Source organism: Pelmatolapia mariae, linkage group LG18 (assembly GCF_036321145.2).
Source record: "Pelmatolapia mariae isolate MD_Pm_ZW linkage group LG18, Pm_UMD_F_2, whole genome shotgun sequence".
Classification (NCBI taxonomy): Eukaryota; Metazoa; Chordata; class Actinopteri; order Cichliformes; family Cichlidae; genus Pelmatolapia; species Pelmatolapia mariae.
The window spans coordinates 14994374-15137778 of NC_086243.1; the positions used below are offsets into that span (position 1 = coordinate 14994374).

Genomic DNA, 143405 nt, shown 5'->3' on the forward strand with positions numbered 1-143405 from the left:
GTAAGAGTGAGACTCCTTCCCTTTTTAGGGCTACCAGGACACTGCCGTCTGCAAGTGGCACTACTGCATACCTAACTAAACTAAGGAGCTGGAAAGAGAGAGAGAGAGAGAGAGAGAAAGAAGCGAAGGGGTGACAGTCAAAATTTGTTATACAGATGTGCCATTTTAATGACTGTCTAGATCTGAAAGTCATAAAGCATCACAGACAGAACTGCGTAAATATTTTAACAAACCACCTACTTGAATTACTCCAACTCAAAGTTTATTTAACAAGCCAGTTTAGACACTTTTACAACCATCTTATCTTTACACTGCTTTCATTAGATACATGGACAACTTGACTTTGTAACTGACTTTGACATGATGGTCCGCTGAGGGTATCACAACAGCTTGCAATAGGATCACACCAGTAATTAGGTGAGAAGAGAGAACTAATCAGCGTCTATACTTACACTATCCACTCAGCCGGGTCCAGACACTGTGTCATGCAATCTTTAATAACTCCAGCCTACACAGAAAGTAGATAACTAGATGCTGCAGGCCTGGAAGTGTTGTTTTTTTCCCCCCATTGTGATCTGGCTGATATTCATGTGACAGAGAGAAAAGGGGAAGATTCTTGGCTTCAACTCTGGTGAGACCCAGAAAAACATTTTCTTTTTCAGTTTATAAGTATTTTCCAATTTGTGTGGACTAAATAAACCCATGACTAAAAGAAATGCAAATTTGCACTGGCATTCAAAGCTTTTGCTTTGGAACCGGGGTGTGAGATACGTCGAAGGCAGTGTTGCAACTATGTGCACACACGAAAATGATAGACACATCACTACTTAATAACCATGACAGCCCATGTATTTAAAATAAATGGATTAGACGAGGATTACTCACTGAGCCCCAACTGCTTTCGCATCTCTGTGTTTATATAACTACACATGTATTCTTGAAGACAGTGATCACATAAGCCATGGTATGGAGCACACAATAGGATTATGTATGGTGGTGTGTTCAAGTATCGTCTTCAGTTCCCACCACCTATAGTGAGCAGACAAACACTTGGCTTCCGTTTCACTGCATGCATGTGTAATAACCTCAACAGAGACCAATTCAAGCTGACATAATCCCATCAGCCTATTCAAGGTTCCCGTCTGACCACCCCTACATAATGAGGAGATAAAGGCCCCATCACTGACTGTTTTTATGAAGAGAATTATGCACGTCTCTTGTGTTATGGACAACTGTTAATTGAATTAATCTTCCCTCACTGGAGTTGAATACTATAATTTTGAAAGTAATATCCAATCATTTCTGCTTGTGCCTGACTCAGAGTCGGTCTCCTCACCGGCTATTAAAGCAGTCGTTGAGACTTGTTTATCTTTATTTTCATATCTAGATTTAATATCCTCACTTCTGCATGTAAGCAATTCACTGGAAATCATTGCAGCTATTTAAAACTTCCTTTCCTACTAACACTATCCATGTGAAGGATGAAATGTCACTGCCAAACCAAACCAAATTCAGATAACAGAAAAAACCCCTCATATAAGCTCTCACACTCATTCAACTTGTCAGTTACATCTTCCTAGCATGTGGCTGGACCTGCTTTTACCTTTAGAACTGCCTTAATTCATTGTGGCATAGATTCAACAAAGTGCTGGAAACATTCCTCAGAGATTTTTCTCCATGTTGACATTTTGGCATCACACGGTTGCTGCAGATTTGTTAGCTTCACATCCACGATAAGAATCTCCTCTTCCACTGAATCCAAAAGGTGCTCTGTTGGATTGAGATCTGGTGAGTGCAGAGGCCATTTGAGTACAAATAATTCATTGTCATGTTCAAGAAACCAGTTTGAGATGATCTGAGCTTTGTGACATGGTGCGTTATCCTGCTGGACGCCAGCCAATGAGGAGATGGGCACACCATCAAAAATTAAGACTCATTACAAACGCCAACATTTCTCCAATCTTTTTTTGTTCAGTTTTGGTGAGCAAGTTATAGCCTCAGTTTCCTGTTCTTAGCTGACAGGAGCAGTAATCGATGTGGTCTTCTGCTGCTGTAGTCCATTTTGTGCATTCAGAGATGGTCTTCTGCATACCTTCATTGCTGCAAGTGAATATTTGTGTTACTTCCTATCAGCTCAAAAGTACTTTCACCCTGACAACGACTGCACACCAAATATTTTCTCTTCATTTCAAGCCTGTCTTAAAATACCAGTCAGGCATCTTTAGAACTGAAACTGGCTTTGGTTGCTGTTTCCATTCCTCTTGTTCAAAAAAGTTCAAAGGTAACTGATGAAGGGACAACATTTGCTCGCCTTGTTTTGTACAAAATTCTGAATTAATCCCTAACAGGACACAGATAACATCCACACACTATCTGGGTACATCTACAATTAGCCACAATGAGTTACTCAGTAAGAATTGCATCAATGGGCCGAGGGTAAGAACAGAAAAAGTTCACTGACCATCAAGCAAAGGCTATATGAAAAAGAAATTTTTCTATACAGTACAAAACCTTTCACTTAGTAACCTAGCAACCAGTGAACTCAACACGGCACCTATTGTAATTCTAAAAAGCGCCAGACATAATTACATCTCTCTTCAGCCAATCACATGAGGCCCTGAGCCATAAATAACAGACTGCTCCCCTACAGAGCACCAGTCTGTGCCGAAAAGTCAACAAACACTTTCTCCAGTAGCAGCTCTGGCGTCCTTACTGGATTCATCTCGCTAAGAAGAAGATAAACAGAATGGTAAAAGTAAGGCAGAGGCCTAAAAGTTTTCAGAAAGAAAGAGGTAGAGAGAATGAGAAGAGAGAAAAAGAAAAACAAATGTAACCTATGATTAGTGAGTCATAATGAAGGCTGCTAAATGGGACTGTGGCTATGAGCTATGTCATTAAAGACCGTGCCAAATGGCTGGAAAACCTACAGGTCTCTATTTGAAACACTGGCATGCTGGAAAAGGAGGACGCTGCTTAAAAGCTTCTTTTAAACAGCTTGGTCGAAGTTGCTGCAACATTTCACACGCATCATAATAATCTCAAAAGCAGAACATCTCGGCAAGCAGTAAACACGCCACCTTCAAGCCTTGTTACCCCTGCGTGTGTGTTTTTGCCAGACAGTTAGAGCAGCTCTATGTTAAACAACTTAGTCTCTGAAGCTTTATATTTAGACTTTACGACCAATATTAAATTCTGACCAGAGTGATATAAGATGTCAGCTCGATAGGGCTGCAGTTACCATCAGATCGCATCACGTCACATCACACGGCTGCAAGAGGTCATTAGTACATTTGTTGCTTCTGGGTGATGAGCGATAGGATTGGGAATGCGCTCTCCCTGGGGACCTTACTAATGTGTAATAAAGTAACAGAACACTTGGGGATCTGAGAATTTATCTAACCTATCAGTGTCATATCATCGTGGTAACTGTGGCGACAGCTCAAAGAGACAAAACAGCTGCACAGAAACGCAATGACCAAGCAGTTTCTCTGCCTCTTTTTTTTTTTTTTTTAAATTTACTGCGAGGCCTTCTGAAACAACCCTTTAAAGGTGTTTGATCCAATCAAATGAAATACTGCCTCAACACTTTGTGAGGTATGTAAACATGACAGACAGAGGCATCGGAGGACTTGGCATGCATCACATAATAAAAGCCGATGCACCCTACATTTCTCATGCCCTCCTTGATTTAGAGCCTCTTGCACAGGGAAATGACACTTCAGTGTAATGTATCTCCCGAGTAATGACGCTATTAAGTTCATGCAGGTGGACATCTTGACTTGGATTATGGTGGTACTGCCTGCTGACTGTATGCTTTCTGGCAGTCGTGTTATCTGTTGCTATGATGGTGTTTACTCCCTGGCTACAGTATTTTTTTTTTCACTTTAAGGAGGAACGTTTTTGGTGAAGGACAAGCACTGCATACTTGTCATTTTTCAGATTTTATGCCACAAAAATAGCTAGACACAGAGCACAGAATACTTCAGTTCAAAGACTGAAGTGTTGTGTTGCTATACTTTTAAAGATCTGCTGTTAAACCTCAAATTAAATCATGGGTAATTTGATCACCTCTGCCCTTAGAGACAGCGCCCCAGTACCTTTAAAACAGAATTAGACATTCATTAATCTCTGCATGCATACCTGAAGGACAAATATATTCCTTTAGACATGAGGGAACGGGTGTGATGCTTCAAGCAGAACAGTCCGACCCTCTCTCTTTCTCTCTGAGCTCCCAGGACATTTTCTTGAAGCCTCCCTATTGGGATTCTGGTAGCCTACATTCCCTGCTTCAAGGTCGGCGGTGGTGACAAATTAAATTACTTGTCCTGTTTTGTAGTGCTGGCGCCAGGTCAACAGCAACTTGGCTAAAATGATGAGTGCGGTATTCTGAAGGGAGCTGCATTTGTCCTGACCCTCTGGTGTCAAATTTGCAAAGCAACGAGCAGTGATGAAAGGGCTGCAAAAGCCACGTATTAAATTCTGCTTCTGTAATCACTTGCAAAGAAAAAAAAAATCAATTACCTCTACTTTATACTGTCGCCCTTTGGGCTTACCCAGAGCCCTCGTTTAGTAAGAGTCGCATCATCTCCGTTCACTCCAATGGACCATTTTATTTTATTTTATTTTATTTTGCAGAAATAGTTCCTGGAACTAGGTTTTTAGCTGCACAGAAGTTTGTGAAGTTGTTGGGTGTTTTTTAACGCAAAAAAAAAAAATAAAAAAAAATACTGTATGCTATCAGCACATCTAAATCAAACTCACCTGTGCATTGAAACATGTTAACTGATTATTCACCAATAAATTTGTAGATATGCCAGTTTAAGCTAGCAAACACACAATATCAACCAAGAACAAGTAGCCTAATAAATTCTAAATTATGTTTTATATAATATACCCCCCCCCCACACACACACAACTAAATAACTAAATAATATATTAAATATTAATTAATATTACTATATTGTGATATAACATAATGTGGCGCGCAACAATTAGTACGCCAGGTAAGGCCTGGACTCAAACTCAGCAAGAAGTTGGTGAGTTTGATTCCACCACCTGGCCGGGGTTTTTCTGTGTGGAGTTTGCGTGGCTTCTCTCCGGCACTTCATCTTCCTCCCACAGTCCAAAGACATGCAGTTAGTGGGGTTAGGTCAATTGGTAATTTAAAATTACCAATAGGTGTGAATGTCAGTGCGAAAATAACATTATGGCTTATTGTTGTCTTGTCTGTTTTAACAAATGTATCGATTCAGAGTAATAAAATAATAACTGTACAATAATCAGGGAAACAGCTAGCTATTTTCTGATACATGGCTAAAAATAAAGAGTCGAGGCATATTGTAGCAGTCTCATAAATACTGTTTTTAGGCTTATGGTTCTGTTGACTGTTCACTGTGTACAATGTTGCATCTCAGCAGATGGTAAAATCAGAGGGAAAGAAAAGGAAACAAATCAGACTGAAAAAAACAAGGTAAATTTAAAATATGGAAACCAGCTCTGAAAAAAATAATCAAATAAGGCTAAATAGAGAATCTAATAAATATATGCATTTTTATAGAACTGAATTCTGTGTGTGTTGTCATACCGATCCTGTATTTTAGTATTAGTGTAAACTGTCAATACAAATTCATGAATTCATAACTAACGACACTAGTCACACTAGTCAACAGCTAATTCATTTCTAAACTTTTACTTATAACAACTACATCACATGCCATAATGCATTTACCTGTCTGAAAAGTATGTAGGCTTTGTAGCTACAAAGCCTACATTTTCTGCTTTTTTCTCTCTGTTAACACTCTCTCAGCACACAAACCACAGGTCTGAAGACTCCCTGCAGTGAAACAGCACCCTAACCTGGAGATTCATTTCCCTGAATTTTTCCAAGATTTACACTTATTAATTTTTAATGACTCAAACATTACCCTTTACAGTGGTCTGGACTTTGTAAGAAAAAAAATGTGCAAATGTGTTCTTGAATATGATTGAATTTGTGTATATGTTGATGTTTTAATCCATAGTTACAGTCATTGTCATTGTTCTTTTAAAGTGAGCCAACTATTTTTCTCCTCTTGGCGTCAGTGGGATGAATGTACACGTATGCTTTTATCTCTGAGTGAGTGCAGCGTCCCCATGTAGCACAGCACACAACAGCAGAGAAACATGTTTTAAATATATGAATATGTATTAATCCCACTAAAGTGTCCTATAATAGCAAGAGTCTTATAATGCCTGTGAAAAAAACATGCTCTATGAGACATGATACACAATAATGAGTGTTTTAATGCAATCTGCCCTGTGTAGATGTGAAGTGTTGAGTAGCAGTTTCGTCCACATGCAAGACATATAAATTCCTGTCTCTGTCACACAGAAAGTTGGAATAGATATTTGTTCTGAATTTGAATATTTTAAGCTCTGGACACCAAAATATTTCCAAAGCAAACACAGTTATTCTCATGCTGTCATTGAAAGTCACCCGTCAGTCTCATTCTGCCATTAAGATTATTTGCAGTATGAATTTATCATGGCATTACTGAAGAATGAAGAAAACCTGACAGGTAGAAAACAATTGATTTTGAAATGTTTATCCAAGTTCACTAAAATCTAACAATAAATGTTAAACTGTGGCTGCTGTTGGTCAGCATATAATGTTAAAAACACATTAACAAGCTCAAAAATTGTCAGAAAGGTAGAGGAGTACACAAAGACTTAACCACATGCACTTTACTGTGGTATAAAAACTACTGCAGATCAATGCATTTACTGCATTCTGAACCCTCTCTGCCTCTGCAACTCTTACTATTAGAGGGCTCTGGGCTTACCCTGCTGCTGATGGAGGATATCATGTGCTTGCACATGGAGCTTCACAACATTAGCCCCAGTTTTGTGTCACAAAAATTAGAGTGCATGCCACCTGCTGGACATTTGGGAATCTATAGTAAATATTCTTTTTTTTAAATGATTTTTTCCTTCTTCTGTATACAACCACGAGTTAAAACACAACCCATGTTGTGACACAGCTGTCTTGCACTCAGTCTTCACTTACACAATCACCTGAAGGGTGTCAGTGTGTCAGCAGCACATAGAGCTTATCTGTCGGGTTGTTATCAGCACACAAACAGCTCACACACCACACTGTGCAATGGGAGGAACTTAGAATATGTAGTGCGGTGTGAAAACACAAACAAACAGACAGCTTAATATTGAGGCAGAGGTCTGTGTGCAATTTCATATCTGCCATTGTTGTTGAGTCTCACCTCCAATATCACACATCACGAGGACATCATGAAGTAACATCCTCGTGATGTGTAATTTTCAGTTAGATGCACAGCAGCTGGCATATTTCGTAACACCTGCTTACACTTGAAGTGCGCTGGGTTCAGCTTACAAAACACTTATGAGAAAATCTAAAGCAGCATTATTTGCTGTGGTCAGATATATGAGATACTAGTTTCTACCAAAGAGGTCAGTGTTATGCAGGTTATTTTGTAAGCATGATGCTATTGGACTACTGGACACTAGAGAGCAGCAAAGCAGCATAAAACCCAGGCTAGCCCTCTCAAACGTATTTTTTCCTTTTAATTTTGCACATTTGTTGCATTTGTACAATAAATATTGTATAAATCTTTACATTTGTAAGCGCATGGATACAAGCAGAAGTCATCTGCTAATGCACTTCATATATTTTCACTCTTTTATGAATGAAGGCAATTTTCAGATCTCTGTGATTTCACTTGCACTACCTCTGCAAGCCATAATGATTTAGAAAGCATCAGCAAAGGGGCATAGATGGCCATTTTGATGTTATAATAAATTATTACTACTATTGCCACGTAATCCAGTCCAGGCTTTTGGGGCAGAAAAAAATTATTAAAGTTAAGACACAAAAAAAGTGTAAACCATAAGTTGAATAATTTATTCCTCAGTCTATATGAATTTGCACCATGTTGAGAGGTAGACTAAGTTCATGGGGAACAGGTTCACTGTATCTTCTTGACAGACAGTTAGACCACAGGCAAGCCTCTCCCAAGCACCAATTGTTCCTTTACATTGACAGAGCAGATGAATATTTAACAGGAGGAGGGAAAGTGGTAGGCATCAGGTCACTAAGAAGAAAATAGCACTCACCCCAGGTGACCCCACCACCAACAGTCCGATGACAGACTAGATTGCTGCTGCTGATTGGCTGCTTATATCTTTGTTGACCCAAAGGAGAGCTGTGTAATGAGCCTTAAATGAAAGCATATTTGTGGGAATAGAACGTGTGTCTATAGGTGGGCTGAGTACCTTCAAGAGAGAAGCAGACAGGGTGGAAAAGACTGCGGTCAGCACCATGGACAGCAAAAGGAGAATTATCCAGGTGATCAGCGCCATGCAAGCAGATATCAGAAAGCTGGAGCTGGAAAACATGGGCCTGAAGAGGAAAGCTGGAAGTAATCTCAGAAAGAATGCATCGGTTCCCATCATGGCAGCAGAATGCAGAGGTACACTCATATCATTATTACTTTGTGATATTAGGTAGTCCAAAAATATAGTGATTTTACTATAAAATGTGTGCTTGTGAGATGTTTCTGTCTCTTTACTGCTCTCTAAGATAAGCTCATAGTATAACTTTAGGGGCTAATAGATGTAGTTTTCACTACAGACTTGATTTGGACTTCCAGTGCTGTGTAAAAACATCTGGCCCCTTCCTGATTTCTCAGTTTATTGCATTGTTGTCATGATTAAATGTTTCAGACCAAAGAAATTTTAATATTAGACAAAGGTAACCCAAGTAAACCCAAGCAAATACAAATTGCATTTTTTGATGAGGATTTTATTAATTAAGGGCCCTATGAGAAAAAAATTACTCCCAAGTCTAATAACTGGTCGTGCGACCCTTGGCAGCAGGAACTGGAATCAAGAGTTTGAGGTAACTTTCAATGAGTCTTTTGTGGCCATGGAAGAGCTTTTGACCATTCTTTGCAGAATTTAATAGAGCCACACTCAAGGGTTTTCAAGCATGGATGGCCTATTTGAGGTCAGGTCAAAGCATTTCAGCCTGATTTAAGTCTAAGCCACTCCAAAACCTTCATATTGTTTGTTTGAGCCATTCAGAGGTGGACTTGCTGCTGTGTTTCAGATCATTGCCCTTCTGCATAACCAAAGTGTTTTTGAACTTCAGGGCATGTACTGATGGTCGGACATTCTCCTTCTGGATTTTCTGGTAGAGAGCAGAATTCATCAATTCGTCCAAGTCCTGAGGAAGCAAGGCAGCCCAAGACCATCACACTACCACCATCATTTGGACTGTTGTTATGATGTTCTTTTTATGAAATGCTGTGTTAGTTTTACACCAGATGTAATCAAACTCAAACCTTCCAAAAGTTCAACTTTTGTATCATCAGTCCACAGACAAGTTTTGGGGATCATGAAGATGTTTTTTTGGCAAATGTGAGACGAGTGTTTGTGCTCTTTTTACTCAGCAGCAATTTTTCCTTGGAACTCTCCCACGGCTGCCATTTTTGAACAGTCTCTTTCTTATTGCTGAACTCTGACCTTAACTGAGGCAAGCAAGGCCTGCAGGTCCTTTAGATGCTGTTGGGATTGTTTGTGAACTCCTGGAGGAGTCGTTGATGCGCTCTTGTAGTAATTTTGGTAGGATGGACACTCCTGGGAAGGATCCCCTGTGTACCAAGTTTTTCTCCATTGGTGGATTATGGCTCTCACTGTGAGTCCCCAGGCCTTAGAGATGGCTTTTTAACCATTTTCAAACTGACAGATGTCAGTGACTTGGTTTCTCAGTTGTTCTTAAATTTCTTTAGATCGTGGCGGGCGTGTTGCTTTTTGAAATCTTTTAGCCTACTTCACTCCAGGTAGTTTTGGATAATGTTTTATTCTTAATAAATAAAATCATGAAAACTGAAAATTTGCATTCTTTGAAATTTACACGGGTTACCTTTGTCTAACTTTATTTGATGACAGTAAATCAGGAAGGGGAATAATACTTCTTCACAGCACTATAGAGGTGAATAGATTTATTTCCTCAGACATTGAAACAGTGCTCTACGGCAGAGGATTAGGGCCACTGGGGAAAAAAGCGGTAATGTCTTTTTTTTTCTTTTCCAGAATTCTGGGGAAAAAGTAAGAATTCTGACTTTTTTTTCAGAATTCTGGAAAAAAAAAAAGATGTTACCGCTTTTTTCCCCAGTGGCCCTAATCCTCTGCCGTAGTGCTCTTATCTCTGTGTTGTTGAATTTCATTTTCTCTTTCAGAAAGCGTCGTCATGACAGTGAGACGATATTCAGTCTTCCAGCTGCGGGTCAATCATCGATATTTGACCATGGGCATTTCAAAAAGTGAGGGAGGGACCGGAAAGAAGCAACGCTGACACTGAGTATAGTCAAACCAGAGGCGGAGCCAGACATTTTATACACCCAGAGCTTAGCCCTAAAGGGTAGTATGCATGTGGGATTGGAAGGGGGGCGGGAGGCTGGGGGGTGGAGTTGCTGTGCAGTTGCTAAACCCCAATTCAACCAGATCCAGAACTGACCCGGAATTAAAACAGGACTACAACAGTTCAAAATCAGGACTACTTCAGGACTTAACCAAGACAGAACCAGAATCAAAACTAGATGATAGTAGCACTGAAAATCACCATAGACCTGCACTACACTGACAACACCTCTTTATTGTGGTAACATGAGACTGTATCTTCGAGGCTTGAGTTTTACGAACCTATCAATGACATTTTCAGGGTCAATATTATTCAAGTATTCCAAAAAGATACACTAGGTACTAGATACATGTTCTAATGAGTTTTGGCAAACAACCATTTGACTAACATGTCTGTCTCACCTGGCTCTTGTTCCATTTCTCTTCTGTCCTCATTCTCCTCTCCATCTCCCTCTCTGTTCCTCTCGCTCCCTCTTTGTGCTGACAATCAAGCCAAACACCACCATCATCAAATATACAGTTGAAACCAGATATTTACATACTCTTCAGATATAAACACAATCACTTTTTAAATTGTAAAACATCAAATCAGACTAAATGTTTATTTTTCATGGACTCTACTAACCTATCAGAAGCTTCTTAAGCTCAGAATGGAATTGTCTGGAGTTTTCTTATTATTTAAAGACACAATAAACTTAATGTATATATACTCCTAAATTTGATGAAAGTGGTAAAAAAAATAGACAGCTCTCTCTCTCTCTTTATTCTGAGGTTTAACTAATTTAAAAGATATTTCAATATTTATTTATCTAAAACAAAAAAGTTTACTTGATGTTCAACAGTAAAAAAATGTTTTATGTTGTTTTCCCCCAAGGTGTATGTAAATATCTGGTTTCAACTGTAAATATACTGCAATTTCTATTGAAATTCCTCTTGTTTACAAAGAAATATATTGAACAACATACAAAGCATAATATATAAAATAACATTTACCTGAGATTTTACTTTGAAAGAAGCTCCTTATGTCCATTGTTGTGTAAATCAGTACATTTACTGAAACCGATTTAGAGTGCTTTATTTAGCCGTGGAGGGTAACAACTGAAAATATGAAATAAACACACGTAAGCTAAGACTCTCTAAAAAAACAGCATTGTTGTTCGGCTTTTCATTTCGCCATTTGTTGATTCACTCGAAGAGCAAGTAACGTAATATGGGTCAAGTGATCAGTTTGATATCAATCACCGTCATATTTACATTATTTGTACAGTGCGAATGATTTGCTTTGATACCTGGTCAAACTTAAGCTCTCCTCTGTCTGCCTGTCTGCACTTCTCCTACAGCAAAGTCGCACGCAGCAGCTTCTTCCCCTCGCTCACGTAAGTGCTGTGCTCAGTCTGCTAGTGTCCGAGCTCGGATCATACCGAAATTAGGGGGAATTTACGACTGTGCGCTATGTGCTTCGAATATTGTTTGTAGTTTTTGTTTTATACAGTTGTCAGTCAGGCATCTAACTATGAAACAAATTATACTCCAAAAGACCCCGGGCTTCTGAAACAACAACCCGGGCTTAAGCCCAGTAAGCCCCACCCCCATGAGTCAAACTACAATATATTTCACAAAATTCCAGTATCTATCTCCTAGCAACCTATGTCCTCGTTTACAAATGGCAGTGAGAGATGAGTAAAGTGATAAAGTTGAGGGTACTATGAAGGATTCAAAAGGTAATCGAATATTTTTTTCTATACATTGTGCTTTCTTGTGTTTTACTTTAAGATGAAACGGTTGATAAAATACTTTACTCAATACTTCACTTATTTATTGTCTAATTATTATTGCCGATGTAACTATCAAGGTATGTAAGAACTATGAACCGCTAACGGAGCCAAGATGGCGACCGAGGTAGACGCTGGTCTCCGCGGCTTAGCAGGATTTTGCAGTTTTACTTCCCTTTCAGCCGTCGTTTTTTCTCTGAATTACAAGTGAGTTATCCTACTGACTGTTCCTTCAGTACACGTATGCTGTACTTCTAAGTAACGGCTTCCTGAACCATACTTCAAAGAACTCTTTCGTGACCCTAGCTTCTTTGCAAAGCGATAGCTCAGATGTTTCCAACAACTCAGGGTAGTAAAAGGAAGGAAAAAGAAACACCTATGAAATATAAAAGTCTAACGAAAGGAACAACCAAGGAAATGGAGAGAAATACAGGTGTAGCTGGCTCAAATACCACTCCCAAGAATGCCGTGGCTGCCGAACATGACTACAACTGCAGCAAAAGTCCTGAACTGATGCCACTGCCGGATTCGGACCCCGATATTCCGGCCAGACCCGATGGTAAAAAACACAAAGGTGATATAACTCTTGCTGATGTGCAAAACAACATTGCTACTTTAATTAATGAGTGCTCTGGATAATCTGGAGGCTATGGTCAGCAAGAATACTGTTAACATTGAGGCCATGAAGAAGTCTATTGGCTTCATGTTCTTGGAAGTGGAATCTTTGAAGAACGTCACCAAAACAGTTAAAGCTACTTGTAAGAAAAACAGCAGCAGATTGTCTCAAGTAGAACTGAAAGTCAACGAAGTTGAAAGATACCATCAGAGATGGAACTTCAGGCTCTCAGGTGTCCCTGAGCAAAAGCAAGAAGACATCTCCAGAAAAGTACTCGACATCGAACTCAGCGATGTTAACATTGCTCCTGATCCTTCACTAGATAGATGCCTACCTAGCTCAAATAACTCTCTGTCCTGTTGTTTAAATACATTTATGCAAAAAATTTCATTTAATAGACATTTGGAGAATTAAAAACCCTAAAGCCAGACTATTTACATGGAGTAACAAATCCAACTCTTCTAAATCCCGTATTGACGTCTGGTTAGTCTCTGATTGCTTAGATAAAAATAATGTTATAGTCAATATAATGCCAACTCCACTCACGGACCACAAAGCAGTATCACTTCAAGTCTTTCTCAATCCTAATGCTGCCCAAACTTGTAGGAGCTGCTACTGGAAACTTAATAATTCCCTTCTAAAACATGAAAAAGTGATTGAAGATATTTTGTCATTAATGAAACATTTCTGGGATAAAGCCCTAACCAGTCATCTCTACTGTCAAAATTTGGAACTCTTCGAATTTGAAGCCGCTAAATATTTAAGAGAGTATGGCTCATCTGCAGCAAAACAAACTCTCTTTTTAAAACATGCCTCACAGGTGCAGATAGCTATTAACACAATTAATGCCTTTACTTTAGCTTCAGGACTCCACTTAAACATTGGCAAATGTGAACTGCTTGCCCTTAGAAATTGTACCAGTCTATCTATTGCTGGCATCCCAGTGAAAGAGTCTGACACTTACCTTGGTATCATCATTAATAAAAATCAATCCACCAGGTTCTCCCTTAATTTCACTCCAATTTTGGATAAAACATAAACTAAATGCTTAGCTGCAGCGGGATTTATCCAGTAAAGGGAGAGTTTTACTCACGAAAGCGGAGGGATTATCTTGTCTAACTTATGCTTGTGTTTTTGTTGTTTCTTTTATCTTTTCTGAGTTCTCTCTTTGTTATAAGAAAATACTGTTTGGTTTCTTTAAGTACCCCACGGACAGGGCAAACAAATTTTATTTGATTAATATACTGATATTACTGGCTAAATTTCATATACATAAATTAAAATTTTCTAACGCAAAACCATCCTTTCAGTGCTTTTTAAATGAAACCAAACAATATGTTAAAACCATACAACATTCCCAAAATGTAAACGCTGTCAAAACCATGAACTTATGTTCCCTGTTCAATGTTATGTGATTCTTTACTAGACTGTTCTGTTTTGTTTTTTCCAAACTCCCTGACACTGTGTTTTTGTAATTTGTATCTATATTTTGTGCTTTGTCAATAAAGCTTATTCACAAAAAAAAAAAAAAAAGAACCGCTAACGTCCAACCTGTGGAATGCACCTGTTAGTGACTTTTCTCCTCTCGCGAGATTTCGTATTGCGCAGTGGAGAACAGCCGTCCGCCATCACCGCATACAAAAGCTAACACTAGCCAAAACCACTGAGGAGAACGACTGACAACAACACAACAGACACACAGGGCGACCTAATTCCCACAGGGGAGGTCACCGAGTTTCTCTGTCGCTTTCCGGGCGCAGAAAGCAAATTAGCAGCTGCCTTTCATGTAGTCTTTAAGTCAACTTAGAAAGGATAGTCGTTGCAACTAATCATGTCCAACCTAAAAAGCGGCACCAAGAAGGACACCAAGATGAGGATACGAGCCTTTCCTGTGAGTACTGAGATCTGTATGAGCTTTGTAAACCGAGCCGAAACTATGAGACGAGTCAGGGGATGACAGGTCTTTATGCTAGTAATTGCCTGCTAACTAGTTGCTCAATCGAAAAAAAAATGTCACTCAAGCGAAAACTGCTTCAATCTGGGCAGTTACCTTGGGCGTATTATCGTGCAGTTTATTTAATGCTAGCTGGCTTATTGGTTTGTAAATGTCACCGTCATTTGTCATGAGCTAATGTTAGCATTAATTGAAACTTCAGTGAGAAGATGGCTAGCTACGTAGCGGGCCTGGCCGTATTAGCTGTCTTGACATTTGCTAAGTCAGTCTGCAGGTATCAGTGCGCTATGGTAACGATAAGCAGGGTTGTTTGTTGCTATTTATTCACGCTACGCGTTTGCTTCCGCCCGCGGAGGATGTCAGCACACATTGTCATGCAGAGTTAGCTGGAGAGCTAGCGCAACTTCATCCCAACAAGGTGCTAAAGTAAACATGGTCAAAGTAACTTGAACAGGTTATGGTGATGATGTTGGCCAACCAATCACAGCCACCCCTACCACAAATTCACACTTAGACGTTTGCATATAAGCATGTGATCAAGCCTGATACATTTGGGACAGTTTAGAAAAAGAAAAAATAAGAATGATTTTGTCAGTAGTTAGCGAGGTATATTTGGCCAAAAAAGAGAAAAAAAAATGGTGCATTGTTTAATGAACACACAACCAAGATATAGATGATCCTAAACACCTTTTCAAAATGCATAATAGACTCCCTTGAGAGATGCAAGCTTTACCATGCCATTTACAGTCCCAGTAACATGCAACCGTCAGAAAAAAGGTATTTATAGAAGGAAAAAAAATTGAGAAAAACATTTCTAGTAGATTGAACAGCTTGGCTCTTGTTCTCCACTGAAATCAGGTTAAGATTTCCACATTTCTGCTGAGAGACTCCACATCTACTTCCTACTTACCTACCTCTTTTATAGGTACAGTTGTTTTCAAATGTTATGACTCAGTGGCCTTATTTCTTGATTTAGAGAGTTTAATTGTTTGTCATGAATTAAGAAAAAAAAACAGTTAATATTTTTTATGAAGCAGAAGGCAGGGTGTTTGGTAACCTGTTAAACAAGCCACCTTTGCTTGTTTTTGGCATAATATTCAGGTTGCTGAAGTAGATGGTACAGTCTCTCTCTTTCACTCTCTCTTTGGTAAAATATTGGCAGATGCCACATGCAAAAATATGTGACAGACAACAGAATAGTCCAGGCATTACTGCATTGTTTCCTCGTTTCAGAGATGTGGCTTTCAACATTCCTACACTAATTTCCAACAGAAGGGGGAAAAAAGTTATGTCTTTATAGTTTTACAAAACAGTTACTGACCATATGCAAGAGTATACAAAAGACATGAGATACATCAGATAGACCTGCTTTGGAAAGACTAATCCTTTTTCATTGTAAACAAAAGTCATTCATCAAAGTATCTGAATTTAATATTTGTCTCTCACAGATGACAATGGATGAGAAATATGTGAACAACATCTGGGACCTTCTAAAGAATGCTATCCAGGAGATTCAGAGGAAAAACAACAGTGGACTGAGCTTTGAGGAGCTGTACAGGAACGCCTACACAATGGTGCTCCACAAACATGGGGAGAAGCTGTACACAGGCCTGAGGGAGGTGGTCACTGAGCACCTCATCAACAAGGTAAAGAAACTTTCATCAGTTTCAAAGTATTTTAGACAATGATGAGAATTGATGTGAAAGAAGACAATTATTCGTAATACCACACCAGATGTTGAGATGACTTTATTTGACTATTTATATCTTCAGGTACGGGAAGATGTCCTAAACTCCTTAAATAATAATTTTCTGCAAACACTGAATCAGGCCTGGAATGACCACCAGACTGCCATGGTCATGATCAGAGACATCCTCATGTACATGGTAGGTATACATTTGTGTTTTAGTCATACTCCTCATGTAAAAAGTTCTGAAGCTGGACATCAGTAATTGTAAAAGATCTTTAAGATTTCATAGAGCATTTGTAACTGTTGTTTGGTGTTTTTGCACATGGAAATAATTTTGTGATATTTAAGGGATGGCCATTTGTGTTAACCTCTGGCCAACATTTGCATGCACGCTAATCTGGACTTTACATATAAAACTAAATCTGAATGTCAGACTAACAATGAGGCTTTGTTGCTGTATTTATTTGTTTTGTCAGAATACTGGCAGTGCTAGTTGTTTACCTTTGACAGGACTAAGGTTCAAAGTATGTGTTGAGCTGTGTGCGAGTGATTGAGAGGTCACTGTAAGCAAACAGTAGGCTAAACAATGGCACCGTCAGTACAGAGACTACACTGCTGTCCTGGAGTTCTTTAGTTCTGTACTGTCCTCTTTCTTTAGCCCAGACAGTGTTTTTTGTTTGTTTTAATCTACTGAAGGCTGACAACCTACCTTATTGGAAGCTACTTCTTACTTTGTAAATTTACACATGCTACTATGTATTTGTATAATCACAGTACGGCAAATCCATCCCTTTTTTGATACCATAGTTTATCATAGTACATATTTTCATAGAAAACTGCATCTTCTGTTCTCATGTCTTCTAGGACAGGGTCTATGTTCAGCAAAACAATGTGGAAAATGTCTACAACCTCGGCCTCATCATATTCAGAGACCAGGTGGTGCGCTACGGTTGCATTCGGGATCACCTACGACAGACCTTACTGGACATGATTGCACGGGAAAGAAAGGGAGAGGTTGTAGACAGGTGTGAAAGAATAGTGCTTCACTTCTTGGTCTTTAGAACACATTTACTGCAGAACTGAAAGTTTGTTCAAGTACAAAATTGAGTGATGAGCTAGTTTCCTGTCCTTATTTCGAATGCTCTACAATTCATTGCAGGGGAGCTATCAGAAATGCCTGCCAGATGCTGATGATTCTAGGCCTGGATGGCAGGTCTGTATACGAGGAGGACTTTGAGGGTCCTTTCTTAGATATGTCAGCAGAATTCTTCCAGGTGAGTCTGTGCTATGCACTTTTTACTCCATCTTTTTGTTGCTATTCTAAATAATTTCTATAACAACACATAATATGTGCTTGTTTCAGATGGAAAGCCAAAAGTTCTTAGCAGAAAACTGTGCCAGTGTCTACATAAAGAAGGTAGAGGCCAGAATCAATGAAGAGATTGAGCGAGTTATGCATTGCCTGGACAAGTCCACAGAGGAACCCATTGTCAAAGTGGTGGAAAGGGAGCTAATTTCAAAACACATGAAGACCATTGTGGAGATGGAGAACTCTGGCTTGGTCCATATGCTTAAGAATGGCAAGACGGAAGGTAAAAGCATTAAATCATTCATGACTTTTCTGTGCAAGTAATTCAGAAATAAAAAAAATAAAAAAAACACCAAAGAATTTCCTTTCTCATTGTTTTTTACTTCACATCTCACTCTCAGACCTGGCATGCATGTACAAGCTGTTTAGTCGTGTGCCAAATGGCCTGAAAACAATGTGCGAGTGTATGAGCTCTTACTTGAGAGAGCAAGGCAAAGCTCTGGTGTCAGAAGAGGGAGAGGGCAAGAACCCCGTTGACTACATTCAGGTATGCCTCTGGTATCTGAAAAAAGTGTAGCATTAGAAGACTTAAATATCAGGTTAATCATGCTTAAAGTACCAAGAGAGACTTGTATCGTGCTGGATTACATAACTTCTTTGTTACCACCTTTTGAACAGGGTTTGCTAGACCTGAAAACACGATTTGATCGGTTCCTCCTCGAGGCCTTCAACAACGACAGACTCTTCAAACAAACTATAGCTGGAGACTTTGAGTATTTCCTGAACCTCAACTCCCGCTCTCCAGAGTACCTTTCACTCTTTATTGATGACAAGCTCAAGAAGGGAGTCAAAGGGGTGAGTAGCTTCTTCAAAAACATGAAGTAGATCTGGAAGTCATTTAGAGTTTTCTGTTAGCAGCTAACTTCTACTTTTTGTCTTGTTTCTCCCCTTTTCTTGTTTGAATAGTTGACGGAACAGGAAGTGGAGTCGATTCTTGACAAGGCCATGGTGTTGTTCCGGTTCATGCAGGAGAAGGATGTTTTTGAAAGGTACTACAAGCAGCATTTGGGTCGTCGGCTGCTCAGTAACAAGAGTGTCTCAGACGACTCAGAAAAGAACATGATCTCTAAGCTCAAGGTAAAAACCATTTAAAAAGTAGTAGTTTTGTATATAGATTTATGCACGGGACTTGTACATTCTCATATCATTTATCTCATGACTCCTCTCTTCATCCTGTCTAAATCTTTGTCAGAGGGTTCACGTCATTTTCTTTGTCTCTTTCTGTTACAGACAGAGTGCGGCTGTCAGTTCACCTCGAAACTGGAAGGGATGTTCAGAGACATGAGCATCTCCAACACTACCATGGATGAGTTCAGGCAACACATACAAACTACATCAGTAAGTCAGTCAGAAAAACAAGGCACACAGAAAAACCCAGCACAGCTGACAAACTCTTTGATAGCGCAGCAGGATTTAAGATATAGAGCCTCATACACCCACGCATTGCACATTCATACAGCTACACAGCACATCCTTGCATGTTCAACTCACGCACACACTTTATTTTGATGAAATATGCAAATATGTATCTGTCAGTGCCTTATCTCCACACTTTGATGTTTGGTGTCATGTCTCACAATAAAATTAAAAAGCAGAAGAAGTCATTGTTTAGGTTGTTATTTAGAAGTCCTCTTTTAAAGCATGAATAGAGAGCGTTAACTCGTGGTCACAAAGCACATTTAGATTTGAAGTCAAAGTTCTACTCGTGTCCAGAGTGCTGATGTAATCGTCTCTGCCTCACCCCAAAGGAACATTTGAACATATCAAATGCGAATTTACTTTATGAATACAGTAATCTCAGAAAGATAAGTACACTGACCCACATCTTTACTTTTACAATAGTAGACATGCCTTAAACTACACAGTGGAGGCTTTACTGTGTATATGCGTTAGTCAAACAACATGATTGGCTCATAGGGTCATTAATTTGGCTGTTGATTGTCTCTTTTGGGGCTGAATTCTCCCATGGTTTTTTTTTTTCTTTATTCAGGATTTGTTGAGTACCATCTGTCTCTGTCTCTCTCTCTCTCTCTCTCACTCTGTCTGATACCAGATATTCTGCATTGAAGCTGTAATGGGTGTGTAGTCATGTTATCTTCTTTTCATGTACGTGTTCCAGGCATCTTTAAGTGGTGTGGACCTCACAGTAAGAGTCCTAACTACTGGCTACTGGCCCACACAGTCTGCAACACCTAAATGCACCATCCCCCCTGCTCCCAGACACGCCTTTGAAGTCTTCAGACGGTAATCCTCTTTCTTCATATGTTTTGCAATACAAAGAAGATCTCAGTGTACTTTTCATTTATTGGTTTTCACCGCCTTTGTTTTTATTTACTAGATTTTACCTAGCTAAGCACAGTGGTAGACAGCTCACATTACAGCATCACATGGGAGGAGCTGACCTAAACGCAACTTTCTATGGAGCTGTTAAAAAGGTAGATTCTGCATTTCAAAACTGCTTTAGTATTGAAATTAAAATGGATCTTATTGTGATTAAATCAGTATCATTGAGGATTTTCATAATCTTTCTGTTAAGCAGCAAAACATGTTTTTTTTTTAAACCTTCTCCATGTGCAGGAGGATGGTTCAGAGTTGGGTATGGGAGGTGCCCAGGTGACAGGGTCTAACACCCGCAAGCACATACTACAGGTCTCCACCTTCCAGATGACCATCCTCATGCTCTTCAACAACAGAGAAAAGTGCACTTTTGAGGTGGGAACACACTTTTTATATGGCTGCACTCTACCATTATATGACTTTGTCTTTATACATTTGTGTTTTTGTACATATTGGTGTCACAGTTTTTCACTTAAAGCCAATTTCTTTTTTTTTTTCTACAGGAGATTCAGCAGGAGACAGATATTCCAGAGCGAGAGTTGGTGCGAGCATTACAGTCTTTAGCATGCGGGAAACCCACACAGCGAATTCTCACTAAGGAGCCCAAGTCCAAGGAGATAGAAAATGGACACGTGTTTACAGTCAACGATCAGTTTACCTCGAGACTGCACAGAGTCAAAATTCAGACAGGTGAGCAAAGGCTGTGTGTAATGCACTAGAGCTCGCTTTTGTCTTGTGTTATTTCCGGGACCCTTTCTGTCCGTCACGGCTGACACTCCAGGATATATGGGTCATCACCGCTGTGCTTTTTAAAAATATAATAGTATTGCATATTAGTACTTATATTATCTAATACTGACTGATTCAGTACCACAAGTAGAATATCATACAGCTTTTTAACTCAAAATAAAAACACAATAATTTACTTTTCAGTTTTTTTATTTTTTATATTTTTTTTATTTAGGGCTATGCATAAGTAAAGGCTTCTGTTCTGAAATACTTACTGTTACATGGTGGCTGTGTAACCATAGCAATCCTTGAAGTGGAGTTAGGACACTTCCTTTCTGTAATACAGTTCCTGTATCCAATTTTTCCAGTTGCTGCTAAACAAGGTGAATCAGACCCTGAAAGGAAAGAGACTCGGCAGAAAGTGGATGATGACAGGAAGCACGAGATTGAGGCAGCCATTGTCCGAATCATGAAGTCGAGGAAGAAGATGCAACACAATGTCCTGGTTGCAGAGGTAAGGAACTCGTCCATTTTACAGAATCCATTTTCTTTTTTCAAATAATGAACAACAATTTTAATGCTGTTACTTTCTGTTCTTCTTTTTTTGTGTGTTTGTTCAGGTCACTCAGCAGCTCCGGGCACGTTTTCTTCCGAGCCCTGTGGTAATCAAAAAGCGGATAGAGGGACTTATAGAAAGAGAATACTTGGCGAGGACACCAGAGGACCGTAAAGTGTACACCTACGTTGCGTAGAAGACGAACTGTGAAGGAGACGAGGAAGAGACTGGATTGGAGGGAGGGGGAGGGGTAGTTGTTTTTCTTTGGACTGTTGTTACGCATGGACTGGAAGTTTCTTTTAGAGACAGACACTGGGAACCCGACTCATCGCCCCTTCCAAAAAAATACAATAAACACATAAATGGGGAATAAAAATCTTACTACAGGAAAAAAAGAATCCATCGAAATCTTCTAGATGATTTTTAAATCTGGCCAAACTTCCTGTTCCCTGAGAGTTTTAACATGGATGGATCCAGCTTCAAGCTTTTCACTGTTTTACCCTTGTAGAGCTCAAACTTGAAAAGAATCCCTTGGGAAAAATGTGAATGCACCACTTATTTTTTTTGGTTCAATACTGTATAAAAATAAAATTATTTAAAAAAAAAAAAAAAAAAAAAAGGAAAATGTGGATTCTTACAAAATAACGATTGTGAAATGCTGGAGTTTTTCAAGCAAGCAATTGCAAAAAGTCCACTAATTTACTGGTGTTTGTCAACCAGCTGTAACGGATCAGTATGAAAGGAAGCGGGCTGAGAGGGAGCGTTTACTGCTCTCTGCTGACCCTTTTTGGAAATGGCATTTAAATCCACACCCAGACAGTCGAGGATGAAAACATCTAGTTATCCCGCTGCTCTGCAAGAACACAAGTATTTTCTCCCAACGGACACAACGCTGTCATCTGGTGTTTATATAGAAGAAAGTGTTTCCTTCCCAGCACGCTTGGTCATGGTTCAGTTATCTGAATTGGAGATAATGAGGGGTATTTTTTTTTTTCCCCACATTCCATCTGTTAGGTTGGGTTTTACTGCCGTAATATTGTGCAAATATGTAACAATGTGGCGCCATAAAGGAGACTGAGCAATCAGGTGCAGAAAAGCCATTTTTTCCTATTTCATCAGACATCAACTGCACAACTGAGATTTAAGCACTGTGGGCATTTGTGCACATTTCCAAATATAAAGCATGAGTCAGAAATCTGTTTTTGTAATGTAAATATACAAGACATGAGTGCACATGCAATCAAGTCAGTTATTTTGTCTTTAATCAATATTTTGTGACACTACACAACGCAGTTTCATAAACATGCAACTGTTGTTGTAGACAGGAGGCTTGTTAAGAATCGACAACACCTTTTCCAGTAGCTGGTCATATGGTTATGACGTGGAGAAGCAGACAAACTAGACAAACTGCGGTCTACAAGGTCCAGCGGGATCTGCGTCAGCTTGCAACTGAACAGCTTTGGATAGATTCTCCAATTGAGTCATGAAACTCTGAATCTCCTCAGCCGAACTGTGAGTCCAAGCCAGAGGGAGGTGGGTGGGAACAGGCTTCCGATCTGCAACACATGTAAGCTGTCAGAACTGGTGGCACCAGACGATGACGATGCTTGAGTTGACCTGAGAAGGTTAACAGAAAATATGGTGGAGCCCGTCACATTTCGTGTTGTTTACCTTGAAAGAACTGCCCGCTGCGTGTTCTGGAAGCCACCCTGGACAAAGCCAACCACACGACTGTGTCGGCTCCTTGTTCTACAGTACGCAGCCTGTCCTCCATCATCCGGTGGAACTGAGGCATTGATGTAGAAACGGCTGGAAACAAGGAGAAAATAGATCTAGCTGTTAATTGTATTTGTGGTTTTTGAGAAAGGAGGAAGACTAATTAAGATACAATTCAAGAAAAACTGCAACTGTTGCTCTAATGAGCGTACCTGGTGTATCTACCCAGCCTGGATGCATGACAGAAAAGTGAATGACAGGATTGGCTTTGGCCCACTGTTCTGTCAGCACCACCTGCTGTCTCTGAAAAGGAACAACACAATGTGGCCTCTTTATATCTTACGTCAGTCTTCTCCATTACTTTAAATGACCTATATAACCAGTCAGACATGTTATTGTGCAATGTAAAGCAGATTCAAACCTAATTTTTAAAAACTCTGGACCACACTTCCTGTCTTACCTTGTTCTGTGCGTAGACCATAACGGCATCAAAGTAGCCCTTCGCCGACTGCAAGTCATCAACCTCGAGTTTCTGTACCAGCATGCCTCCTGAGGACACAGTGATCTAATAGGCGGGAGGGGGAATAAATACATCAGTGTGCTTACAACACCATGACCCACTACAACGTGGACAAGAGTGGCATTATGCTGTCTGCACTATACAGATGAACACTTTGTTTGTGTGCACTTATGCGTGTAATCATACCACTCTTGGATCCCGGCTCTTCTGTAAAAGTGGTATAAGAGTCTGTGTGAGAATATACACCCCTGAAAAAGGAAATTAAAAAATTGAAAAATTGTTATGCAAGACAACAGTCTGACCCTCAGAATAAAATCTCACCCATGGTGTTGGTGGCAAAGTTCTTCTCCAGCCCTTCAGCGTTCAGCTCTCTCTTGTGCACCATACACCCTGCATTGTTTATCTGCCAAAGCAGAGAAAAAGTCCAATCACACAACTAAGTCTAAACCATTAACACAGTTAGCTTAGGAAAGAGGATTTGAAATCTATTTATTGTATTAAAGAATAAAGGTGATACATGCCAAACCATTCAGTGATGGATACTGCTTCTTGAAGGCCTCTGCAAACTCCCAGACTTTGCGTGACTGGGACATGTCCACAATATGGATGTATACTTCCTAGAATATGAAGATTAGGCATCACTTTGTTTCTCATAAATCAGGGGATTTTTTTTTTTTTTACTTTCTGTATTCAAAGTCAATATTCTCACCGTGTTCCCAGATTTAGTAACAATGTCTTCTTTGGCCTCTTCTGCTTTATCTTTGTTCCTACAAACCATGTGGACCGTGCCACCTGGAGACAAAGCATCAGGTTTTATTTGCTATAATTATGTGGTGGTGTTTGACAGATAACACAACCCTCCGGCGTGTACCTTTCTTGGCTATAGCCACGGCTGTTGCTTTTCCAATTCCACTGTTGGCTCCAGTAATCATAAAAGACCTCCCCACCACCGACACATCCAGGTCCCGGGGATCAAACTCTTTAGATGCCACCTCGTATCCCTTCCTACAGGCGTGCAGAAAACATGTAATAAAGGTAATGCTACAAGGCGAGGACTGATCATTTCTCAAAAGGTGGCTTGTGATTGACAGCCTGCATTGAGATGATGACACAATGAGACTGTCATCCTCAAGACACACGGGCTGTCAATAGAACTATTGTAATTGTACATAAAGAGCAGTTTGTGTGATGATTGTGCCACACAGTGATCAGACCTTTGATATGGCTCTGCGGAGCAGCTTTTGGGGTTGAATAAACAACATGAAATGCATGTCACAGGGCAGAAATCTTAATTTTAGTTTTAAAAAAAGAGAGAACAAAACAATACTAAGTAAAAAGATTGATATTTACCAAGCATCTTTTGACAGCATCCCTACACACAGCAGATCAACACCAAAATGATATCCTACTGACCTTGTATATTGCTGGATTCCATTCAAAAACCAGATGGCATTTCGGTACAGAGACATGATTTCAAATGAGGAACAATCCCAAACAAAGTGCATCAAGTTTTCCAGTCCTTGTTCAAGCAGCTGTGTGACAGATCATAATCACATGAGGCGGGAGGAGAGGGATGCGCTTGCTGCTCTCTGCCGACTCTGACCGGGAATAACATTTAAACACACACCCTGACAGCAGTCAAGCGACGCCAGTTATCAGTTCATTCATTAACGTGGGTCCCACAGTCACGTGGCAGATTTTTTCGATTTTTAAAGGGCGCTCCTGGTTGGGCGGATCCCTGGAAATACAAGCCCAGGATAACCAATCCACGATGGTTGTGAGTACCGATGACACGTCACTGCCCAGCGGCAGGGTGGGCGGAGTTAGCCAAGTTTCACCCCGTACTCACTTCACGGAGGATAGATATGTGTCCATCCGGACAGTTTGACCCTTTGTGAGGGTTAAAGTGCTTAGTTTTTAAATATTTTCACGGTGTTTTGTTGCTCCTCGGCCTGGTGTTGAAAATGGTAAGTTTCTGGCGAATGTGTTTGTTTTGTGCGCTTGACTGTAGGCATAAAATACCCCGACTGTTCACCTGTTGCACCTGCTGTCGCTGACAGGTAGCTAAAGCTAGAAACTGCGCCTCTAACAGCACTTCCTGCTATACTGGGGCAGGTTTGTTTTCCGATTTAGGCCTGATGAGAGTCTACTTGGTTTCCACTTTGAGTTTTTATTGTGTGTATCCTACTTTTAATAACACTCGGAAGTAAGGTGTGTGCTCTACCAGTCGGTCTATTCTGTAAGAAAACAGGTTTTGTGACTTCTCGTCGAGCGTTGCCCTGCTGGCTGTTTAATGCTTTACATATTAATTTGCCTGTGAGCTCTTAAGGGGTGTACACACCTGTAAATGACCTACAGGTGTGTAGACTTAAACAATCAAGTCTTACTGTATCTCTGGTGATTAATGCTTGACTATCACTCAGTCTAATAATGTTATCTCCATCTATATTGTTCATTTCCGTTCAGTTTCCAGTAGTGGAAGAACTGGTATGTCTTCATTTTGTTGGCCTGAATGGCTATAATAGAAGAATATGTTTCTTCTTTATACATTGTATAACAGTGTATTGTTTTTCCTCTGTCTTTAGCTAATGGGTTTCTCAGATATTTGAACCCAGCTGCTCATTTGAATGACACATAAACAGGCTGGATCATAAATGTTGTGCAGCACACGCCAATTGTGCCATACTACACACACTTTATGACTGCAGTGGTGTTCACTGGCTTTTAAGTGTGCTCTTTGTTGCACATCAGGGTTTAGGCATTACAGCCTCACTGGTGACCTGAATGGTAGAAAATAATTGACAGACCTCAATACTGAGACAACCCCCTGTTTTTTCTCTCTCTTTTTTCTTGCAAGCAAAAACCTGGTGCTCTTAAAGTCGAGTCTGATTTTTGTTTTTGTTTTTTCTTTAAATGAAACCTAAAATCAGGATGATATTTCAGAGGGCCTTGCATGTTCTCGCTTCTGATTGGGAGAAAAATGCTCCATAAAGCCTGAAGACAAAGTAATATTTATTCTTGAAGCCTAACTTTAACAATGAGAGGAAACGGCATGGCAGTGTGGTCCCGACAGAGCGGGGGTGGGGATGAAGGAGACTAATGTCTGTTTTGATATGTACGCAAACCTGACCGGTGCTCGGAAACACGTTATCCAAACATCCAAAAGCTGGACTCGCTGGCTCACTTGAAAACTGCCACTTCCTCAGTTGTCAGTGACCTTCACTATTACTCCCTGTCAAGCCCTTTATTTCCCCCTCGTGACGGTGTTTGGTCAGTGAAGTTACTCGCTAATGAACCGTGCCAGCAGCACAGCCACTTGTGCAGTCCTGATTGTGACTGTGTGTGTTGGTGTGGGCGTGTGGGCGCAGCGCCGGCTGCTTAATAAAGTTTCTCGGGATTAACTTGATGTGGATTTGTGTTTGTTTGCGTGAGTCATTGTTGCTGCCTCGACACGCGCCACGATTTCCCCACTGACAATGCCCTCTTGTGTCGTTAGATGCGCTTCATGCTGCTCTTCAGTCGCCAGGGGAAGCTGCGTCTGCAGAAGTGGTTCACGTCCATGTCGGATCGTGAGAAGAAGAAGATCATCAGGGACATGACCACCATGGTGCTGGCACGGCAACCCCGCTCCTGCAACTTCATGCAGTGGAAAGACCTAAAGATTGTTTATAAGCGGTAAGATTGCTTCACGTGTTTGTTGACACTTCTCCAATAGGTGTTGATCCCCACAATGCCACTGTTAATCATCTGTGTCTGATTCTCCTCAGGTATGCAAGCCTGTATTTCTGTTTGGGAGTAGAGAGCCAGGAAAATGAGCTGCTAGCCCTGGAGATCATTCATCGCTACGTGGAGCTGCTAGACAAATACTTTGGCAATGTATTTCACCTTCTCATATTTGTTATGCAGCTGTAGTCTGAAGTAAAGTGTTGCTAAAAATCAATAACATTACTGCTGAACTAGGCTGCAAAGATTGGATCTAAGAATATGTTCTGCTCGTCATCCTCTCAGGTGTGTGAGCTGGACATTATCTTTAACTTTGAGAAGGCCTATTTTATCCTGGATGAGTTTCTAATGGGAGGCGAGATCCAGGAAACCTCTAAACAGATTGTGAATCGCTCCATTGAAGCCTCAGACATGTTACAGGAGGTGAGATTCACTGAAATGCACGCACAAATGCACTTAGTAAAACACTGTGACTTGCACCTGTGGTGTGAGCACGTAACATCTGTTGCATGGCTCAGTGTATAAAGCGAGACACTGCAGGCATAGGTGTGTTTTCTTCATGCACTGGTCGATTTTTGAGATTCTGGCCTATTTGGATTTTTATTATTATTATTATTATTATTATTATTATTATTTTGTTCAGACTAATGTAAATAAAATGTCTTAAATATGCATTTTGTCCACTGTGCAAATTAGTGCATGTTTAAGGAGGCAGTGCCTATTTTTTTTTTTAATTTACTCGCAGCTCTCGGGAAGTTTCACGGTTTATATCTGTTGGTTAATTCTTATTAGTAAAACAGACACTGAAATGCTGTTTTCTTGTGAGTTTTCCTCAGAAATCCCCATTTCAGTAGCACTTACATACAGCAAACCTTACAGAATGACAGGCTGGAATAAATCTGTATCAGCTCTCTTCAGTGTTCAGTTAAAAAGTTGCAATACCAAAAAAATATACTTAATGTAAGTGCTCAACAGGAGAAGGTTAATGGTGATGCATTGTATTTAACAGACTTCACTTGTAGTGTCTCCTTTTAAAGCAATGTTGCCATGTTTTCAAATGTATTCCAAAGTTTGTTTATTTATTTAAATCATGGTTGTGGGGTATTTTGAAAGGCCCAGATACCTGAAATTAGTGCTTACTGTTACTTTAAGCAACACGAGTAATGTGTGAGGCTCTGACATGGGAACGTGATGTGTGTGCGTGCGAAGTAGTCGGTGCCATGTAGAATCCAATCAAATGTGGTGATCCCTGTTGTGCCTTTGTCTTCCTCATAACTAAAAGGCATGTGGATAGTAGTGGCTGCTCCCTCTTTGTTTTATAGGTCTGTGTTTTGCTGTTTTTCTTACCCCTTATGTCTCTCTCTCGCTCTCTCTCTCTCTGGGTGTTAGCGTGAGACAGATTTTCTTTAAATGTTAGCGTTTGGCTGATGCTTCCTGCTCTCCCTGTAGGCTCGTGGCTCTGTGCGTAGCTGGGTGTGTTGTTCGGTGCTCCTGAGTCAGGCTGATTAACACTTTTTATCTAGAGTGATGCAGTGTAGTCTCCCATTCATTTTGACCATTATCGCTTCAGGATGACATCAGTGAGTGGTATGAGGTGGAGCTGTTTGGATGACCTTGAATATGGACAGAAAGGTTAGATGTTCCGCTTATGTTAGTGCATTGGTGTGCTCAGCACTTTGTAACAGGTGATGTGTAGATGTGTGACTGTGGATATGATTTTGTATTATACTGCACTTTTTGGAGTCTGGGAACCTGATTGTTTTTTTCATCCCTTGTGCTTTCTTTTCTAATTTTTTTCCTTAGACATTGGAGGAGTACATGAGCAAACCTGCATTTTAGCTTGTGGGGGTGGGGGACAAAAGGACATGAACTAACAGCAAAGAAGAAGGCGGGAGCAAGATGTGCTATATAGCAGTCACATACGTTTCTGAACCTGAAAATGGAGCGAACTTCGATTCTACTGAACATTTTCAGAAGAGAAAAATCTGGCTTTACTTGAATGTCTGCCTAAATCATAGCTGTGTGTATCATGTCTTTTGTGGCGACTCTAATATACATTAACAGTAATGCATTCAAGTGAAAGGAGAGTTTGTATGGGTGTGTTTCTATGTGGAGGATATGGGTTGGGGTTGGGAGGGGTTTTTTGACATCAATTGCAGTTATTAAATTTGAAGTAATAACAAGATGATGGGTATTTAAAGGGAAAAAAAAATCATGATCAGGAAGTGATGTTCCGATTTCCAAATTTCCTGTATTTATCATGTATTAATATGTGAGAAATTAATGTTTGGAGTCTGTCTGAGAAGTGTCTGATATTTTTTATTTTTTTGTGCCAATCACTCAGCAACTTACAGCACATAACTCGTTTTGATATAACACTGATACCAATGATTACCTGCTGTTTTTAATGTGTATGACATACGACATGTGTTTGACTGTTAGTCTTTTAAAAAGGGCACTTGCTATGCTAGTGTGGGTGTGATTTCTTTTTCTTTTCTTTTTTTAAATGTATACATTTGATGTGCGTTTTCTGATGTTACAAATAAAATGTTTTTTGATAAGCAATTTGCTTTGAGTAGTCACTTGTTATCTTGGCGCTGAATGTTTAATTTGAATGAATACTCATGTGTATGTCGCTGTATCCCCGCCATCCCCGCCCCCCCAAAATAATGCACGTGCTGCTTTGGCTTCCTTTTATATGCAACATTTATATTTGTTTAATAAGGCAACACAACTCAGAAAGAAGAAAAATAATACCGCTGATGCTTTATTCATCTGTGATTGATCACACATTGTTGAACATGTACAAAAATGGTTTAAAAATGAGCATACATAGCACAATCACTGGTAGGCCAACAATACAGAGCTTCGCAGTATGAAAGGGGCTGGAAGGCAGGCGACGTTCTGATATTGAGACTTGGAAATAATTATCTGTAATAACAACATTAAATCCACTAACCCTGAATATATCACGAGTCACAACAACACTCGCTCTGAGGCCAGCACACTGCCCTAATGAAAAATTCCTATAATATTCCAATAGTACTCCAAATACGGCGTGTACTTGTGTTTTTAAATTCCCGGTCAGCATCATACTGAATAATTTACATGAATATTCACATATGTAATTGAATAGTTTTGACATGGATGAAAAATAAGCATCTTCACCGTTACTCATTTGATTACAGTTGAAAATATAGTGCTGTTTACAAACACATTTAATGTAAACAAACCTTCAACAACATCACAAATCTTTAATAACTTGGGTTTGGTTGTTAATTTATTCTTTTTTTTCTTTTTCTTTATTAACTGGCAATTTGAGATTGGTAAGAGGTTCACATCCTAAGGGAGGAACCTAAAATCTCTTGTATAACTATATATTAATAATAATATAAGGTTCTTGCAGCAAGTAGGGACTATTTTTTTTAATCATTATTTGATTTGTAAGAGTGCTGTAGTTCATTTTCGTTAGGGAGATATTAGTCATACCGGCTATAGTTCATATAATAGAAATTTGTAAACTAGATCACGTCCACCAAACTTTATTTTTCAGACAGTATATATACTAAATTCATAATTTCGTGCGTCTGGCAGGACGTCTGGCTACATCCCGGCCACTGTTTTTTCACGGTGCTCCTCCTCTTCGTTTACGGTTTGAGGGGCCGAGGTTTTGGCCGTTATCTTCTCTTTCCCCTGCATCTCTGTGGGCTTTACGTTCTCCTCTGTGGCCTCCTCGGTTTCCCTCTTGACCAGTGGCCTTTTCTCATTGTCCGCTTGCCCCAAGTAGTCCATTGCGCGCTCGTACAGCTCGTACGGGAACTGCGCCTTCAGCTGCGCCTGGGTGTCCCGCTTGGTGATGGTGTTGGGGTACTCTGTGAGAATTTTTGCCGCCAGGTATGTTGTCACCTCGTCTTCCACATCACCGCCGTCGTCGTCGTCACCGTCAGCCTCACGCTTCAATGGCATTTTGTTGAGCTCGGAGAGAAACAGGTTCTCCCTGCGTCCGGAGGGAGGGGGGATTTTAATTGGACCTGAATTTGCAGCAGGGTTGGACGCAGCAGGCATTCTGTCTGAGGGCTGAGAGGTCTTCATGGGTCTCTGCACCACGGGGTACTCGTTACTGATTGTCTCTACCCCGATGATGTCTAAAAAGTCCTCTCTGTCCATATCATCGGGGACAGTCTTGCTTTTCAGCGGCAGTCTGCGGCTGAAGTACCTTATCTTGGGGGTTTGGCCAGCATTCGTGTAACGAGCCGCGGCTTGTGGATCGCGGTGGAGCTTTCGGAGCTCCTCGGTGAGCAGCATATCGATAAGGTCTTGTGGAGGGACGTGCAGCTTCAGGGAAAGCTCCAGCAACTCCTTCACGGTCCGAGGATCCACGATAGAGGGACGGATCAGTCTCTTTTTCTGCTCACCGGTCTTATCCCTCTTCTGCGTCTGGTCACTCATCTCCAGGACTTTCAGCAGGTAGTAATCTACGAGCTTAGTGTCATCATCAGCCTCCTCTTGGTTCTGGTTGGCCCGGCGTTGCATCTCCTCCCTCTCTGATTCCTCCTGGTCACTGAGCGCCCTGTCCATTTCTTCATGGCTCCCGTTGACCATCTCCTCCGCCTCTTCCCTCTCCTCCACGGGGACCCACTCCTCGCCTCCGGCCACATCATCATAGGCCTGGTTTCTCAGGCTGAGTCGGTCCTCTTCTTCCTCCCCGTCGTCCCCGTCTCTCTTCTGCCCACCGATTGTGGGCATCCTCCCGAGCTCATCAAAGATGGACCGCAAATTGGCGAGGCTCTGGGGTGTGTACTGCTCATCCAGGTCCTCCGTGGCCCGCTTGGAAGCGTCAGTATTTTCCTCGTCCTCAAACATCAGCGGGTACTTCTTGTGGGGTCTGGGGAAGTTACCGTAATCTACCGGTGCGCCCTCAGGCATTTCAGTATCTTTGGTGCGGTGCCTGTGAGCTCGGCGGTCATTTCTCGGCGGCGTTGCGGGGCTAAGCTTTGCGTCCTTCCCGGTCTGATCCTGGAGGGACCTGAGCAGAGCTTTCATCAGCTGCTCAGCGGTAATGTCCTGCCTCTGCATGCCCGGGGAAGGCTGGTGATCCCCGGGACCTTCGTCCTGCTGCGAGGCGAGCTGAAGCAGGACCCTGAACTTCTCCACTTCGTCGTAATCCACGGGTTCAGGCTGGCCCCCGTTTCGTTGCTGCTTCAGGTTTTCAATGTACTCCAGGGCTTTCATCATGTCGGCGCTGGGTGGATACGCAGCCGGCTGCCCCTCACTCTCCCCGCCTCGGAGCCTGTAGTGACGGGGGAGAGACGCAGCCTGCACGGCGCATCCATGAAGGAGGAAGGCGAGCAGGACCACGGCTCCCCCCGCGGGCAACTTGTGGTGAAAATGCAGCATTATAGGCAAATTATTACCTGGAAAACAAAAGAGAGGACAATGATGGTGAAGCAGCTGGGAGGGGAAAAAGATCATCAATTATTTCCCTCTCTTCGGTTATCTTAACTAAAAGCTTATCAGGAAGCAACGAGCACGATCGTAAATAATTCTCTTTTGATCTGGGGTTTGTGCGCCTGTCGGGGAGTTACGCTTCGCAAACTGAACGATGTGTTGGTGTGCGTGTGGAGAAACATTCACATCGCTGGATGAGTCACTCCCCGCCTGGTTATTGACAACGTCTTAAAAAATTTCCTCCCGTCAGCATCCACATTAACTAAAAAAATCCTCAGTTATTACAACTCACTGTAATCCCCGACTGTAGAAGGATATAGTTTTCCTTCTATTTCATTCGTTCTAAAGGAACGTGTCGAAATCTGCGAGAAGCTGTGATTTAAAAAACAGAAAAAAGACTGTCTTTCAATTTTACGCGTCTAGATGTGAATCAGAATTAAAAACTGAATCAAATAAATAAAAAAGAAATCGTGGTTTACCTTTGGCAGTAAAGCTCAGACAGCAGTAAGGGTGTATGACATCTCCTCAGTAGCGGTGCTGTTCTCTTCTGTTTTCAGCACTCGGACAGCTCCCCTGGTTATATGAGGCAACACCTGACCACCGCGTCATCACACAGCACACGCAATAACCGGCCCTAAAAATCCATATAAATGATTCAGGTTTATGATATGGCATACTAATAGCTGCGTTTAAAAATAGCCTTGGACGCTGTCTGTTGCACAGCAGCGCTGTGTAGAAGATGCTGACAGGAAGGATGTTTGGAGCTGCTGCTTGGGAAAAACAAAAAGAAATAAAGCCGTTTGTTAGATTCAGCTGTGGAAACTTTGCATGTACAGGAGAGCTGATTTGATTGAAGTGAAACCAACTCTTAGGCGCCAGTTTTATGAGATGTAAAGCTAAATGTGCCAACGCCAAATCCCTCTTTGTAACGAGAGGTTCTTAAAAATGCACTTTGGTCATGAAAAACAACATCGCTGCACGTTGTCAACGTGGCATCGGAAGAGTTAAACCCTCTAGCGATGACTCACAGGCTAAAACCACCGCGGAGTTGCTGTCGCAGTTGAGCAGCCCCCACCAAACCCCTCCTCCTTCTCCTTCTCTCTCTTTCTCTCTCCCTTCGATGACAGAGATGTGATAAACATCGGGCCTCTGTTGGAGGCCAGAAGCTCCGGCATTCCGCAGGACCACAAGATGTAAAGGTCTACAGCAGACGAGATAAAAGGTGGCGACAGGTGAAGTTTATGGTGAGATCAAAAGTCTTATTAAACACTTGGGCTGTCACTGTTATCGCACAGTGACGCCTTCATGCTAAACCAATCAAGAGCACTACACAGGTGTCCAAGATTCTACAGTACATGAACAGATGCCACACAGACTTGCTATACTTTATCCACGTTTGAATACCTTAATATATTTAAGTTGATATGAACATTAACATTCCTGTAGTATTCCCGTTTCATGTTTTCCCCAAAGTCCTTGTAAGTGCCTCCTTACAACCCTCCTCTGATGCTCCAACAACATCTCAAGTCTCTAAAGAGCTTCAGGTCAGCGTCCTCTGACATCCCACACACAGAAGTACTCTTCCATTTCAGCCCAGCTCTGCCTTTCCCGCCCTATTTCCATCTCACATCTAATTGCATCCGCTGTCCTGCTCTATCGTTTCATATTTTCCATCCTTTCACATCTCTTAAAGAAAGAAAAACTGGTCACTTAATGCTTTTACTTTATCCTCAGTACCAAAAGTCACAGAGGGATGGGGGAGGGATGAAGGTGCTTTTGAAACTCGACTGTGCCGTCAGCTGCCTGTCATGTACGGCTGAAGAGCTGCAGAGACCCTCCTGACGTTGAAAGACCCACTGTGCTGCTGTGCCTGCTGCCTTGTTTAAGTCCATCTCGGTGTGGGTGTGAGAGGGGGGAGCAAATGGAAAAAAACTGAATCACAGATCAAAACACAGTTAAAGGGAAAGGAGGAGAGGCGTGGTGGTGTTTGGAGAATGTGTTAGCTCTCAGCATCACACACTGGACGTGGTGACTCTCCATTCAGAAACAGCTGTCGCCATGGGGGACAGCAGCGGTGTCAGAGGTCACAGCAGTCACATCGCTGCTGTATAAATTGAGTTGAACTGTGTCTCTCTTCAAAAGGGCACATTTTCCTGCATGCATATTAAGAAACTGATGATGGAACATGCTTACTGTTTCCTATCTGTTTTGCTGAAAGTGAACAAGCACACAGAACTACTTGAAGATGAATTTTTGGCTCATTTGTTGGCCGTGATGCTGGCCGATGTCTTGTGTGCGTGAGTGAAAGTGACAGGGTGAATGAGAGCTGTCTCACATCATGTTTGAAGGAAATGGTCCCCTGCTCAATCTCCTTTTAAATTTTTGCCTTGTGTCCTTTTACAGTGTAAAAACAAGCATGCCGATGTGTCAGAAATGCTCAAATGTTATTTAACTTCTAAATAGAACTTCTGCAATGCATGTTTAAGCAACAAGCAACATTTTAGTAGATATTTCTCTGCCAGTGTCTGAGCTGTGGGTCAGTAAGAAAAACAGCCTGGTGGTCTGGATGTTGTGACGTGAGCTGTTAAATATCTGGTTGAGTTTAAAGGATGTGTGCGCTTCTATTTGCGTGTTTATTTCTTGTTGTGGAAGTTATACCAACCCCCCTGGGCACTGTGATGATTCTGAGTGATGGATCAGAGGTTTCTAAACTCATATCCCAGCAGGCTGCTGCTGGTAAAAGATTCACTGACTGAATCTGTTATTCGTCTCCGGGGCTTGTGATGTGCTGTCTCTGTGCATCATTCTGTACTGATTAATTACTTCAGATGCTAAAAAGAAAATAAACATTCCCAGTGATCGGCACTATAGCATTCTCTCTGTCTTTTTCTCTCTTTATCAATGAGAGTAACATCAGGGCACGGAGAAAATGATAGTAATTAGATTACGAGTCTTTAGTGCCACTCTCATCCTCTCACGGGCTTTGTTTCCTGCTTCTTCAGTGCCCTTCTTCTTCTTTCTCTCCATTGAACTCTATAAGTCTATCGATAGCAAAGCCCATTATTAGACAAAACAGAAATCATTTTGACAAAGCGTTGATGATACCATTCCCTCCTTTGGTTGCTAAGTTACACAGAAGTATGCTTTGGAGGCGCCCCTCCATTAATTCAGTTCTGAAGTTTATCTTTCCACTGAAATATTTCTCTGAGCCTCCTTCTACATCTGCTCCCCCTTCAGATAAAATAACTCAGAGATGTTCTGCACTATCTAAATAATTTTTTTAAAAAAAAACATGGCAGTCAGGGTGTCCTGGCAAATCAGAAGACCTGAGGTCGGGGCACTGTGTTCCAACCCAGCTCTTTCACAGCTCCTCAGATTGTGATCTGGAGATCTCACCAAGTAGAGTTATCATCTTCAGCTCCCCCAACCCCACCCCCCATTAAAAATAAGCCTCATAAAAAAATTAAAGAGCTAAAAGAGCCTCCTTTAAAAGACCTGTAAGTACATACTTTTGCAGGAAAAGTTTTTCGTCTCTGTTTTGATTGTGAACCTTTTTTGTATTCAGCTCTTACTCAAGGTGCTTTTCAGGGAGAAGAGAAAACATGACATGAATTCCTTTTATGACTCGTGGATTTTTCAGATTCTGGACTCGTGCCATTTTTCTAACAAAGCAAAGACTCAGAATCACAGATGTGCAGTGCAGACTTTATTAACTGAGCTGGTATTTTTCAGGGTGGGGGTCCTTTAGGCCTGAGAGAGAAACGCATGAAAACAACACATTTACAGGTTTCAAGGCAAACAGATGTAGAGTCACAATGTTCCACCTGTTTTAATGTAGTCAGAGAATACTGAGAATGAGCCTCTTTTTCTAGGAGGAAATGATTTGCTTAATGGACAGTCTTGATTGTATGTTAAAAATGTTATTCTTTCAGCAAGTGACTTCATTTTGCTTCCTTTCTTCCTCAACCTGAAAAACCATGCAAGTTCTCCTCTATAATCATGAAATGATATATTTCTTTCACTCCTGTTTAAACCCAGCAGCCCTGCTGTTCTGGGTGATACTGCTGCTGTTTGCTTGCACATGAGCCAGAGATGTGGGGGGAGAAAATTAGACTAGCTCAACAATGGCTTGCTTCCGTCATTATAATAAAGGAGTACACACCCATATACGAACTCAAACACATACACTGTGTGACAAATGGTCTTTTTGTTTGTTTGGTTTTACTTTTTCCTTATGCTCTGTGTTCAGATTCTTGCATCAGTCAGCTCAAGGACCTGTGACTCAGCCGAGATCTTCAGCAATCAACACCGATTTCCTGGAATGGTCTAGCATTCAGTGTGTGCGCTTAAATAATGTTGTGTGCGAAAAAAAAGAAAGAAAAAAGAAGAAGATATAGATAGAGCTGCATGTAGTCAGCCCCTCCTCCTCCTTTGTTTTGTTTCACTCCTCCTCACCTCTTCACCCACACCCCCCCGTCACCACATCATGAGGCGGGAGGGCACGCGCAATGGCGCGCCCGTTGTCATGGCTCACCTTCCTTTTAACCAACGTCTCCATGGTGACGCTGTCTCACTTGCCTTTCATCTGCCTCCACCTTCATCTCTTCCCACAGGTTGGTATCCTCGTCTCCTTCATTAGACTCTCCAGTTTAGCTGGCCGTTTTCTCAGTGACGTGCATTCATTACATTTTCTCTTTCTGCTGTACCCATCTGGCTCATCCTTCTCCTTGAGCCAATTACTGCAAGTAAAGCATGGTCCTTGTCTTCAGGAGGCAGGTTGTTTCAGGAACAGAGATGATGGTGATTAGAGCCACAATATGTTGTCTGAGCCATTAGGATGGAAGGACAGAAACAAGGAGAGGAAGCATGCTAGCTGAGCAGCATAGGGAGGGCAGAGGAGAAATGAATGAAACAAGGTGGAGATTCAATACAAGCTTAGCCTTTCTAAAAGGGCAAATGTCCACGTAATGCTACAGGAATGCAGCAGCGGACCTGTGGGATTGGATCAAATATCTCTGCTTTAATGAGACTGGCTTCAACAGCCAAGCCTCCATTCCTCCTCTGCTAATGATCATCTTTGGATTCCTTCCATTAAAAAAACAAAAATAAATAGTTTGACATGTTTGGAAATGTGCTTATTAATTTTCTCGAGATAGGCTATATGAGAATGTTGTTGCCACTCTAATTTTTCCAGTTAGCTCATGAAAAGGACTGGAAATATGAGGGGTCTTGCCAAAACAAATCGTTCTTCCACTAATCAATTATATACCTTGTTCCTTTAATCAGTACAAAACCAGAATGTTTGGGGCGATTTCACAGGTTTTGTGCGCCAACACTGTTTCTTGGCTAAGTGTCAGGAATACCCTGGAGTCTTGGCCGGGTTCATGGGAACTTGCTCCCAACTGATAAACAACATGCACTTAAGTTTAAGCATGACGTTGCCAATTTCCAGCTACACGTTTAACAAACGATTCCCTTCACTCTTATTTAAGTGCATACTTCTATTTAAAACATATATTTCTGATGATTTTGTGTCTCTCTCTTTTTTTTCTTTTTTTTTTTTAGCTCACTTAAGCATAGTGTCCACCAGTGAACACCAGGCTTTGTGCCATTCTTTTCCTCTCCTCATCTCATGTTTTTCTTTTCTTACCGTCTGACAAAGGTGCTATTTTAGTCATGCCTACCTGGCTGTCTCCACCGTCACAGCCTGATTCTTTAGCAACCACATTTTTTCCCTTCTCCTTTTAACTTCTCTTCAGCCCTTTTCAGCAGTGCCTCCAACTAGCCCCTCAACCTCAGCATCACTCTTTTCACTCCTTGTTGTTGCCTTTCATCCCCCCATGCTTCTTTACACTGTACATATTAATGAATGCGAGCGCTCGCCATGTTGTTCTGAATCATACTGAGAGGATGTGTGTATGTGTGTGTGGCTGCGCATGCATGTGTATATGAGCACACGTGCTCAGATTCGTGTGTATGGTGAGGGATTCAGCATGACGCACTGGCTGACGTCACCAGAGGCCCAGTGAGGATGTGTTTATTGATGAAGAAATCCTATCAATGAAGAGAGAAGAATAAGAGCGAGCACACACCACAGTAACCTGTATTTAAAACTGTAGAATATGAATCGGAAAACATTCAATTTAATCAGATTTATTGTGGCCATACAAGAAGCTGTTTGGAATTAATAATGCACATATTCACAGAAAAAAGAAAAGGAATGATCCATCAACATTTTTGCCTTTCCAGCTGCTCTTTTTGCCTCCCTAATTAGTTGTTCTTAACAGTCTAATATGTCCTAATTTGCTTAACTGTAACCCACACTGTCTTGGTAACAGAGATGATTGTCATGTTCATTAAAGCGTGACACCTTTTCCAGTCTACCTCTGCAAACACAGTTTTTTTTAATGCAAAGCTGCTGGGAAAAGTGTTTTTTTTTTTTTGTTGCAAATGTGAGTCATTAAATATGTTTTGGGTGTTGCTCTAATACCAGCTCCAGCACAGAAATAGCCTACTGTAGCTTTGTTGTTCTATTAGAAAGCCAGCGCCTGTGTTTCTTGTGCACCACATGGAGCTCGCTGGATGTTTAACAGTGTCCCTGCAGCGTGGCACTATCAACAAGACAAGCCTTTTTTGTTCTGAGAATTTTAAATGTGCATGCTATTTCTGCCTCCTCTACTTCTCCCCATAGTTCGTCCTCTGATCTTTCCGTTAGTTAGCCTAGTTCCATCTCATTCTTTGACCCTGCCACCACTCCCTTCTTCCACTCTTCCACCTCTCCTCCATCTCTTCCTTTCCTCTCCTGCCCTTTTCCTTCACCGATGCTTCCTCATCTCTGCAGTCTCTGTCTCTTCCTTCACCACTCCCCGTTGGTGCGATGATGCTGTCCTGGCTGCCTCCCAAACCCCACAAACTTCGCTCCTCCACCCCCACACCTCCCTCCCGATGCTATAAATACCCAGCATCGGTGAGTCATCGCCCAGACGTATCAGTTGCCTCTCTCTCTCCTTTCTGCTTCACCATCCTCACCCCCCACCCCTCCCACCCCCACCACCCGCTATCGCTTTGCTCAAGCTCATTACCAGACCTCACACATTTTCCCACCTCCACTTTGGCCCCGGCTCCACGATGACCCAGCTGAGCTAAGCCGAGGTCGCGGTGCCCATGCCCGGCACGGAGCAGCCTGCCGTCAGAGAGTGTGAAGCCAAAGGTCAACCTAACACATTACCAGCCAAAAAAACCAAAAACAAAACCAGCATGAAACAGAGGATTAACACGATTAACCAAAACTTTACTGCATCACATTCACCGACTTCCCAATTAGGCAATGGAAAATGTCACCATTTACCAAAGAAACATGTTCATATTTAACAGTATCAACTAATCTGTTTGTTTCAGGACTTAAATGCAATTATACCACACTAATAATGAAGTGGTATGGCCTACTAATATCTAGCATTATTGTTACATTTCACTGCATTTCAACATAAGATATTTTTGCTTTTTTTTTTTTGTAAAACCTTGGATCTTAAATGTAATTGAAATTATTTATTTATTTATTTAAACCCATACACTGGGAGTTCAAATAATGTAAATGCATCATCAAACGCTTACATTTAAAAAACAAACTTTTTCTTTCACTTCACCTTTTCTTCAGCTGCCTCTAATCCACAGTTCATTGTATATCTTTGTGTGCCAATAGTGGGCAGGGATACCTTAATCCCAGTCCTCAGCCTCAGATGTAATCATTTTTTTTTCCAGACACCACCCACTTCTCCAGAGTTATAAAGGCAGCTAGCGTTCGGCTTCGGCTCCTTGTGTAAACTTCAGTATGGCTTATTGGCTTGCAGTAGTGTGTGCGCACAGAACACAGAAAGTTTTTTGCGCACCTCTGAGTCATAAGTAGGCAGGGAAAGAGAGAGAGAGAGAGACGAGCAAAGCAAGGAGAGGGAGAAAGAAAGGAGCAAAAAAAAAAGTTGGAATAAAGTGTCAGAGAGCAAACCGAGGACAAGCACGGCAACACACACATATACACACACGCACACCCGCGCACTCACAAACTAACCACATTCATATAATGTGAAAGATGTCCTTCACTGTTTCCTTGCTGTTGTTGTCTTTGTGGTAGAGCCACTCTTCTGTGTGTGTGTGTGTGTGTGTGTGTGCGTCAGAATCAGTGGGCTAATAAGGGAGCATTATGCTTCTGACTCACTCACTCGTCCCATAGGGTTGGATGGAGCGAATAAAGAGGAGGAAGAGGAGGGGTTGGAAGAATTGCTTAACTCTCTGTGGTCTCGTAGATTCATTTTAAATAAAGGAGCAGCAGAGATGGTACCAGCAGAATGAAAAGTGTTCTCCCTGACATTAAAGACTGGCATGCGGTTCATCTGATTTCATCTCTTGGTGTGAATTAATATGCACTGTGATGTGAATTGTAATGCAGACTCTGGTACCGTAAAGTTTACTTGCACCCATTATTAACTTGTGCTTAGCTAATCAGGCCTTTTACAGAGTGAGCACTCCAGACGGTAACACTGAACTAGTACTGGCTTGTGTATAGAATAATTGGGTGCAGTTGTGCTTTTCTCTTATTTTTTTTAATATATTTCTCTTGTTTGCTATTTATTCCTGCTGTCTACTATTTATATTTTATTCCAGCACAGTTGGTGTGGAGCACCTACAATGTTGTTGTACATGTACAACGACAATAAAGGCCTATTCTATTCTGTTTCTGAAATGGCCACTTGAGGCTGGCTCCACAGTCAAATCAGTCCCCATATACTCTCAAACTAAAATCCCCAGGTTTACAGCAGAACAGGCCCACTTAGAGCCTGGAACAAAATAGCCTTTCTTTGAATGAGGCTTCACCTCAGCTGTTTTCAGTCACTGGACCTCTCAACGATGTTGTGCTGCTGCTGCTGTTGCTGCTGTTTGGGGTATGTTTTACTGCACTTCTTTGATAGATGGTACAGTACTGTGCAAAAGTTTCAAGCCACTTCTCATATTTTCCTAGGAAAATTGCAAATAGTTGAGGTGATTTATTGAAATGTGCAAGCAAAATAAATGCATAGGAATGCAGTATATATGGCAAAAAAGGTATGAGCACCTTTATTCTTCAACACAGTCTGAAGTAGAGTTCAGGAGTAGTTCTCTGGGCTTCTTGAAGGACATTTAAAGCTCTTCTTTGAACTTTAGGTTCCTTTTGTACTTTTCTCTGTCATATGACCCAACACTGCTATTGGGTTCAGGTTCTAGGGAGGCCAATCCATGACTAATAGAATTCTAATGTGTGTTTTTCTATCTAGGTATGGTTTCACTGCAAAGTGTGTTTGCAATCATTGTCAAACTTAAAATTGAAGCTGTTGCCAATTAGACGATTTCCAGATGGTATTACATGGTGGATCAGGTCTTTGCTGGATTTTTTCTTCCCATTTCTTAAGGATGTCACTTACAGATACTGTTCATCAGCTGTAAATATCTTTTTTTAAGGTCTGCCACTTCTTCTTTTGTGTTCCAGTTTCTTCAGATTATTTAAAGGACACACTGCAAACCATGCAGAAGTATGCCAGATTTTTGGCTAATAGCTCTCTGAAAATCACCAGTTGAGTGAAACTCATCTCAGTTTTTCTACTTAATAAAAGAAAAGTTTCTGGTAGCTCATCGCGAGGCTGTCCCATATTTATAAAACGTTAACCTTTTGTAGATTGATTTAAAAAAGTGTTTGGCTTCTAACTAAAATATCTATAACAGATAGTGAAAAACAGGTGAAAGATTTTCTGTCATTTAATTGTGTATCTGTTATTTAACTACTTTGATGTAGTATGAATGGCTGTGGAGGAAAAAAACAAAAGGCCCCCAAAAATGTATGCCCTCCTTATTTTCAAAGCTGGCTAACAGGCTGATTTGAAAATAAGTCTCTGGGGGGTTGATTCTGGCCCCTGGGCCTTATGTTTGACACTCCTGGTCTATTAAATATAATAATTGAAAAAAACTCCAGAAAGCCTGGAGAGGTATTGCTTAACACTTCTGGCTTCAAAAACAAAAATAAAACTTAAATAATAAACATAAACAAAACAAAAAACAATGGGGTGACAGCCATAAAGCTCAGTTGCAGGCTTTAATAACAGCATGTATAAACTGATGTGTGATTTGTTGTTTTATATGTGCAGTCTGTGATTCTGGAGAATCCAACTACGTCAGCTGAGGCTCAGAGAAACTGAATGGGACAACTTGCCAATGTCATGGGGTTTTTTGTTGTTTTTTTTTAGACTAAGGCTCAACAGTGGATCAAAAAAGGTAAAGGATTATCTGCAGCCCTGGTGTTAAATAATGGATCCTGACTACATCATCTATGTTAATCAGCAGATGCGTTCAGAAGGAATTCAATAAAATTTATTTATTTTACAGCTCTGTGATTCAATTTCTCAAGAAAGGGTGAAGAAAAAAACCCCCAAAAAAACCCCCCCACCTTCCTTTGTTTACTAGCTTTAAATGGAGGTCGACTTCCAGGACTGCATGTTCCGCTTGCGTCGAAGCGGCACACAGCCTTTCACAAACCACATTCGCACACGCATGCACACTGGCCTTCGTTGCCATAGAAACTCTGCTTTGAGGATGATTCCAATCAAGCTGCTGATTATTAGTCACACGTTAAGCCTCACAGACTGCGTTCAGGTGTTTGACAGACACACACACAGAACTCCAAAACACACAAACACCAGCAGTATTTACAACACAAACTTGTTTATTTCATGACATAATTTCCAAGGCCAAATCACAAATAAATAAAAGGAAGAAGACACTTGCAGTAGCTCAGCTTTCAGGCCCACTTAACCACCCCGAAAAAAAAAAAAAAAAAAAGTTCAGTTACAAAGATTACTAAACATATTAACAGGAGGCTTTACACCTGTACAGTTATTGGTACTTTTAATGAACTTTGATCTGTGAGACCTGCCCCACCCACCGCCACCTCCCTGATATTTACAAAGAAAGCGAAAAGAACAGGAATGGTGAAATTGATCTCTGCACCACACCTCAGTCTTTGCCTTGTTAGTTCAGATAATTCTTGTTGGTATGAGATGACGTGCGCCATCAAGAAAAACAAAAAAACAATGCGTGGAGTGCTTCACATTCTAAAGACCCCTGAAGATAGCTCGTGTGTGTCAGAAGGCAACCAGCCGCCTCGAGCCAGGCAGAGAAAAAGCAGCAAACAGCACACACAAAGGGAGGCACGGGTCCCCCCCAACTTTATCGCGATAGTTTGGTCAAAGCTAAATATGATCCTTATGTATGAAATCTGATGACAGATGCCATTAGGAGGACCCTACTGTACCCTTTATTAATATCATCTTCGTTACAAGCAAAGCAGGGTTTGCATTCAGAAAAAGGCGGCTGCAAGAAAGATGTAAACCTTACAACAAAATAAAAGAAATCTAAGAACAGGGAAGAAGGAAATAACAAAGCTTGTAAAAGTCACTTTACACTATTGCCATTCAGAGTATATCAACCACCAGCACCAAATCCATAAACCTACATTAATTAATGCATGTTTTTTTTTTATTTATTTTTTTTTTTTACAACATTTCAAATAAATGTCGGGTGTCTGTAGCACTGGAGACCCTTTTATATACACTGCACAAATATTATACAGATAAACCAATTTCAAGATACAGAAATGTGAATTGAGCTTCAGCTATGCGTACACTCCCAACTTTTCTTTTTTTTTAAAAAAGGAGTGGGTCCATAAATTATTTCTTCAGTTGTTTGAATGGAGTGCGATTCTCTCATACTGATGTGCTTTGGTACATGTGCACTTTTCATCATGCAATTTTCTACAATGCCAGATATAACTTTTTTTTTTTTACCTTTACAGTCTTATTAAAAACATTACATTTCCAGCACAGTACGTTCAAAAGGAGCTACATCTAGACTTCCCTATCAGTGTCTCTCTACCATCGTCCACATTTCTACAGTCCTACAGGCCTTCCATTATGCACTGAAGTTGAGGCCTAAATGTTAACATGCCGCGAAAGGGCCGCTGCCTGTGCGCTTTTTTTTTCGTCTTCCTTCTTAGATACTTTTAATATTTGAGTATAAATATTGCACATTCACTTTGCATTTCATTTTTATACGTAAAAAGGTTAAAGCAACAGTAAACGGACCTATGGTAAAAACATGTACAGTTGCACCACAAAGTAACTGGGACAGCAGTCTATGAAAGGCTAACTAGTGTAACTATTCTTCCTATGGTAAGCAACTAAGTTCCCTTGAAACCATCCATTTGGTGCATTGGTCGTGACTGGAGGAACATGTGGCATGGCTACTGTATAAACCACAAAAAAAAAAACTGCAAGGAAAAACAAAAACACTCCCAATTGGTCCTAATGTTTGACAATCTTGTGTAGGCAGGGAACAGCAGAAGGGATACGACTCCATCATTTATAACTAGGTCAAGTCAGTAAGTCAAAATTCAAATGTACAGACCTTATGACACGGGCTAATAAAGGGAAAAAGATACAAAAAAAGAAATGAAAACGCTTGTAAACAAAGACCATTAAAGTACAGGTAGCATGAACAAAACAAATAATAAAAAAGGAAAAGAACCCCCACCCCACCCCCTACCAAATAATACCACCATAAAGTAACAGTATGAAAATGTATTTGAAGACATCCTAATGCTCAAATCTCTCATGGCTTTGGAACACCCATTCCTTACACAAAAAACTGATCAGATGGGTTTAAAAGCTAACAAACCAAACATGAAGGAAATGTTGAAATGCGGATTTAAAAAATAAAATAAAATAAAGACCACAGAGATCCCTGCAGACCTGAATGTTACTTTGAGCCCAGGAGGTGTCCCCTCTGTTGGGCTCATGCTACCCCCCCACCATGTCTCTGCCAGGGGTGCGCACTTCATGCCCCCCATCCCCACGCCCCCCAGGTGGCACACTCCAGCAAGCAGGGCAGCGGGAGGAGAAGCAAACAGAGTGTGGTCGCTGACATGGGTTCAGCTGCATCAAGCTTAACATTTGTTTCACTTCGAGTCATGCAAAGGTCTGACTTCATTCGCTGTCTTGGTCGTCACAGCAACTCAAAGACCTGAATTCCTTGAAAGGGAGTGTTTGGTGCATTGCACACGTCTGGCTGGCTCAGCTGTCTGTTCAGCCTCTTAGGTTTTGACAGAAACCATTAAGCTGGATTCAAGAGTCCCCCCCGCCTCCCTCCTGCTTTGATCGAAGCTGGTTGCAGGGAAGCCGGGAAGGAGGTGCATGGGTCCCTGTGGGTGTGTGTGTGTATTTATGTCTTACTGGTATCTTAAATGTAACTCCTCAGAAAGTAGTCTTGGAAGTAGTCTTGAGCACTGTGTGAGTGTTTTCAGGTATATATGTGGATGTGTTTACTGGTTGCTGGGAGTGTGTCTCGTGTTATTTTCCTCCGTACATCCTCTCGATATCTTCCTGGTAGTGTGTCTTTAGCTCCTTGCGTTTTAGTTTGAATGCGTCGGTGACCAAGCCCGTCTCTGGGGTCCAGGGCTCAGCGCTCAGCCGGATCTTCTTGGGAATCTCAAATCGCTCCAATTTTGCTGGATGTGAGAGAGCACAATCACAAGTCAGCCTGACAGATAAAGTGTCATCTTAGTGCAAAGTCTGACACAGGGGACGGGATGCTATCTCACCAAATCTGAACAAACTATTCAGATGTCTCACTCGAGTTTTGTTAATGATACTGTACTTGGGAGATAAGACTTTTTCCCTCTACCTGTGATAGCAGCCTCAGTGATGATGCGGAGGACCTCCTTCTCCATGTGGGAGTTGTTGCAGATTTCTTCCCACGAGCCCTTTATTTGCATCTGCTCAGCCAGGGCCATTAGCTGCTTGTGGTTAGGCACCACAAAGCTGATCACATATGACTGGTCACTAAACAACAAAAAAGATTAGATTACAGATTAAAGACTACAGATTAGGCAGCAACAATGAAATAAACAGATCCAGAAAGTCTGCAGGGCTTTACCTGTTGGCATAGGCACAAATATTGTCTATGAGTGGGCAGTTCTTCAGAACAGCCTCCACTTTTCCTAGAGAGACATACTCGCCTGCCTGTAGTTTCACCAGATCTTTCTTACGGTCTGTGAGAAAAGAAGAATTATTAGAATCCTGACTGATGTTCCCTCTTGTATCACATGCAGTCTAACTCATTTTTGCATTTCTTACCGATGATCTTGAGGCATCCGTCGGGGTGGAATTCTCCAATGTCTCCAGTGCAGAACCATCTCTGGCCGTTCTTGTCCACAAAGAAATCGTCTTGGATCTTGCCTTTGCTTTTGTAGTAACCCATTGTTACATTGGGCCCACCAATCAGAATTTCCCCTCTTGGGTTGGGCTTGTCTGTGCTGTAGTAACCACCTAAAAAAGTACCGGATTTTTTGATTATTAAGAAACTTAAAAAAAAAAAAAAACACCCCAATTTTTTTTTTTTTTTTTTTTTAAATGAACTAGCTCTGTACTCACCCTCTTCCCAGTCCTTCAGTGTGATCTCTGAACAAACCAGTGGAGCACCAACCCGCCCTGTGCTGTAGTCCCAAACTGAAAATACCAATAAAGACTTATATTAGCTTTGCTTGTCATTTCTAAGTTACTTTTAGAATTGTTTCTCCTAATTTCCCAAAGGGCAGCAAAAACACATCTACTCTTTCACATTTGCTTACATTCACTGATGGTGCCAGCTCCACAAGTCTCCGTCAGACCATAGCCTTGCCCCACAGGGCAGCACATACAGATGTTCATGAATCTCTGTGTAGCAGCCGAGAGGGGAGCTCCGCCAGACAGCAGCACCCGTGTTTTCCCTCCCAAGAGCGCACGCACACGTTTGAACACCAGACTGAGGAAAAAGACAAGAAAACAGAGCAGGGTTATGATGACAGCTGCAAGTGGAGGACACTCAGACAGCAACTCCAGAAACTAAGAGCTTTGAAAAGTTAGCCACAAAGCCCCATAGCAACCAGATATTGATTCGTACTAAAAAATGTTCTGTGCAAGCACAATACAAGAGTCAATACTACCCAAATACTCACACAGGATCCAGAGAAATAGCTCTCTTTTGTTATGATTAGCCAAGAAGGAGCAGATGTAAATGTTTGCTTGTGTATAACTCAGAAAGCAAGCGTCAACTGTCATTAATACAGAATGTCTGAACAGCAGGTGGGCGGGGCTTCGTTGCTCACAACCTAAACTGTGTGCTTGATATCAGCACCACTGCACATACCCTCTCATCGTACAGATTCAAACAGAAAAGCATAAAGGGTCCTGTTTCAGGGTTACGTCATGTGCATGGGTATTACCGGTCACAGAGAGGTGTGCTGTAGCCCTTGGAAATCTGCTCCATCTTGTAGTTGTAAGCCAGCACAAACAGCGTCCTCTGGAATTTGCTCATCTCCTCCACTTTGGTCATTACATTTTTGTAAATCCGATCCATGATCTCCTGCACACCAAGCAGATGAACTCTCAGTAAACATTTCTGGCATTTTAAAAGCCTGCAGTACTTTTATCTGGTGTGACTGTGTTAGGTGTACTGTGATAAATGAAGACTTACTGGTACAGCAGCCATGAGAGTGGGTTTAAGCACACTAGTATCACCTTTACTGCCCTTCTTGATCTTGGTGGACTGTGAAATAAAAAAAAACAAAAGGCAACCTCTTTAATCCTTTAATGGATTGTGAATTTGCAGTGTACTGTTAGAGAGACAAGAAACGCTGACCAAAAGATGCTGCTGCCCGTTTTCCCACTGACCTGGTCTGCTAGAGTCTGAGGAGAGGAGTAGCCGATGCGACACCCGTGAGAGATGGACACCAGTTCCGCGCTGAGCTCCAAAACGTGGGCTAACGGCAGGTAGCCGATATAGGTGTCTGTCTCACTGCGAGCACACAGATCATCTCATTAATTACCTCTAGATACTGACATAAAATTGAGATATAAACAACAAAACTGTCTCTGTGTGAGTGACAATCACCACACACGTTGGCAGAGAAGGAAGTGACAGTGGAAACGCTGTGCACCAGAACGTGGCAAAACTCAGCGAGAAAATGTCAGAGAACAGCGAGGAATCTGATATCGACATACTTGAGGTTAGGGATTCGCTCCGCCATGCCTGTGATGCCAGCAATGAGGTTGCCATGGGAGATCATGACACCCTTGGGGATGCCTGTGGAGCCGCTGGTGTACATGATAACTGCGATGTCTGAGGTCTCTGGCTTTCTGCGGTCTACTGCAACTATGGTGGACAGAGAGAAGAGTGGTAATGGCTACTGGGGAAATGGACCGTAAATATAATATTTACAGAAATGAAACCGTAGCAACAACAACTGCATGGTGTGAACAGGTTTGAGTATTTTTTTGGTAGGACTGTAGCTAAAAACGGTTTTCAATATAAAATGATCTATTGATTTTTTTTCTGTTCATTGTTTAGTAAGACAAACAAACAAACTTATTTTCCCCAATAAACTGTTCACAGATTTAAAAACAAAATTTATTATAGAAATCTATCTATAAAAAAATACTCCCAGCAAGTTCTGGCATATGCTTGCCAAGTGATGATTAAGGATTGACTTATCTTTAAGGTTTAAAAAGGAAAAATAAAAACACTTAATTGCATATAAATTTACAGTGCTTTGATCATGCCTCTTTCAATTCATATTAATGGGTTTAATTATTGAGAGATTGAATTGCTCCTCGTTATGAGCCCGGTCTTCAAATGTGTGAAGACAAAGACAAATTTCAGATGACTGCTGTATATTAAAAAAAATGAAAATAATAATAATTTCACACATCTATTGCACACGACAAAAATGCAGTTTTCAGATGTTTCCGTTAAACCAAACACAGCCGAGGTGTTTCTAGAATGTTTCCTTTCATTTTCCATTTTCCTAGAAAGTTGCTCGTGATGGCATTGTGTGTTTTGTAAGTCCTGATTTGACCTCCTTCCGTCACGCAGAGCACATCACTCCAATTACACATTAGGGTGCTGGCTTTGTATTAAGCCTCCATCAGAGCACTTCCACTTTCCATACCAAATTAGAAACCTTTTCAATCACCCTGCTCAAACACTCACTATTGTCAGGCCTGGATCCCATCTCCTTCACTGTGTCCATGTTGTAGACCATGATGCCTTTAGGAATGTCTGGCCAGCTTGTGGGTTTACTGTCCACTACGATGATATACTGCAGCCTCGGCACGTCACACAGAATGGCCTATGGCACAGAGATAGATGCAGGTGGGAGGGAGGATGAAAAAGTTATTAAGCTACACTTGTTATCACACTCTAATGTTGCACACAATAAACCAGCAGCTGCTGGTTGACTTTGTTAAACAGCGTACATGCGATAAGTGTCAGACGATAAGAAGTGTCAGAAGGTAAGCAGTTACCTTGAGACGGCTCTGCAGCAGGTCTTTGCTTGTGATGATGTGCGTGACTTCAGTCTCATTCAGCCCATGTGCAATGGCCACGGGTCCGAGAGTGGCGTACAAGGTCACAACTGTCAAATTCAATTACATCCATTTTAGTTACACAGTCAAAACAAGATATAATGGTATCAGCTTATATGCTGCCTGATAGGAAAAACTTTTCTATACGTCCATTTTTGTAACTGTTTCTCCAGTTCAGGGCCGTTGCGGGGCTGAAGCCTATCCTAGCTCTCATTATGTAAGAGGCGGGCAATTTAGAATCACAACAGTAACCAACAAAGACACCTTTGGACTGTGGGAAGTACCTGGAGAGAACCTGTGCAGTTACTGGGAGAACATGGAAACTCCCAGAAAGGCCCCAGCTGTGTGGCAGGTTCAAACCAGGAACCCTCGTGTTGTGAGGAGACATTGCTAACCACTGTAACACGGTGCCATTAAAATAGGCTTGGGATAATTTTGAAATGATACAAATCCCTTTATTGAACAAATAGGCTCTGACTCTACTGCCTACAATACCCGCAGCACCGTCTGTGGAAAGTAGCGTCACAGCTGACTACGATACAGTCAAATGGTACCTTCATAGTAAGATGCTAACTAGTCTGAAAAGTATTGCTGGAAAGTTTTTAAACAATGGCACAATGACTACCCCCTTTTTCATAACTCTTATCAACAATTATATCAAATATTTTTACTCACTAAATATCTGTATTGAAATCAGTCCCTAAAAGTAAGAATCCTCTGAGCTTTACATAAAGACAATATAAACAAAAAGGAGCAAAATAAAGAGAATGTATATTTTATTGTTAAGTGCCTTGGATGTCTTTGATGTTTAATATTATTATTATTATTATTAATAATACACATTTATCCTTCTGCCACTCACGTGGGAAATTGTACATGAAGCAGGCTTGTGCTGCGACAATCCACTCCGCTCTGGTCTCACAGAAGATGGCGATGTTACAGTGAGGCTTCTGATTGAGAGCTGCCAAACCACTGCCAAAACACTTTGCTGCCTGGTAGGCTTCCTCATACGACAGCCAGTTATAGTTCCCGAGAATTACCTGCAACGAACACACAGAAAAACATGCAGTCTTCAGCATTTTTTCCTCATACTACACCAAACATTAAAAGAAAAACGATGGTGGTGCATATTTTCTACAGGGCCGGGAACAGTTTCATTCAATTGGACGAATATGAAATGAATAAACGGAACCATAATATCCACATTTGTAGGATCAGCGCTGCTTTTTATTAGAAGGAATAATGAAATGGTATCACTGAACCCACATGAGAGGCTACAGATATTGCTCTTATATGCAATACTGAAAAAGCCGAACATGATAGTGTCTCCTGATGGCAGCATAACACATTATTTACAGTCCCCTAGTGCCATCTACAGGGCGTCTGTTGATTTGCAGGTGTTAATTGGGCCCAGAGACAAAGGAGCAGAAAATTTGCTGCACTTCCACCCACATTCATCACACTGTGCACAGCAGCTGACTGCACTCTTATAAACAAACTTCCCGTTATCTGACAGAGTCGCCTGGTGCTACATTTCTAAACTTAAATGAAATGAGGGGATCTTCATCTTGACATGACTCCAACCTCAATTTTCACATGAACTAAATAAAACTCATTAAACAAATTATAAGGGTAGCATGTCTCACCTTTTTAAAGATCTTGCCGTTTGGTTGGCGCTCATCCTCTTCACTGAGCACCTCCCTGGTTCCCAGACAGTCTCTCTTAGGAAACTTTTTGGCAGCGTATTCAAACATTTTGTCCAGGGTGTCCACGCTAGGGTGGAGCCACGCAACTAGCTCCTTTTGGCTGTAGACTGCTCTGTAAGGCCCTGCTGGGTGCCCGCTAACCGAGCGTGCCTTGATACTGCGGGCTCGTTCCAAGCTGTTGCCAGCTCCAGAGAAGAAGTACCAGGGTATGAAGGTGATGACAGAATAGACCCAGACCACTGAACGGAAAACCTGCAGCAGCAGGGGGTTCATATCCTCCTTCAACTTCATCTCTGAAGATGAAGTAAGCGCTGGAAATGTATAAAACTTGGACCTGCCCTGAAAGTACCTCGACTTGCTGCTGAGGCTGAAGGTTGGAGGCTGTGAGTTCTTTTGCGCTTTTTCTTTCTGCACAGGAAATCACCTAGACCTGCGAGACAGAGACACACACACACACCACATGAAACTTTAGGAACATAGTCTGGAATAAAGACGTATCAGCACATTTTGATAGCAAGGAACTGCTTCCTGGTAAAATAATCTTTGCTTGCATGAAGGCCATCTCTTCCTATTCTTAGTATCACTTTCAGTCAGCACTATTCACCTCACCAGCAGGTCTGTTTAGAGAGGAAACATGGTGCTCAGTTATAAGATGGCTATTAATTAAAGATTTACTAACAGAGCTGATATGGACTTGTAATTAACTCCTTAGCTTAAAGACAACTGACTGCCTCATGTGTGAAACTGCTTCATTTCCCCATTTCATTAATTGTTGTCTGGCACACTAAATTAGTATTGTGAGGGCAACACTTTGTGATCTGGAAACAATACAGAAACAGCCCTCGTTTCTTTCCTTTCATCTTGTCATTTTTCAATATTTTGTAGAACACTGTTAGATACACTTATAGAGATGATAGCTACAGCTGCAGTCTTACATAAAAATATAGATAAACCAGGCCAAACAAGCTTTGGTATTGCTGGAAATGACAACAGTTAACCTCACAATCGCTGAGTGCAAAATCAAGCAGTGGCTGCATTTAAGCCAGAGAACAATGCCTCTCTAATTTTCTTTATTTCTGACTGCGTCCAGTGTACTGAACCACTTGTTTCCAACTGGATCATAACATGCACTGCACTTTTGTACTTTTCCAAAAAGTACAAAAAAACAAAAACCAACTGCTGAACGAGAGCTTGGCTATTTGTTGCATATACTTAAAGCCAAAGGGTAATTTGCAAAGTAGCCCTGCTGCCACACAGCCAGACCACATGAGAGTTGGTGACAGGCAGTGACTCATTCTGCAGCTTAATGCAGAGATGTTTGCAGACCCTCACATAACTCTAAAATGACTAAGAAGAATCTTTTCGCTTCAGCATTTATTTAAGAGGTGGGCTGGCCATGTGCAAACAGAAGCTACAAGACAAGAGGGAAAGGTCCTCAGAAAGCCTCTAATAACTCCACAGTTCCATTAAGGTCAATAAAACATGGCCATTGCACCCTGAAGCTGAATTGGAAGACTTCTGTGCTGAATCTGAGTAGAGGCTACTATGCAGACTGCGCAAGTGGCCCGAGCCATAGCCAGAGTCTGCAACTGTGAGGCTGTGATGAAGCGACATGTAGTTACAATCCCAGGTAGCTGTAGGTTAGATAACTGCATAGGTTTTAAGAATCTGAATCTCTTTATTTTCATTGTACAAGTACAATGAAACTGGATATAAATAACACATACAAAATAAATAAAGGGAAATATAAACAGTTAAAGCTAAAAAAAAAATGACAAGCGTTCTGCAAGTGTGTGCATCAGCCCCAAAAGGGTTTGTGGTTACGAGGTACCAATGCCGCAGATCAAACACAGAAGCATAAATAACACTGTAAAGGCCATGTTTTGATGACTGCTCTTCAAAAAAAAGAAAAAGAAAAAAAAAAAGAGCAGCTTGTATCAGTGTAAACATGGGGATACTCGAGCACATGGCCCCAAGGCCTGCTGGATACTTCAGTGAAAACCACCCAAACCCAAGAAAACTACAGTTCAAAATCAAGTACCACAGGCAATTCTGTCCATATCTCATATTATACTCTGTATTTTATATTCCTGGTAAAGCTGCCCCCCCGCCAGTAAACATTTCCCCCAGTAAATGTTTACTGGGGGAAAAAAGACAATCCTAACTGTTACTTCAGTCAGGTCCAAACTCAAATCGCTCCTGCTACAAACATGTCTCACCTGTTGTACAGCAACCCAAATACCACAACCAACCGATAAAAGTCATCCGTTATCTGGGCAAAGTACACTGAGAAGTCCTTCCAGCTCCAACATGTAATACAGGTCCAGCCATTGTTGGATTTGAATGACACAGACACACCCTCTCCTACTCACTAGTTCAACAATGTAATGCATGAAAAAATATGTCTCAGTGGGAAAAACCTGCAATCCCTTAACACACAGCTGCAATGAATAACTTTTTGATCAGAAATTAGACCGTATTTGTTAATGCCAGCCAACAGAGACTACGCAAAACCTCGTGCTTGTTTTAGTAACGCAATTTAACAAACACAGCAACTTGCTGCCACTTTAATTTTAAAGTATTGTTTGTTTTAACACTAAATATGATAGCAATAGTGGCAGTATGTTAATCAGCATCGGGACAGTAGTATAAACTCAGCAACTCCCACTCTATGATTTAATCTGGTGATGAGTGTAGCGTTTAACCTAGTAATTATCATGTAATTCAGACTGCAGCAGTCAGATGAGAAGCATGACATACAGTGCGGCGTCGGTGCGTTGGTTTGGATCCTTAACATTATTCTGTATCAACATCGTTGAATAAAACCGGCACACATAAAATAACCGCCGCATAGGTTTTGATATTTTGAGCAACACTACCGCTGGATGACACACAGAAGGTCACATTTTTCTACTCCACGTTGTTTGTTCCCAATGCTGCGATGCTAGCGAAGTAGCATCCAGATTAGCGGCTCAAAGACGCGCTAGCAGCTAGCATTTAGCTATAGCTAGCCTCCACCGCCGCTACTACTACTGGTGCCTTTAGTGAAGCCGGTTTTCCCGGTGGACATTCACTGAAATTAATTTAAAAAGCAGCATATAAGCGTCGCCCCGTATGGACGTCTAAGGAGAATTAAAGGGTACGTGCCACGTTGCTTAGCAAACCGGTCGCTGACAATAAGCCCATCTCTCCTCAACATCTGCAGAGCGCTCACGCCGCAACACATTCTCACCTCTTTCCTCTGCTGCTGCGCTTTCAGTCTCTGAAGCACCGGATCAGCTAGATTAGCCTCTGTAACTACAGCTCTGAAAAGGATGAAGACATCGTCTGTTAACTCGGCGTGCTTGTCCCTAAATTACAACCGTTGGTCCGCTTAAAAACCAATATAAAATTAAGTCAAATTGTAAATCAGAGCATCACCGGGCCACTGCTGCCAGCCCGGAAGATATAAAGTGACGTCACGGCGCTTCTCCGCCTGCGATTGGAAGACTGGAGGTGGCGCGTGCTTGGGCCAACAGAGACGTCAGAGAGGTTATTATCGGTCACAGTCGTCTACGCGGTCCTACAGCAGTAGACACAGTGTGGCCGCCCGTGAGGTGATAGGTTTAGTGGGCTGTTAAGTGACCGCAAGTCACATATTATTGTGTTTGATTAGCGAGTCAGCGATTTACCAAAGAAGAGACAGACAGCTGTCAAATGGGCGAAGGGAAACGAGACGAAGGGAAAACAAGCTATACATACCGCAATAAGTGTAAGAGGCTAGGTTGTCTTGAGCAAGAACGGTTACCAAAACCACCGAAACTCCTTACCTTCCTCTTTTTGTCGACAGCTTATTAAAACCTAGCAATGTAAAGACTGACTACCTCCTTATCAGCTTTGATTGACTGTTTTTCATTCCAATCCATATCACAGACCATCAAAATGATGCACTGAAACGTATATGAATTAAAACCACGATGCTGTGCATCAGACTAAGGAGCACTTAGTGAGTAATCTAACTCATATCACAGTCTATTAAAATTTCAGTACCCTACCAGATAAGTCAGTTTTCCCCCAAGTATTTAATTCAAATATCTAACTGCATGTGATTGTTGCACAGTTTTATCTAAGAGTTCTGAATCCTTGAAAATAGCACACTTTTACCACAATATATTTCCTGAATTAAGAAGACGAAAGAAGTGTCTGAACTGTTGTTTCATACTTCTCCATAATTGTTCTTTTGGAGTTTCTATTCCTCCAAACTATCTGGCTCACGTTGTAGTCGTGGTTCTTTTCTGATCTATTTCCTCTCAATAGTGTGTGTGACAGGACAGAAATGAGAGAGTAGAAATATGAGGAAGATGATGAAGCTGCAGTGAGTGATTAAAGTTAGGATAAAGCTTGTTCCATATCAGCCTCTCCAAACTAAATTCATCTTTATAAAAGGTTTATTTCCATGTACCTGTATCATGTGAGAGACAGCCAGCACTCTTAATAGAGCTTTCTACAATAATGTATTGATAATTAATGGTGCTACTGTTGCAATCAGTTCAGCCTGGCCTGTGGTGGTCACTGATATTCGTGTAAAATCTGTTTTGGGGGAAACAGTTAATGGATAGTTTGCGAATTCACTTATCAGAATAATAAAAAACAGCTGCTGCTAAAAAGATCACATGACTTGATAATGTGGTTCATTCATGTGTTTCACACACATAATAAATATATATGTGTGTGTTGGGTTTATTTTAACAGGCAGACATGTAAATACAATAATCACCAACATTGGTTGACTTTTAAATGTCTTTAAAAAAATCAATTAATATATATTTAAATATTTTTATATAATTTTATAAAAAGAAACTTGTCTGCAATCTCATGTTTACACACCAGAGGGAGTTGCATCTCTTACGTGAGGCCCACACATTGCTCTCCTGTTTCAACTTGACTTAGATGTTATCCCAAAATGCTGCATGTGAGATAGAGGCAGAGGACAGATAGGAGAGAAACTGTGACTACTAAAAAGGAACACGATGAAAGTGAAACGGTTAGATGAGCTGCGTGCGACACTTTGACCCTGGACATCAATTTCTTCTCACTGTTCTTTAGAGTTTTTTCATGCTTGTTGGGCCATATGTTTTTACTGCCATTTTCTGACAAATACGTGCACATGTGCACACAAAGCCACACTTTCTCCACCACATACACACAGACTTGGACTCACACAAGCTTGTGGTCACATGATGAGGCAAACTGCACACAGAAGGGTGATAATCTCACTCCTCGGGCTGTGTCTTTGAGGTCACGGCGGGACACGGACCGTCAGGGGGCAGATGCTGCAAGTACACACACCACTTTCATCTGCTCTGTGAAATATGTGTGTCCAATGTGATAATGACTCAGAGACACACTCTGCACACACTTAAAACGATACAGGAAGAGAGAAAATGTATCCTGCAACTGTCCGTCTCTTTTGAGTGTCCACGGCGTCTAATCACTGTTCCCTGGAGATTCACCTACTGTGTTATTTAAAATGTGATTCTTTCCCGCCAGTGTGATTACAATGTGATTACCTGCTACTTTAGTTATTCTGAGTTGCTCAACTTCAAATCACAGATGAAGTATTTTAAATTCTTCTCAACTTTCTGTTACTTGTGCACATCAGAAAGAGCACTTCTCATTTACAAAGGTTTCAGAATGTTAACCCTTTATTTACCACAGGCCTGCCAGTGGGCCTATTTTACAGGCATTCTTGACCATGACCATAACTCAATTAACATTTGAGTTAGAGACAAAATTCAAATGGTTTCTGAAAAATCTCAATTATTTCCTTTTTCATTTTACAGCCAAAATTACAAATTAGGTCATTTAGCATGTATAAATCATAGTCAACAAAGGGTTAAGTTAAAATAAAAAGCACAACTGCTTACAATTTGAACACTTATTGGTTATACATGTGTTTGATTTCTCAGTTGCAAGGTCACATGCTGTATGATCCATATCAAAATCTGCTGAATCCTATGCAGCATTGTGTACGTATTCTCTTTTTTGACACATGAGCATTTGTGAGTGAGTTACAACCTTTTGCAGGTTAATTGTAGTGTTTTGCTGCATGTATTTCTGGGGAGATTTGGGAGAGCTTCAGGGCTGCAAAATTTAAAACGTTTGGAGAAATACACCAAAACCCACCGAGTAAAATTGTGGAGAGAGTGATGACCTCAAAACCTGTTCCTTTTTGTTAGAGATGTTCCACTGTCAATCTGTTCTTTTAAAGGTAAAACTGGTAAACTAATAACGTTTGACCCCCCCCCCCCCATCTGATTATGAAAATCTCTGATATCTAGTTGAATGTATAAGGAAGAGGAGGGTGGGAGTGTGTGTGTGTGTGTGTGTGTGTGTGTGCTGTGTAGGGATTAGAGAACAAAAGGATCCTTCTCTGTCATCAAAGAGGATCTGCTCTCGACTCATCCCCTGCTCTGTAGCGACAGCTTTTTATTTTTCGGGAGTGGGAGTGATGGCTGGAGGGAGGGTGGGAGATGGTGGGAGAGTTTGATGGCAGGGGATGCAGATTTCAAAGTAATCTTTAACTTTAAGCCCCACAGTCCCCATGAAATGAAGCCCTCTGCCCCAGACACACTGTTGCCTATGGCTCCCAGTGGAAGCCTGCTATCCCTCTTTTTTTTTTCCTCCTCAGGCTTTTGTCATGGTGGCACTTAAGTGGTATTACTCACTGACCGGATGACCAAATGAAGGAGTTCCTTTGAGAGACCTGAAAGAGATGGATTTTAACTCCAGAGACCAGTGTCGCCTCTTAAAACAACACTAAGTGGATATAAATGCCTACTGTGTTACTGGGATTCAGCAAATACCACAAACCAAATGGAGTCATCTCCTTGATCAGGATGGATTTAATAACCCAAACCCAGTGCACTGAAAGTGCTGCTGTTCTTATGATGATGAGACACAGCAAATACATGCAACAAATCCACAAAAATCCAATAAAACACTTGCTCTAAAAGCCATCTAAGCATGATTTTAATGATTTGATAAAGATAACTGAACCCCCATCAGGTTATTTAAGACAGCCAGGAGGTTTCCTGCACTTCCATTGTGTCATCACTTCAAAAAACTACTTATTTAGGCCCCCAACCCCAAAGTTATTTTTCTCATCTTGTTAAGGCCCATGTCCCCTCAGGGTGACTGACCTGGGATCCCCTGCTGCTGCCCCGGCCCACCATGGGGAGTCAGTGTAATCACACAGAGGTAGTTTTAAGGTAAACGGGCACAGAAGATAGGAATAATTCTGTCATGTCCCATTAGCTTTACTCATACAGCTGTTTCAATGCACCTTGGGACGCTAAGCTAAAGCCTGCTTTAGATTTGAAGTTATTATTAATGGCTCTGTTTATGTAAAGTGTCCCAGTACAGCATGACAGTGTGGCAAGGAGTCTGCACAAGTTCAAACATAGTTTGTGCACCGTTTACTGATGTTATTACAATTATCCACAAACATGCCTTTTACTAAAGTGCCATACGGGATTTATAATCACTCTGAAAAAATAAAATGATAACCATTTCCCTTTGAATAGTTCTCAACAGGCTGGGTTTCGTTGGTGTATCCGGGTGATCACGTGATATTAAGATAAACTGAGTCGCTTGCCTCGGTTTCAGGCTGATAAAGCATGCAGGCTAACCAAGTCAGGATGAGCGAGAACAGGGCGAGAATGCTGGCAACAGACAAGCAGACAGGGACGAGCGACCTGATGTGGCTGAGGTTATGCACAAAGACGAGGCCCAGAAACAGGAGCAGCAGCGTGGAGAGGAAGGAGAAGATGGCGCACACGCAACTGGTCTTGAATGCAACGTGTTTGCACGCCTCCCATCCGCTGTGGCCGGTCTCCGTGGAGGTCGCAGGAGAGGCGGGCGGACCCGGCAGCCTTTCCGCGTTTAATGAGTCCTCGGGCTCCCGCTTTTTGTGCGAGAGCTCCTCGGTGAGAGCTGTGTTGTCGGGGAGGTTGCGAACCCGACGTTCCGGTAAAGGAGTTCGGTGGCGACACACGGGACAAACGATTCTCCAGCCCCGACCCTCCCGGAAGTGCAACGTTTCGAGGCATTCCAGGCAGAAGGTGTGGGAGCAGCTCAGCAGTTTGGGACTGTGGCGCTCCAAATCGAAGTAGTTGTAGCATATTTTGCACTCGCTTTCCTCCCCATGGACGCCTCCTGCACTGAGCGCCTCCGCCATGTTCTCCATTATTGGACCGCATTAACTGCTTTATTTGACAACACTGTCAGTACACCGAGGCTCACATTTCACCATCACACATAAGAGGATCTCCCGAAGTGGATCGCAGGACTGCAGGAAGGCAGTGTGAAATGGAATAAATAATATTTCTGGTTGTGTTGAAATCGCGTTCCTTTCTGAGCATCGCCGTGATCTCAACACCGGAACTAACTGTTAAGCGAATATATATATATATAATAATAATAATACTAATAAATCGATAGACATGGTCAAATTGATTTCTCCATTGGTCTCTGTCACCTGGCAGATTTGTCTCAAGCGTGAATCACGTGTATAAGTTGGATCTAACAGGCCTATTTAACCGTATAATTAGAATTTAGTGCCCGCGGTGTCAGTAAAGGGCACCATGTGTTGATTCCTCTACATTTCAGCACCACAGGCAGTGGACAGCGCCAAGCAGGATGATCAGCGGTGACACCTTCAGCCCGGCGCTGATCCGCTGTTGTGCAAGTTTTAGCTCAGAGAGCACCACGTGGGTTAAATACCAGCAGCCGGTTTAGAGATTCGTGATTGTTCTTTTTTATTATCATGTTTGATATTAATAACCATTTCCAGGAGACTCTCATGGAAATGGTTCTTTTTATTGCAAGCATAATGACTCATATTCCAGTTTTAAACTTTTGTCCACCCTAGTAATACAAGGAGTATCTGCTCAACTTACATACATTTACACCCTATTTGGTTTGTGTGGAGAAATATTATCATCATTATTTTATTTAATGAGAAATTATGAAATTATTTAATTTAAATAAAGTCAGACCACTGGTATAATGCACAAATTTGTTATGTCTGTCCTTAAAAGTTTTACATCCCCATCCATAGTATGGATCTCTGAATATGGATTTAAAGTATACTTGAAACGTTTCAGAGTCAATAGAGTCATCTTAAAGGAATTCCCTGCCAACACAGATGAAGAAGATTACATGCCCTTTCCACACAGAAACTATGTGTTACATGTTAGGACAAGCTTCTGTCTTCAGGCTGTATCTTTACACATGATAGCACACACACACTGGCCTGCAGAATGTGTCGACGTACAATGGGCCCTCTTGTGGCGGAATTTATGCTTGCATGTTTAGTGAAAGCAGTGTTAATCTATATAAATGAACAACTTTACATGTAGTTAAAACGTTTTAACAGCGCGGTAATTCCAGCCATTAATGAGGACAGAGTTATGTTGGTTAGAATTCACTTTAAATTGCTAGCATATCAGTGCTCCTTTATAAATCAGGTTAGTGAGACAAAAAGATATCAATTTATATATAGGGGAAATAGTGAAAAACTTCATTCTAATCATGGATTTAATGATGATTGGTGTTTTGCTTTAGTTCCTGTATGATTCAGAAGTAAAGTGATTCATCAGTAAAATATATAAATGAAGAAGAAATGTGTCAACACATAATGAGATGAATTTCTGACAATAGAAATGTTGTCAGCGCCAAGATTTTTAAACAAAAACATGCAAAATGCATATAATTGAACTCTTTCAAGCTCTGTAGCCCCCTGTACTGGGACTGCTCTGTATCTGCTTTTAATAAATCAGTAAAGGGGATGTGAAATACTAGGACTAAAATTGATTTAGCATTGTTCTCTTTTTCTCTTGCATCACACAGTTACACCTAAGAACGTAACACTGTAACTCATCACAGACTCATTCATTTAAGGCTGTTATCACACTCCGGTTCTCTGGCTTATGGTTGTTATTGGTCTTAAGCAGAAACATCAGTTGCTGTTTTTTTTAAAGCTCAATCTGGCCCTGCGATGGAGAAAATGACATAGCAAAATACTTCTTGCAAATCATATTAATTATGGCAAAAGTCACCCGAGTGTTTCTCATCCAGAGAGACCAAGGTTGTTTGGCCTTCTAGTCGACTGAATTCATCCTGCATGTATTTACAGGGAAATTAAGAAAAAGCCCTAGGGCTTGATGGTGTCTTGGGTTACTGCTTCAGAATATGTTTGACATATTTATTCTTTTTTTCCCCTGTACATTAGAAAATAAAACTGAACTCAGAATATGTAATCCTTGAAGATGTGCAAAAATGAGCAGATTATGGATAGGATTTGCTTGTGTTATATATTTTGTGATTTTAAAACAAAAGCCTATTGAATGATGATTTCCACATCACATGTGTAAAACTAGTCATTTCTAATCATTAAAAGAATCTATATTGCACTGAATTTGCTTTGGATGTAAAACTTTCTTTGGCGAAGCAATAATTCTGCTCCTGTGTATTGTCATAACACTAGATATCATCCCTACGCCAAAGAGAAACACACACACACACACACACACACACACACACACACACACACACACACACACACACACACACACACACACACACACACACACATGTCTGGTTTGCTATCCTCGTGGGGACATCCCATTGACATAATGCTTTCCCTAGCCCCTTACCCTAACCCTAACCATTAAAAATGAATGCCTAACCCTAACCCTTACCCTAAACCTAACCATAACCTAATTGTAACCCTGACAGTAAAACCGCATTTTGAGTGTGAAAATTGCTTTCAACCCCGAGGGGACCTGGATTTTGGTCCCCACGGTGCAGAAAGTCCCCACCAGGATAGTAAAAGTCAGATTTTGGTCCCCACCAGGATAGTACGAACCCGTACACACACACACACACACACACACACACACACACACACACACACACACACACTGAAGTAAGAGCACAGTGTATTGCAGGTTAAATAATAATCTTACTGAAGGTGACAAATGATGGTTCATCATCTCAGTGTTTGGGTCTGTAGTTACTCAACTATTAAAGCAACCCCGCATGCCCCGAGGTTGTATGGTTAACAAATGCTTTGCTTCTCTTTTTGTTTGTTCTTCCTCACCTAAGCTCACCTTATAGGTCTTTGTTATGATAACTGCACTCAGCGTGAGTTCCCACTGAAGTCTGGAGAGCCACACATATTTGATAAGATCAAACACACTAGAAAAACAGTGCCTCTTTTGGTTGTGCCTTGTAACAGTAACATCCCAAAGGCTGTTAATCAGAGAATGGATTTCCTCATCCTAACGCTGCTTAGATGTTTATCTAATAGATAAATTGGGTATTCTCCTAATCTGTTTCTCACTTTTCAGACTATGTCCGCCCATGTAAAGTTCTTTTAAATTGTCACCATTGAATGCTTGGAGCTTAAAAAAAGACAGGATAAATAAATAAATCAGTTACGATTGATATTGTCCTAAACGGAAATCACACACACACACACACACACACACACACACACACACACACACACACACACACACACACACACACAGAAAGAAAAAAACACTGATGCAGTCCACCTACACCACTCATTCTTTCGAGTCAAGCTCTATGCAGCGTTAACTCAAATCCAGTGTTCTGCAAATGTTAGACGTAAAAATCAAGAACTTTAAAAATACATCTTTTTATGGAATAAATTCAGTTCAATTAAATTCAGATTTGAGTTAAATTGCTCATGAATAAAATGTGGTTTCAATGATTTAAAATCTCAGCTTAATTTAGAGTTGTGGTCGTCATAACAAGTGAGTAAGTAAACTACAATTCTGTGTTTAAAATATTAGGAAACCAAACCCCCCCCCCCCCCCCCCCCCCCCAAAAGACTTGAAATAATGATAAACTCTTGCAGGCATCTGCTTTACAGACATATATTATTACACTTAATTAAAAAAAATTCCCACTCACAGCAGAGGCATGATTCTCTGAGGCCTAATAAAGGTTAAACACATGCTGTTTTACAGCTGGCTGTTGTTTTAACACAATGAAATTATGATCGAAAGTCAATGGATAATCCAAATTAGGGTAATCAAGGTTATCAATCACTCTGCTTGTCAGGGTAAGCAGTTACAGTTACAATACTTTTTTTAAAACTAAGGAACGGAATTTTTTTTTAATGATTTAACCTTGTTAGCTCAGCAGTTGAGTCCCTATAGCTCATGGACAGATTATCAGTTATGATTTAATTTCCTCCAGATGTCCACCTATATTTGAACTGATATTGTGTTAATCTCGACTATTATGCTGTAAGTGGCTTTGCAAAGAAAGGAGATTTTTTCAGTGATGTGGTTCAGCAAAGGGCCTTATCAGCCAAGAACAAAACTGCCTATAGGTTATTAGGCAGCTATACTAACTTTATCTTTAGTGGAGACATAGAAGGTTATTGAGTTTCATTAATGTGTATGATTCCAAAATATAGCCTCAAAAGACTCTGGCTGTGTATCTGCCAAGTAAATGCTACATGTTATTTAGTTTTGGGTTCATTTTGTTCTATATTTTTGATGCATTAGGTTCACCGCTGCTGCCACCACCACAGCGCATTTCTGACTCAGCTTACCCCTCTAATTGATTTGACATGGTAGATCCAATATCCTTTTCATGATAGTCGAACTTTAGTATAATAACTTTCTATCTCCCCCATTCTGCTTTTATGGACGTATAATGTTTCCACATGTTCTGTGTCCATTGGATTTTTTTTTAAACACAGGGTCTTATAGAGTGAGTAAAGATATGTTGAGCCACATGCTGTGGGAGTGAAAGGACCAGAAAGATTGCACCAAGTTGGGATGTAAGTGAAATAACAATACAACAATCTCTGTGCCCCCATCCACTGTTTCTCCATTTAACAGTCAATAAATAAATAAATTAGTTTATTATTAAATTAAATTAGTTTCATTTAGTTGAGATTTTCACAGTGCTCCTCAGGATCATCATCAGGTTTAGGTAAATATTCACAAATATAACGGTGATCACTGCATTGCACAGAAAATGTAAGTTATGATGTTGCCTAATATTGTCTTGACCAATCAGTCATTCAATTCAGCAGACTGAGGTGTCCCATAAGCTCAGTCACCCAATGTATAAACGTATTCCTGAGGGGAACAGAAAAAAAAAATAAAATCGCCATTTATTGTAATTATTTAAAAAACAAAACAACAACAACAACAACTCAAGTGATCCAACATGTGGCTCAGGGTGTCCCTAATGGAGCATTTGCACGGATGTGTTACACTGCTCCGTGCTGCATTCATTGTTAAATTAGTGCAACTATTAAATGACAACTTATTACTTATTAGAGCTTATTACAATGTGTGTGTGAAGAAACTCGTAGAAAAAGATAAAAAACTAGACCCCCCCCCTTCTATAATAACAACAACACCAAGAAAACGTCCATAAAAATATCTATATGTATAAATAAAATGTGTTTTTTGTTGAAATAAGGTTATGATTAACTGTGTTAATATACTGTGGGCTGATTTGATTTTAAAGTACTCAGTGCGAACTCTCAAGGTAGCAGAAAACTTAGATGACTTCAAAAAATATCGTCAGATTTGAAAAATCTAACCGCAGTCGTGCTGCTTCTGTGGGCTAATCGGCTCGCGCTGTTCATTTGAGGCCCAGCAGTGGCATCATCATCTCAGCAGAGCCAGGAAAAAAAACTATTAATCGAACAGATCTGCTGAATTTGTTTTGTTAAGAGTTGCGCTCGCTGTGAGAAGTTTCACGCACAGAAGCTTGTGACGTGACAAGCTGACCTCGTGAGGTCAGTCCAAAGACAAGAGAGGGCCCGACGTCCAATCACACAGCTCCCCCTGGCCCTGAACGTCCGGATCTTTGACCAATCAGCATGCGCGCGGTAGAGTCAGAGGGGACAGCGAGCACAGATAAAATGTTTGACTTCAATCCATCCTCGCACAGCATCTTCATAGTCCCCGCAGGACTGCCAGGGCAACCAGCACTTTGATTTAAACTCACCCCACATCGATCACCGGAAAGCAACCAGTAACTCTTATGAGGAATTCGGTGCGCTGCGGTCGAGGCAACCTGTTACTCAACGAATAGGAGACGGCCGGCGACTGCGAAGAGGGCGTCTAAACTAACAAAAGAAGGAGCGTCTTGTTGGATTAAAATCGACCAAGGTAGCTACGTTAAACGTGTGAAGCGACCTGACAGAAAGTCAGGAAACATGACAGCACTTGCAGGAGGTTTACCGAGGATGATGAGACCGACTCCCCATCAGAACTACCCGCGAGGAGGATACTCTCTAGAAGGTAAGAAACCACATCCAGCTGCTGCTGCTCGCACATCTAAAACAAAACTTCAACTTAAAGCAAAAAAACTTGAGCAAAGGTGGAAAACGTGACTGCGGAACATCTTTAAAACTTTAAAAAGCCAAAACAAACAAATAAACAAAACAAAATAAAACAAAAAACCTTGACTTTAAATGTCTGTTACTGGAGAGAAAGTCTGACTGCGCTATATGGTGATTGGTTTTGAATTTGTAATATTTCATGTCTATTTTATGCCTACTATTTAAGCATAAGTGCAGTTTTGTGTCTAAATGTAACCTTTAAAAAACGATGTGTTTAATAACGCAATTGTCCAGCTGGCCAATATATAATTTATATATGCTTTTACATATTTCACTGCTCTTATTCCAACATAGCCTGTCACATGAGAGTTGTGAGGAGTTGTTGTTGTTATTTATTTATTTATTTTTATACATATACAGTTTCCAAAGTGTTTTGCTGAAAAGATAAGAGGCAAGTTGTCTAGTTTTCAGGTGTTTCACAAACTAAACCCCTTGTTGTCTATAGTCTCGACTCCGTTAGGACAGGGTCGGGTCAACCAGCTCGGTGGTGTCTTCATAAACGGCAGACCTCTTCCCAACCACATTCGACATAAAATAGTGGAGATGGCCCATCACGGTATCCGGCCGTGCGTCATCTCCCGTCAGCTGCGGGTGTCCCACGGCTGCGTCTCCAAAATTCTCTGCCGGTACCAGGAGACGGGTTCTATCAGGCCGGGGGCCATCGGAGGCAGCAAGCCGAAGGTGAGAGACGGGACGGCTAATGCTGTGTCTAATTATTATTCAAGAGCCAGTGTCCACAGGTTATTTCAGCAAAGCTTTTCAGAACAAGCTCAGACAACACATTCCCGTCAAAATAAAAATCTTCACTGTTGTTAAACTCACAGATTTAATAATCTGGAAATTTGCCATCGTTATTAAAAAAACCTCAACCTTTTCTTTTTTAGACATTCAGCCAAAATAAAACGTGTCTAGAAATATATTTTTTGTAATATGTAGATATGAAAATACAAATCTCCTCTATTTAAGTAAAAGGCATTTGAAGTTGTGTTGCATCCCAAGTATTAAACTCGGCATATATCTATATATCTCTATCTATATATATATATATTAAACCCCTTATTTAAAATATGATTTCTCCCTTTTCCCACCGAAGCAAACCGCTTCTCCAGAGGTTGACAAGAAAATCGAAGAGTATAAGAGAGAAAACCCGGGAATGTTCAGCTGGGAAATTAGGGACAAACTACTGAAAGATGGAATCTGCGACAGAAACAACGTCCCCTCAGGTACAGACAATTATAAAATATTGTAACTATAACCGGAAGGAACGATGTGGAAAAATAATTTCATCTTCCCCGCTTAAAAGTGGTGGGATCATTTTAATCAACAAAAACGAGCGCAAAATTTGTTGGTGTAAGGGATTATGAACATTTTTTGTCAATTATTTGACAATGAAGAATTTTTTAAAGAATGATTTTATTTTTTTCTTTCTTTCTGTAACTTATCCGAACTTTTCCGTCTGACTCAGTGAGCGCCATCAGCCGCGTCATGCGCTCCAAATTCGGCGGAGCTGGTGAGGATGAGGAGGAGGATGAAGAAGTGGTGAAGAGGGCGATGGAGGAAAACGAGCCACGGACGAAACACAGCATCGATGGCATTCTGGGAGACCGATGTAAGTTCTTCATTTATGATTTCAGTGCGCTGTGTGCTCATGTTACTGTCCAGGAGAATGTTGAAAAAGAAAAAAAAATTAAGAAACGAATTTGAGTAGAAAAGTAAGATCTGGTTGTTTATGGCTTTTAAATGTTTAATTGTGTGTGGTCGGTTTTGTTGTCTGTAGCTTATGAGCAAGGCTTTTCAGGCTGGTGAAATCCGCTTGTGCTTTGCCGTTTGTTTGTATCAGAAAGAAAATTATTATTATTATTATTAATAATAATAATAATAATAATAAATAATTTCGATATTACTTTCTGGAAATGTTTGAATTTTTAAAATCTCAGGTGCTCACGCATGCGCCTACACTTGTGAGAGTTAAACAAATAGTTTTTTCAAAATCAAACATTTGTGTAACTCCCAGGCCTGAGAATTATTATTTTTTTAAACACTTAATCGGACACTGCGAATGAACTTCTGAGCACAAAGCATCGCGAGTCCATTTAGAGTCACACCTCGGTATGACGCACAAAAAAGCCAAACTCCAGTGAGCGGCTCAGTGGTGTACAATAAAATGCGAGGCTCTTTCAAAATAGGGAAAGAAAGGGAGGAGGAGAAAAAAAAAGCTGCGCTGACAAAAGGCCGGGAGAAGACATTATGAACCCGCAATGAGCGATGAATTATTCAGGGACACCAACAGGCCCAGTGCGACCTGGTTTATAGACTCCTCCAAAAAAGTGCCAGTTTGGAGGATTTCGTCAGTGTTTACAGAACAAATCACATCAAAGGGAAAAAAAGGGAAGAAACCAGAACCAGACAATCACCTGTTGATTTTCGACCTGTTGAGGACTGAAATAAAACTGTTGCTATTGGAGACGTGATTGAATTTATAGTTGATACACGAAGAGCAATTATGCTGCTGTTTTAGCCTAAATAATGCAGATTTTCCTAATATATTTCTGTTGAAATGCGAACTCTTGTTCTATTTTACCAGACGGGAATTCTTCTAAGAGGGGAAAATAAAATTAACATTGAGTTAACGCATTCCGCAGCTCACAAAAGGCTCGCGGTTTTGTGAAATGTGGAGATGTGTTAAATTCACGCCAGTCAAATCGAACAGTTCCGTTACTGTTGCGCACAGAGCTTTTATCGCCGCTTTTTGTCTTTGCGCAGCGAGCATGACGCCTTCAGCGAGTGAGCGCAGGGAAACTCTTCACTAGATTAAACCCGAACCCTTTTATTTCTCTCCACTTTCATCCCAGAAAAGTCCGCCCCTTTCCTTTCCGCCTAGGGCGCATACATTTAATGGAGTGACTGTGGGCACTTCCCTCCACCAGACGAGGAACATCCACAGTATTGATCAGGCCAGCTTGCTTATTAAACTTCTTCAACTCATTTGTGGGGGTGTGGTGTGTGTGTGTGTGGGGGGGGGGATGATACAAAATAAAAATCCGATTAGATTCTGATTGTAGATGGATACACCAGCAAATTATGATTTCATACGCATATTTTTTTCTTGACCCTGATTTGCTTCATCGCCCCAAGCCGAAGAGGTAGTTGTTTAGTTAAACTAAACTTTGAGCAGTCTGTTAGAAAGGACACAGAAAAAAACGTGTAACAGGTAATAGGGAGACAAATATGTTTAAAATGTAATTTGAATGATTTTTAGGAATTGTTTTAATTGTCAGAACAAAATAAACAAATAAATAGAACTCCTTTCTTTCTCTCTCTCTCTCCACCAAATAGGTGACATCCTACACGCAATCATCTTTAAAGCACATTTCTCTATTGAGAAAAGTACAATTTCATTCTTGTCTCTTTGTGGAAGTAGTTGAGTTTTTCTTCTTTCCCCCCTCTTTTATGAGACTTCATTAGAATGTGAAAAGGGTGGTTTGGGGACTGAGAGAGTGTCTTCTGGCCAAATATTGATTAAGTAGGTGTTTGTAGAGGCTATTGTTGTGGTAGAGAGAAGCCTGTTGCTCTCTGCCCCTTTCTCTTCTACCACTATTGTTGGCTTTCCTTAAGTGCTAAGATCAAAGCTGACTCATTTAGATTTATTTGTCTGGGAAAAAAAGGACTGCTAAGGTTTATGGGTTAAAGTATATCGGGAAGGCCCATGGCATTGGTGAGTGGCTGGAACATTGTGGGAAAGGGTTTGATAGTTCCATTTGCTGCATAAGTGAAAGTAGACTTGACAAAGTTTAAACAGCGCGTACGGTTGAGCAAGTTGGTTTACAATTTATATATATGTATATATATTTGTTAATCAAGCAGTCAAGCAACTCATTGTATCTTGGGTGTGTAATATTTACAGGAACACTGAATTGTGCAACGCTGTTCTTGTTCTTGGGATGTGTTAATTGATAGCATCCTTTCCTCCATACTCTTAGCACTTTAGCCTTTAGCCTCATATAATTAATTAAAGTAACCAAAGTCACCGAAGCTAGAGCAGCAAGTCTTGCAGGATCCATTTATGGCAGTGGGGTGAAAGGCAGAAAGAAGAAGAAGAAGGAGGAGGCGGGGGGGAAGAAAGCTCAGAAATACAAACAGTCAAAGGGATAACTTTTCTTTAAAAAGGGAGTCCCGTGGTGCCAAAATGAATGAGCTCAGTTCTTTCAAATCTGCCATGGTGAACGCAGTCAACATGTAATAATTGGTTTCATTGAGGTGCATTCCAACAATCTGCTGCCATTCTCCTGCCTCTATTGTCCAGAGGCAGGCAAATAGCCAGAGGGACAGGAGGAATCAAGTGCTGACAAAACATGAAAGATTTAGCTGCTTTTGTCAAAGGAGCTGAGTAGGACTTTGTTTGTGTAAATAAACTGGGTTACTGGCTCCCTGTGATTTTGGCATGGCTTTTGAATGAGGGGGAAATTTGGAGAGCGAGGAGAGCAGAAAGTCTGCAACTGCGTTCAGGCCTGTGCCGTATTTTAAAGCGGTCAGAAATGCGTATGTAATATAGGTTGGTCTGAACCGCCAACAAAGGAGAAGCTATTGCAATAACAAACTTCCGCACGTAGCCGGCTACATACAGGCTCTTTAATCCAATTTTCAAGTTTCATAACTTAGGCTCTCATGAGGCATCTAAGTATATAAACAGATAACATTTCGGTCACACACAGGGAGCAGAGGCATCCAGGAAACATAGCAATAACCCTTAACTGTAAACAGAGAGAGAGATTTTGTAGAACATGCGACTGGAGGTTTGGAGGAGACAGGAGACAGAAGGCCTCAGTGCAACCAGAGGAATGTCTGCTATAGCCACATTTCCATTTTCCTCTCAGGGCTGGATAATGGAAAAATTTATATGTGGGGCTCACTCTGTGTTTTCCTGTGTTGAGAGTGCTTATGATGCTTATTTATCCTGTTAGACTGCTGGGAAAACGGCCCAAAATTCATAGATGGATGGGTGGATAGATACATCTTTGCCCTTCTACTCTACTTTAAATACTCAGCACTTTCACATTTTGCTAGTCGGCACCACTCTCAACGCTCTCTCCTGCTCCAAAAAAGAATGGAAAAAATCCACACTGGCTGATCTGCAACTGAATGCAGACTCTATGCTTCATTAAAGCCTCTTTCTCTGTTGGCACCCACATTGTGATCCTCCAATATTAATTCAAAGGACAATTAATGAATGCGGGCCAACTTTGAAGTAATGGGCTGGGGTCCTGCCCTGAGCCGGCCCCTCGGCGCTGATGTACTCTCTGCATTCTCCCCACTAACCCCAAAGACACTGTGAAGTTACTGAAAGAGAAGCAATGAGCAATAGAAGGTCAAGGAGAGGAGCCCCAGTAGAAAAAGAGCTCTCTATTTTCTTGGAAGTATTAGCCAAGCAAAAGTCTGTGATGGGGAGGATAAAGGAGCGAGGAGAGAAAAGGGTCGGGAGCGAGGGGACTCTCCAAAGAAGAGCCACAATGGGATAGTTAATTGAGTAAAGCCAGACAGCGTTGTCAATCACTTAACTTTGTTTAGCCTCAGGTTTTGTGAAGCCGTTTCATCCAGCACATTGCACATTACGGATGTGCCAACACAACTCTGTTGCTGTTTTGATTTATTTCTTTTTTCTCACTCTGAACAAAGAAGGCAACAATTTTTTTTTAAGTAAAGAAATGTGTGTTCTAGTTTCCAGCTTATTTCCTACCATTTAAGTAAAAATAAATAAATAAATCATAGACATTTGTAGGGTCTGAAAAATTAAAGCGTGGAATGTGTTGATGGTTTTTCTCTCTGAGTATCTGTGCAGTTTTGTTGCAGGGTCAGTGGCGAGGCTGACTTTGCTGCGGTGCTGTGTGTGTGAAAAGGTCAGGGGCTAACCTGGGGTCACTTCACTGTTAAAACTATCAGGCCCCAGGAAAGGAGGTTATGATAATGTTTGGGAAAAGCTGTCAACGGACAGACCAGTATCAAGATGTTCCACCGAAGGATCCATGACACACAAATAACCTTCTTTTTGTAACACGTACATCTTTCCTGCATCCAAGAACCATATTCCGGCTGTCCTGCGTCAGGTAATTGGTTCGGGTGTCTGTTTTGCCTAACAGGGCAGAGCTGATGGGGAGCTCTGCTGGTTGGTCTCTGTGGGACTGGAACGTGCGGCAGACTGGCCTGTTGCTGCAGCCCTGCGTGGGTTCTTTGCAGTTGCTTTGTCCGTGCCCCGAGGGTGGAAATGCCACCGTGAAACTGTCACCTAACTGCACTGCGGTGGAACTAAATAATAACCACCGCACACTGGGCACACATAATAGCCACGCAGGGCCATTTGTGCTTTTTTGTCACCCTCACCGATATTAGACAGAGATACATCTTTCAACTTCATATTGCCGGCTATTTCTTTGTCCGTTAAGTGCCAACCTCCTCCGCTTATTCGCTCCATTTTTTTTTCTATGTCCATCACATCATCATCTCTCACTTTTTCTCCCCCCCCACTTTTTTTTTCCCAGGCAGCTGCGGGTTCCTGGGGGCTCTTTAGCAAGTCAAGTGAGCAGCCCACTCACTCCCATTTCCCCCTTAACTGTTAACCCCAGCTGAGCCCATAAGCTGTCAGTTAACCATTCTTTCCCTCAGTGCATCTGCTCGCTCTGGCTCTATGTGGCATGCCACTATTTTATTCAGTGGCCCACTCGCACTGTGCTCTGTGGCCTGAAAGGGCCACATCTACTTCCTTGGGCAAATAGCTAGTTCATTTGTCTCTTCTGCCCTTTGTTTTGTGTTGTGAACACATGTCACCAGCTCAATTACCTTCTCTATTAACAGCCCCTGGAGGAAGGGCTAAGCCAGCCCCTATCAAGATGAGACTATAAACTGCCACATATGCTCTGCTTCGCTTTCTCTTTCCTCTGTGTTTCCTCATCCCCTCGTTTCCCTCTTCATTTGAGACTTTCTCGTCTTTTTTGATTTCTTACTTTATTCCTTCCTTCAGTATGTACTTTGAGTCTCTCTCACACTTCTCTCTCCACCTCTTTGGTTTGTTTCTCGTTTCAAAGTGCATGTGTGTAAATTTATATGCACGTATGAGCGCAGTGTCTCTTCATATTAACATCTCTTGAAAGGGTAAGTGGAGGGGGGGTGAATGCTTGGCAAGGCAAGCCCTGGCCGAGGTAGTTTCTGCAATACACAAGAGCAGCCTTTATTCCTAACAGTCGAAACCCTCTCTTGGTTTTTTTTGGCCTGTTTGAGGCACTCCTGCTGCAGGTGAAGCTAATGGAACTGGACATTCCCCAAGTTCACATCTGTGACCCTCTGGAGTTTATCTTCCCTGCCTGTCAGTCTCCTCTCTCGATCAATACGTGGTTGGGTTTATCTTGCATGGTGGGTCTGCAGCACTGTCCTTGCCCTTTGCATTTTATCTGCCTGCACGCTCGTCTGTGAATACACTTGTTTTTTTTTTAATTTTTAGTCTTGAAAATCTGATCAGGGAAAGGAACCTGTTGAATTCACTTGTTGAGCTCCCTAAACTGCGATAAACACCGTCATATCTGTTCTGCTATCTGAACTAGCTTCTTATTAGTTTATTATACTACATCTTGCTCTCTTTTGAAACAACTGCTTCGTGGATTATTCTTCAGCAACCTCAATTTCCGCTTGTGGGATAATAATCTATCTTTCTGTTAGGATGCCCGTCAGAGCCAGAGCCAAACTGTGAGGAGCGATGGAGTATTTTCAGCTCCCCGGTGCTTTAGCTCCAGCGTAAAATTTGATTTGGGTGTTTAAGTAAGGAGGTCGAGGCCTTCCTTTGTGCGGTTAGTATCCTCTTCTGTCGTTTTGTTGCAGGGAATGTGTGGGAAAGAGCCTGCTACTGCATCAGCATGCCTTAAAAACTGATGGCAGTGCAGGAAAGTGTTTTTAAAAAAAAAAAAAGAGTCAAAGATGCAGATGCAATGATGGGAGAGCAGAAAACAAGAGCTGTGAAGTAAATTGATGAGATTTAAGGGACAGGTCCTAAAGAATAACCAGCACCCCAATTTGCCTTAGCTTGGCACCCAGCACGCCTTCCCCATCATCTTCTTCAGGTGCCTTCAGCCTCCCATCTCCTCACCATGTCAACCCTTCAACTCCCCATCCCCCAACTTTGTGCCCCTCAGGCCATGGAGGGAGGGGATGAAGGGGTGCTCCCCTGCTGTGCCCCTCCACAGCCCTCAGTAGCCCTTCTCCAGACTCCTTTGTGCCCCCCCGCGCCCCCCCCCCTTCTCCCTCCCACTCTTCATTCCCCCACTCAGCCCCTGGCTCTACAGCCCCCATCTCACCCTTCAGCCCCCCTCCACTCCCCTGCTGGGCAGGTGACAGGCCCCTGAATGCGGGCCCGGGCGTCCCTGATGGCTCCTACAGATGGAGCGTGGTAATCGGTCCAATAGAGCCCTGCCACAGGCTTTTCCCTGCAAAGATACAAAGGCCTGGCCACATAACACCCCCCCCCCCCCCCCCCCCCCCCACACACACACACACACACACAAAAAAAAAAGAAAGACAGTGAGAGAGGAAGAGAGAAAAAGAGAGAGAGCACGCTAGAGGATGACAAAAGCAACACTGTCATTTACCATTAAGGACACTCTGTGACGGACTGTTTTCTTAGTGGTTACTAATAATAAAAACAGGGAGGGAAAGGAGAAGGAAAGACAGAAATAAAAGGTAAAAGGGTGCAGGCGAGGAGATCCACCCCCAACCTTGTAGTTAACATGATATACAATGCCAATGGGGAGCTTTCTCCTCTGAGGAGTTTTATGAGTTCGCCTTCCCTCCCTCAAGAATTTTTTGAGTTTCTTTGCCCTCATTCATTGTCTTTTTTTTTCTTTCCTTCTCTGTTTGCCCATTATTAAAATGGTAATGGCACTGGATATAACTGTGCTCGCTTCCTCATCTTGAGATGTACTCTTCTCAAGTTGCTGATTTATAAAAAATACACAGAGAAATACAAAATAATTTTGCTTTTATAAGCAAAGTTTTACTTTAATCCGAAGTCTCTCTTTGTGTCAGACATGTGTTTTACATATAAAATGTGCTTCAGTGGGTCTCAGGCCAAACTTTTACCTGGAAAAAAACAACACAAAAAACAGCCCATGCTCAGAGTTGCACTTTCCAAACCTATTGAAGCATCCAACCAATCCCTGATGAGCCTATACACCTACGTGGCACCCTCAGTCCAAATGTAATAAAGAGCTCTTGTCAGCATCAGAATCTTGTGTGCTGGCGGTCCTTATCACAGCAGCATTCCCTCAGGCCAAATCCGTGTGTAATGCCTGGTCAGACACACACTGGCAACCAGCACAAACATTTCCTGCTTAGCTCCAGAGACTCCAGAGGCGAGGGGAGATCTCTGCCTCTAGCCCCCACCCCCTCCTTGTTGTCTGACTTGGCACTTTTTAATTAAAGCTTTAAATCTGAAGGGCAGAGGGAGAATGTCTGTCTGTCTGGGGGGAAATAGCCAAGCTTCGGTCTTCTGCTGAAGCCTTTCTGCTGCTTACACCTGTCCGTCTGGTTTTGAGCCACTTATTTCGTCTCCCTCGGCGTAGAGGTGTTTGCTGCATAGTTTGAGTGTCGAAAAGGTGCAGTGAACCCTCCTCATGAGCTTTAAGGGGTCCCTCTGGGGTGGATTTGGAAGTGGATTCCAACTCTGTCTTATTTCCATCTGTTTTTGACACATTGTCACAGTCTACATTCACTGAGTGAAAACCCGTAGCTCAGGCGCAGCAGATGCATGTTTGTGAGTGTGCATATGAGTGAGAATGATGGGGGGGATTGCACACACGTAATGGTGGACAATGGAAGACTGTCACGCTAGTTTGTGGAGCTTAATCATTATTTAATAGATGGGCAACCTCCCCCTCAAAATTCAGAAATGGTTGTCTATGGTCTCAAGCATTCAATGATTCCCTTCTTCTGCTGAATTAGGTCCCAATGGCTGTCTCCCAGTTACCCAGTTGCTCTCTCCTGCCCTCAACTGAACAAACAGATTAAGAAGCACCTGCAAAAGGCTGACTGCCTTTCACTATGGGACCCTATCAGCATAGGACACAGCATGGCTAAGACTGGAAGAGACACAGTGTCCCAGGGAATGGATACCCCAGAGAGATGTAGTCCTCTTTAATCCATGTTCAAGCAGCCTCTGGCTTTTGATCCCCTCAGGAACCACTGAGGAGTTTAAGGGAGCAGGAGGATACAATCTAAAGTGGCTCTGCACCATGTGTTGCACTCAGCACAATCTATTGTATCAGATCCTGCTATTGTACCCCAGCTTAGTATTTACTACAGTGTGTCATTCTGTGTCAGCCTGACTCCTCTGAATATCGAATTAACACAGAGTTTGTTTCCTGATCCCAGCCAGTCACTCAGACGAGGGCTCCGATGTGGACTCCGAGCCGGGTCTGCCTTTGAAGAGGAAGCAGCGTCGGAGTCGGACTACCTTCACGGCAGAACAGCTGGAGGAGCTGGAGAGGGCTTTCGAACGCACGCACTACCCTGACATCTATACGCGAGAGGAGCTGGCTCAGCGGGCCAAACTCACCGAGGCTCGAGTTCAGGTTAGACCCACGCACACACAAGTTTTGGAGACCTGAATCTTGACAGTATAGCAGTGTGTCAGTCCGTCATGACCGTGTGTCACATGGGCATTAAGTAGCCTTGAGATGTTGCTACGCATTCCTCACAGCTATTAGACATGTGTTCCTCTAAAAACCCTTGACCCTTTGCCCCTGCACATGCAGACAGACAAAATGCAGATTCACTGCAGCCACCGTGTGTGAAAACAGTGTCCTATTTTTGGCAAACTCCTCAAAAAGGGCTATGTTAAGATCATCAAACATCACAAAATAGACGCTTGTTTAAGACGGTTTCCTAATATAGGGTTTAACAACCGTAACAACCCTCCAGCCTTATCTGAACCCAGCGACCAGCCATGGCACACAAAGTAGTAATGTGTGTCATTTCACTTCACTTTACAAATGTTAAGATCTCTGTCAGTTCAGCTCCCTGTAATCACACCGACTGGCCTCGCATGTGCACACATACCTTCACTGGCCTGATGGCAAACCCTATTGGGTTAGGAAAAAAATAAACACTTGCCTATGTTACTCTCTCAGGTGTGGTTCAGTAACCGAAGAGCCCGGTGGAGGAAGCAAGCAGGGGCTAATCAACTGATGGCGTTTAACCACCTCATCCCTGGTGGTTTCCCCCCATCAGCTATGCCAGGTTTGCAACCCTATCAACTGTCAGACAGCCCCTACCCTCAGACTTCTATAGCTCAAGGTGAGCATAGCTGAACAAATCTGAGCATACCTGAGTAATGATTTTGCAGATTTCTTCTTATCGCACATGTTTGTGTTTTTATAAGAATCATGGGATTTTAAATAAAATGTTTCATCTAAATTTATCCAGCAGCTTCTGAGCAGCCCAGCACAGTCCACCGACCGCAGCCTCTACCACCCACCTCTGTGCACCAGAGTGGGCTCAGCTCCTCAGCCAGTTCCCAGGATGGGAGCTCTGCGTACTGCCTGTCTTCTGGTCGACACAGCTTCTCAGGATATTCAGAAAACTTTGTGTCCCCAGCAGGACACACCAACGCCGTCAACCCGACCATCAGCAACAGCCTCTCACCGCAGGTCAGTCTGCCAATCTGTTATTAAAATACACAGCAAGACATTTATTGCCAAGTCATTGTACTTCTGCATAAACAAACATTAAATAGGCTGAAATACAAGCACACACCTATCCACACATAACAAAAAAAAGAAGCAGTCCTTCGCTGCGGTTTGAGAAGTCCACCATATGTTGGAATAATGACACACGAGCACTCGCACTTCTGTGTGTGGCCTCGTAGACAGCTTTGCAGCGACACAGATGAGACCTTGTTAGGCTAAAGAACTCGGTAGCTTTTCATTTTTGTTTATTCCGACGGGTAGCTTGATGAATTTAAAATGTGGCAAACGTCAGTCTTTGGAGGGGCAGAAAGGACCAGACGTGAGGAAGGATGTACGGATGTCGGATGATGACACAAATCAAAACTGAAAAGACAATTATGGTCGATTACACAGTCATCAGTGTCCATCAGTGGCTCCCTACCAGCTCAGAAGATAGACTAACAGGCGTAAAACGAGCTTTTAACCGCCACAAAGGGTGGCGGGCTCACATGCAATGCATGCTGAGTCTTAATTCCCATGAGAGAGAATCTCAGACTCCTGTCAGGCTCAGATAAAAAAACAGCTCCGGGCAGGTTTCTTACTTTGTGAATGCCTGAGGATGTATATACCGAGAAAAGAAGAAGAAGAAGAGCTTTGTTGTGGCCACTGAGGTGCACAGTTAGAAAGCAGTAGGTGGCACCATTGTGGCTGAAGCTGTAACTGACCACTTTGGCATATGAGCTCTAGTTATAGAACAGAATGTTCTCTTTTCTCCTAAATAACCAACCATATAAACATTTAAAACATCTGAAACATCTGGTTTTAAATGCATTCAAAGTTAGCCACATCTGCTAACTCCTAATTTGTAAATGGTACGCAAGCTTGCTGGTAGCAGCCTTCCTGTAACTGAGCTCATGCTTGTGGGCTGAGTTTCCTGCACCCACAGGGTCACCAATGGACTTTAACTCCAATAAAGAGGCCAAAGGTGCTGTGGCCTCATGGATGGTTTCAACATTAACCTTAGTGGGCCGCTCTGCATTTGAACGGACATCTCATCTTGCAAATCGGACGGCATGCCTCGAATGTTTTCTCAGTCTGGAATTGCAATCACTGAATGTTCCAGTGTCTTAATTGATTGGAATGAAGTAATCTAGCCCTTCGTAACAAGGTGTGTAATTTATGTAAATGACTCACTTTGTTGGCTAATTTGTTTTAATTTATGTATCCATTGCAGCTGTTTGAATGTACATTACAATGCGTTTTTCTCGATTTCAGATGAGGATAGAATTAATTTCCCGATTTTAACTTAATAAGGCAGAGAAAATGAGAATTTATTAAATTCTATGACATTGATAGTTAATACCTCAAGACCTCTCTGCACTCAGAAAACTTTACTTCTTCAGTTTCGTCATATAGCTACATAGCTTGGTCAAATTTGTATCAAATCCTTGCTGGATTTATCCGTTTATCTGACCTCCAAATTTGTCTATAATATCTGATCTACTCTACTGGATCCTTCAGAAGTTTCGGGGTTTCATTCAACTCCAGATATGGCCACCTGAGAGGACCGTGGAGTTTTGATATGGATAAGGTTTACTTTAGATAGGTGATATTCTTGTCTGAACAGTTAGCTCTGCTTTGGGAGTAGCGTTCACGCCAATGGTTTCCCTTTCTCCTGTGTCTCGCTGCTGATCTGGTGCATACCAAAGCAATCCTTTCTCACCAAGGAAGCAAGCGGCCAGGATTTGCACCCCCCCGAGTCCTAATCTCCGGAACAACCTCAAAACAGACACATACTACCAGGACCTGATGCTGTTTCAGTTGCAGACAGAGAGGGCATGAACACATGAGCACCTAGATCAGACAGAGAGCCATGCAAATACAATGCAAACTAACCTTTGCACACACACGGTGCATGCATTTCAACACAATCATGTGTACTATATGTTTTATTTTGTAAAGAAACACCACGTGGGGAAAAATGTTAAAAAAAGGAACAAAAAAAAATCTTAATTTAATCAGGCAGTCTGAGAACAAAATCTCTTTTACAATAACAGACCAGAGAACATGAAAGACTCACAAGAACAAAACTGGATGAAGACACAATCAAGGAATCCTTAAATACAATTCGTAGATTCATAGCAAAAACATGCATGGGGAATATCTAAGATTAAGTATTCATTGGATATTGAGCTGCAATTTGGTAGGAACGGGGGAGAGGGATGTGAGAGTGTAAATGAATACCAACAGTGAGAAATCCATCCAAACTTTTCATACAGCGAAGAACGATGGGTGTGAAATTTGTCATCTAATTTTTTTTCTTTTTTCTGGGCTACATTACAATACAAATGATCTCACATGGCCAAAGACATAATAGCTTTAAGGCTGAAGGTACTGCGACATGCAAGGCCTAGTTTCATTCATTATTAATCAAATATTAACTAAAAAATAAAACTTAATTACTAATACGTGACTGAATTGTATTGTTTGAAATCTACGTAAACAGAAGTTGAGATATCAGCCTTGCGTGTTCAAAAATATTTAGACTGCACAAATGGAAACTAAATACTAAAGGGGAAAAAAAGAAAAAATATGTAAAAATAACTGAAGAAATTAAATAGTTTGAACTAATATAGCAGCTTTTAATCTTAACTAAGTTCAATTAAATGCATTGCAGTGCATTTCTGATTGACAATGGACTCATACAGCAAGGGTGGAAAACAAGGTGCTGGCCTGCCATTTGAATTAAATGGAGTTTAGTGTCTTGTCCAGTATGTTGATAAGCTGGGGATCAAACTGGCAACCATGCCACTAGAAGACTGCACTTTTTATCACCTGAGCCACGGCCACCCTCGAAGCTGCCTCTGTAGCGTACATGTGCGTGTGTGCGCCAACTGACTGTCCGCTGTGAAAGCCTTTGTTTTTTAAACCACTTGGCGCTACTCGTTCTTTATCTTTTTCTTTTCAGTTAGACAGTTCCTGGTTTTGCTCTTGGCTTCGGCTCTGCGTCCTCCTACACGGACTGTAATTCTTGTTCTCCCTTTTTGTCCATTTTTAGACATTTTAATGACTTCACTTTGCCTCTCACGCAAACCTTTGTGCAGCTGTTCCCGATGGATCATTGATACCCCTACATCCCTGACATTGGAGCAAAAAACTGCTAATACACATACACGTGCGCACGCAAACACCTACTGCTGCACGCTTGTAGGAGATGTAGTGCTCAGACACATATGCAAACACACCCCGCCCCTCAATCCCACCTAACCTTTGACCTCTTCGCCCTCACAAGGACACTGTGGTTTTTGTCTCAAGAGAAAGTGAGATGATTAAGGGAAAGTGAAAGCGTGAAAGTGAAATTTGCTTTTTTTAGGCAGAATTTAAGCAAAAATAAACATCACGTTCTCAGCATTTTTGTTTTTAAAATCAACACTGAGCAAATTTAGACACTTTCTTTTTTTGTTGGTTTAATTTCGAGGAAATGCTACGAGTTCGCTACTGTAAACAATGAGAGAAAAATACTCAAATATTTTTATTAACCTGCTTCTGCAAATACGACATAAGAACTATAGCAGATTCCACTAGTGGGCTAAAGCTTTGGCCACTGTCAGCTTCCTATTCCGAATAAAGAGAACCATATGTGTGACGGAAGCTAGTAATAATGTATTTATGACAGTGAACGGGGGGGGGGAGGGGGAGAAGGAGCTCTTACACTTCAGCCCACCTGTGTGGAGTGGATAAAATGAGTGTATGATACTGCCTTGGGATTTTTCAAAATTTACTTTGCAATATATTTTATTTTGAAGGTCACGGTGTAAGTAGAAAATCTCTTCAATTAAATCCAGTTCCTGTTCTAAACAATCAAGTCTTCCTCTGTCTGCCTTCAGGTGATGGGCCTATTGAATCCAGGTGGAGTACCACATCAGTCCCAGAGTGACTTTGCCCTTTCCCCATTGACTGGGAGCCTGGAGCCCAATGGTGGTATGGCTGCTAGCTGTCATGGTTCCCAGCGCCTGGAGGCTCTACCAGGCTTGACCAGCATGCCCGCCCTGCCTAGCACTCAGTCTTACTGCCCGCCCTCCTACTCCTCCTCAGCCTATGTGGACCACCACCCTTCCTACCAGTATGGACAGTACAGTCAGAGCAAGGTACAATGTAATTTTTTTTTAATTTTTGTTATAATATTGTAACAAAAACACTAATTCATGCTGACTTCCAACCTGATTTAGGTTTGTTTAAAGGCCTAAACCATAACCTCTGCTTTAATTGCGCAGACCCCTCTGATGAGTGAGCTTCTCAAATCGCCCAGCACCGCGCTGAAATTACATTAAACTTTAGGGAATGCTTGCAGCGCGGTTACCTCAGTTTACATTACCATCATCGGGCTATCCACGTGGCCCGAAGCTTATCCCAGCACACACGTTTTCACTCACTGTCCTTTTGTGACCCCTGCGTATGATGAGCTTGCCCATCAAATCCTCAGTCTGGCTCACCTAGCCATGTAATGACCCCCGTGTAACAAAGATCGCCGCCAAAATGAAAGGACTTGTGTCTCGAAGTGCGTTTGACAGGCCAGAGGGGAGTGTGCGGTCTGCTGTTGGGGCTGATCTGAAGTACACTACCAAAATGTTGACTGGCCCATCAGTGGCAACATCTTGATGTCATTAATTTAGTCAGTCCTGGGAGGGACTCATATGTAGCTTCGGGGGGGGGGGCAAATGGATGTGTGTCTATGTGTGCGCAGGCGTGTACGTGTATCTGCATAAAAGCAGGGTAAGAGGCTTTTTAACAGGGGGTGATTATGGCCCTTGGCAGGTCCGGATTAGAACCATGTGTCCCACTGGAGGTCAGATTTAGAGTTGTTATTGATCAGTGAAGCAGTGCCAGAGATCCAGGCTAAGGCTCTGTCTCGGGGCAGTATAACCAACCACACCAAGTACAAACTATGTCCAGACTTATTCTCAGAGCTTTCTCAAAGCTTCTCATTCCGAAGTTTACCAAAGGATCCCAGATTTCTTTCTCACCTGCTCTCACCATCCCTCCCTACCAACATCACGTCTCACATTTAATTGATCATTTCACACTTCACTCCATGAGATTTTCTGTTGTAAGTAAATAAAATAAAATAAACAAAGAAAAATAAACTTTATATGTTCCCCTTAGGTGCCTTTTATTATTTGAAGCTCCCAAGGTGGCGTGAAGAAGAGGTTTGCCAGGTCTCGCTGACATTTGTTCCTGGAAAACACCACCAGCCGCTGCCTCTGACAACTTCCCCAGGACAGCAAGACATAGTGTGGGGGCTAAAGCGATTGAGACATTCTCCTTTGGCAAGAAGTGAACGTTCTGAGATGAAGGTGAAGTGATGCAGATGAAGGTAGTTGTCTGGAATAATCAGAACCAAAGGCGCAGTCGCTCTTGTTACCCGACACTTGCTTTGCTTGTGCGTCATGTCATGCTCCAAGAACCAAGCGCTGATCATTCACCATACTTCAAGAGGAAAAGTAGGAGGGCGGGGATATGGGAAGTAATTCCACTCAAGACCTTTTAGTATTTTTATTTTTTAAACATGTAGCAGAGATGCAAGCTAAGGTAGACTTCATAAGAACTTCTGCTCTTCTAAGAATGTCTTCATCAAAACCATGTTATGGAAAATGATATTAACTGTAAATTAAGTAACTCTTTGGCGATCAACGTGTGACTACACCGGGAAAACCAGCAAGAACACATGAACTGAAGCCACGTAGAGTCATTGTGAATCCGCTGCAACCCAAAGAAAGTGCAATACAGTCATACCTCATGTAATGTAAATGAACCTGCATCAAATGTTCCCCAATTATAACCTCAAAAACACACTCTGTCTTTGTAACGTCATTCATTTTGGGTTGTATGCACTGAGCAATCAGGGGAAGTCATCAAGCGATGAATGATAGAAAATATAGCTGTGATGTCATTAAGCCAAAAAAAAGAAAAAAAAATTCTCTGCCAGTGAATACATTATTCAGTTTGACAGTTAATTTTTGCTTTTGCATGTGTTTAATTAGTTTTTTTTTAATAAGGAACTTGCAAATATTACTTCCACTTCCTATTTATTTAGTCTTCATGTGTCTTTTCTGTACGTCCTCCTGTACAAGCACATGTAAGTGCTTCAGTAAGTCTTACATAATGCTCATTTGTTATGTTTTTTCTTTTTTTTACACTCTTCATTTACAATGGCGTTAAACTGTTTTGTTGGTAAAAACATTTTGTGTAAAATATAGCACTATTTACTATTTATAATAAACTCATAAAAGTGGACAGTTGTAACACTGAATTGTGTAATTTGTGGAATGCATTTAAAAACATAGGCATGGATAAATTGTTTATCTGCACCTATCTACAACAGAATAATATATGAATAAATCAGCCCCCCGAATTTTACTACCTTTACAGAGACTAAATTTGGGGAGGGGGACCTCTAAAGATGGTAAGAAGAAGGTTAAAAAGAACCTGATGGCGTAAAGCACCTTGGAGGGACTAAAAGTTCTTTCATAGTGTTTCATAGTTTCCTTCTTTGCTGTTTCCTACCTGCTTTTTAAAGATGGGGTGCATTTCTGGATCACTAAATCTTAAATATATCTCCTTTCATAAACACTCCTTTACACCCTTTAATGACTAAAGCAGAGCTGCAATAAATTATAAAAGCACAGAGTGGGGCATTAGTCAGTCACATGGCTATAGATGGTTTGGAAGACTTTTGGCTATCACCACTAAACACACACACGCGCACACACACACACACACACACACACACACACACACACACACACACACACACACACACACACACACACACACACACACACACACACACCCCAAACCCCCCAAAACAAGCCAGTTCGTACATCCTTTAAAAGGCTACAACTTTACCTGCCTTTTTTGTTTCTCTGAGCTCAGCTGTGCAGCTGTCCACGTCATTCATGGTACATGTCTAAAATGAGGACACGAGCATCAATGAAAAACACGGACGTTTGTTTAGTGCTTTAATGTGTTTTCAGTACTTTGTGTCTTGAGATGTGTGTTTAAATTTGTTTGTGCTGAGTATTTGTGTCGAACGTGATAAGATCAAGGAAAGATTTAATTTCACTGTTTTCTTTGCTCTCTCCAAACTTTTTTTTTTTTTTTTTTGCAAGTGTTCAACTTGTAAGACACAGCCAGTGAAAAGGCCAAAGGGTTTGCTTTGGAGCTCAGTGTCAGTCAAGCTGCAACACACTGGAGACAACTTAACCTCTGACCCCAACACTCTTTGAAATGAGTAGACTACTTGACCGGAGCTGACAACAATCCAAGTGTCTCTGCAGCATCCAACCCCCAAATTGAAAGTGAAGGAAAGAGTACAAAGAGGATGAGCTACAAAAAAAGAAAAGAAAAAGAGGTTATTTCTGAAAAAAAAAATAAGGGGGGGATTCTTAGAAGGACTCGGATGAATTTCTGGTCAAAATGACATCTTTACAAAAACCATTAAAAAAAAATAAAAAATAAGAGTGCAGTTGTGCACGTTATGGCTGCAAAAGGAAAGGAAAGAAGTGGGCTTCTTAATCTCCGAAACACCACCTTATCAGGTCTCCACAAGAGTGGGTGGGAGGCTCATGGCATGCCTTTCCTAAAGCGGCGAGTGACTGCCTCTAACACTTGCCATTCACTGTCCCCTTTAGTTCTCTTTCCTCCCTGTGTCTTTTGCTTTATTGTGATTCTTGCTGAGCCTCTTTCCTGCTGCTGATTTGAAAATGAAGAGCATGAACCGGACCCTCCTGCTTTCTCTTTTAAGCAGATGCAAGCAGATTCTCGAGGACACTGGGACAAACATCAGCGAGCGCCAGTTCAGTGGGACCGTTTCCAACACCACAGTGAGCTCTCTCTCCAACATCGGTCCAGCTACCACCGTCTCCACCTCCAGTTCTAGAGAGACCTACGACAACGCTCACTTCTATATCCTGTTTGTAATGTTCTTCTACTCCTTCCTCGCCATGACACTTTTTAAATGCTTCATAAACAGCGACGAAGAAAAAAAGGATCCCTATGAGGAGTTCATAAAAACCGGGCAGCCGTCAACACAGGCATTCAACGCAGACCACATGGCGGAGAAGTTTTACTTTGAAGAGGAGAACAGCCTGTGAGCCACAGGCTTTCTAAGGAGAAGGAGGGGTATGGATGCATACGGGGGGGATGTTTTGACAGTCACCAAGCCAGAAAAACGCCAGGGCAGACTACTCAGGCAAGACCTGCTAGTGATTTTGAAAAACCTGTAGTAGATTCATTCCCCCCCTTCCATCTGACAATCAGGAGCCTTATGCAAGCAGGCTGTTCGACAGGCAGGAGGAGACAGCTGCCTCTGATGATCTGAGAGATGGGTGGAAACATAGAGAAGTGTGGGTCAATGGCAGGCCGGAATCTCCTCCTGTGAGGCCCAATCAGGATCACTAACAGCAGGGCCTTCAACATGGGTACACCACAGGGAACCTGGGATTCGCAGCAGACTGAGGGTGGTGGAGGGCAGAGACTCAGTGAGTGCGTGTGTGTGATAAAAGTGTGTGTGTTAACCAGCCATTTAATTATCTGTAAATTCCGCTTGAACTTTTTACAGCATTATTTTTACTTTGTCAAATAAAAACACAACAAAAACTTTGAATCCTGTGAGAGCAAACAGATAAGCATTATTTAAAACTATATATAACTGTATATTCTATGTTTTTAGACAAACAAGTTCAACAGTAGCCATATGCTTGTGAAAAGACAGTATTTTTGAAAAAGATGAAATGACATCCAATTCTCAAATTGGTTCTAATTAGACCCAAAGCTCCGTGGAATATCCAGGACCGAGCGACATTCCTTTGCCATTACATTGTAACTGATCTGTGGAGACTTGACGCACGGCTACAGGGCCGCCCCAACCTCTCCGTGACCCCACATGATCTAAGTTTACAAAGCTGTGGCGAAACGTGAACCCACGACTCACTCTACAGAATTAACTTCAGGGATTGTGCAGAGGACTGTGCAAAGAGAACACACGCTTCTCATTTGCGCAACGCAGCGCAAACGTTACCTTTGCGGAGAACAGGAGGACGCTTCAAATTAGCAGACCGGTGTGTGCCAAAAAGTGATCGCCTGCCAAAAACTGATTTCCAATGTTTCCATGTGTTGTTTATGTGTAATGTCTTTACGTATGTTGGTAAATAGACTTTAGTGAACAGGATTTACAAAGGATCTATATACAAATTTAAAAGTTACCTGTTTTTCTAGTATCTTTATGAATCTGTGTTATTGTACCTACATTATAACCAATCTGGTCTTTTCTGGCAACTTAAAATATGTTTACAGAACTATTCTTATATTTGTTGCAATTTCAGGTACCTTCTTGGCCAGATCACGCTTAAAAAAGAAAAGAAAAGACATTTTTTATGTAATTTTAACTAATATATATATATATATATATATATATATATATATATATATATATATATATATACCTTGTGACAGTAATGCTGTTTGTGGCTCAAGTGACTTGCTATCATTCATGAGTGATACATTTGACATATATTTTGCATATAGGCAGTCACTTTTTTTTTGGCAAATACCGGAAATCAGCTTTTGGCAGACGATCACCTTTTGGCAGCTACAATGTGATATGCACCTCGGGTCATCGCGCAGACACGGAGTAAAAGTAAAGATACACAATAATAAACTAAAAATGCAAAAGCCTTCTTCTGGATCCTGCAGAAGTTAAGTTTCCGGGGTCAAAGGTGGGTCTGGAGTGACACCGGTCTAATTTGAACTATCCGCCCCAAAAGGTTATGCCAATCCCCGAGGCCATGTGGAGCTGTTTCCTCTTCTTCACTCATAATTACATTTTTGTCTCATCCTCCCGGCATGAAGAGTTTGGGGTCACCACCTGTACTAATGTACAGCACCGTCTTCACGTTTGGAGCATGACTGCGAATATTTTCTCTCACCACACAGTTCACGCTAAACAGATGCGTGGGTTCACATCATTTTATTACTCCGTGACTTTAGCTGTTTTACCTGCAAACAATCACAGCGTAGATGATGTGATAGTCAGTCAGAAATAGATATGATATGACTTTTATTGTCTCCGTTGATTAATATATCAGATGTTCTTGGTGCAGAGCCTTCACTGTTTCACTGGAGATGTGGAAAAACATGCATGCAAAACATATATATTTTGTTTGTTTGTTTTTTACTGATAATGTCACTTCTTTTGTAGCTTTGGAAATTGGATAAACGACTCAACCGAGGTCTTTAAAAGAGACTTTAAGAAAATATTACCTGTTATGTCACCCGAAGAACGAAACGTGCCAATAAAATCCACACAAACTTTTAACTACAGTGCTGGATTGCACTAACATCTGTGCCACTAACGTCAAAGACCTGGGAATATGCTGCCACCTGCTGGCAAAGATTATTCGCCACTAAACCGTTTACTGGCAATATTTTCTCCTGCTACAAGCGTCACCCACTGCCAAGTAATTGTGATTGAGGGCCGGCACTAATAAAACGAGCTGAAATAGGGTTTGTAGATGTTCACATTTGCATTAATCAGGGCCATACCATTAATTAGGCTGACTGGTTCACATTGCTTGAGTATCAAAATGGCAAAAGATGACAAATATGCCGAAGGGGAAATTGGCTTCCACCTGACATAAAAACGATCAGATAACCATAAAAAACAAACAAACACAAAACAACAAAAATAAACCAAAACCAAAACAATATACAGAAAATTTCGCTCTCCTTGCATCTCGGGGTTGATTGCCACCCATTCCGCAACCTATATGATGCTCATGTTGAGAAATTTGATGACTGGAGGAATAATGGATGATTTTGATCTGTTTTTCTTTTCTAAGCAAAGGGGGACAATAACACTATGTAGACAGTTCAAAGGAGAGGAAAGATTCCTAAAAAAAAACCCTTATCTTAAAAAAATTAAATTCCTTTGGGATTACATGAAGCTAGGACAGGTTGGAATAAAGGTGATACTTAGGGAACAGAAGCTCCAACAAAAGAAGCCATGCTTCTGCTTCTGCTGTTCACTTCATATTTGTGAACTTTTGTCCGTTTTTCTTCAGTTTTGTCCAGTTTGTAAAACGTCTTTGTCTTTCTTGATTTGAGTGGCCTGTTGTTCCAAACACTCATGACTGCTCAGCTATAAGAGCATTACCTCTGAACAAATAGCATGAAGGGCTCCCACTCATATGCTAAAATATTTAGGTGCCTAAAAAATCTTTTACATTGATTCTAAATGATGATCCCCTTTTAGATTAGCTCCATAGGAGCTACAGCAAAATACACCAGGGTGTTTTCTCACGGGAACTTTGAAATCAAAGCTGGTACTGTGACGCATTGTTAGATAAAGATGCTTGTTTTTTCTCTCAGAAGACCGGCCATTAAGATCCCCAGTCTTGCCTGCTCTAGCATAAATGTTTATTTTTTCTCCCAAGACAGTGATCAATTTTACCACATCATAAATGTCATTCTCATCCCTGCCAATTAGAGCTATATATTTGTATTAATATGACTTGTTTTCCAGGTATTATAATAATAGGGTTTGATTGACAAAATCCCAAATCATGTCTGAATTTGTCTTCAGACACACCGGTGTGCCTTCCCCTCACCATTTGGGAAACACTGCTTTGCATGCATGAAAAAGTAATGATTTATTTGCTTTTATTGAACACACATGAAGAATCTGCCAGAAATCAGGATAATTAAATGTGAGCTAATATCATCTACAAAAGGAAACAATAAATTCTTAGTTATTTAGCACAACACACACAGAAAAAGAAAATTAGCACAAATCAATTAAACCAATCTATTTAACACAGTGGAATATACATTATGAAATATGAAAACACAAATGAACAAAAAAGAGGATTTCTATTTGTTTATTTGCTACAATGAATGTGTTTATAATTACGCAAGATTACATTAATCATGGCAGAAATAGAGGCTAAGTCATTAATGTCATTGATTTTCAAATGAAGTTCAAATGAATGATATATTACATGTGGGTTTAATGTAATTATATCACACATCATGTGGAAAATTCTAACAGCACTAAAGTCAAGCCTCAGCAGCACAGACATGTTTCAGAGTATCATATCTTAGTAAGTGTGGCTATTTCCTTGACCACAGCAGACTGGATTTGTACGGTGAATTGTTTTTCTTCCAGATAATTGTGAGAATTTCTTCATTTTTTTCTTGATTTTTCCCATAAAATGGGAAGTGAAGTGAAATCTGTTAAAAACCCTTATAATCCAAATATATAGTAAACATTCACATCTGTGTAAAACATTCCTCTATATTTTTAATGTGAAAAAGAACCTGTCAACTCAGCGTTGGATCTTGACAATAGTTGGTAAAGAGTAAACCCTGTGACTTTTATTATGAAAAAAACAGAAAAGAGTGAATCAAACAAAGCACATGTGCTATAAATGTTTTCTTTGACTGAGTTTAAAATAAAAACTAGAATAAGAGCTCAGAAGGATGCAGATGCTGCTACATGAATACAAACATAGAGTGCTTTATTAATTCTGAAATAGTTAACTTTAATAGCTTATTTAGATTTAACAGATGATTCTGCTCTCAGAAGTGTTGGAGTCTGTCATCACGGTGTCGTTTTATCCAAAATCACGCTTTCATTGCCCAAAGCCTCACACGGGTTTGACCTTCACTGCGCAGCCCTTACAGCTCTTCTGGAAAAAACCCTGAAGCTAAGAAATGAGACTGATTATTGAAAAAAGTATCATTAATGCATGTTGTTGTTTTTCTTTTCACTGTAACGTTTACTGTACATTTTAATGCTGTTTGTACTTACAAAAGATGAAATTTCTAAAATTGCTTGTTCTTGGACTTCAAAACGACATTGAAAATTAACCTTTAGGCGAACAATCGCTATTTCGGCAGAAAGAAAGAAAGAATTGCATGTTTAGAATATAATTTAACGTGCAAACTAAAGTAGTTTAAACATTTGGTGATTAGACACTTTTTTCAGGAGTAACACAAACAATGTGAATGTGTAAATGTGAATTTTTGAAATTTTAAATGGTGACAAACCTGTAGTCGGCTTAGTAGAAACGGAAGAAAGTGTTGGTGAAACGGTGGATGCTGAGACAAAGAAGCTGTTATGATATTTATTGCAGATGTAACGCTGTGGCTTTTTGAGCAGTCTCTGCTTGGTAGCGCAGCGGGAAAATTTGTGGTCAAAATGTAAATGTGTGTATTTCTAGTCTCTGTGTTTGTCTTCACTTACATTGTCCACAGGTTGAACTACGGTCAGAACAGCAGTCACCCGATTTCACACAGGCCTCGTCACAGTAACACCCCCCTCTTTTACAGGAGTTGCTCAGACCAGGGCAACATAGAACTGGTGGGCCCGCACAACCTGTAGCACCTTGAACACACCGAGACAGATATGTAAAATATGTAGTGGTGGACTCATGTGAGCTCATGCACATTATTATTTAGAGAGTATTTCTAACTACCTGGAAAAGGTTACCATTAATACTTCTACAAGGCAAAAAACATTTATTTTGTATTTTGATTTGAATGAGCTTGAAAGTAATATTTGGTATGACCACCTTTACTCTTTAGCGCAGCATGAAATGTTATAGGCAAGCTTTCCTGTCATGTCTTTAAGTATTCTCAGGAAAATGAGTATAAAAGGAGCTGCTGCCCAATGAAAAGACCTTTAGAAAGCCTGGGGAACTATTGTTCTGAACTACTTGAAATAAAATAAAATAAATAAAAAATAATTATTTAAAATCTATAAAGCAACAAAAAAAAAAGGAAAAAAATCTTCAGCTCATTATTTTGTCACTGAGCACGCTCTGAGTGCTGCTGTTTATTTTTAAGGTGACAGCTGTACAATTTGTAAACATGAAAGCTTAATGTCCAGCAGCCTGATAAAGAAGACGTGGAAATCACTTCAGTTTGTCTGCAGAGCAAAGTGAAATTAATTTGATTGATTTATTGATTTTTCTAGTAACTATAATGCCAGCAGTGTAAAAAAGAGAGATAGCAGAATATTAGAATAACATAGCAACATTTGATACATTTTTTAAATGAGTGCAAACATTAACAACACCATTACTGCAAATTCAATTCAAATAATGTGAAAGAAGAAAAAAAAATCAAATGAAATCTTTAGTCAGGTGCTTTACTAAAACATGTTTTCTGACATTTATCCAGATTAATGTCAGTTTCATCTTTTGCAAATGCTTTAATTGTCTCTTCAGCTGGGATAACAACGAAGAAACAAAAAACAAACAAAAATCTCTCTTCGTTCATCTAAAATCAGTGCATACCTCAATATACCGTGTTTAAAATTACAGTGCAGTTTCCTGCTAAATTTGCTTTGCTGTGTCATATAAGCCCCTTAACACCCCACTTCAAAATTAATATGTCATCTAAACATTTGTACTTCTGCATATTTACCTGAAAAAACACATAAATGCTTGTAAATACAACCTGTACAGACAGAGGCAAAACTAAGTGTTTAAGTCCTGTGAAAAACTCAGACTAAGAGAAGCTTTGCAACATAAAACATTAACACTAAGCTCTTGTTCAACCAACGCCACCTTCTTCTTTTTCTACATTAGATTTATGATGTTCATTTCAGTATAGAGTTTCACAGATAAACATCAAAACTGAAAACATAAGAAATACAATCCTGCATTTATAACCATTTTATAACCATTTTTTGTACAGATAGTGCTTCTATATATTCTATATAAAGAATTATGTGTTACTCACTGCTGTAAGGAGGCAGGAAACCTGTCAGGAGTAAGAAACACCAAACTAATGACCAAAACCAATCCATGACTCTGACTGTTTGGTTAACTGGAGATGAAGGTAATGTCATTTCCAAGTGAATCACATTGAGTTATGTAAAACAGTTGACTTCCTTGTTGATTCACTGATGCCTACTGTGTTGCATGTTCAGATTGTAGGCATGTAGAAAACTATTTCCTTTTCCTGTTTAATTGTAATTTGTGACACCCAATTTAATTATGAAGCCTTTTTGTAAACTGGCTGTGATTTATCTCGCGGAGGATTTAGTTAGTGTCAATAGAAAATAACCAGTGATTGAAATAATGAATAAACACAGTAAGACCATAATATGTTTAGAATAATCACACTTATTTCACAGTCTAATCCTGAAAAAGAATGACTTAGATGTATTTCTTGGCTGGACCTCAATGATCAACTTTGAAGCTAGAGCTAGTGGGATTCTAGTTTTATCAACCAGAATTTCATACTAACCACAGGTGGCTGGGCTTAACAGTGTTAAGGCCACAGAATAGGTGCGTACTATACAAACCATTCTTTAATCATTTACCCAACTCAAGTGTTGTCTATGTTTGTCGCACGTTATTTCTTTTTGTCCTTGTCTTTTTGAAAGTCAGTCTCTGAGGGAACTCTGATATTTGAATTACCAATAGACCCTATCTATGGAAATAAACAACAATTTGATTATAAAATAGGATTTAGCCACCTCCCCTATGGTTTCCTGTTGTACTGACATGCACTCCCACTGGAGATATTTTGATCTTAAGTCTAAACTGTTATCCACAGGAAGATATTTTTGATTGGCAAACTAATAAACAGCTAAATTATCAACCTGTCAATTGTAATAAACCACTCATCAACTGAAGGCACCACCATTGTTTGTCAATTCAAAATCTCAACAATTACACCACTCTGTATTAACAAGTACTTGGTGATAGTGGGAAGGAAAAAGTCACTGGAAGAATCCGCCGGCAGAGCAGGCTCAGGGAGGGACAGTCACCTACTGTGACTGAATGGGTTTGAAAGGGGAAGACAAGAGAACAGACTATAAGAAAAAGAGCCATAGTTTAATAATTGCTAAGGATTAATATAATAGTGATGAATAAACACACATGGAGTAAAACGATGGATGAAACACAGTGCATCATTGGAAGCCTCCCAGCAGCCTAAACCTCTTGCAGGATAAATTAGGGACGGTTCAGGGTCATCTGATTCAGCCCTAACTATAGGCAAGCAAACAAGCAATTTATATAGCTTTCAGACACTTTCAGACAACTCCCAGCTGAAAACAAAGTGCTGTACACTTGACATGCCAAAAATGATACATTGAATAACAATTAAAAAAAAATTAGATTAATTAGAATTAATTTTAAAACAATTTAATCAGCACATTAGATTAAGTTAAAAGCTTTGTCAAAAAGGAAAATTTTAAGCCTAATCTTAAAAAAGTTTCCCTAGTGACAGGTGGTTGCCATGGGGTCAATCAACAGTCTGTAGGGCTGTGTGACTTCACAAATATTCTTCCCATGTGAATGTCATCAACCTCCAGGAACCATTGGCCGGGGAATATAAATTTTTCCCATCACGACCGATACCAGATGGTCATGAACCAGTCTCTAATAACTGTTTAACATGAAGTGAATGAATACAAATATAACATCTAAACCTAAGTACGTAAACAGATACATGTTAAAATGTCAATAATAGGCTAAAAAAAAGTACTAGTAAATTTTTAGATGTAGTTTGTCGAGAGAGGTGGATTGAAAAGGATTGCAGCCCCCCTGGTTTACCTCTCATTACCTGAGAGAGGGTAAAAGGACTTAGCATCCACCCTTTTTATGTTAAAGTGATACAGAGTGTTAAACCAGAGTTTATACATGTGATTTCACTATTAGTTAATCTTGCTCAATTGTAATCAAAGTATAATTAACAATATATCAAATCAGAATATAATCAAAAATAGATTTAATCAAGAATTAATACCCTGAATCTTGACCTTTTACCTTTTACTTTGATTTGGTATGCGTACACGTGTGTGTGTGTGTGTGTGGACTTCTCTCTCCTGGGATTATTTGCATCAACGGGAAATGCAAACATGGCGCAGCCCGAATAATTGTCGGGGGCATTTAGAGCTTGGGCAGAATGACTAAGCAAACTTTGACTTTGACATGTATGATAATAAAAGAGGATATAATGAGTTTTTTGTGATTTACTGGGTTATGTAGAGAAAATGTGAGAAACAGTATTCCTATATAACTGAGCTGATGAAAATCAGTGTTTGACTGAATATGTCATGGTCCGCAGTCCTCGTTGGGTAACCTGCCATGTTTGTGCATTGTGTTGATGTCCCTCATTTCCCTTTTTCCCACATTGTGTGTGTGTGTGTGCATCAGTATCTTGGTGTCCTGACTGCACCCGAGGCAGGGTGGATATTACTAGGATTTCCATGAGAGTTGCAGAAACGAATGGACGAAGCGAGCAGGTTATATATAGACACCAACACGGACCATGGACACTGGGAGAACACACTGCACGGGAATAGGGAAAGCACACTCACCAGGAGCATGCACGGGGATTTATCTGCATATTGTTTTTGCTTCACAGTAAATAAACACACTTCTACGTAGAGAGTCCTGCGTTTGGGTACAGCCTTCGCACACCTGACAGAATATTCATATGCGATAAAGTTATTGATAAATCATGAAAAAGTACGATATAGAAAAGAAGAAAATGTAATGATTTTGGAGTTTGAATTTTGTTTTAAATCATGTTGAAGTAAGGTCACATGCAGAGCGATGATATGTGGCTGGGCATCTCGTGATTCGATGTCACTACGGGGAAAGCCAGATGTTATCTCAGAAGATGTAATGCTGTGAAAGAGGTGGGACATTAGGACCAGGTATAAAAGTTTTGTGCAGAAGAAATGACTTGTTCTTCTTTTCATCTCCTGCCAGGCGAGCAGAACAGAAGATTAGCTTTGATATGTCCGTTCTCTCTTTACCCTCTATTCTCTCAAAATCAGCATTAGCTGTTAATTAGATAAGTATAATTCAAGTGATTTGATTATGTGATTATTATAATTTGATTTTGCTTTGCTCCTGCTAAATATAATAAAATATGCTGAAAGATCAAAAAGTATAAATTGAGAACTTTTCCTTTTTAACCCCCTTATGAATCAGCAAAGATATAATCTTCTCATTGTTATTACAGCACAGCCTAGGTAACTTAACAGGTACCATATAAGTTACCAAGTGCAGAGGGACAGTTTGGCAAGCACACCTTCAGAGGCAGCAGGATCGACATCTGGAGGGCTGAGAAGCAATTAGAGCTGGGTGAGTCTCCTTTCTGGCTCCAGCCAAGCTCTGCGTTGCCCACTGGGTAACACTCACAGAGACAATGATTTTTTAAATAGAAAGCCAGTTCCAGTTCCTGTTTTGGGGCTCCCTATTTGAAGATCCATAACATAACAGTTAAGCTGACAATTCAAAGCAAATGAGGGTGGCAGAATTCTATATAGTTATTTTAAAATACACTTCCATGCATTGAGGTTTCACAGGACTGATAATTTGTGACAAAAGAATGTCATCAGATTAAAAAGTCTCAGAAAAAAAAAGAATCAGACTAAAAGGTCTCATCTGATACCTCTTAGTCTGATTCCGATGTCCTAAATGTACACCATACAGGCATACCTAATAAAGTGGTTGCTGGATGTATGTAGGTAGCGTGACTTTACTGGACTATACAGAAGTTAGTGCTATGTTTCAGATGGTATATATTTTCTTTGTCTGTTTTCTGATCCATATGGTTTCACCGCTTGTCAGGGGCCTGGGTCTGGGAACCCAGGGCTCATATGTCATTTGTGGGTTTAATGAATATTATTGGTTTATTGGTCTTTCTGGATCGCTTATGGCTGTTTGTTGGTGTGATCTGCTCTTGGTCCCGCATTTCCCCGTGTATGCGTTTGAGTGTGTGAGTTTTGTTGCCATGCCAGGCCTGTAGAGTCTCCCGCCTTTGAGCCAGACACACCTGAGGATAATCACTCACCTCTTGCTGAGCTGCCTGATCAAGGAGTCCTACTTAAGAGAGCAGTGGAGCGACAGTCGGCGTGGGATCGTTACACTAGGAATACAGTCAGTTCTGCAGCTCATATGACCGTGTTTTCAGTTACCTCCTGTTGGAATAGTTAAAGTGTTTTTGTCGGCCGGTGGATGCGACTGTACTCACTGTGGCATCTCTTGTTTCCAGGTGGATTGGGGAAATGTGTGGAGGGAGCAGCACACTGTTGTACATAGGCACCGAGGAGGACAAAACATCACCACGTATCAAGGAGTAGAATCACAGCATGGGGATTGGGAACGCATGCACTGTTTGATGGTTTCTTTTCATTGTAAATAAACACACTTTTTCCATTCAGAAAGTCCTGCATTTGGGTCCTCCTTCAACCAACCCTGACACCGCTATTATTTTGCTCAATATCATCAATTTTGTTTCAGAAAATTTTTTAACTCTACATTAGACCTTTTGAAAAACTCTTGCCAAGGTCATTAAGGTTTTGGAAAAAAAACAACAACACTAAACATGGGTGGTGAAAGTTTTTTTATGTATTCATCACAGAGTTACAGTGACTGACTGACTATTCATGGTCTGCAAAATGTGAAAAGGGTTTTCATTGTTGTAGTGCATTATGGATAAGTTACTTTGTGTAATGAAAAATGCCCTTACTGTTTTTCAGAACTGCATTAAGAGTGGTGAGAATGACTTTCTTGCTATGAGAATTGAGACAAATCGACTGAGAAAAACTATAAAGTCACTTCTATTGTAGCTTTGTAAATTGGATAAACAACACTGGATGCCGATGGCCGACTTAACTCTTTAAAAGAGACTTTAAGAAAATATTAAGTGCTCTAAAGAAAGAAATGTGCCAATAAAAACCACACAAAAGTATAACTACAATACAGTATTGAACAACATCTATGCAACTAACTTCATAGACCTGGGAATATGCTGCCACCTCCTGGCAAAGATTAGTTACTAGCAATATTTTCTCCTACTATAAGCATAACTCAGTGCCCAGATTGTGCAGAGGGGTGGCACTAATAAAATGAAAAGCAGTGGATGTGGATTTTTACAATTACATTCATGAATGCAATGCCAAGAATGACTCTGATCGGTCCCACATCCCTCCTGTGTCAATATGACAAAAGCAAAACATGCCACAGACATGCCAGTGAATATTTTCAGCCATAACGGGATGAGAGAGTCCTGAAACAAAACCCTCTTGTTAAATATGAATAAATCACTTTGTGATTAGATAAAGTGGCAATGGAAATGAAGTTTTTGCTTCTGCTCTTGTTCCTCAGACTTCAAGTGAAGTTACTGTTCTGGATCTCACTCTTTCTCATTTCCCACCTCTGCCTCTCAGATTGTTTCTGCCCATTGTTATCAACTTTCCACTCCTGCTTGATGGCTACACACTCTGATCTGACTCATGTCGGAGTCTGTGCTTCATTAATAATACTTTTTTCTTTTTCTTTTCTTTCTTTTCTTAAAAAAAAAAAAAAAAATACAATTCTGAGTTGTATTTAAGATGTACCAAATAGCTCTATTTCACTTCTGCCTCCAGTGGTTGCACTGCAAACACTCAAAATCTTACCAAGTGAATTTGTCTTATTTCAAAATAATCTCATTACAGTTAAAATAAGACACATTAAGCTACAGAGTAATGTTTTAGTGAGATATAGGAACTTGGTTTTAGACAGTGCATCTTGAAACTGGTGAATATTCATTTGTTCCATTGGCACTTGTTCCACTTAATACAAGATATTTTTGCTTGAAATAAGTAAAAATATCTATATCTTATATATGCATATAAAAACACAAAAAGAAGCACAAATCAATCAAATCAACCCATATAACACAGCCAAATAGACATTTTAAAAAGAAAAACATTCATGAACAAATAAAGACTTTTTTCTTATAATCAACATGCTGTTTAAAAAAGATTACATTAATCATGTCAGACGTAGAAGAGGTTAAGTCATGAATGTTGTTTTCCTTGAGTTCCCTTATCAGTAGGTGAGTAATTAAAAATGAAGACATTACATCAGATCAAAGGAATTATATATTACATGTTACTTTAATGTAATTACATCACGTATCATCTGGAAAATTCTGACGGCACTGCTAAAATTTCATTTTAAATTATGCATTATAATTTTTTGCAGCCGCTTAACTTTCACAACTTAATGTAACACAGAAAAAAATACAGTAATGCAAACATGTTTGGCAGTGTGTCTCGTTCCTTGACCAGAGCAGACTGGATTTGTATGGTGAGTTATTCTTCTGTCAAATGATTGTCAGAATTTCTTTTCTTTTTTCTTTTCATTCTTCCATTAAAATAGGAAACTTTATTTAAAAAAAATTTTGTACCTCCACCTAAAAAAAACTTTATCTCTGTATCTGGTAAACATTCATAACTGTGTAATACATCCTTAAATATTTTAATGAGACAAAGAACCTGTCAACTCAGTGTTGGATTTTGGCATTGTTTAGTAAACAGTAAACCCTGTGATTTTTATTATGAATAAACCAGAAAAAAAGAAAATCAAACAAAGCACATGTGCAATAAATGATTGGAGTTTGGAACAAGGCAGTTTTTGTAATGGTGTGATTAAGCCTGATTATAAGAACTTAGAAACAAGCATATGCTGTTAACTTAAGAAAAAGTGTCTGTCACTTTATTCATTCTGAAACAGTCAGTTAACTTTACCGGTTTGATTAGATTTTATTGTGAGTGTTGGAGTCTGTCATCACCGTGTTGCCTCATTCTAATTTATGCTTTCATTGTCCAAAGCCTCACACGGGTTTTACTGTCACGGCACAGCCATTACATATCTGCTGCACAAGTCCCTGAAGCTATGAGAGAGATGACACTGATTACTGACAAAAGTATTATCAATACATGCTGTTGTTGTTGTTTTTTTTACTGTAACATATGGTGTAAATTTTAAGACTGTTTGTACTTACAAAAGATGAAATTTCTAAAATTGCTTGCTCTTTGGCTTCAGAATTAGACAGTAAGGACACTTTTAGGTGAGCAATCGCTATTTGGGCAGAAAGAAAGAAATGCACATTTAAACCCGCAAACTAAAGTAGTTTAAACATTTGGTGTTTAGCCACTTTTTTTAGAAGTGACACAAACAATGAAGGAATCTTTGTCTAAATGTGAATTTCTGAAATAGCTCTCAAATGGTGACAAACCTATAGCTGAATTACTAGTGGTGGGAGAAAATGTTGAAGAAAGACTGGATCCTGAGGTTGTGGTCACTTTAAGTGGTGCAAGTGTTGTACTGTTTGCTGTTGTTAAAGAGACAAAGAAGTTGTTATGATATTTATTGTAGATGACATGCTGTAGCTTTTTGGTAGTGCAGTGGAAACATCTGTAATCAAAATGTAAATGTTTAAAACTGTGTATATATTTCTAGTCTCTGTGTTTGTCTTCACTTACATTGTTTACAGGTTGAATAATAGTCAGAACAGCAGTCATGCGATGTCACACAGTACTCGTCACAGAAACACCCTCTGTAGCAGGAGCTGTTAGTCCCAGGGCAACATAGTGGACCTGGTGGACCCAAACAACCTGTAGCAACTGTAACACATAAAGACCGGTATAAAACATGCACTGTCTGGCAGTATGGGCAAGGTGGACTCATGTGAGCTCATGCACGTTATTATTTAGAAAGTATTTCTAACTAGCTGAAAAATGTTACTGTTAACATATTTTTAACAATCAGATCTACGAGGCAAAAAAAGTTTGTATGAGCTTTGTAAGTTAATATTCATTCTTTCACCTTCATTCTTTTGTACAGCATGAAGTGTTGGCTCATTATGACAGAAAATGTGAAGCTTTTAAATATAGTAATCCAGTGGTACTCAGACTGTGGGGAGAGCCAAATTGGTGGAGAGAAGAGCCAAAACAGGAGACATGTGGACAAGCAGGGGAAACAAATGAGGGGAAGCTAACTTGAATAAATATGACTTTTTAGGAAAACAGTATAAGATGGATGATTCATTTTAGGAACTATTTTATTGTTAATGACTGCTAAAAGAAGTTTTTTAGCTTCTCATATGGGGCATGCAGAAAAAGTTTAATAAACACTGTCAACACGCAGACACTCAGCGGGGACAAAAAAAGCCAAGGAACAATCTGGGTGCTGCAACATTTTGACCCAATGTTACCTTGCAATTTACAACAATATTAATTTAATGATTTATATTTGGACTATGACTGGAAATGTAGTAATACAGGGGTGACAGGAACATACTTTAAAAAGCAAATGTAAATGTAGAAGAAGGTTTGGCACAACAACAAGAAACAACCTGTACCTGTAGGTGCTGAAGTGGTGAGACTTGTTGATGTGGTTGCAGCAGTGCTGTTTGTGATTGTGAGGGATGCAGTCGAAGTGAATGGAGTTATAGTAGTAGAGTTTCCGTCCGGCGGTGCAGATGTTGTATTGTCGCTCGTTGTGTTGACTGCAGTGAGTAAAATTGTGCTGTTGTCTGCTGTTGTGAAGACTGGTGAGTGAAGATAGGGAAACAGCAAAAATATTATGAAACATCAACTGTCTATTGACATGGCTACAACAGCATACTTTACAGAACACTGAAAATACACATTTTTTTCTTAAGTGATTATATATGTTGTGAAAAAAAGGCTCATTTGGGAAATGTTGCTGTGGCAATAATGCAAATAAGACACAACACTAAAACCACTGACATGCGACAAGAATAATTTCTGGCATTTATATTCAGGCCTGATGTACCACACACCCAAACACCAATACAGACCAAAGAAAACCTTTATTGCCAGCTGTATATGTGATAGCAATGGCTTCCGTTTGCAAGAAAATGTACATGGCACACTGGAGAAAATACTTAGTAGTCCTCCCAGAGCCCTGTAATGGTGTTATTTTAAAATCACACCAGTTACACCAGTTGCAGTCACAACTTAATATTTATTGTTATGCACAACTTAAAAAATTAAAAGAATTTTCATTTGGAGTGTAGCATCAAGTTAATTAAACTTCTGGATATTGATCTGGTCAGCAGAGGGGATCTTTAATCAGTTTGAGCTGCTTTGGTGTTAATGAAATTAACAACAGGTGCCAGAGGCAAGAACGTACAGAGGATACAAAGGTAGTCCAAGTCTTCCAGAATGGCACATCAATAGGTGGCACTGCATTCAAGTATGAGCATTACCAGTGCCATACAAAACACTGTAGGGCACTCCAGGAAATCCCAAAGGCACGATGTTCAAGCATTGATGGGTTATAACTGTATTGATATCGTGAGGAAAAAAGTTTTTAGGCAAATGATCTGAATACGTCTGATCAGTATGTTCGTATGCATATGAACCTGCCAGATTGGTTTGATAGTGTATGTTAATGATAAGAGCCAATGGAATGCTTTTTACAGTCATCAAACAATGGCAGTGGATCATATACCTCTCATCCTAAGAAATATACCATTTACTGAAGGAACTGTTCAGCACAACCTTTGAAAGTGTTTTACTCTCACATGGACTTGGCAAATAATCGTGTTGCTGCACATTTCAAACAGTATAAAAAAAAAATCAATACTCAGTTGAAATGTTTGGTCATGCTGTTTACTGAAACATATTTTCAGTCATTATACCCAGAATAACATAATCTGTTACACTTGTTTGCTATAACTTTGTTTCAAAATCAGGTTTGCAAAAATTTCCATCCAAGACAATCCAAAGCAAAAGACAAATCAAAACAATAAAATCATCTTTTTTTCATTTGAAAGAAGTGTATACTGCAATAAAGTACACTGCAAAATCTAATTAGTTACCAGAATGTAAAACAATTATTAAAGGTGAAGCTTACTTATGATAACTAAGTAAGGGCAACTTATTCATTCTGAGCAACCATGTTTAAAATCACAGCTCAATTCCCTGCTAAATTTGTTTTGTTGTTTCATGTAAAGCTCCTTAACAGACCACTGTAAAAGTAATATGAATATGCTTATTCACCAGAGCAAGAGATAAATGCTGAAAAATATAACCTGTAAAAATGGAGGCAAAAATAAGTAAGAGTTTAAATCCTGGGAGAAAGGCCATCATTCGACTGACAGAAGCTTCATAATTGGAAGACCAATTGCTTGTTTAACAACCGGCACCCTCTTCTTTGTCTACATTAAATTTATAGATTTAATTTAAATACAGACAAACATTGAACTAAATGCATAAGAAATACAAAATGCATTTATAACCAGTGTTTGCTCTTTTTTTTTTGCTTTCCCCCCCAATAATTTACTCTGATTCATGTTTTTCTGTAAACAAGAAGTTATGACTCAGCTACTTATGTGAGTTTTGGCTCTTGAAACAGGGCTGCCACAAGAGCGAAAAAAAGAAAAAAGAAAGCTTGTCAGTACCAATACATTTCAATTAGAAAGTGCTTCTAAAATGAAAAAACAAAAAACAAAACAATCATATGTTACTCACCGCTGTAAGGAGGCAGAAAACCTGTCAGGAGTGAGAAACACCAAACTAATGCAAACCAATCCATGACTCTGACTGCTTGGTCAATTGGAGGGTAACGTCATTTCCAAGTGAATCACATTGAATCATGTAATAAATTTGAATTCCTTGTTGATTAACTGCCTATTGTGTAACACAGTTAAGGCTATAGGCATGTTAGAAAACTATTTCCTTTTCCCATGCTCCTTCTTGTAAACTGGGTGTGATTAATCATGCAGAGGAAAAGTTTCTGGCAGAGGATTTTGCTAGTGTCAAAGGAAAATTACCAGTGATTAAAATGTTGTACATAAACAGCAATTCCACAATTTTCTAATAATATTCAGACTTATTTCTCACACTAGCCTAATCCTGAAAAACAAAAACAACTTTCAGGTTTATCAACCAGAATTTCATAAGTAATACGATGTGGCTATACTGTGGAGCTTCCAGAATGTAGACATAGGTGTACTATTACTGTAGCTGGAGGCATTTTCAAAATGTGGAGCAGCCAGTAATGTGGGGTATTCTTGAAAATTATTTGCTGTGATGTCTTCCATTATCGATGCTTGTCATCTTTTTCTTTTCCTTCATGTTTCTCTCAGGTCTGTGTAATATTTGAATTTGCACAGTCTCTATCATATGCTCTCATACTGACATGCCCTTCACAATATTATTCAAGTGTAAGTTTAAAAAAAAATGAAATTAAGCATTTAGTTTTTTTAATATGACAAGCACAGAAGTTAATAATTAAATGGATAAATTTAAATTAACTGTAAATTAACATGTGATTTTAATATATATGTCAACTATGTTTATACGCTTGACAGGACAAAGTCTAAAAGCATCACCACTTTTGCTCTGTATGTGAGATGAAAACATTGGTTTTCTCAGTTGATATTTTGATGGTATGAACGATTATTCACTGGCAGATTTTTTGGATCAGGTAACACATGGCAAAATCTTTTGGTATGTGTCAGACTGGTCAGACTGTAGGCATGTTATGAAACCATTTCCTGTTTTGTTTGATTATAATTTGTGACACCTAATTTAAAATAATTTTATAAACTGGTTATGGATTTATCCCACAGACGAGATTTTCTTTGGCGGAGGATCTAGCTAGAAAATCATCAGTGATTAAAAGAACGAATAAAAACAGTAATTCCAAATGTTTAGCAGAATAATCGGACTTATTCCACATGTTAGCCCAATCCTAAAAAAGAAACCCAACAACAACAACAACAAAGAACAAAAGAAAACAGAACCCCCCCCCCAGTGTTAATAGAGTTAATCTCAGTTTTTTCAACCTGAGTAAATATGAGGTGGTTGTACATGTGTGAAGTTTGCAGAATGTAGGCGTGTACATTACTGTAGCTGGAGGCATTTTCCAAAATATTTGGAGCAACCAGTAACGTGGGGTGGTCTTGAAAATTATTGGCTGTCTTGTTTTTCTGTTGCCCTGTCATGTAAACATGACACACTATAAAAAAACAAACAATTACTTAATAATTGGAATAAACTTTTTTCACCAAGAAACACAAACCCGTGATCACGTCTCGCCGGCTTGAAAATCTGCAATGGGTACTAGGTAATTGTTGTTGTTGGAGTGTTCAGCTGCAGCCGTGTGTGTAGTAATAAAAAATGCTGAAAAGCATAAAAATGTGGACTTTTTTGCAATTGGGAAATTAATATTTTCAACACACTATTTATTTTGTCATAATAATACATTATCATCAAAGCTTATATAAACAGAACACTTTATATTATGCAGACTGTCTCTGACTGTTGTAGGTGGTGAGCACTGTCAGTGAGCTAAAACAGATTTAAACCCATTGGAGAAACTGCTTAGGAGTTTCCCCACGGCCCTGGAGGTGTGACCGAGTCACATCAGCAGGGGTTCTGACCACGTGATCGTTACATGGTTCATGCAGACTTTAGATAGTTCCTGGAAATGCCGACAGTAGTTTTAAAACCAGCATTAAGTGCATGTTGTTAAATCTTTGTTTTTGTATTCATAAGTTACATATTAATGGTTTTAGTATAAACAGCAAGCCTTACCTGTTTTCTTGAAAAATGTCACTTATGCATGCTGAAGTGTTAGTTTCTTTTTTCTTTAACATTTTAAGCTAACCAATTGGGGGTCACAACTTATTTATTATTGTTATATTCTCATGAATAGAATAAATGTTTCATTGCATTTTCAGTAATTCCAAGATAACTAATACTTTAAGTAATCTCAATTATAAATTAAGTTTAAGCCTTTCAGATGTATGAAGGATGGGCTAAATGTCTTCCCTTAGGAAGTAATTTCCTCCCTTAACAGTTGCAAAATAAAATATTTCAAACAAAAACAAATATATGTTCCAGTTTTTGCGTGAAATAGACAGGAACTTCTTTGAAAGTGGGCGAGTCTGCTATTAAATTAGACCACATATTATGTGTTAGAAGGCATGTCTTCAGCAGCCATTTTAACACATTTAATATAAAATAATTCAGTGCCTTTAATGCCTATTTATTTTTTAACACATATTTTTTCCCCCCATAAGCATGTATATATATGTTTTGTCATATACTGGTGCAACTCTTAGTATGTGAAGGCTCTGGGTGTGCCTCGAGGACTACGATTAAGAAGATTTCAGATTTCCATACATTCCATTCTGATCTATTACCTGAGGAATTGACTTTGTTTTGGATGCTAATCATTAGCAGTCACAACCTGATATTTATTGTTATATTTTGATTAAATGGATAATGACTTAATAAATAAGTGACACATATTTAAATATTAAAATATTAAATATATTAAAATATTTACTAATCCAGAGTTTTGTTACCAGAGAAACAGAATTATTTTACTGGTAAATAAAACCAGTAAAATAATTCAGAGATGGCATCCTCTCCTTTGTCTGGATTAAATTAAGACAGAGATTCAGGGACACACATTCAACTGAATGCATAACAAATACAATAATAAAATTATATAAGATGTACATTTATATAAGTTTTTTTAAACATAATTTTGTCTGATTTCTATTTTTCTGGAAATAAAAACGCAAATAAGTGATGCAGTTTTCTGCCTCGGTTACTTATTAATCAGTGGAGTTTCCCTGTATTCAAAAAACTAAATATGTTACTCACCGCTGTAAAGAGGCAGCAAAGCTGTCAGAAGTGAGAAGTACACTGCAAACCAGTCCATGACTCTGACTGTTGAGTTGGCTGGAGCCAAGTGTGGCACAGTGTCAAATTAGAGCACAGTGCGTTACGCAAGAGAGGAGGCATTATTACTTCCTTGTTGATTCAGGAGTCGACAGACATGGATGGAAAGTGTGGACTTTAAACTATTCGCCAGTTTTCAAATTGTGTTTTTAACCCCCCCCCCCCCCAAACAAAAAAAAATCTAGTCCAAAAAATAGCTGACTTAGATGTATTTATTAAAGCTAATGGGATCTCAGTTTTACTGTAAAGCACTCCATACTTTACTTAGCATACTTTGTGTATGTACTGATGTACTGTTACCCAGAGGCATTTTCAAAAATATGTGGGGCTACCAGTAATGTGAAGTGAACTCCTTGCCAGGAGTTGAACCCGGGCTGCCTGGGTAAAAACTAGGAACCCTGACCGCTAGACCATATGGGACTGCTCGTAGTGTTGGAGTATACCATGGTTGTTTTGCTTCTTTGCTGTTGTGACACAGAGTGAGTACAATGCAGACTTGTGACCATTTGGATGAGTCGTTCTCATGATTTACATAGAAAGTTGCTTCCTGTTTCGGTGCTTTCCCTGTGTGTGGATAAAATAAGAGCCCACCAAAAAACAACAACAAACAAACAGAAAAAAAGAGATAACTGTGTCTAAAACACTCATGCTACACAGCATGAAACAAAAGTCACTTTCAGTGAGCGTAATATTTCTGTGACTGAACTGCCAGTGCTACCTGCTTTGCTAAACAAATGTGTCAAAACTGTAAATCACCAACGGTGACGTCTGTAAGGACTGGAGTGTAGAGAGATGAAAGTAGAAAGATAAAGGATCAGAGCAGGAGTTCAAAGCTGTTAGGAAAAGTGGTTTAATCACCAGCCTACAAAGGAAATTAGTTTAGTAATCCAGTTTGTGCTGGACTATTTAGCTTAACATTTCATTTAAACTTAACCCAGCTAATCCTCAGCACATTACAAACTTACTTTATTCCTTAAGTGTTGCTCATGTATTTCTTATTGAAGTACCTTCGACTGTATAAGTAAGTGTAATTTTGGACTGTATTGTTGTGAACGTGTAAACACCTAGAGATACACAAACTGAAAGGACTCATGCAAATTACTTAAATTTTATATGTCAGCCTTTAAAGGTCATCCAGGTTGAATTATCCTTTTGTTTACAAATGCAGGCCTGTAAAGCCTTGTAAAGTTGGGCTTGTAATAAATTGCTGGAACACAGCCTGATTTTTTATTTTTTTTTAAACACAGTGTAGTTAGACCTTTTGAACATAATGTACAGGATAAAATAAAATCTACTTATGATCATATTAGGAAGTTTTCCACCATGCCACCTACACAAGTAGGAATTAGTGATGGGATTTCCGGCTCTTTTTAGAGAACCGGCTCTTTCGGCTCGACTCACTAAAAAGAGCCGGCTCTTTTGGCTCCCAAGTGGCTCTTCAGGTTGTTTTGTTGCTTTAATTAATTTATTATTGACAACAATATAAAATTATGCACAATATATAAATATATACGGTGGCCCCTAGAGACAAAGCACATACAAACTCCAAAGCACATTTCTAGCGTTAACTGAACTTCCGAAACAGACTTACCTAGCTACCTAAATTACACAGTTGAAAGCATATGTGTATTGTTTGTGTATTTATACACAAGCACTCATTTATATTCAAATAATTCAAAAAAATGTTCATTTACCTGTTACTACCACACACCAAATCCGGTCGTTTGTACTTCCTGGCTTGTGTAGCCACTAGGTAAATGGCCTGTATTTGTATAGCGCTTTACTAGTCCCTAAGGACCCCAAAGCGCTTTACACAACCAGTCATCCACCAAGGTTTTACTGTAGATAAACAGAGAAGTTTAAAAATGTATAATTTAGAAATATAATCTGGTGTTTAATGTCATCATAAGGCCTGACATTTACTCCTTGACTCCTGGATTTCTTTGCGCATATTGGCCAGCTGCTGCCTGATTTTAAAGCACTTGACGGTGTGGTGATTCATCCAGATAGCTAGAACAGTCTTGTAGCTTGTAGGCTGTGATTGATCATCTTTTCCCATATCACGTAAATACAAACTCAAAACAATTCCTTTATTGTTCACTAAAACTCAGTCTTTCCTTTCATGGATGCTGTTTTATTTTTGTCTATGATTAGCTTTTTTGAAAGACTGCATGCAAGTGCATCTCTGAAGGCTCATTGCTATTTGAATTCCCACAGTCCCTAAACAGCTATGCAAATGGACAGCGATGAGATTTTAGAAAAGGTTTAACCATCTGCTCTCTGGTGTTCTTAATTTGACACGTTAATATTTGTATATTAATATGCTTTTTGGCTACTCAGGGACCAGGTTTAAGGTTTACAACCCATGATTCAGTAGTTTGTAGAACAGTTAGTAGCAATATCTTGAAGATGTGTGAAGTACCTTTTGAAAGTCTATCAGAAGATGCAGATGAATGCAGCATTACTGACAGCGCCTGCTGTGACCATCATGGAAACCAACCAAGTGCTGAGAGCTAAACAAAAAAAAGCTGAAACCTGCTGTAGTAGCCTGAACCAGAAAACATAAAATCATCACCAACACTGCAACAGTGTGTATGTGTTTGATCCTTGTGTCACAGTGGTGCCGAAACCCAGTTTGCAGGATGTTAGATCTGCAATCAGTCTAGCTAGCAGAGGTGCTAGCAAAGATGCTGGCTGAGCCATGCACTGGGAGCAGGCGGCACTCCATAAGCTCGACTGACCACAGGAACAGGACAAGTGCCAGACGAAAGTGTTGAAGACCCTGGTTGTTTGGTATGGCTCCTCGCTGGAACCACCACCATTCCCCCCGTCCCCGGTGAGGCTCCATCGGATGGACAGCCCCCAGCCATTCCTGGATATCTTCTGAGCCACGGCGGAAGCATGCTGCTGGTCTAGAGGGGAATGGGCACTAAGGCTACTGCCTCTGCTTGAAGGTGAGGCCCAGGTTGTGGCCCTCAGCTTCCCCACAACGGCAAGGGCCTGGTTTGAGGTAATCAGCCGGGTGGTCCTGGACATTGGCTTCTCAGCCAAAGATCACCGGAGCTGGTTCCAGGAGTGATTGAGGTGGTACAGGTGTTCAGTGTTGCCAGCCTCACTAATTTAGAAGATCTTTCTTTAGCCAAGAAAAAAAATAAAAATAAAAAAAATAATAAAAGAGTTTGTTGCTCTATAAAAAAGCTATCCTAGAACATCTAACTATTCATCACTGATTGGAGAAAATAAGAACAACCCAAGGTTTCTCTTCAGCACTGCAGCCAGGCTGACAAACAGCCAGAGTTCTGTTTGCCAAGTGTTCCTTCTTAACCAGTAATCACTTCATGAATTTCCTCATAAACAAAATCAGTACTGCTGTCCAGCTTTTGGGTGCTCATGGCACATCTGTCCACCCCTATTTAAATAGCGCTCTAGTTTTCACTCATACTCATCCTGTACATTTTTTTCCCCTGTCTGTCAGCTTAGACATTGTCATAGTACACATATACTGTAATAACTGAAATAACACTAATAGAAATGAGTAACTAAACAAACTAAAAGGTCTTTTGAACTTTCATTTTTGTTATTTAATGTTTGACTCTTAGATGTGACATTTTTGTTTTGAGATATTACAGTTTTTTAGAGATTTTCTTGTTGGTTTCTTTGGTTTATATTCATGATATCCTGACACTTTACTCATCAGCTCCAAACTTAATTCTCTGACTTGCAATCTAAGTCCTTTCTGCTGAATGCTTAATGCCTCAGCTCTACACAAGGCAGGTGGCAGTTAAATTTTGGTCACTTTAATCTCACCATTAAAAAAAAAAAAAAATCTCACCATTACCTACCTTCCTGGTTCCCGGAATGTAGAGCCTGATGCTTTCTCTTATCAGTTTTTCACAGATACTTACCCCGTTGAACCTGAAGCCATCCTGCCTCCCTCATGCCATCCTCTGCCGTTCTCATGGGAAGATGAAAAGCAGCTCCCCCCCCCCCTCCCCCCCAATCTGGATAAGAACACAAAACAAGAACATGTTTCGGCATGCTCAATCTATGCAAGAAGTGGCCCCAAGCTTCCTGCAGGACATTTATAAACATTATCAATTCCAAATCATATTAACCATGTTAAGCATTGGATTTTGTAGCAGGTCTCCCACTTAAAATTAACAGATCTTCTTTTCTTTTCCATTATTTAAACTCCCCCACTTCTTCTGACACTGCTAAGATCCCAGCTAATCATGTGTTCAGGCTCCACAGCATTCTATTTGACAAAAGGCCCACAATTCATCTCCCAGGTTTGGAGGGCGTTTTGTGAAGCCCTTAGTGGTAAAGTCAAGGGTCAATTAGGAGTTAGAGGGAGTCCTTCGATGTGTGGTATCTTCAAACCCATCTTTCTTGACGACTCAACCAGCATGGATCAAATATCCCCAAAGCACGCACACTTCCTCTGCTATAAGCCTTTCTTGTTTCAAGGTTTCTCTAGGATACCAGCCAGTTTATAGTCTCAGACACAAGACTGGCAACAGTGACAGTAAAGACAAATCTTGTAAGTCAATAATGAATCGAGTTATAGGACAGAAATGATCATAAATATGTAAATATAGGGATGCTGAAGATGCTGTGGCATTTGTTGTTGTAGTTTCAGTATTACTTCTTCTTGTGTTGACTTCTATAGAGAAGTTGTGTTTTTGGTTAGAAAAGTTGTATCTGTTTATCATATACAGTCAGGTCCATAAATATTGGGACATCGACACAATTCTAACATTTTTGGCTCTATACACCACCACAATGGATTCCAAATGAAACGAACAAGATGTGCTTTAACTGCAGACTGTCAGCTTTTATTTGAGGGTATTTACATCCAAATCAGGTGAACGGTGTAGGAATTACAACAGTTTGCAAATGTGCCTCCCACTTCTCAAGGGACCAAAAGTAATGGGACAGAATAAGAACCATAAATCAAACATTCATTTTTTAATACTTGGTTGCAAATCCTTTGCAGTCAATCACAGCATGAAGTCTGGAACACATAGACATCACCAGACGCCGGCTTTCATCCCTGGTGATGCTCTGCCAGGCCTCTACTGCAACAGTCTTCAGTTCCTGCTTGTCTTGGGGTATTTTCCCTTCAGTTTTGTCTTCAGCAAGTGAAATACATGCTCAATCGGATTCAGGTCAGGTTATTGACTTGGCCATTGCAAAACGGTCCACTTCTTTCCCTTCAAAAACTCTTTGGTTGCTTTTGCAGTATGCTTTGGGTCGTTGTCCATCTGCACTGTGAAGCGCCGTCCAATGAGTTTTGAAGCATTTGTCTGAATATGAGCAGATAATATTGCCCGAAACACTTCAGAATTCATCGTGCTGCTTTTGTCAGCAGTCACATCATCAATAAATATAAGAGAACCAGTTCCACTGGCAGCAATACATGCCCACACCATGACACTTCCACCACAATGCTTCACTGATGAGGTGGTATACTTAGGATCATGAGCAGTTCCTTTCCTTCTCCATATTCTTCTCTTCCCATCACTCTGGTACAAGTTGATGTTGGTCTCATCTGTCCATAGGATGTTGTTCCAGAACTGTGACGGCTTTTTTAGATGTTGTTTGGCAAACTCTAATCTGGCCTGCCTGTTTTTGGGGCTCACCAAAGGTTTACATCTTGTGGTGAACCCTCTGTATTCACACTGGTGGAGCCTCCTCTTGATTGTTGACTTTGACACACATACACCTGCCTCCTAGAGAGTGTTCTTGATCTGGCCAACTGTTGTGAAGGGTGTTTTCTTCACCAGGGAAAGGATTCTTCGGTCATCCACCACAGTTGTTTTCCGTGGTCTTTTGGCGTTGCTGAGCTCACCGGTGCGTTCCTTCTTTTTGAGAATGTTCCAAACAGTTGTTTTGGCCATGCCTGATGTTTTTGCTATCTCTCTGATGGGTTTGTTTTGTTTTTTCAGCCTAATGATGGCTTGCTTCACTGATAGTGACAGCTCTTTGGATCGCATCCTGGCAGTTGACAGCAACAGGTTCCAAATGCAAACAGCACACTTGAAATGAACTCTGGACCTTTTATTTGTTCATTGTAATTGGGGTAATGAGGAAATAACACACACCTGGCCATGGAACAGCTGAGAAGCCAATTGTCCCATTTTTTTTGGTCCCTTGAGAAGTGGGAGGCACATATACAAACTGTCATAATTCCTATACTGTTCACCTGATTTGGATGTAAATACCCTCAAATAAAAGCTGACAGTCTGCAGTTAAAGCACGTCTTGTTCGTTTCATTTGGGATCCATTGTGGTGGTGTATGGAGTCAAAAATGTTAGAATTGTGTCGATGTCCCAATATTTATGGACCTGACTGTATGTCAAAATGCACTATACTGAATAGGACAGTGGTAGTCTGAGGCTGTGTTGGCAGCAGAGGCCATGGCTGTTAAGAGTAGTACTGCCATTTACTAGTGGGTCTAGTCTTTGATCTTGACTTACGTAAAGATTAGGGTTACAGAAGTGCTGCAGTAGGGGAACCTCTGGATGCTGAAATGTTGCTGATGGCTGCTGATGGAAAGAATGGTGAAGATGGGAATATAACAAACCCATTATTTATGGTGAGAGTATGTGGCATCTGATGGCTACCATAGTGGACTTCAGTGAAATAATACACATCATCTTCTGTCATTTCTCTGTTAAATGAGTTAAATGACTGTTAAATTTCCTGTGTCATTCCTGTGACTGTTTAGCACATCATGGCGGTATTATTTTGGACAACATCTGCCTCTCTGACACCACTTTAAGAGAGTCCAGCTCCATCCCTATAATGTTACTTGCCTTGAGGATCAATTTATTGAGTCTGTTGGCATCTGTAAATAATTTATTAATTTGACTTCTGGTAGTCTATACACAATATCCTTGTGTTCAGGTTAATGATGCTCTTTTGCCATTTAGATTTATGACAAATACCCAAACTTGGCAGTACCAATACTGAGTCATGCTGCGCTTAAGTATTAAATTCAATTATATTTTACTCATATATTTTAAGTGAGTCTCAAAGGATCAGGATCAGATGCAAACCAGTTCCTGACTGGTAAGTCTGGTTAACACACACAGACTCTGGCGCAATGCCAAAGTACAGCTACCTTGACATGCTGAGGAGATTGCACAGATACACGACTGATTACAGACTGTGAACATGTAGGGAAAGCTATTACAGCTACAAGTGAATGACAACACAGTGACACAGATTTAATCATTAAGCAGAAAGCCTGTCTGTAGCACAGCCAGATTTTAGTAGTTTTTTCTTTTTGGTATATCCCATATCCACAAAGTCATTTCAGAAATGATAGGAATTAAAATAAAAATAGTAATTCAAATCCTCTCTGAGGATCATGATTAATTTATTAGATAATTGTTAATTTTTACATACAGTCAGGCTGTCCAGTTCTTTGGATCTTTTTTTAAAGGCAGTTAACGTTTATCTTTGGCATCCTCACGTAAGAAGAACAGTATCTTTACTGTTGCCAGGATTAGGGCTTTTTATTATCTCAAACACAACACACAAGCTAACAAGATTCACATTTAATAGTATGGTGCTGTATTTGTAAGTTATGGCATGTGCAGTAAGGTATGCACTATCTCACATTTTTCAACTACCTGGTGATAAATGTGACTGTTAGTATTATAAAACTGAAAAGCCCACTTGAACCTTCACTTAAAGCATCGACTTTCAAGCCTCTGATATATATCTTGTATCTTATGTATTTTAAGAAATTAATTTGTTGTTGAGAATTTTGCAATTTATTGTCAGAGTATAGCTGGTGCCATATCCTGCCTCCAGTGACTGCTGCAAATCCTATTTCTCAGGTGGGTTTGACGTGTTGGACCTTGAGGATACAGCGCTCACAGTTCAACCGGAGAAGGATGTTGGACAGGAACTGTGAGAGAGGAGATTTTCAGTGATTATAAAGGCACACTGCATCTGATGCTGTATGATTTGTATTCAGAAATTGTTTTTCCTTACACTGGATAAAGCCTCTAAGATCACATCTTTGCTATCCCGATTAGAGGATGAAAGTGAAGCTTTTAGATGAAAAGTCACTGTTTGGAAATCTTAAAGCAAGGTACAAATAAAAATACACTTATTTAAGTACTGCAGATCTTTGATGTATATAAATGCTAAAATAGATATATGGACATTTCATTGACTGTACCTTTGTCTGAGCTTGTGTCAGTTGTAGAATCCTTGTTTTTGTTGGAAATGCCAGCAGTGTTTCCACTTCCTGGGAAAGATATAACACCCCTGTTATCCAGAATTTGCACAGCTGTCTAACAGTCTGATAGTTGCTGATAGACTCTATGTAATGATATATAGCAGGTGTGTCAAACATAAAGCCTGGGGGCCAGAATTGGCCTGGCAAGGATTCCAATCCAACCCACTGGATGCCTTTGGAAAACGTGAGGGAGAACTTAAAATGTGGACTTTTAACTAGGGCTGGGCCATATTATACCGTTCATGGTAATACCGGTATAATGTTAGGCAACGATAGGAAAATGAAATATCGCGATAGAATATGAGTAAAACGCGCATGCGCAGTGCCTTTGTTTTCATACGCACATGGCCGATTGTTGAGTGAAGCAGATGAACCAGAATTGGTTTGTAAAAATGGTGCAACTTCAGTGATGTGGAACTGGTTTGGTGTTTGTCCGTCAGATACACAACAAAGCACTGTTTTTTTTTTTTTGCAGAACATGCAAGCGGGCCGTCGTTATTGCCGTATTTGTCGGACTAAGATGCTCTTAAATCTGGGAGTAATCTGGGTCCTAAACTCCGTATTCTTCAGGTCCCAAAGTCAAACGAACACTGCAGGATCACTGAGAGTTAAAAACTGTCTAAATTCTTTCATCTTTAATAAAACGATCAGCATTACTGCTTTACCAGGTGTAACCATGAAGTTTAACTTCCAGGCATCCATGAAAACATAATTTATTACATTTAACGGAGTTAGAAGTTAGCAGGAAGCTAGCGGAAGTTAGCTCGCTAGTTTCGCTAGTTACCTAAGCATGTTCTGACTGAGAGATTTCTGAAAAAATTCAAACGTACAGCTCTGCTATCACTTCCAACATAAATGAAGACAGGAAGCTACACAGCAGTGACGTTGGTAGGGTTACTGAAGTTGGGCTACCTGGTATATAATGGTGTCTCGTTTGGCTCTCAGCGAAGGCGGTCGCACTTTTCTCCTCTCCTCCTTCCCCTATCTTCCCTGCTTAGCCGCTTATGTCCTTGTCTTGTCTCGTGCTTTTTTTCTTCTTACTACCCTGGAACACTCTCTCACAGCCGGTGTCTAAAACCTAAAGAGAACTATGGATTTGATCAACTGGTCTCTGAATGCTATTGACACCCTCTTCTCAACGAGAAGTTTAGGCTCGGGAGAGCCTGAGTGCCCTGGAGGGACTTTCCCTGCTGGATACACGATGGACGGGTGGCAGAAATGGAGGATCGTGTGCCTGGCGGGACTGTCGATCGAGGACGCTGAAGATATCTACCTATTCGGAACCATGATAGCAGGGTTCTTGCTGATCGGAGCTGGCTTGGCCCTGGCTTATCGGAGAATCAAGACAGCGGGACTGGCTGCTCAAACCCCCACCAAGCTGCCTGCTGAGATTGGATTGACTGGACGAGGCGCGGCTTCTCAGAAAGGGCTCACAGACGGGGACATGGTCAAGAGCTTGGAGGCTATTGCGGCTGCAGTGAATACTCAGAATGACATCTCTGAGCGGATACTGGGACACATCAGGGAAGAATCAGCTCAAATCAACAACTATGGGCGAAAGCTGGAAAACATCACGGATCAGTTGGCTGCGGTCGCGAGGTCTCAGAACCGGCTCTGTGAGCAAAAGATTGACAAGACCACGGAATTGAAGGTTAACAACATCATGGAGAAACTGACGGCTATCCAACGGGAGATGGAGAGATCAGTGTCAGAGTGCTAAAACAATACAGCTCGAAATTCTCATGAGCTGTTGGAAAGAAATCACCATCTTAATACGGCTACCCCTCCGGCGCCAGCTGCGGGCTCAAGGCTGGAGCCGACCAAAACAATCCGAGATAACGCCTGTGTTGACATTGTTCCTCCCCATTCTAAGGCCACCTGGGTTGGCTGGCAGACTGTTTACTTAGCCTGGCAGGGCGAAGGACACTGTCTCCGCTGAACTATGGACACGCACACACATACACTTACACTGAAAACCACACACTTATCCCCCTCCCTTTCCAAACGCCTTCGATGCTTGTTTCCTGTGGGGGAACACAGCGGGTCTACGTGCCGCGCTGGATAAGATAGCGCTGTGCGAGGCGGCTGCTGGGTTTGCTTCACATTGCTCCTTACCCATCACCCTACCGTGTGGCTTGTTATGTCTTCCCAATGTTGTGTCACATTTATGTGCTTTTTTTGTGCAGAGGAGTTTTTTTGTTTCCTGTTCTCGTGCTGTCCTACCATGGAAGCATAGCATGAGAAGGGGTCTCTTTTTTTCCTCTTGTACTTTCCCATTGTAATGTACATTTCAATGTTTTTCTCTCCAATGCTACCAATCTCCGACTGTATCCCCATGTGATGTTTGTGTGTCTATGTAAGGTCGGGGGGGGTCCCATTTCACTGCAGGACCCCCCTGCATGTGACGAATAAAGCCTTGATTGATTGATTGATTGATTGATTGATGTGCTACGTGATCGCTAGTGACACAGCTATGTTAGCATAACATAAACAGTGAAGCTGGAGGATGAATGCTAACACTTTTCCACTTATAAAAGTTAACGTTAAGGTTCCTGATAGTTAGAGACAAATGCAATCGCATGGCAGGATGCTGTAAACGGACCAAACTTCAGTCAGGAGAACAACTGAGATAATCCATCCACAATACGAGGTTAGTCATTAATATACTGCAACAACACAGGAATAGAGCAGCTGTGAGAGAATAAAGCATTAATGAATCAATGGTACAGAAGTGGAGGAAGCAAGAAGAATGAGTTGAATAAAGTTTGATTTATCTGACTGCTTTGTTTCGCTTAATGTGCCTTATAATCCCGTGCACCTTATGGTCCGAAAAATACGTACTGCACACTGCAGTTTAATGTTGCAAAGCACCTCTTTTTAACTGCAGTGGATATTATACATGGTTATGCTCAGCCCATTTCTACTGGAAATGCCTTTTGGTTAAACTTTCAGCAAGGAATTTGCATTTGCACTGTTAAATTTTTATATAGCTTTAATGCACATAAAAACCAGCTTCTTGTTTAAGTGAAAATAAATGGAAGGTTGTCTTTTTGCGCTAGTAATGTTGTGGAGCTGTATTTTGTCTCGCATCAATTATATCGTCAGTTATATCGTTATTGCAAATTTTCAAATATATATCGTGATAAATATTTTTGGCCATATCGCCCTGCTCTACTTTTAACTATATTTTCATATGTTTTACAACATTTCCTACTAATAGAATAGAATAGCTTTTTATTGTCATTGTACATGTACAACAAAATTGTGGAATTGTCATAAAGACTTCCTCCATGGCTTTTCATATTAAATCTAAATTATGTAAAAGATAAAGAATTAAATGACAGAAAAGTTCCTGTTTTTTCACTATCTACAGTAGAAATGTCTTTTTTTTCTTTTTAATGGATTCGCAGTAACAAAAAAAAAAGAAAAAGAAAAAAAAAGAAAGACACTGAAAATGTTCTGGGCATTGAGCTACCACAACTACCCAACTTTTAAAATATCTTTAATTGGAGAAAATTTGGCATTGCATAGTAGGAAAGTACATTTCTTGTTGTTTTCTGAATAATGATCTATTACACAAACCATGACCAACCTGCAGCAGTGGAGACTGATGTTATGAGGCCATCTAAAGGTGTAGATGCAGTAGTGCTGCTTTTCTGGCTGGTTGGTGTAGAACCAGAGACTAAAGTTGTTTCGATATCTGCTAGCGTAGCAGTGGTGCCCGCTGTTGCAGTGGTGCCCGTTGTTGCAGTGGTGCCAGTTGTTGCAGTGGAGACGACTGAAGATGTTTTCTTAATTGCTAGTGTAGATGTATCACTGCTTGTTTGGTTGGTTGCTGTAGATATTGGCACTGTGGATGCTGAGGCTGTGCTCACATTAAGTGCAGATGCTGGATTGTGTGTGGTGAAGTTTGTATCTGTATATATTATATTGTTGTTTCCAGTGGCTTGTTTTCTTGTTGGTACTTGGGTCACAACTGTAGCAGAGAAAAAAAATTACATTATAAATATTCAACCCTGAATCCTAAATCCTCACATTCTTACATGTCTATTTTGCACGTTCACTCTCACTTACATTCTGTACAGGTTGACCTGTAGTCACGGCAGCAGTCACCAAATGCCAGACATATCTGATCACAGTAACACCCCCTGAAACAACTGGAGTTTTGTCCAGGGCAGCATAGCACTGGTGGACCTGCACAGTCTGGAAACAGCACACACACCACAGCTTCTGGTATAAAACTGCATGATCAGCATGGCATATATTTGTAACTGTAATTTCAACATGCTATTTCAAAATATACTTTAAGGTAATGATCTCACAAACAGTAATCAAAAAGATGAATATTATTTAATACAGAATAAATGCAACTGTAGTAAATCTGGTTGTTTATACGTAGTCAGACTGAAGCATTTCTGAAATGTTTTGTGGACAGCCAACAAGGCTGTTAGAGTTCAGGAGTAAGTAAGGATCACTAAATGGAATGAGAGCGGTGAAAACACTTCATTAGTTACCAGTGTTGGGTAAGTTACTTTAAATTAGTAACTTAGTTACATTACTAGTTACTTCTCTAAAAAAGTAACTCAGTTACTTCAAGTTACTCGTTACTTTCAAAGTAACTAGTTACTAGGGAAAGTAACTTTGGTTTTACTCAGAATTCTCTTGTTAATGTGTTGCTTCCGTAACTGGATACCCAGCAGGATTGCCAGTCTTCTAGCTTGCTTACTTGCCACAAGTGCACTGTGCCACCTACCAATAGAAAGGAAAAAATAATGTGCACATTTCCACGAGAGAAATCCCACGCCTGGACCGTCGTTGACCGCCGCCATGATTCTAGCCTGCTTTTTACATCCAACACAAAAACTGCAGTCGTGGTGCTTTTGATTGTACTCAGAACTTGGAAATTCTGCCTTCTCAAAGACTCATCATCAAAGACCCCTCACACCCTGGACACTCACTTTTTCCCCCCTTCCCTCTGGTAAACACTACAGGTCCATCAGGTCAAAGACGAACAGACTCAACAGAAGTTTTTACCCACAGGCTGTCAAACATGCCCTACCTCCTCCCTGATTGGAGGATAACTGCACTGTCAACACTCATGGACATTACACCTTATTTATAAATCGTATTTCTGTTTATACTTCAATGCAACCAACACCCCTACCTCTTTATACTGTATTTATTATAACATTATTCAGTATAGTTCCAACAGCACCCCCCACTCAATGTGCAATATCATCCCCCCCCCCCCCCCCCCCCCCCACACACACACACTCAGTGTGCAATATCACTGATCACACTGCACCTCTCAATGCACCTGCTAGTCAGATGGTATGTATGTGTATGTATATAGATGTAAGCGTGTATGTGGAAATATGTGTGTGTAGGTATGTACGGATGAATATATGTATATATACATATATGTATGTATGTGCGTGTATGTTTGCAGGTGTATGTATAACTTGTACATATCTTTGTTGTGTAAATGTAAATTTGTCTGTTATTGTGTAAATACTTACGCTATTGTGTACTCCACACACATGGAGAGATGCCAAACTGCCTTTCACTGTTCTTGTAACAGTGACAATAAAAAGCTATTCTATTCTATTCTATTCTTCTGAATAGGAAGATGTAGGTAACACCAGACTGCAGATGAGCTGCATACAGGGCTGGACTGGGACAAAAAAATCGTCCCGGGCATTTTGACTAGAGACCGGCCCACCATTATAGGAAAAATCATAAAGCCTTTGAATGAAAACAAACACTGTTGTGACAGTGATGTACACTGTTCTGATGGTATATATGTATCAATCTATCAATTGTTTGTTGTAAGACTCAGATAATTATTTATTAAAAGCGAGACATTTTAAATGAGAATAAGAAAGTATTTCTTTGTGCCCCCTTTCCCTGTTAATGCCCTACCTGGCCCCCCTGGCAAAACTTTGCTAGACCCGCCCCTGCACAGTTACCAGCTGTCAGCTATGTAGAAAAGGATGCTGGTGTTATTTGTCTCTCAGAAACAGTTCATAACTTCCCTTCAACTCATTCATGTCACCTAAAAGGTAAACCTGTTTCTCCATCACCTGTTCAGCTCTGATGATTCAGTAAGGACATCTCCTGGTTTCATCTTCATGTTTCCCTCTCACCAGATAACCAAACTGATATCATGACCAGCAGCTTTACAGCTGTGGCTCCAGCAAACATCAGCTGATACTAGAAATTAATATTAAATAAATTCTAACAACAGCTGATCAAGCTTAAACGTGCTGCTGTTGTTTAACGCGACATCCGCTGGTTTCCTCTTTCTGGCGCAAAGTGGGCGATAAATAAACAAGAGAGAAAAGCCGATCAGCTGATCATTGATCAGTTTCGTGACTGAAGTAGAAACGGGAGAGAATGAGAGAAGAAGAGGCAGCTGTGCAGCTCCAGCTTTGTCTTTTTCATTGTAGCTGAAGTCCGGGACAAACTGTGTTTCTTTTCACCTCAATACGAAACGCGTAATATTTTCTCTGAATACCAGACGATTCTGTTTTTTAGGGGACGGTTGGCAACTCTAATAATTAACCGTATGAACAAAATAAAGTTCAACATCAGTAACATAGCACCCACCCAGCTGTATAGAAACTCCGTCATGCTAGCTAGTACGCAGTACGAAAATGTCAGCATACCGAAAATAAACTCCACCTAAACTTGGTTTATATCTGACTCCGATAGACTGCAGGTCATAACTTCTTACCTGAAGTTCAGTTCACCTGACACGCGGACCGGCGGCCGCTTCGGGTCTCTCCTCTTGCCTCCCTTTTCCTTCATCCACCTGCTGGCTTCCACCACTTGCTAATGTTACTGAATCTGTGGAAGCTCCGCGATATCCACCACATGAAGTAACGAATAACGAGCCTATCTAAATCCCAGTAACGAGTAACGCGTTCCTGGTTTTGGCATAATAACTAGTTACCGTGCTCGTTACCACAATAATAACGTAGTTACTGTAACGCGTTACTTAATAACGCGTTAGTCCCAACACTGTTAGTTACACATTAGATTGACATGTGGTGACTGTGGAGGCTATTTGAGTACAATGAAATGTTCAAGAAACCAGTTGATTTGAGCTTTGGGACAAGGAATGGTATCCTGCTGGAAGCAGCCACCAAGACATGGTCATAAAGACATGTTGCTTATGCCAAATTCTGACACTGCAATCTAAATGTCACAGTAGAAATGGGACCAGACATCTTTTTCTTCTTTTGTCTAATTTTGGTGAGCCTCTGAATCATAGAGCCAGTTTTTTGTTTTTAGCTGAGAGGAACGGCACAACATATTTTTGTGCATTCAGAGATGGTGTTCTCCACACCTTGGCTCTAATTAATGTTTTATTTGAGTTGCTGTTGCCTTAGCATCAGCTCAATGCAGTCTTGCCATTCTCATTTCACCTTGGACATCAACACGGTATTTTCACCCAGAGAACTGAGTAAAAATGCCTTTAACAGTTTCACTGGATATTTTCATTGGGTATTTTCTTTTATTCTGGAATATTCCCTGTAAACATAGAGATGTTCGTATAGGAAAATTCCAATAGATCAGCAGATTCTTAAAATACTCAGACAGTCTGTCTGCACCAACAACAATGTCACATTCAAAGTCACTTAAGTCACTTAAATTTCCTTTCTTCCCTATTCTGATACTTGGTTTGAGCATTGTCACCATGTCTCCATGTCTTCTTGCTTTCTTTGAGCTTTCGCCATGTCTACCTGGTGTGCCTAACAAAGTGGCTTGTGAGTGTACTTGTAGCTTCAGTAGGTGACAAAAATCTAAATCATTATTGTGGAGTTTAGACATAAGCAGCGTCTGTCGCACTGAACACGATGGCTAATTATACAAAGATTGTTGTGGGTATTACCTGTTGGTCTGGTAGTTGGAGCTGGTATTTGGGCTAGAAAAATGGAAAGACAATGACATAAAAACATATTTATATATATAAAAAACATGTTAAATGTTAAATTCATATTCTTAACATACAGTTATGACTTAATTTTTCTTGCCCAACAGGTACCAAAAGCAAGAGGACTTAAATACATACTAGTGATACATACGTTTCCTGCTAGTTTGATGTGTCTGTACATTGCCAGACTAAAGCATAATGGCCTTGGCATCAGCATCAGCGCAAGCACCATGATAGATATTTATAAATTCAGATCTACTCAGTCCATTCCTGAGATATGTATTCGAGCACTAGAACCAGATAAAGGAGGCTCAGCACAGGGAAGTAAATATCATCATCTGTCACTAATAGCAGCCTCAAGGTCCAAACCATAAAACTAGTAGTGTTAATGCTTACAAACTCAGTTAAATCTTCACTAGTTAGAATAGTTTGCTCGCTCTTTTTAGAACTCTAAAAAGTGCAAAGTTGTTTTCGTTAGCTATTTAAGTGAAGTCCAACACCACCAGAATTATTGACCATGCATTCACCTATATATCCAGGGACATGAACTCAAACTATCAGTAACATTAAAGAGGATCCACCTGAAAACACATCAACCAATTTAAAAAATCTAAAGGATCTAAAAGTAGGATCTGCTCTTGTTAAAACAGCTGTTTGAAAGTATACATAATGTCTTAAATACATTTTTGTATTATGAAATAATTGTGCCATAACTTTTTGAAACTGTTAAATAGTAGTCAGTAGGCATAGCTTCACTTACCATCACAGAGAAACCTTAAGAAAAGAAAAAGGAACAGAACAAACACATCCATGGCTCTGTGTGGCTGCTGAGTGTTGCAACACTTGAGAATAAGGATTCCACATAAACATGCCCTCATACAGATACAGACGAGCTTTTCAAGCAAGAACAATCCTATTGTTTGCTAGAAAAAACCCCAATTACCTTCCTTATCCGTATCATGTTACAGGTTTTGTGTTATTTGTTTTTCCTTCATTTGCGTTGGTGTTCCTGCTGTACTGCAGGTGGTTAATGGGTTGTACCTTAAAAATGTACATGTGTATGCTGCTGTAGGTAAACTTGGGACCAAATAGCTGCACACAAAGCAACACAAATGTACTTACAGTGCAGTTTTATTAGAGTAGTAAAGATTCATCAGAAAACCTTCAACAATGCAGGAAGTCAAAAACACCTTATGAAATGTGATCATTCACCACATACTTTTTAAATTTTTAATATCATCCAAAGACAATAATAGCTCAATTTGCAGTTGTACATTTTAATCATGTTTGGCTTTAAAGAGGGCATTAACATATGCTAAAAGCATATCAACTTTGTATAAACAGAGTTATAGACAGTCTATTTAGAGAGATAATTATGTAGAGTACAAAGATTATATCAAATATATGTAGAAATAATAAGAAAGAGATAAGTATCTAAAAAATTCATGAGAAAATTGATATGTTGATATTCAGAAAACATAGCCCTAAAAAGGTAGGTAAAGACAACACTTGCTGGCTAAAGAAGAAAAAAACAAAATCATTACAATCATCTGTTCTTTTTTATCCATAGGGAGTTTTATGTAACTGATAGTGATTAAACCTGTCCACATTCAAAGACAGTGTTTCATCTGGCATTCACACTCTCCAGCTCTCTCCAAACTCTTGAGTGCTTCTGGCTATGGTACCATCTGGCTTCATCATGTCATTGTTTCCCTGAGCATCAAAGTTTCCACACAGGCCTCCCACCTTCCTTCTATAAATGTGTGGTAGAGTAATCTCTGCAGAATGAATACAAGCGTTTAATGCATTGTTGTTTCCCATATTCATGCAAATTATTTATTTGCTTGAAGTGGAATGACACATTTAAGAAATTACATTATCTGCTTTTGATATTGTAAACTGGCTACCTGCTGAATGGTGTCCGTTAAATGCGACTGACAAGCCAAAATCAGTTTGTAGGTAGATACGAGAGGAACGCTTCCAGATCTTTAGACCACCAGTCACTGAGACAGGCGTATCAGTTGGCTTTCCATCCACCTGAAGAGGAAAAAAAAAATCTCTCAGTGCGATTTAATATAACTGAAGTATATGTAGATGTCTATTCTGCTGTTCATTCCTGTATGATTATGTTTGTTGTATGAAGATAAACATACATTTTTGTTGTTGAAAGCTTGTGTATTAGCATGATATCTTTCCTAGAGTACCAAATATGTGCAAGTTATTGACCTTCCATTAGCCTTCAGTGCGCAATAGCTAATGTTAGCATGCTAGTATGACACTACATTACAAGCAAAGTACATTCTAACGTTTACAATCTTATACTTGCTTAACCTTGGCACTTTTTCATTGTCAACATATTATCATGATGATGCACTTCGCTAAAATCTCTGCACTCTATTGCTAGTAATTTGCAGAGCTGCTAGCATGGCCCAGTTACTTTGTAATTTTTCTAAGATTAATGTAGCCTACTTTATTTCGCAAAAATAAGCTATTTTTGTAACATCCACTCTATTTTTTAGGGTTTTGAATTTTGGTTTTGTTAAAAAAAAATCTGTTAACATGCAGAATATCAGAGTTTTAATACAGTAAGTGCTTAAAGATATTTAAGGTTGAGTACCACTTGCAAATTGAGATTCATAGGATTATATTACTCACACACAGACACAATAACATCTAGGCACTGGAATAACATGGAATATTGCTATTACTGTTTTTTTACACATTGTCTCTCTTCCTCTGTCTTATACCTACAAAAGTGTAAAGTGAAAAGAAAAGCGCTATCACACAGCATAATTTAGCACATATAACATCATCTCCCTCGCTACAGTTGTAACACCTTGAATAGAAAATGTGAAGAGGAGCTAGTTATTTCCCCAACTGATTTTACAAATGTCTGTGTGTAGGTAGCATCACACTGTGCCACAGTAAAATGCTAAGAAGTTAATGTGTTAATACATACGATCAGTTTCAGATTCTTCTTGAACTCCACAGTGTGATTGTACACTCTGATCTTAAGCTCTTGTAATCTGTGGTGTTCGTCATGTTCTTTGCTGTCATCGTCATCATCGTCGTCGTCATCATCATCATCATCGTCCTTGCTATTCTGCTCTTCTTCACTGCTGCTGTCATTTTCCTGCTGACTATCACCGCCCTGATCTAAGACGGGCGTGTTGATGCTTTCAATGTAGACGTCTGGAAGGTTGTTTGGCAAGTTGCTGGTCCTCACCAGCACGTAAGAGTGTTCACCCTCAAAGTCATGCTTCATTTTATCAAATGTTTTATATTCAGGGTCCTTCTTGATCGTACACTCATCGAAGTCTGCAGGGAACAAGAAGAGTAGTTAAATAAATAGGAACAAAAGCATAGTTTAGGTACATTGCAGCCATGTAGATTACCTGTAGACTGGCAGTAATAATTGCCCTTTTCATTTTGAAGGCAGACAGCATTTCCATCACACTCATCTTCATCATCACAGTCAATCTTTCCTATTCCGTCATCCTTCTCACATTCACATTTCTGACTGCAGTGATCCGTGTACCACTGTTCATTGAACTGAAAAGACAGAGACAGTCAACATACTTTGACCACATGCTCATTTTCAAAATTGTCCATATTGTCAGTTTGTCTTACTTGGTGTTTGGTGCCATTCTTGTCCACACAGCCACATTGTTCCAGAGGCACACAAATCTTCATTTTCATGACAAAGCCATCATTGCACACACATCCAGGAACACAAACCTCATTGTCACTACAATGTGGTGGGCCATTCAAGAATAAACAGGTTGGACTACATGCAGGGACACAAGTGGTATAGTGACTATACCGTGGGCAAGGTAGTGCTGGGGAAGGAAAGATGTATAGAGTTGGAGAACAGATATATCCTCAGTTATAAACTTCAAATGACAGAAAAACAAAATGAAAAAAGTTTTTGTTATATATTGAAAATGTGTTTGTTAATCCCAAAAAGTTGATTCTGTTCATCTGGATGTAGCGTTTACAGTGGGAGCAACACTGGATGATTGAGCATGCATCAAGACATGTGTTTGTTATTGTCTTAAGCTTAGAACTGACATACACGCACAAACATAACATGACAGCTACTGTATACATTTTAGGAAACCCATGTCATTGTTTCAATTTGTTTTTTAACTGTAGACATGCAAAAAGAACTTACTTGGCACCGTCGGGGTTGTTTGTTGCGGTCTTGCTGTTGTTGTAGATTGCGGTTTATTTGTTGTGGGCTGGGGTCCAACTGTGGTTGATGGTTGTGGCTCAACTGTTGTTTCCGGCTTTAGTTGAGTTGTGGTTGATGGTTGTGGCCCAGCTGTTGTTTCTGGCTTTAGTTGAGTTGTGGTTGATGGTTGTGGCCCAGCTGTTGTTTCTGGCTTTAGTTGAGTTGTGGTTGATGGTTGTGGCCTTGCTGTTGTTTCTGGCTTTAGTTGAGTTGTGGTTGATGGTTGTGGCCCAGCTGTTGTTTCTGGCTTTAGTTGAGTTGTGGTTGATGGTTGTGGCCTTGCTGTTGTTTCTGGCTTTAGTTGAGTTGTGGTTGATGGTTGTGGCCCAGCTGTTGTTTCTGGCTTTAGTTGAGTTGTGGTTGATGGTTGTGGCCCAGCTGTTGTTTCTGGCTTTAGTTGAGTTGTGGTTGATGGTTGTGGCCCAGCTGTTGTTTCTGGCTTTAGTTGAGTTGTGGTTGATGGTTGTGGCCCAGCTGTTGTTTCTGGCTTTAGTTGAGTTGTGGTTGATGGTTGTGGCTCAGCTGTTGTTTCCGGCTTTAGTTGAGTTGTGGTTGATGGTTGTGGCCTTGCTGTTGTTTCTGGCTTTAGTTGAGTTGTGGTTGATGGTTGTGGCCTTGCTGTTGTTTCTGGCTTTAGTTGAGTTGTGGTTGATGGTTGTGGCCCAGCTGTTGTTTCTGGCTTTAGTTGAGTTGTGGTTGATGGTTGTGGCCCAGCTGTTGTTTCTGGCTTTAGTTGAGTTGTGGTTAATGGTTGTGGCCCAGCTGTTGTTTCTGGCTTTAGTTGAGTTGTGGTTGATGGTTGTGGCCCAGCTGTTGTTTCCGGCTTTAGTTGAGTTGTGGTTGATGGTTGTGGCCCAGCTGTTGTTTCTGGCTTTAGTTGAGTTGTGGTTGATGGTTGTGGCCCAGCTGTTGTTTCTGGCTTTGACTGAGTTGTAGTTGTTGTTGGATTGATCAGTTCTGTAACAATATTTCACAGTCAGGTCTGTAATTTAGATTGTCAGATAGTGTTTGGACTGCACAGAATATAGTTAGGACATTAGGATTACCTGCACAGCGCCCATGATAAAGTGACACATCATCTATTGCCACATCAGACTGAGTATTCGAACCTCTTCGTCCTTCAAATATAATCTAAAAGTGCAGAGGTTACTGTTACATGGCACTATACTTGTCATGGTATATAGAGTGATTAGGTTACACTTAAATTAAAAGTATTGGACTATTATTTATTTGCAGTGCACTTTTCCAACATCAGATGGGTCTAATAAAGAAATGTCTCTGATAGGTAACACACCTGGAAATTGTCTGTTGCTGTAATGTCCACCTGAGCCAGGAGCCACATATTTCCTTGGTCATTTTGCTTCCTCCAAACCTGATTGGCTATTCTGTTTTGGAGCAGGTAAACATGGAGGCCCATTGTGTCTGCTGAGCCATACATATGGTACCAGAACTGCAGACACTGAGGTCCAGAGTCAGAGCACTCAGAGCTGATGAGACGAGCTGTGTCTCCATACGATGCATTGTTGGCTTCAATGTAAAGATAGTGGCCACCTGAACAGGGACATACAATCAGTAAGTTAAAGATATGCTTTTAGGCAATAACACTGAGAATAAATAAGTAAAGAAGTTAATTTACAAGCCATTTGCACTTGTTGCTAAAACTGCCTGTTAAAGTTTTTCATACTGAATGGATAAAAAAAAAGAAAAAAAAAAAGAAAAGAAAAAAGAAAAGAAAAAAACCCAAATCACCAAACTGGCTTTAATGGTGTGACTGTTTTATTTGGGAAGTTTAACACTATATAACCTCATTATATTAACTTTATTTGCCCTATGTCAGAAAGCTGATTACCTCCTGTGGTGTGATCTGTAGAAGGTCCTGTATTGATAGTAGGAGTGGAGCCACTGTTTCTTGTCCAATCAAAAGCATCTGTGATCAACTGATTCCACTGACATAAATCTTGCTCAAAATTACAGTGGAGTTGGCACACTGTTCAAAAAAGAAAAAAATATGATTATATTAGGTATAGAATAATTCTAGACATAAAATATCCATCCATCCATTCTCTTCCTCTTATCCTTATCAGGCGTGGGGAACTGGAGCCTAACCGAGCTCCCATTGGGTGAGAAGCAGGGTACACCCGGGACAGGTCACCATTATATTGCAGGGCTAACACAGACAGACAACCATTTGTACTCACATTGACACCTATAGGAAATTTACAATCACCAATTAACCTAACCCCACTAACTGCATGTCTTTGGATTGTAGAAAGAAGCCACAGTACCCCGAGAGAACCCACACAAACATGGGGAGAACATGCAAACTGCACACAGAAAGGTGTGTTGGAGTTAAACTCAGGACTTTTATGCAGTGAGGCAACAGTGCTAACCACCACCCCACACTGCTGCACAAATAATGGATGTGTAAACTATTATCTGTTAGAGTATAAATGGGACATTGAAGTGTTACTGTGAAATTATTACTATACCTGGCTGCAGAGGTGGCCGGTTATCTGGAGCTTCAGTAACATTGTTCTTAGTAATTAAGTTGGTTGTTTCCTCCACTACGGGAGGTACAGTGATATTTATTATCGGTGGTTTGAAGGTAGTAGTGAGCATAGGAGGCTGTGGAGCTGCAGTGGTTTGGACAGGGACACTTGGGGGCGCCGTGGTATTAAGATCAGGTCTAGCTGATTGTGTTGTAATTCCACCTACTAGATCTGCAACAGTTTAACAATGTTATTAAGTGTATGCATAGAAAGTGAGAAACACCTTTCCAAACCCATAATGGTATGTTCTGATATATAAACCTTTTACCTGAGCAGCGGCCCTGATAAAACTTCAAATCATCTATGGCCACATCTGACTCATCATTGGATCCTCTGCGCCCCTCAATAATGATCTAAATGATAAAATTCAATTGAATGATAAGTTTGCAGGATATTTTTTTATAACTAGAAAGCAGGCCACACTCCATGGCTTGAAATAAGTCACCTGAAAAGGTGTGGTTGGTTCAATGTCCACCTGAGCCAGGTGCCACATATTTCCTTGGTCATTCTGCTTCCTCCAAACCTGATTGGCTATTCTGTTTTGGAGAAGGTAAACATGGAGGCCCATTGTATCTGCTGAGCCATACATATGGTACCAGAACTGCAGACACTGAGGTCCATAGTCAGAGCACTCAGAGCTGATGAGACGAGCTGTGTCTCCGTACGATGCACTGTTGGCTTCAATGTAAAGATAGTGGCCATCTAGAAAAGGTGATTGAAAACATTAAAGATATAATAATATACAGAATAACTCCACAGTTATATCATACCTTTAGATGTATTATGGTTTTATTAACTGTCAGTGTAAATTTTACATCAACTCTTACCACCAGTGTGGTCAGCAGAGGGGCCTGTCATTAACGTGGGGGTAGAACCTCTTTGCCAGGTCCAGTCAAAAGCATCTGTAATGATCTGGTTCCAGCTACAAAGGTTGCTGTCAAAGTTACAGTGAAGATTGCAGACTAAAAGGAAACATTTGGAGAAAAAAAATAGCATGAGTCATGAGACACTTGCGAAACGTCCTGAAAATGAACCCTAGTTACCATTAGAATCTGCACACTCAGTACATGAACAAGATGTAAATGTTAATTTTTAACTTAACATAAGGTTTTATGATGCAGAAACACATGACTTGTAAAATGTAACTTCCTGTGTATTTACTTTGGTGTAAGGGGAGCATTTCTGTAGTTGTAGTAGAAGGCTTAGTTCCACTTCCCAGGGCTGGAAAGCTACCTAAATAAAAACAACACTGACTTTTGGTAAACTCTGTCACATCAGTTATGCTAAAGAAGTTTATATCTTAAATGATTTACTTTACAAACAGTTTAGAACAGTATTGCATAGTTCCATATTTATTAACCACCAATAGTTTGCTTTGCCTTTGTTACCTGAACATGAGCCAGAATGGATAGATATGTCATCTATGGCCACATCTGACTGATAATTAGAGCCTCGAATTCCTTCTATTATAATCTGAAAGGCATAAGAAGAAAATAGAATTCTAAATTAGAATATCAAGTCTTGATTTCCAGCAAGCCCTTCATACAGTCAACATTTCTTAGGTTCATGTATTGTCAAACTCACTTGGAATGGACCAGAGACTTTGACATCAGCTCTTCCCAGATGCCATTCTGGTCCCTGGTTGTTCATCATGGACCAGAGCTTTGTAGTTTTACTGTCTTTCAGCAGGTAGATATTAAGAGCCATGGCTGTGGCTGAACCATACATATGGTACCAGAAATACAGGCAGAGTGGTCCGTTAAAATTACACGCCGAGCTCATCAAACGGGCAGAGTCTCCATGAGTTACACTGTCTCCCTCAAGGTACATGTAGAAACCAGCTATGGAAAAGTTGAAAATTACACATTAAGTATGAGCAATGTTATGAAACCAACCAAAATCGACCCCAACCTCTAAAAAGGGAAAACAACAAAAGTAACAGACTGGTTTTACCTCCAGTGGTGTGGTCTTGGTTTGGACCTGTTAAATTTGTTGGTGTGGGTCCAGAGTGTTTTGTCCAATCAAAAGTGTCCTGCATAAGCTGCTCCCACCCACACAGATCTTTTTCAAAATTGCAGTTCAAGGGACAAACTATAAAAAGCAAAATATAAATAATGGATGAAAGAAACAAACAATGGAAATGCTGATTTACAAGTTAATAATAATTTCTGAGATACAGTGCTTTTAAACTTTGAAAAAACTTTAATATCCCATCTAATGTGTCGAAAGTTATACTTCAGGTCAGCAAAAGAACTAAAATATATTTACACTTCTATTAAATATTGGCACATATAAAGCAGGCAAGCTTATTAGCTAAGCTAATATTTGTTTTGAAATTATTATTTGTAAACTGTATCACGTCACTTATTCAAACCAGTCCCTGATAAACTTTCTCAACTGTGAATGCTCTTACAAGTCTGATCTGGTGTTGGAGAAGCAGTTGTTGGAGGAGCTGTTGAGGTAGAAAGGCCTTCTGAAATTGGATGAAAACACACACAGTTAACACAACCTATCTAGACATCCTACTGTATATTTACTTGTCCGATAATAACAATGTCATCCTCATATTTGATGCAAATACCCACCACAGGCTGTGTCAGTCTGCCAGTTTGGAAGTTCAACTCCTGAAACCTGGCATGCTGTTGCATAGGACTTCAGAGATTCACAGAGTGTATGTTGGTCGCCGCTCGTAGCACAGTAGTCATACACACAACTATTGAGGTAAATGCTTGGGTGAATGTCTTCATGACAGGGCATAAAACCACTGCCAAACAGCACTGAACACTCATTGTAGGCTGTATCCTTCTCATCCTTGTCACAGAGTCTTGGATTGTTTGGACGAGCTAAACATCTGAGAAAATTTAGACAAACAGAGATTAGTTACTTCTAGATTATACTGTACATGGGCGCAACTTTGTGCTGAACATTGAGGGGGTCAAGATCTCTGTCTAAATAAATAAATAAATCTGGGTAAATTCTCAGATGATTAAACATGCAACTATCTTAATAACTGAAATGAGTAAAGAAAATCAACAGCCTATTTATACAAGATAATTCATAATTTTATTGGGGGGAGGGGTTATATTGGCTGGGTCTGATTATTGGGGGGGGGGGGTCATAACCCCCCTAACCACGCTGGAAATTACGCCCCTGATACTGTATAAAACATATTGATGTAATTTTAAATAAATTACAATGCATAAAGACAAATATATGCCAGTGTGTGTGAGCTTAGTGCATTGGCTAGCCAAGGCACCAGGTTATATTCACTCAAAAAAACAACTTTTCACCCTTAATATACATGATGCGAACATTCTGAGTAAAAAGAAACTGAAATATATAAAATCAAAGGTTCATTTATTCAAATACTCAATTTTCAAGGAAAACGTGCTTTGTATAAACTGAATATATACAAATCAAGTAAATTTAATTTGACCAGATTCATTTCAACATCTTACATTGTACTTATGTAACAGAATTACATGGAAAATTTACATAATACGTAATTTAATTATTTAAAGTCAGCAGTTTTTGAAGAAATACATGCTCCCTGCAGTTGTCTGATAAGCTGAGCAGATTTTTAGATGTTGGCTTGAAATAAAATACCTCCCTCTGTTGTGACTGAACTGCAAATCCTGCATGTGTGTCTATTTCATGATTTGCCGTGATAGTAGGTTGGGTTATTACGTTGTGAATGTAGTGTAATAACCCCCACCCCGCCACAAAGACACTCAGAACCTGCTTAGATTACTAGCATACACCAGCAATGCTGGCATGCTCAGGCTTAGCGGGTGATGTTCACTGATTCTACTCAACATGTTATGTTGCTTATTAGTATAAAAAAAAAAGCACAACTCAGGCTCATTGGAGTGTAACCACTGCCACTCTGCTGGTGCTAAAAAATGCAGTCATTTTACTAGCTTTTGTTTTTTTCAATACTATGCTGGCATATTTAGGTACAGAAGTGCCATACTGGTACGCAAATGTTTACTGTTACTGTGTACAATAATAAAATAACTCACTCAGAGTTGTTTGGGACCCTCCAGCTGTCACCAAACTCGAACGCTTCTGACACGTTTTGGCCTCCTGGAGTTACAAAGTCATCGTCCTGGTATCCAGAATAAGTGCCACACAGTCCACACAGTTCATACTTGTAGTGCTCATCCACCTGCAGAAACAGTCTGTTCTCTCCATCTATCTGCATTTTGAGGCCAAAGGTTGTCTCCAAGATGATATGATTATTCTTCACATACACCCATACTGAGCCATATGTCCCGCTGGTTGAATACGGCAGTTGGACTTGCTTATAACTGACCTAAAGAAAGGACAGTATTTTAATAATTGAACTTATTTTGCATGTTGTTTTACATACAGTAGAAGTAATATTTTCTTAAAATAGTTAGTTAGGTTAGTGCTACCAGTGACCTACTAACTAGCTAAAGTATAGCCTTTTAGCTTGCTTAAGTTCCAGGTTGTAAACAGCTGACTTCCTCTAACGATCTGACACAACTGTAACTGACCTCTAAAAACATGTGAAAGTCATCTGCCACTGTCATTAATGAATTACAGGAGATAATGCAGAACAAAAGAAGTCAATGTACAGTAAAATGTGAGCTGTAAATAATCCCAGATCACTGTTCTTCAAAACAGCCCTGTCTCCTTTAAAGGGGAAGAAATGTTTTCAGTGGTGTTAAAGAGAGAATTGCTTTCTTACATAGACCTCTCCGCTTTGATTCAAGATGAGATACAGATCCTCGACTTGGAGAGCCACGGCTTGAAGCTTGGATCTGGTGAAGTTCTGAAGGGGGGGATGGGTGTTTTGTCCAGATACTGTGAACTGGACTGAGCTTCCTCCACCGCATGTGGTGGTCAATATGTAACTGCAGCCCCCTTGAAAGTCATATGCCAGACCATCAAAGGTGATGTAGTGTGGATCACCGTACATACTGCAGGTGGTGGGTTTGAAAAGGAAGCAGCCTTTGACCCCATCTTTAACCTTACAAACTTCATTGTCTGCACATTGCATTTGAGTGCACTGCATATTGTTATTACCCATGCACTGACACTGTTGCACACAATCTCCTTCCACCAGTGTTTCTCCTTTCTGCAGGCAGAACAGAGTTGTGTGAATAAATTACTGTGAAACTGAATATGTGAATAAGAAATTGTGTTGTGTTCATTTACCTCACTTACCTCATAGTGTTTTCCATTATACCAGCACCCGCAGTCTTCTGCTGGGACACACTTTTCCCCACTGAGTTTGAATCCAGAATCACACTCACATCTTGCCTCACAGCTTCCACAGGAGCCAGCTATATCCAGACTGGAGCACACCTCGGGACAGCCATCAGCACATGAGTTATAGTGGCTGTTCTCACCGCACTGTATGGCTGAGGGGATCCGAGAAAAAGACAGGAAAGAGTGCATGACCTTTACTGTTATCAGTTATTATTTGCCACTGCGTGCTCTATTTTGAAAAGGAGGAAAAAAAACAAAAGCGGGATTTAATAACGCAACGTACGGCAGAGTGTGGAGTTCCTCAACATGCGTACTGCAATGCCAGCTTTATTGCAGATATCAGTATAGACCTGTAGCGTCTCACATAGCACGGCTGGGTCGCCATGAGTAGAACACATGCCAAACACGCAGCCTCTGATATAGCTGTCTGCCCCTACAACTGATAAGCAGTCAGCAAAGGGACCAGTAGTAGAGAATAAGCCTCCACAGTACAGCTCGCTGACATACTCTGCCTCCTCCAGTGGGTCACACTGAGGGAATAGAATGGTTTCACAGGAAGAGGCAGTTTTCCCAGTCTGCCAGCTTTCAACCAAAGCTGTTGCGTTTTGTGCATCGAGGTTCCTAAAGTCATCTTCTTTGAGATGGTTAAAGTTGCCACACATGCCGCAGACTTTATCAGAATAGGTTGATGGGAGGGTGACGTGGACCACACCAGTGCTGTCAAATGAGACTGTAAGACCAAAAGTGGTTGCCAGCACAATAGTGGCAGGGGTGCTCCTGATACTGACAGTGCCGCTGTTAAGGCTTAGTGGAAGCTTTCTCCAGATCCCATTAATCTGAAAAACAGTGTTAGTTTAGCCTTATTTACCAGTTGCCATACACAATATGGACTTATTGCATTTGAAAGTTTGTATAAAAGAAGGCATTTAGAAGATAGCTGTGTCTATAAAGGCCGATATGACCCATTAGTCCTTTGCCAGTGGCAATAAAATCTGCCCTTTATGCATTTATGGGAATCGCTGGATTTGGTGCTTTGCTTGGCTCAGTGGTCATTACTTCATAATGGCAAGGTAAAAGGAAGTGCAATTGTATGAACAGTAGTTATGGATTATGAAGTTTACAGAGCAGTGTAAAACAGAAAATGTGAATACATAATACTATACTTTTATTAGGAAAATAGCTGCTAACAGACAGATATTCATTCAGTAGTTGACAGTGGCTTTGTTTACAAAATATTGACTTCCTTAGCAATGTAAAATGCTCAAACTGTCTTCATATGTATGTGTCAGAAATGTACTCTTCAGTGTTTGTAAATGTTAAAGGCTGGGATAATTAGTAACTAACTGTGCCATAAATGTCTTCCATACATATAAGTAACTCACCACAACCCGGTCTGTTTGGCTTTTCAGCAGAGACACCCTGTAAATCCTCATGTTAATATTGATCTTCTGGACCTGTGGCAGAGATGTGTTATCATTCTGCTCATTGACCACTTCCACAGTGAACATGGGCAGGGTTTCAGTGGGTGAGCAAGTCTTAGCCAGAACATAAGTGCAGGCGGTCGTGAAGCGGAACAATACTCCATCAAAAGTGCTGCCGTCTGTGTTACTGTGTACAGTGCACATCCCAAAGGTAGAAGTCCCATTGGGGCCTCCTCTTTGAGGACCACAGAGTTGGCCTTCAGGGCAGTGAGAGGGAAAGCAGGAGAGCTGGCCAGCAGAACAGAGGCAGCGGGTGGTCTCATCTGTCCATAACTCTGCGTTCGATTCACACTGTCGTCCTGTTGGGGTGACCATATTAACAGCTTATCAACACCTATGTAGGATTAATAACACTGAAAAACTGTATTCAGTTTTAATACTGTAGTTCAGAATATTTTCTAAAACATCCTCATCAAAAAATGTCTTTGTGACAGTTCTTATGACACGTCTTCTGTTTTAATGTACCGCACAAAGGTTATTATGAATACAGTTCAACCTTTTAATTGATTTGTGGCACTAGAGCTGTTGTTGAGAAGTTTAATTTGGTAAATACTTACCACAGGAGCCTTTTCTTACACCTATCTGCTTAAATGTGATCTCTTTCTCTATGGACAATCCTTGAACCGCTTCAAACACAACCTAATATATAAGAAAGGTAATTTACTTAAGGACATGCTATAGAATATTTATATTATGACAGTACAGTTCTAATGTGTGCTGCTATGTTTTATTTTACCTCAGTCCCGGACTCAGTGATGTTCAGGGGCACAAACGCTTGCCTCCATGCATTCTGAGGGAGAGCAGGAGAGGTCCAGATTTCTACTGAACCAACGCTGTTTTTTAGCAAGACACGAAGTTCAGACCCATTAGCTGCAACTGGGACAAGGTACCAGAACTCTAGACAAGCCTGGCCCTCAATCCCTAGTGGACCACTCTCTGAAACATTCACTGCAAAATCCCCTGGGGGAGAAAAAGACAAAAAAGAAAACTTAATACGCTACATACTTTAAAGTGTCGTAGGCCTTTTTTTTTTTAAATCACACAGTACACATGCTGATAATATATATTTAACTTAAACAGCTCTTCATCTTTGTTCTTGCAATTAAACAAGTACTGCCTTGTACTGAACATCTGCTGCGAAATAGCTGTAGCTGTAGAAGATGTCTGTTTGTGTTGCTGTAGCTACTAAATTTGAATCTCATGTGTAGGCTCTCTGTTTGAGTGCTCCTGGGAAAACACCAGGTTGTAAAAAAATATAGCCTATTTCAGATCAATTTGTGATAATGTGGTGAGACACGAATACAATCACAGCCTGTGTGTAGATTAAAACAGAACTGTGGACGGATGTTCCAGATATTTCGCCAAAGGTTGGGACAAAATTAAAGGTTAATTAATTCATTCAACTTATCTCTCAGAGCCAGAGTGAACCCAGAACTGTAAATTGGCTTGATGACTTCAAAAACACACGTTTAGCTTTCAGTTCAGTCTACTGTTTTGCAGTAAATATAATTGTCTTCACCTGCTCCTTTTTCACTCGCCATCCAGTCACAGTTCAGATTGGCATGTCTGTCATCAAAACACTGTATAACGTATTCTAAAGGAAACAAAAAGTGAAATACATCATTATGTACAACATGTTTGATTTGAGTCCTTATCTAAAGCAGGTCAAGTAATTATGAAATCCTTAAAGGTCTTAATAACTGCAGTACATTGTACCTGAATGTGCCCTCCACTCCGGTAAAGTAACTAATAGGAAGTCATTTTCAGCTCTGAAAAAGGAAATCAATGACCAATAACCAATGTAACAAAATAAAGGATTGAGTTAAAAACTTGACTAAAATCTTCCTTTGTTTTAATTTAAATAAACTAAACTAAAATATTATTAATTACAGATAAACTAAAAAAAATTAAATTATCTTGAAACCCACCTGCATTGAGTCCCTGTCTGAGTTAGAAAGAGAACAGCCACTGTGACCACCAAATCTGTGCGTATGCCTCCAAGCATAGCTGATCCTTTAATAGCAACCTCTCGGCTGCTCTCCTGTTGCTAAAACTCTTTTTCTCTTTGATGAGTTGAAGAATGAATGATGAGCAGTAACTGCTGTTAAACCTTTTGGTGAAAGCACAGCTTAAGCGACTGTTTGAATGCGAGCGCAAGCCTGTAGTTTTCGTCTTGTTCTCAAAATAGAGCTTTGGGTTTAGGTATTTATCCCTTTTGCTACGACCACCTGACCAGGTAACCTCAGCAGTGGGAGGAGAAAGAGGACAGCAGGGCATCAAGGCATGAAAGGGGTTGGACTAGCATAAAAATGTTGTAAAGGTGACGACAACCCTACTGCTATTTTGATAAACAGTGCTAAGTGAGGTCAAGGTTTAGTGTTGCTGTGCCATAAAAGGTTCTAGAGCAAGGTAAGTGCACATAGACATATGCTTACAAAAACATAAATGAGCCCATAAACTTTAATAAGAAACAATTAGTTTTAGAAATAACTGTTTAGATAGTGCTGATACATAGTATAGTTTATAAATGTATTAGAATAAGTTGAGGTGATGTGGAAGAATACAACAAATTTATTAAAGCACAGCTTGTGTAATAAGCTATTATGTAATTGGACCCAGATAAGCAACATAGCAGAACAAAGTTTCAAAAATGCAACCAAGTAGGACAGGAACCCCTGAGTCTAGATGCTGGTTAAGTTGGAGATACAGCTGGAGACACTGATGAGGTTCTCTGAGGGATTAGGTGAAGATGGGGAGAAGGTGGGTCACACAAATGAAAGTCTGAAAAGTGGAATAACAGAATAGCACTGAGATTTAAAACACAGGGAACAGAGACTGATTGGCTCTCAGAAGGCACACAAGAAAATTATTGGATCAGAGAAGTTTGAATTGAGCGACTTGAGCCTTTCTCAGCTGTCACAGGCCTGGATTCACCCTGGAACTGTGGCCAGTCCATTACAGAGCTAACACAAAGAGACAATTAGCTACACTCTGCCACATCCACATCTAAAATCTAAATTTGTGTTGTCACACCTGCACTGTTTGTTCTGTTTTAATAGAACTATAGAACTATATAGGTTCATTCCCTACCCAGATCTGAACGGTAATCGCACATGGGTGCAAAAAAAAAAGAAAAAAAGCCAACCGCATTGAGACCCATCGGAAGAGATGGTTTCTACTCACCTCTTCAGATTTAAAAGAGTGCCTTGTTTATGGCCAGAATTTGATCTGATGACTACTGGGTGTACATTGCAAGTTTGAACTGAATGCCCTCCTGTGGCCAGGTGTGTTTTGCATACTCGGTTGCTGCAGAGATAAGAGATCAGATGAAAGTTCACAGGTGAGCCAGAATGCTGAAGCGAGAGTACTAAAAGGGACTAGAAAGAAAAAGTATATTTTTCCCAAATTAGCTTCCCCTCAGTGGCTTGCTTTTAAATCTGGAATCCAATTTCTTCCTGTTAAAAAGCAGCTTTTCCTTCCCACTTTCACCAAATACTTGCTCACAGGTGGATCTGATTGTTGGGGTTTCCATAAATTTAAATTTAGAATCACCTGGAAGACACAGACAGGGACAGCATGCAAACTCCCCAGAAAAGTCTCCAGCCAGCTGGGACTACAGTAATGAGTCACTGCTGACCTCAGGTGTGAACCACAAACCAAACAAACTAATTTTAAACTGATGTAGAAAGATCTAGAGTGCTTATGTAAAGGTTTAATGGGTTTCAAGGCTGTAAAATGAAAAATGTTGAGTTCACTCAAAAAGTTTTAACATCCCATTGGATTGTGGGTAACAACTGATAGTCTAAGTGAAAACTCCAGTAATAAGTCTTAGATTACTTAGTCAGGCTATATAGGATTGGAAATAAAAATCAGAGTCGAGCATAGCGTTGCTTTCTGTTGGTAATTATCATTCCAGACAACATGTCTGTATATGGATGGAATTGTTTGTGATCAAAAAGCAGCAGGATCCTTGTAACTGATCCCTGTTGCTGAGCCTTTTGTATTGTTAACCTCTGCATGCAGTTACGCTGTCGGCCAAATTAAACACTTAAAGGCAAGCTTGCATTATTGAAAGATGATTACCTTATTCAGCAAAGGAACAGAAGAGGTGTGCACACTTCCAGGCGAAAAAGAATCAAAAGGCTTTTATGTGCCAGACATATCACACACACAAAAAACAACAACAAGAAAAAAAAGAGGAAACGCTACAGTGTGTGGGCGTCAGATTTAATAATTTAATTCTTGCAACATTCATGTCAAAAAAACATTTTGATCCACAAGATATCCTTCAAGCATGTGTCAAAAAGGAAGAGACCTTGCTGTTCGCTTGCCGGTCACCAGGTGATGTGATTTGAAGTCTGGTTTTTGTCTCTTTCACACATGCCTGAAGAGATCCTACCTTTTAAACCATTGCTTCTGCAAAAATGTTTTAATGCTTCATTCCTTAAATTGGAGCCAAACAGTGTACAGACCTTTATTCTTTTTTAAAATTACTCAAGTAGAAATAGTAATTATGGTACTATATTCCTGAAATACCTCAAAGTACAAAGGTATTACAATGACTAATGATCCTCATGAATTTATTTGCTGGGAAAAGATGACAGGATAACTTTATTCTCCAGCTGGCACTAAGTCCTTAAGTCCATACTTTGTGAAGATAAGCCAAAAAATATGGCCCATGATCGACACCTTATGCAATTCATATTCCCGCACAGGGCATGTGTACATTGTGACCCAATAATGTTGTTGTAAAAAAAAAAAAAGACATGGTTAAAGTAATGTCTGTATATTTAGTTGAGTATATTTAGTGTGAGGTGAAGCAGATAGCAGTACACAGTGTAAATACTGGTGAAGAAAGAAGTGATAAGAAAGATATATTGTGTGGGGGGTTTGGTCTGAGCCTCATTTTGTGACATCCTGGAACCCTGCTGGGATGTGTTTGTAAAAAAAGGGCAGGCCAAAACAAATATTAGAGCTTTTTTTTTTTTTTTTTTTTAACTAGCCAAGTTAATAAGAGTGCCATTGTTAGCAATCTGTAAATTGCTTTTTATTCATGTCAAAGGAATAAAAAGCCTTAACAATCTGCAGTATTCATACAGTCATACATTTATTTGTGCAAAGGTGAGGCAACAACCTAACTAGGCAGATAATCTAGAGTTATCTGAAAGACAGTGGCCTGATTTCTTAACAGATACTCAAGGCTTTATCTCAGTGTCTCAGATATCAAAGGTGTGTGATGACTGCATACTGACCAACAGCGTCACTATGTGTAGAGTTGCATTGGTTTGTATTTGCAGTGTATTGTCAGAAATCTATGCGTATACCTGTGGGATGCACAATATTGCTGAAAAATATGGTTAACTTTATTTCTGCAAAAAAGCAGATTGTTTTGTCACTCTCTGCTCATTGGTTCATTCACTTACTCTTTATCCAGTCTAGGGTGGAGGAAGGGGTGCACTGAATTACTTATTCCTTTTTACTATGTACATGTTAATGTAGCAAATTGTACACTTTTTCAAAAAAAACCCCCACCAATAAATAATAAGTGATACCAAACCCTTTTGCTTTTTGGTCTAATTATACCAGCCAAGATCATTCTTGAAACAGAGTTTTCCATCTTCTGATAAGGCCTATCCCAGATTAAAGTCACTGTCAATACGCCATACTGAGGAAAACATCATGTTGCATCATTGTTGACTGGAAACCTTTGACACCATCAGAACAACAAAACTGGCATCCTTGTTAGTCCACATCAGTGCACCTTTTTATCTTAAACATTTAAATGTGATATGAATGCGCTGCTCTGGCACATACCTATAAATCCATAAATCCAAATTGTCTCCAGTCAACAAATAAAATAGCTGTTAATAATAAACCCTGGCCAGGAAGGACAGAAAGCAGGGAAAAGACCAGCAAGGCAGCTGGAGTGACATGCTGTGAGCTATTTCATGGTATGCTGTCCTGTGCAAAGTCTCTGATCCATGACTAACAGTTAATAAGAATAACAGTTAATAAACCTTTGTTTTCTATTTATATCTCCTCTTTCCTTGTGTCACTATGTTGCATGTAAAAATAGAACACCCGAGTAAGCAAAAGTTACATGAACCAAAAGCCACACGCCAAATTTGCACGTTTCAAAGAGTCAGCGTGATCCGATTTCAGAGTGTTCTATTAAAGTGTTCTATTAAAGAAAGCCAGTTTAAGGAACTGACTTTGCATGTGTGTGTGCGTTGAGCAATAAAGTCACATGAACAACCTGTAATCAAAGGTTACTCATACTTGAATATTTTCCGTTTCCCTTTCTCGGAGATAAGGTATAAACACAGACGATACAGACCACACTCTCAGGTGAAGGTGAGAGGTGGTGACTGGATACTCAGGAGCCTAGACATTGGTTGTGGTGGAGAAGGGTATGCAATCAAATGAGGGGGACTTAAATAAGAGTGACAGATTACTTTTATTTAGGGACTTTCTGAGAAACTTGCTCGGTAAAAGGATGCAAATCATTGCATGAGAGTAATGTTGAAATTTTGTGAAGTGACAAAGAAAATATGACAGCAAGGAAACCTAGTTTATGTCAGTCCTTAGCCATAAAGTCTGTTATGCATTTCCATGCCGTCCATCAGGGAAGCATTCCCTAATATTTCATAAACCAAAAATACCACCTTAACTCCACGTAGAGATCATGCTTACGTATGGAGGTATGAAGAAATAAGCTCTCTGAAGCTCTAAACTATTTCTGTCACTTCTGATCTGCAAATGAGAGCGGCTGCTTACATGTTTGGTACATTGATTACACACTTCAGATGAATACTTATACACATTGTGAATTGACTGAGCCAAATAAAGAGAAAAATGAGCATGCTAGTTATTTTCCACCATACACTGGTCCATAGGGCATAAGCATAAACGTAT

The 143405-nt window shown here is 40.4% G+C and overlaps 8 protein-coding genes across 10 annotated transcripts; 3 read left to right on the top strand and 5 right to left on the bottom strand.

Moving 5' to 3' along the window:
• Nucleotides 1-14439: 14439 nt before the first annotated feature.
• Nucleotides 14440-22054, top strand: LOC134616557 (cullin-3-like). The gene is made up of 16 exons (XM_063461426.1): nt 14440-14713; nt 16225-16422; nt 16549-16662; nt 17331-17491; nt 17626-17740; nt 17830-18058; nt 18177-18322; nt 18454-18630; nt 18742-18912; nt 19066-19173; nt 19955-20079; nt 20174-20270; nt 20413-20547; nt 20676-20862; nt 21270-21415; nt 21522-22054. The coding sequence occupies exons 1-16, from the start codon at nt 14654-14656 to the stop codon at nt 21651-21653; spliced, it is 2301 nt and encodes a 766-aa protein (XP_063317496.1). The 5' UTR covers nt 14440-14653; the 3' UTR covers nt 21654-22054.
• Nucleotides 22055-22690: 636 nt separating this feature from the next.
• On the bottom strand, nt 22691-25359 carry LOC134616558 (dehydrogenase/reductase SDR family member 12-like). The gene is made up of 10 exons (XM_063461427.1): nt 25107-25359; nt 24565-24698; nt 24403-24485; nt 24215-24310; nt 24015-24096; nt 23880-23941; nt 23634-23738; nt 23386-23476; nt 23129-23266; nt 22691-23013 (listed from the first exon to the last, which is right to left on the bottom strand). The coding sequence occupies exons 1-10, from the start codon at nt 25196-25198 to the stop codon at nt 22856-22858; spliced, it is 1041 nt and encodes a 346-aa protein (XP_063317497.1). The 5' UTR covers nt 25199-25359; the 3' UTR covers nt 22691-22855.
• Nucleotides 25360-25575: 216 nt separating this feature from the next.
• Nucleotides 25576-29526, top strand: ap1s3b (adaptor related protein complex 1 subunit sigma 3b). Its single transcript, XM_063461428.1, has 5 exons — nt 25576-25660; nt 27190-27368; nt 27461-27569; nt 27702-27839; nt 29220-29526. Exons 1-5 carry the CDS (start codon nt 25658-25660, stop codon nt 29253-29255), a joined length of 465 nt encoding a protein of 154 aa, XP_063317498.1. The 5' UTR covers nt 25576-25657; the 3' UTR covers nt 29256-29526.
• Nucleotides 29527-30151: 625 nt separating this feature from the next.
• On the bottom strand, nt 30152-33458 carry scg2b (secretogranin II b). The gene is made up of 2 exons (XM_063462704.1): nt 33344-33458; nt 30152-32830 (listed from the first exon to the last, which is right to left on the bottom strand). Exon 2 carries the CDS (start codon nt 32811-32813, stop codon nt 31020-31022), a length of 1794 nt encoding a protein of 597 aa, XP_063318774.1. The 5' UTR covers nt 32814-32830; nt 33344-33458; the 3' UTR covers nt 30152-31019.
• A 10130-nt stretch (nt 33459-43588) lies between these two features.
• Nucleotides 43589-55484, bottom strand: acsl3b (acyl-CoA synthetase long chain family member 3b). The gene is made up of 15 exons (XM_063461891.1): nt 55280-55484; nt 51988-52477; nt 51204-51381; nt 50282-50391; nt 49968-50106; nt 48980-49130; nt 48650-48773; nt 48453-48524; nt 48202-48341; nt 47569-47741; nt 47372-47446; nt 47075-47266; nt 46875-46989; nt 46623-46780; nt 43589-46446 (listed from the first exon to the last, which is right to left on the bottom strand). The coding sequence occupies exons 2-15, from the start codon at nt 52336-52338 to the stop codon at nt 46289-46291; spliced, it is 2136 nt and encodes a 711-aa protein (XP_063317961.1). The 5' UTR covers nt 52339-52477; nt 55280-55484; the 3' UTR covers nt 43589-46288.
• Nucleotides 55485-57820: 2336 nt separating this feature from the next.
• LOC134616754 (E3 ubiquitin-protein ligase RNF182-like) lies at nt 57821-62462 on the bottom strand. Its single transcript, XM_063461740.1, has one exon. It carries the CDS (start codon nt 60272-60274, stop codon nt 59651-59653), a length of 624 nt encoding a protein of 207 aa, XP_063317810.1. The 5' UTR covers nt 60275-62462; the 3' UTR covers nt 57821-59650.
• Nucleotides 62463-66310: 3848 nt separating this feature from the next.
• LOC134616752 (paired box protein Pax-3-like) lies at nt 66311-83379 on the top strand. Of its 3 annotated transcripts, none has more exons than XM_063461739.1 (9): nt 66311-66395; nt 66942-67177; nt 67590-67719; nt 67962-68105; nt 72062-72067; nt 76904-77103; nt 77662-77827; nt 77957-78180; nt 83362-83379. In XM_063461739.1, exons 1-9 carry the CDS (start codon nt 66311-66313, stop codon nt 83377-83379), a joined length of 1209 nt encoding a protein of 402 aa, XP_063317809.1. The 3 variants fall into 3 exon arrangements, with proteins under 3 accessions (XP_063317809.1, XP_063317806.1, XP_063317808.1); XM_063461736.1 differs by lacking the exon at nt 72062-72067 and adding an exon at nt 82086-82346; XM_063461738.1 differs by lacking the exon at nt 72062-72067 and adding an exon at nt 82086-82346 and having other exon boundaries at nt 77960-78180.
• A 40824-nt stretch (nt 83380-124203) lies between these two features.
• On the bottom strand, nt 124204-138031 carry LOC134617295 (zonadhesin-like). The gene is made up of 23 exons (XM_063462507.1): nt 138010-138031; nt 137227-137450; nt 137048-137129; nt 136392-136789; nt 135293-135845; nt 134965-135161; nt 134486-134875; nt 133794-134086; nt 132357-132622; nt 132185-132244; nt 131725-131862; nt 131356-131612; nt 131160-131244; nt 130593-130733; nt 130217-130473; nt 128269-128353; nt 128082-128179; nt 127163-127373; nt 126619-126827; nt 126384-126540; nt 125948-126306; nt 124896-125025; nt 124204-124766 (listed from the first exon to the last, which is right to left on the bottom strand). Exons 1-23 carry the CDS (start codon nt 138029-138031, stop codon nt 124624-124626), a joined length of 4755 nt encoding a protein of 1584 aa, XP_063318577.1. The 3' UTR covers nt 124204-124623.
• Nucleotides 138032-143405: the final 5374 nt, after the last annotated feature.

Excerpts from the sequence above, each read along its gene's own strand:
- LOC134616557 (XM_063461426.1), top strand. The coding sequence starts at position 14,654 with ATGTCCAACCTAAAAAGCGGCACCAAGAAGGACACCAAGATGAGGATA. Across the intron at positions 16,663-17,330 it reads GAGACATCCTCATGTACATG|GACAGGGTCTATGTTCAGCA; the intron begins GTAGGTATACAT and ends CATGTCTTCTAG. Across the intron at positions 21,416-21,521 it reads ACAATGTCCTGGTTGCAGAG|GTCACTCAGCAGCTCCGGGC; the intron begins GTAAGGAACTCG and ends GTGTTTGTTCAG.
- LOC134616558 (XM_063461427.1), bottom strand. The coding sequence starts at position 25,198 with ATGCACTTTGTTTGGGATTGTTCCTCATTTGAAATCATGTCTCTGTAC. Across the intron at positions 24,311-24,402 it reads TTACTAAATCTGGGAACACG|GAAGTATACATCCATATTGT; the intron begins GTGAGAATATTG and ends TTCATATTCTAG. Across the intron at positions 23,014-23,128 it reads CAGCGGGCAGTTCTTTCAAG|ATCGGAAGCCTGTTCCCACC; the intron begins GTAAACAACACG and ends CATGTGTTGCAG.
- ap1s3b (XM_063461428.1), top strand. Across the intron at positions 27,369-27,460 it reads CTAAAGATTGTTTATAAGCG|GTATGCAAGCCTGTATTTCT; the intron begins GTAAGATTGCTT and ends GATTCTCCTCAG. Across the intron at positions 27,840-29,219 it reads CCTCAGACATGTTACAGGAG|ACATTGGAGGAGTACATGAG; the intron begins GTGAGATTCACT and ends TTTTTTCCTTAG.
- scg2b (XM_063462704.1), bottom strand. The coding sequence starts at position 32,813 with ATGCTGCATTTTCACCACAAGTTGCCCGCGGGGGGAGCCGTGGTCCTG.
- acsl3b (XM_063461891.1), bottom strand. The coding sequence starts at position 52,338 with ATGAAGTTGAAGGAGGATATGAACCCCCTGCTGCTGCAGGTTTTCCGT. Across the intron at positions 49,131-49,967 it reads GGGATCCAGGCCTGACAATA|TTGCAGTAGACCGCAGAAAG; the intron begins GTGAGTGTTTGA and ends TGTCCACCATAG. Across the intron at positions 48,525-48,649 it reads CTCAGACTCTAGCAGACCAG|TCCACCAAGATCAAGAAGGG; the intron begins GTCAGTGGGAAA and ends TTTATTTCACAG.
- LOC134616754 (XM_063461740.1), bottom strand. The coding sequence starts at position 60,274 with ATGGAGAACATGGCGGAGGCGCTCAGTGCAGGAGGCGTCCATGGGGAG.
- LOC134616752 (XM_063461736.1), top strand. The coding sequence starts at position 66,311 with ATGACAGCACTTGCAGGAGGTTTACCGAGGATGATGAGACCGACTCCC. Across the intron at positions 67,720-67,961 it reads CAGAAACAACGTCCCCTCAG|TGAGCGCCATCAGCCGCGTC; the intron begins GTACAGACAATT and ends CGTCTGACTCAG. Across the intron at positions 77,104-77,661 it reads TCACCGAGGCTCGAGTTCAG|GTGTGGTTCAGTAACCGAAG; the intron begins GTTAGACCCACG and ends TTACTCTCTCAG.
- LOC134617295 (XM_063462507.1), bottom strand. The coding sequence starts at position 138,031 with ATGGCGAGTGAAAAAGGAGCAG. Across the intron at positions 131,613-131,724 it reads CCAAGACCACACCACTGGAG|CTGGTTTCTACATGTACCTT; the intron begins GTAAAACCAGTC and ends ACTTTTCCATAG. Across the intron at positions 131,245-131,355 it reads AAGTCTCTGGTCCATTCCAA|ATTATAATAGAAGGAATTCG; the intron begins GTGAGTTTGACA and ends TATGCCTTTCAG.